The sequence below is a fragment of the Punica granatum genome, chromosome 6 (genome assembly GCF_007655135.1).
Source record: "Punica granatum isolate Tunisia-2019 chromosome 6, ASM765513v2, whole genome shotgun sequence".
In the NCBI taxonomy this organism is placed as follows: Eukaryota; Viridiplantae; Streptophyta; class Magnoliopsida; order Myrtales; family Lythraceae; genus Punica; species Punica granatum.
Window position 1 is genome coordinate 14820845 of NC_045132.1, and position 131800 is coordinate 14952644.

The following is a 131800-nucleotide window of genomic DNA, read 5'->3' on the forward strand; positions in this document are numbered from 1 at the left end:
AGCTCAATATGTCCGAGTGCAGCCAAGAGTGCGCCTCGTGTTAGTGTCCCCCCTCGCCCGAGCGAAAGATGAGCCCGGCTCGAGGTCAATGTTGAGGGCGGGTATTTAAGGGCACGTGACAACGTATAGGCAGAAATAGACCACACATTGCACGTGAGGGCGGGTGTTGAGGAGTAAAATGGGATAAATCCCACATCGCAAAAGAAAAGGAAAATCCATGGGTTAATATATGGCTTGGGTACCACCACTTATCAGCTTGAGCTTTTAAGTGGATATGGGTCCGAGCCCGTATAAGCTCAATGGAAATTTAATAGGTACTATGGAGTTAAATGATCCAATGACTAATCGGCCCAAAACAATTCACAGCAGATCCAATGCCAGTTAAACCTTAAGTCTCACTTGTTTTTGTAAGGTTAGATCGAAGAATTTCATAAGGATTGAGCTTTCGACAAATCCTCAAATTGTACTTAATTTGACAGTCTATTTTTTATAAAGTAATTCGATATAGTTTTACTAAAATAAAAAGTGGTTTATTAATATATATATATATATATATATATATATATATTTTTATAGTTTATGCAATTTAGTTATTTTTGAGATAGTCACTTATTAATAAGTTCTGATCCATTTCTAGAGAATTTAATTTTCTAGCAAATATTTTACAGTTAAAAGTAAAAGCTAAACTGAGATCCTAATTCTCTTAGGTAGGTTTATTGAATTTTCTCATATTTCAATCATTTTAATTTGTATTCAGCAAAACAAAATTTTAATTTGTGGCAAAAATGATTTAATACATTTCAAATGTATATTATATGCTCCTATAATAAACTAATTGTTGCTATCATTTCTTACTTGAGTTTTTACATGTATTACGCAATTTAATTTTCTTTAAAGAAAATACTTTTTACTGAACTTTATATCATTTTCGGGAGTTTATCGCCACCATTGCTAATCTAAACTAAAAAGCTAAAAGTAAACAACCCAACATTGACTTATTCAATCTCATTACGAATGACTTTTATAAATGTGCCAAGCCCGATATAAGTGTTTATCTCAATAAGTTCGTGAGAAATCACCAAGTAAATTACAATGAACAAATGAACGAGTATTAAATAGCTCAAGTAATTTTCATAATTTTTTCTAATCGAAACATCATTATTGATCCTTTCTCACAATGCCATTGTGAGGTATAATCATTTAAGATCTTCTTAATCCGAAGAAAATCAAGCTAGACTATTGTCACTCAAGCGTGATTTTTAAGCCTCCGCCCCGACTTGAATTTTTGTTAGTCCATGTCACCTGGAACCCAATTGAATTTTAGTAGCCACTACATCGTTTATTTGGCCGGTGACCACCTAGATCACCTAAGGGGTCAAGATACTAACTGCCTAACGATTTAAGTTTAACTCAGTCTTCAAACCAAAGAAATGAGTTCGAAGGCTTTGTTACGAGAATAGAGGCCCATATGCCAATGACTCGCCCTTTCGATACCCTCCTAAACTCCTATTGATTCTGACACTTTCTATTTTGGAAGACTGATTATTTATACTAAGGTCTAGGCATCACTCGAGAATGTATAAATAAATAAATTATAAATTACAGATTCTGCATGTAACCACGTGTTTATATGCAAATTGTACATGCCGACTCGGAAACATGGCCACACATTTGAGTCGAGAGATAAGAATAGGCTATACCTTCAAACCAAGAAGTAAATGGACCATACATTCAGGCCGAGACATTCATGGGCCATACATTCAGGTCGACACTCACACAATGGGCCGAGCGGACCTAAATGAGCTTAGGACTCAAAAAGAGGAAAATGAGCCTAAGGCTCATAACCTAGAAAGATCTAAGTTAATTTTCCTATGTCTAAACCTTTTATTCACAGATTATGTAGTTTTATTTTAATTTTATTATCAAGGTCATATTTACATGACTTAGCCATCTAATCCCCAAAAATCAATGAAAATGATCCTAATTCCCTCATGGTTAATTTGACATTCAATTTGGATCCTATGATTCAATTAGTGGGTTTATTACCCTTAATCCCCATGATTCATGTAAATATATATGATTAATTAAATTTAGGCAATTTACACTAATTTGAATTTTTATTCAATTAATCCTAGGCTAAGTCGAATGATTTACTTTAACCAGTTTAAGGGATCTCGGGTCCTAATTACCCACCCTCAAGGTCATTAAGACCTTCCTAAAGGCCTAAGACACTATAAGTAGTATCTACTTACCCTTAGTCCGATGGGATTAAGCAAAGTGTGCATGATTATTACCAATTATTACATCAATTTCATGGTTTGACCGATTTTGACTTGATTATTCACACACAAATATACACATATACACACGAGAGTGGTTATTCACACTAATCAAGCCTAAAGACATTCAATTAGACTCAATTAGACTCTAATTCCTAAGGTCGAAAGACTAATTAGGTCAATTTCACCTAAATTGATCTAATTAATCATAATTAGACTCTAATGAGCAGAATCGAGCCTAATTGGACACTATACCCACTCGGCCACATTGTCTTCAACACAATCAAAGCTCCATTCATCAATTGAAGCAAAAAATAGGAATTGGCCGCGATTAGGCCCTATTACACAAAGATACTGACTAACCAGCACAATATAATTAAGCCTAATTTACCCCTAAATCACCCAACTGACTATCGGATCAATTCAACAAAATTTTTCCAGCATGCTTAACGGATTAATTTTGAGCTAATTAAGGCCATTTGAACCTAATTAAGCCTAATCTCAAGCAATAGGAAGCTAATTAAGCCTAATCGAGCCACAAATCATCAAATTGACTCATCTACTAGGCCTAATTTACTGAGAATTACAGAATGCTAATCTACCAATTTCACCCTCAATTAGCCATGATTAAGCCATTTCGTGAACTTATTTACACATGTACAAGTCAATTAGGGCTAATTACATCTAATTATACACAAATTAACTCAATTAACACCAAATCAAGTCCAATTGACATGCAATTAGTCTTTTCACGTTGGCAATCAAGTTTAGCTTAGCCGAGTAATATCCTAATTAAACATTATACTACTTGATTAATCATATTAGGTTCTAATACACTTAAATTACTCACCTATTCATCTAGTCTACACATAAATACATTAAATGAGCACATAACAACCAAGATGGGTGCTAAAGAGCTCTATCTCGGTTCTGGACAGCGGTGAGAAGTCGCCCATACTATATCTTTGCTTGCTTGCTTGGGAAAAGCAACCTTCAATTCATACCCCAAGCTCGAAAATGGATGCTTCCTTACTAGATTAAGTAGGTATTAGTGTAATTATGAGATTTTTGGGTTATTTTGGCAGAACTTCAGCACATGAAGTTGGCCAAAAGTTTTTTCTTCAGCAAATGACCCTCTATTTATAGGTAAAGGAGAGTCGATGACCGTTTTACAAATAACGAAAGCTCATGAATGAAAATAAAAGTTATTTCAAATTTTGAGAGTTCCGAATGGGTTCAATTGTCCAAACCTACAAATTTGGATAGCTAGTAGCAACCGCACCTAAGGGGCTGGGCGCGATTACTAACCGTGCCTTCATACAAAAACCGCGGTCCCATTTTAAATTTCTTCCTCGAAAGGAACTGGTTCCAACCAGTTTTAACTGAATTGGTTTGGTAATAGCTCATTTACCCTCAAACTTGTTAGAAAATTTCATTTTACCTTTTTCAGGATTTTAAAGCGCATTTGAGTGAAGAAAAATTATCGAAAAATATCTTCGATTCTAAAAAATAGTTTTTGCCTAGAAAACACCCCAACATGAGCATTTCTCGCTACGTGAGAGCATCGATTTTTCCATCTCGAACCCTTTTTTACTGAATAAATTATATGAATCAAATAGTTTATTAATCATAGAATATTAATGTGCCATTTTTCGATAAAAATACAAGCAATTGGGTTTTAAAAAAAAGTCTCCAATAAGTGGGCGTCATGTTTCAAAACTCGTTTTACACGCAGTTCCCCGAAAAAGGAAATCTTGCCAATTATCCCATATTGTTTTTGAAAATAGGCACTTAAAATATAAGTTAAGTATTTAGCGATCGATGACTTATCTGTTTAATCTTGAAAGTCCATCTTCTGATGTGTGATGTGTATTTTCATCTGCCCTCTGATTCGATGTGCTCCCTAAATGATTGACCTAACTCAGGTCGGAACGAGATGCTTACAAGTTTGAGCTCATAAAGCCTACCTAGAGAACCCTTCCTCAACTTAACCTGCGGTCATTTCTCACTTTTTGCAACTTGTCCTAAACTTTGACGGGTTAATTGATTATATATAACTTTAAGGGGGCCATTGCACCCAAACCCAAAAAGTCTATTTAATTTGCACTTATAGCCCAGCAAAAATATCAACAACCAACACTGAGATTTTTTTTTTTGGTAAAAAGACTCAAAAAAGCTTTAAGAAAAGAAAAAGGGAATTTTCTTTTTGTATTTATTTATCTACTAATTTGTTTTATGCATTTATTTATTTATTTTTATTTAATTTTACTTATCGATATCAATCCGAAAAACCCAAAGCCAAGCAAAGCCAGAGGGAGTCGTCCTCTTCCTCTCTCCCTCTTATCCTTTTTACCCATCAGCGGCTTCGAACGGAAGAGAAGCCGTCAGTCTCACCTCAGAGGGCTCTGAGGAAAAGCAAGCAAGCAGCCCTTTCACCTTATCTTCTTCTTCATCCCCACCGCAATCCCCCCCAACATTATCCCTTCTCCTTCCCCTTCCCTTAAACCCTAATCCCACCCACCCCCTCTCTCCCTCTTACCCCCGACCTTCAATGGAGTTCAAACCAATTATGCCTGAGGAGTCGAACGCGGCGCAGGCCAAGGCGATGGAGAACTACTCCTCAGGTTCTTCCCCCTCTCCTTCTTCTTCCTCCTCCTCTGCCTCCTCTGACGATTCCGATGACGAGGCCGTCGCCGCCAATTCCGTTACCATCGGGGACGTGAAATTGGGCGGCGACAGCGAGGGCGAGTCCGATAACGGGGGTTTCGCGAGCGGCCAGGAGGAGTTCGAGACTGCCCCCGACGCTCCAATTTCGGCCGAAATGGGCCGCGAGATGGAGGCTCGTGGGGTATTTAGGCCCGTGGCGAAGGTGTCGAATGATGATGATGATGACGATGAGGAGGATGTGGAAGGATATGGCGGCGGTGGTGCGGGTGATTCGAAAGCTAAGGTTTTTGTGGAGGATTTAGATGGGGCGAAGGGGGTGTTTGTGGATAAGAAGCTGAGGGAGTTGAGTGACTTGTTGGAAGCTGGTGGCAGTGTTGATAAGAACTTGGTGAGTGGAAAGGGACCTGTGACTGGAACTGTGGAGGCTCCTGATATGAGTTTGAGCTCCGAAGTTGGGGCGATGTCTGTGGCCAAGACTGGAGTGGATAAGCTGAAGGATGAGGAGAGACGGGTCGGCCCTGAGGTTGCTGAACGTGTAGATGAGAAGCTTAATGAGCTAGAAGGGGTGAATTTTACTGCTGGAGGAGACGCTGTTGTGGAAACCATACAAGTCGATGTTTTGAACTCCGGGGCTGCTGTTGTTGGGGATGTAGCTGGAGGGAAGGATTCCGGAATTGTGGAGAGGGATATCCCGGTTGAGGGAAAAGTAAGTTTGGACAATGAGTTTGAGCCAATTAGCAGCAAAGCTGTCGAACCCATTGCTTTGAACACTGCTGTAAGTACGAATGGGGAGAGTGTTGATGAATCGGTGGAAGTGACTAGTATTTTGCAGAAAGATGATGGTGATGTGGTGGGAAAAGGAGCGGAAGAAAGCTCCAAAAATGGAACAAATGTTGATTTAACTGATGGTGCAAGTGGAGCTGCTATGCCCGTGATTGCTGAGGGGAAACAAGGAACTGAAGGGGAGCTTGAAGCAGATTCTAGGGCTGCACCGGAGAGTAATGGCACAATTGTAGAAGCTCAAGAGCATGCTGCGGAAGATGGCATCCCAAGTGGAATAGAGTCACACCAGCGAGAACTGTGTGTTGACTCCGAGGACAATCAAAAGCTTAAGCCAGATGAAGACGCTGGGGCTGAAGAAGGCTCGGAAACAGATGGAGAAAAGGAGGATGTGCTCTTTGAAGACTCTGAAGCTGCCAAACAGTTCTTGGATGAGCTGGAGAGAGGGTTGGGTGCTGGTTCTCAGTCTGGTGCTGAGAGTTCGCAGGGCAACTCGCAACGCATTGATGGTCAGGTTGTCACCGAATCCGACGAGGAAGCTGACACCGATGAAGAAGGGGAGGGGAAGGAGTTATTCGACTCAGCAGCTCTTGCAGCTCTCTTGAAAGCTGCAACCGGTGCTGATGATGGTGGAGGAGGCATTACCATCACTTCTCAAGATGGGTCAAGGCTATTCTCTGTTGAGCGTCCTGCTGGGTTGGGATCTTCTCTCAGGTCCGTCAGACCTGGCCCAAGATCAAATCGCCCAAGTCTCTTCTCTTCGAATGTCACTCCTTCAGGAGAGTCTGAGAACAATCTGACTGAAGAAGAAAAGAAGAAACTAGAGAAGATTCAGGAGTTAAGGGTAAAATTCTTGAGGCTTGTTCAAAGATTGGGCTATTCCCCAGAAGATTCATTGGCAGCACAAGTGCTGTACCGTTTGGCGCTTGTTGCAGGTAGGCAAACTAGTCAAATATTCAGCCTTGAGTCTGCAAAGCGAAGTGCTACTGAGCTCGAGTCAGAGGGAAAAGATGACCTTGGCTTCTGCCTGAACGTATTGGTCCTCGGGAAAGCCGGGGTTGGTAAAAGTGCCACGATCAATTCTATCCTTGGTGAGAATAAGGCCCAGATACATGCATTTGAAACTGCCACGACTGAGGTGAAAGAGATAGTTGGAACTGTTCATGGGGTTAAAATCAGGTTTTTCGATACTCCAGCTCTAAGGCCTTCTATTATGGAGCAAAACACAAATCGCAAGATCTTATCTAATATAAAGAAGTTCACAAAGAAATGTCCCCCAGATATTGTCCTGTATGTGGATCGACTGGATACACAAACCCGGGATCTCAATGATCTCCCATTGCTGAAGACAATCTCGGGCTCTCTTGGCTCATCGATCTGGAGAAGTGCTGTGGTCACTCTCACTCATGCTGCTTCAGCCCCACCTGATGGCCCATCAGGCTCTCCGCTGAACTATGACGCTTTTGTTACTCAGCGGTCCCATGTTGTTCAGCAGTCAATTGGGCAAGCTGTTGGTGATTTGAGGCTCATGAATCCGAGCCTGATGAATCCTGTTTCCCTTGTGGAGAATCACCCATCCTGTCGTAAGAACAGAGAGGGCGAGAAGATTCTACCAAACGGTCAAGCTTGGAGACCACAGCTATTGCTGTTGTCCTTCTCAATGAAGATCTTATCAGAAGCAAGCTCTCTCTCAAAGCCTCAGGACCCATTTGATCACAAGAAGCTTTTCGGGTTTCGCATGCGCTCACCACCTCTTCCGTACCTGCTATCATGGCTGTTGCAGTCTCGTACTCATCCAAAACTCCCCTCCGATCAGGGCATTGAGAATGGTGACTCTGATGTAGATCTTGCTGATTTGTCTGAGTCTGATGAAGAAGACGAAGAGGACGAGTATGACCAGCTCCCACCCTTCAAGCCTCTCAGGAAAGCCCAACTAGCTAAGCTCAGCAAAGATCAGAGGCGTGCATATTTGGAGGAGTATGACTACCGGGTGAAACTGCTGCAGAGGAAGCAGTGGAGGGAGGAATTGAAGAGAATGAGAGAGATGAAGAAGAAAGGAAAGGTGACAACTGATGAGTATGCATATGTGGGAGAAGATGCTGATGCTGATAATGGAAGCCCTGCTGCTGTTCCAGTACCTTTGCATGATATGGTTCTCCCTCCCTCCTTCGATAGCGACAATCCGGCATACAGGTAGGGAAAACTATACTGGGAGAAATATTCCTCCTAAATTTTTGCTAAGACATGTCGTGTATTAATACATAATTTTTTAGTGAAAAGCAAAGTTTTGACTGTTGGAGAACATCTTGTAAAATACAATCCAACTCCTATTATGTTGTCACCTCTTACGTTTTTTTGATGAAATCACAATGTAAAATAGATCCAGTCCTATTATGTATTCACCTTTAGTCTTGCATGTTCCTAATGAAGAGATGTAACTGTTTGCCCTAATTACAGGTACCGTTTCCTGGAGCCGACATCGCAGTTCATAGCAAGGCCTGTTCTGGACACTCATGGGTGGGACCATGACTGCGGTTATGATGGAGTAAACCTCGAGCACAGCCTTGCGATTGCCAGTAAATTCCCAACTGCTGTCGCGGTTCAGATCACAAAGGACAAGAAGGAGTTCAACATCCACTTGGACTCGTCAGTCGCAGCTAAGTATGGCGAGAGTGGGTCTACCATGGCAGGCTTTGACATTCAGAACATTGGGAAGCAGCTTGCATACATCCTGAGGGGAGAGACCAAGTTCAAGAGCTTTAGGAAGAACAGGACAGCCGCAGGGTTCTCTGTCACTTTCTTGGGAGAGAACGTGGCCACAGGACTCAAGGTCGAGGATCAAATTGCCCTCGGGAAGCGACTAGTGTTCGTGGGGAGCGCTGGGACGGTGAGATCTCAGGGAGACTCAGTGTACGGGGCGAATTTGGAAATGAGGCTTAGGGAAGCGGATTTCCCAATTGGACAGGACCAGTCTTCTCTGGGGTTGTCCCTCGTGCGGTGGAGAGGGGACCTGGCCCTTGGCGCCAACTTCCAGTCCCAGTTCTCCATTGGTCGTAGTTCAAAGATTGGAATCCGTGCAGGGTTGAACAACAAGATGAGCGGGCAGATCTCGGTTCGGACCAGCAGCTCAGAGCAGCTTCAGCTCGCACTCGCGGGGATCATACCCATTGCAACCGCCATTTACAGGAACCTGTGGCCCGGGGTTAGTGACAACTACCCGATCTACTAGTTCCATGGAACTGGTGAAAGATTATAATTTTGAAAGCTCAGATGATCTCTCTCAGGCATGATTTTTGCTGCTCATCATTTTGAATTGTTGTTACATCACATGTCCTTTCTGAATTTTTGAACTCCATGTTGCTGTTATATTCCCTCCTGTTATTAGTATTGTCATCTACTACTTGAGGAACTCCGTCGATGATGAGATGGATTATTCATAAGGGAATTAGAATAATAATGTCATTGTCTATGTAACTCGGGAATTTAACTCGGTGCTAGTCCACTTTTTCGCCGCGTTAAATTCATTGGAAGAATTGAGGTTTCTGCTTCATTTTGTGACACATTCATAGCGATGAATTTGAACTGAGGATATGTGGTGGAGGACCTCAAGGATTGGAAAATTTGATACGAATCTATTGTTCCGGTGATATCGCGTTGATCATGCTATGAATGGATTCAGCAGTTTACCAGTTAGCTATATATATAATTATAACTATAAAATTTCACATATTCTAGCTATGTCATTTAACTTTGTTGAATAAATTACAAATCACTAAAAATTTCTTTACATACCTGTGCAACTGAGATCATACATATTTTCCTAAAATATGACAAATCACTCTTAAAATTACAGTCAAGATCGTTCTTGAAATAGCTTACCCAGTATATCGTTTTTATGTTTTCCAATTCTTTGAGTTATCTATTGAATATGGTCACTTATTTTGATGTGTTATACAAATTTGATCTCTTGTGTTTGTGATTAATATTATAATAATTTCCTTTATTTCGTATATTGTTCACATTTCAAACGATATCCCCATAATATATATCTCAACATATGGGGGTATACATTGCAGTAATTATGTGGTCTTCAAAAACATTATCAAAGCTTGTCGTTCTTTGATTTTGAGTCATTTGAGAGTCAATGCTCATTCAACATTCCTGTGGTTTATTTTAGAGGGAAAGGAAATATATTTAAGAGAGGTATTCATATTGAATTACTTGTGAATTTTGTGGATTGATTTCGTGATTTTACGGAACAACTTCAAGTGCTATTGAGATGAAAACCATCGAAACAAAAGTTGAGTTCTTTTTTTTTATTTTCTTTTTTTTCTGAACAAGCATATAGGTATATTTGGTGTTATGAGAGGTGAGTGATATAAAATGGATCAATTATATATTGAAGGTGTACAAAAGTATTGTCCCGTCGAACTTTGGTAAACTTAAGAGTAATTTCAGTTTATGAAGTTATGATGTCCAATTGCATGATATGATCGTGTTCTCTTTTCCTTCAATTATGAATGAATAGCGGGTTGATTGTTTGTTATTTTTGATAGCAAGTAGCACCGTAAAATATATAAATATTTCAAAACAAAAATTATAACATACTAGGTTTCTAGCACCGTGCGCTGCACGGATTTTACAAATAAAAATTCATAATTTGTAAAACTTTAAATATGCTTTTATAAAATTAGAAATTAAATTCAATAATAATGTTGTACATTTCAAACTATTGACAACAGATCATTTATACGAAAGACAGGAAAAGTAAATATAATATATACGGAAGAAAATTATTCGTTAATCTTGTATCGTAAATAAATCTATATTATTTAGATGCTTTCAGTAAGAAACTCTGAAAAAAAAGAAAAATTCTAGTACAGTTCAAAAAATGATAAGAGTATGCATAATCAGACTTCACCGTGGGAGAAATTATACGTTTTAAAGAGTTGTTACTAAATAGCCTCCCAACCTGCCCATGATCAATGAGCACATGAGCTCCAAATTCAACTTATGCATAGATTTTCCTGTAATTAAAATAATTTAAAATTTAATGATCATAATGATACCATTCATTTTGCTTGTTTCAACATTAATTATTCTATTTGTTAACTGCATTGACAGTAAAATTTATGTTGGACTAATATCAATTGGTAGATTATATTTATGTATAATTTATTGCTAGAAGTTTTAAAATTTTTAAGTCATAACGATAATTAATTTGAAATTGGTCCGAATCTATATGTAATACGCAATCACCAAACGTCACCACCTATGCCCATTTTGCAAAATAGAGCCTTCCCATGCATTTGTAACTGTCCACGTTAATTGGAGATATGCATTTAGTACATACTGGGAAATAATATAATTTTAACTAGGTTTTTGGAATCGTGTGATGCACAAACTTTTAGTTAGTGTATTTAATTTTTGCGATATTTTCATTAATTTAATATCATAATTGAATTGACAATCCGGTAGAAAAATATCATAATTGACACTTTCACTAAATAATTGTTCTTTAATCAAAATGCTTCGTGCATTAATGAATTCTAACAAAGGAAAACATATTACTAAAAAAAATTTACTTCCTGAATATTTATTGTGCCGCTAGAATTATAATAGTTACTGCGTTTGATAAAAGAACATATTAATATTCATTTGATTATATCAATTGGAGGTCTAATAAGAGAAACATCATAAGTTCCTATTCTATGATATTAATAAAGATTAAAACTTTTGAAAATCTTTAAATAGATTTATCTTTTCCGTCTCAAATATCAACTACTTTAACTCATTGCATTTCTGGAAATTCTTTTAATTATTAATTTATACAGAAATAATTTTTCTTTAAATATATATGTAGATTTAAAAAGATAGTGTAATAACTTTTTCAATTACACTACAAATCTATAATTAACTTACAATATTTTTCATATTTTAAGTTTTCTGATATAAATATAAAGTTTTATTAGAATTTTTTGGATGAATATTAAAAGATGTGTCAACATATTTTCCAAAATTTCTTCTCCGTTGCATATATTGTTCTCTCTTCAATCGAATTCTTCTATTTACAAAGAAGAATTTCTAATTAGTTATCCTTTCGAAGCTTTAACCTTAGAAAAGGAGGGGAAAAATTAGGATTATTACAATTGAAACATTAATAATGTACAACAATAAGTTTTAATTTTTCAAAAGAATAATAGAAAAAGAAAAGTACGAGACCTAATAACTTCTCATGTTCTTATTGTTAAACCTACAAAAAGGAATATGAAATTACGATATTTTCGTATCAATTTTACAAAAACAGAATAGCATTAAAATGACAGTGGAAACTCCATGTTAACCCTACAACAAGGACACTCCCCCACCAGCCTCAACCCCTCTTTTCTTGTCACCGTAGATTTCGACTTCATAACTAACCCTCCCTCTTTTGCTACTAAAGGTGTCAAGGCCGACACTGTCTTCATGAACAACCACCATACCTCGGCCATCCTCCCCTTCGGTACTATCATCGTCTGTCTACTCTTCCAATGAGGTCCGTAAGGCAGAGAAAGCATCATCTCGTATTTCTGGAAAGCTTGAGGAAAAAAGAGCCGGACGACCTCCCTTCGTCTTCGTACGCACGCATGTAGGCTCCCCCTTCTCGAACCAGAACTCTCCCACAGCCTTGAAAGCCATTCCTATGCTTCAAGTCCAAAATACATGGAGAAGCTGCTCTCTCCCTTCGATTGAGTGACTCTGAGAAGTGGGGAGATCCCGTGTTTCCTTTGCCATGGTGAAAGTCTTGCTCTCAATGCGAAAAGATGAGGAGGCATGGTGAAAAACAAAGACGGAGAAAGAAACCAACTAATACCAATAGACTAAATTGACAAATTCTTTATTTAATTTTTCTGTCATGTTCTTTAAAAGGTATATATTTATACTGAGATTGATACGTACGTGATATTACATTATTAATATCATAAAAGAACAACTTTTATGCTACAAACATTACATGTGCGATATTATATTAGTAATAGTGAATATATTTTATGCTAATTCATCATTTGAGAGAAGTGACATTTTTCATCAGAGTTCTTTTATCGAGTTCTTTGTCTAAGATATATATTTATCGATTATGACCAATATAAAATATGTAAAATTTATGCCGTATTATATCTATATAAATTATAAAAGCCAAAACAACTTACCAGATGATGTCATGTTGGACATAAATATCTCGTACTCGAAGAAATTTCGACCATCAATAGCACAAAAAATGGCATCTTATAATCTCGCCTACTTTAGTCATAAAACTAAAAAATCTCTCTAGTTAGAGAAGTTAAAGAGTATTTTGTATATATATTTATATATTTATATAAAAGATAAATTCGTAGCTTGTGAGCATACGCTTTCATTATCTTTACTATAACAATATAAAACATATTCTATCCTATGGACAAGGGATCTCTCATTATTGAGAGGCGCAAAAATGTATATCAAATACTCTATTCTGTAAATACCCTCGACCTCACAAGATAAATAAAAAAACTTAACCGAAATCGCAAATCAAAAAAATAAAAGTAAAATTAACTTCCTCATGCATAAGAAGTCACAAATCAAATTTTGATAATAAAAATAAAAATAATATTCATTCCCCGCTTATTCCGGTCACCTATTCCACATTAGGGGTGTAAATGATTGAGCTGGGCTCATTTATTAGTTCGGGCTCAAGCTCAAGCTCGCGCGAGCCTAACTCTTCCAGCTTGGGCTCACGGCTCATTGTATTTAGCGAAGGCTCAGCCTGGTTCTAAAGCTCGCCACGCCATGCTTTAGCTTAGCTTATTAAGCTCGCACGACAAGCTGACTAGCTTGCTTAAGCGAGCTCAAGCCTAGCCGGCTCAAGCTTATAAGAGTGAACCGAATTCAAGCTTTCATCGAGTCAAGTCCGAACCATTCGCGAATGTCTCGGGTCGTTTACACCCCTATTCATATACACTACAAACTATAATTTTTTTATATAAGTAAAATTGCTTCAGCCTTCATTCTATCGCTTATCATTCATTCTCATTTATTTCAATTATATCAACTTCTCTAACTTCTATCCAAACGTGTCGGTATTTCTAATTTCATTAGGTACCTTCACCAGGGCCACCCTCTCGGCATAATTTTTGGATAATAGTTCATACCATGTAGCATCCTGCCCTTCCAGTTTTATGATCAAGTTTGCACCATGAAGTTTACATGCCACCAAATTTCTCACTTCCAACAACAAATGTTTGATATTAAGCATCATTCTCTCTTGAGAGTCAAAGTGACGTCGGAACGAAAATTACTCTTAATCGATAAATTGCGGACACCTTGTGGTGTCATCCAAAAAAATAAAACATCACCCAAAAATCTAACATAATAAATTTAGTTTATCATCAACGATACAAATCTTATGAAAACTAAACCTCCCTATGAATGGATGGAGACCGAAGGGAAAGGAAAGGGAGGGGACGATTTTTGTATGGGAGTTTTTACAAATTCCATACAACTTTTCTTCCTATCCCCTCTCTTTTCCTCCATTTTTCTTCTATCCAAACACACTGTAAGTTAAAATTGGTCATGGATGTTCACTTAAAAGCATTCATCTCAATTTTATTTGTTCTCATATGCCTCGTGCTACTACTCTCAATTGCGGCAAAATAATACGTAGATGTTCATTTAAAAGCACTCATTTGATTCATTACTAGACAAATCATGAATTTCAATAAAAGACATAACCAATACATCTATATGTATTACTAATCCATTCGCACCCGTGGGTTCTACGCGTCTAGGGGTGACAATAATGGGTTTGTGAAAACGGGTATTTCACCCATCTACATAGAGAGATTCATTAAACGAGATTAATTAACTGGTCACGCCAGAGGCATTTACAAACAAATCTAGGATACGAAGGACCCCGAAAGCGGGCGCAATCCTGCTTGCCATATCCACAGCTAATGACAACGGATGGAGCCGGGCGTGGATTGAGTCCGACTCTCTTTTGGTTGTTGATGCTATCCACCGTCATGCTAGTTGCCTTTGGGAAATTAGGACATTATTTTGGATATTAGTAAGCTTATTTCCTCTTTTATGGATTGGAAATGTACGTGGATTCCCTGTGAGGGTAACTGCCATGCCCATGATCTAGGGTAACTCAGTTTTAGATCGGATTTTGATTCATATTTTATGATCGATGGTTATCCTCCTCCGGATATGTTCGCCATAATTTATGAATGAAATTCGTATTATCCATTAAAAAAAAAAAAGAGGGACCCCTGAAACATCATAAGCGAGGAGCTGCCTCATAGAAGGGGAAGAAGAAGTAGAGATGACTATCGTGAAGTCCCTAAACCAGGGAAGTGATCATCGCATTTGTTTGCATCTCTATAAATATGCTTCGTCCCTCCTCAAGAATGAGTAGGAAATTATCTTATGCAAATATGATTACGTGTACGGACAAGATTTCTCAATCGAAATCTAACAATAGAGAATTGTCTACTATTCTCATTTAAGTACTTAAATTTAAAATATTAAATTTCAACACTTATTTTTAAATTCAAACAAACAAAAATCAATAAATTACTTTGTGTATAAAATTATATATACAAATGTATCGTATGTCATATATGTACCTGACTAAATTTTTGGATGTTGTCGTGAGAGTAGAAATATCGATGCGTACTTCATATTTAAACGGATGGTAAGAATGTTCATTTTTTGCATTTCATCGCAGTGTTTCTTTTTTCAATGGGTTCTTTATTTTTCAAGATAAGTTTAGTTTTAATTTTACTATATTGTACCGATCATTGAAGCTAAAATTTTTCTGTAGTTTACGATTTTATATGTATTCGTCATGTATGTAGTACGAAATTTTTTAAAAAAAGGATAAACGTATAGCAAGAAATGGGGTAAGGTGAAAAGTTTAGGGGGTAACCTGAAATTAACACATTTTCTGATCACTGAAATCAAATATGCTGCTGCAAGCATACATATCTCTCCCCGCCGGTCAGACCAAACCTGCGCGGAGAAGATGGAGGATGAAGCCGCCCCCTTCTCCGGCAGGTCTTTGGAGACTCATCGGACGACGAAGACTACAATTACGGAGAGGGCAACCGATCAGAAGCCGAAACCTACCTCGTCACCGACCATCGCACTGATTTAGCGGCGAGCGGTAACCCGAGGTGGGAGAGAGTGAAGGAAATCAGCGGGCTGTGGATTTGCAGGGACTTCCTCTCTCCCGAGCAGCAGCTCTCCCTTCTCTCCTCGATTCGGAGCGGTGCGTTGCTTGCTTTCCTGTTCCTCCCTTTTCGGCACTACTTGCATTGGATATGGAGTTAGGAGGAATCGATATGAATGGATAGATAGCCAGTAGACCTGTTCATTGTGATGATTGATGATTGTGCTGTTTGCTTGGGGATGTGTTTTGCAGAGGGATGGTTCGCTGAAAGCTCGCTTAATCAGGTACTTGAGAGCTTCGATTGCGCCACCTTCGGTTAAGTCGGCGGCGAGCTTGGGTTGATTGGATTGATTGATTACTTACTGTCGGCTTTTCTTTGTCGAACAAGCTTTTCGATTTTTTGTTCTTGACTTTTGTGTTAATTATTGGATTGATTCTCTGTGCAAGGTCTGGACTATTTTAAAGAGAGTTGTTTACTCTTTGTTCTCGATCGGTAATCGAAATCGGCATGTTTTCCGGTAGAAAGCTCAAAATTTTAGATTGGGAAATTGCCAAGAATCGATCATGAGGGGATTGGGAAGACAAGAAGAGTTTGCGGCTTAGAGATACGATAGATGACGTAATTTTCAGCTAACTCAAAAGAACTGCAGCACAAAGTGGAAAATGGCTAGTAGAAGAACTAACAAGTTTCAATTTGAATGATGTAGTTGAGCTCATTAGGAAATGGATTAGTGATTCAATTTGGGGTTCTTCGTGTTCAAGTTCGGAGTTCAGAGTTGGGACTTAAATATTTAGGATGTCAAACAGGAGCGGGCGAGGGGAGCTCCGTCGAATCAAAGATTACGTCTAGTGCTGCCATCTGATGCTCATGTTCATCTTCTGTGCGTGCAGGCAATGAGGTTCGGGGATTTTCCGCCGTGGCTAAATGAGCTTTGTTATTCAATCCGAGAGGCAGTGCTTATAGGTGATAATCTTTCGGAACATGATATTGTCGCGGCTGATGAACATGGGGCTGGATGTCTGTTCCCAATATTGCCCCCGGAGCTGCTGGGACGGGAGCCACTCTTTGATCAGCTGATTGTGAACCTATACCACAAAGGTCAGGTGCGGGTTGCTCTGCGGTCGATCTTAGTTAACGCCACAATTAATGAAATGCTGTCTGATTAACCTTGGTTTTTACCACAATCAGTGAAATGCTATCAGAATGAATGGAAATCTGTTCTCGACACTTGCAGGGCATTTGTGCGCATGTTGACTTGATGCGATTTGATGATGGGATTGCTATAATCTCCCTTGAGTCCCCGTGCGTGATGCACTTCAGTCTAGCTACCTCTGACATTCAAGAAGCAGAAGAAGAATACCATGTTCATCCCGTGCCATCAAAGGTGCCCGTATATTTAAGTCCGGGTTCATTAGTCATAATGTCAGGAGAAGCTCGGTACGGTTGGAAGCACGAAATAAACCGCAAACCCGGTTTTCAGGTTTGGGATGGGCAGGAACTTGAGCAGAAGAGAAGAATCTCCCTAACCTTAAGGAAGTTGGCTCGAGTCGAGTAGACATTAATCCTTAGTCAATCGAAGAAAGATGCACGACCCAATATCCTGATAAAATCATGTGTTGAGGCGATATTTGGTTCATATGTTATAGAGTAATATCGAAATCCAGTGGATCAATGTCTTGTTTGGGAAAAGAGAAACGTTAGAATGACTTGTGGCCTTGCTTCACTTTTTCTTTTTATCAAACAACTGCATTCTTTGTGGATCAATCACCAATTCCTTTTTTCCAAGAATCTTTGAGTTCAAGGCAAGTCAGAGAAGAACTGCTGTATAAATGCTGAATCCTAAAACTTTGTCCGTCGAGCTTTGATCACATAATTCTCGAACATCCATTGATTCGAAATATATTCGAACATGAAAGCGTTCACATATTTCTCAAAGATCTGACTATCTAGCTCAACTGCCAGAGGAAACACGAAACCTTATATAAACAAAACAAGCAACTAACATATTCTAAATTTATGTATGTACGTGTATGAAGTGATACACCCTAAATACATCGCGTCCGCGTCTCGCTTTATATACTTACAAGACCTTTTCCTAAGGTAGCAACATGCGCAAAGACGTACCCATCCGCTCTTTACTCATATATGTGTCATCACATAGCAACAAGCTTGAGATTCACAATACACACGAAGCCGGCCCACGCGAAGCACAGCTTCACCAGGTCCCCGGCTATCGTGCTCACCTCCTTGAACTTCTTGTAGCACCCGAACAAGCTCCCGAACAAAGCCAGTGCCACCACAAGTCCGAGCTTGCTGGCGCCCGCCCCAAACACTATCGGGTCCCAACCCAGACCGAGGCCGAGGACGGCTGCATAGAGGGCTAAGGCCTCGGGCTTCCTATGGAAGCCACCCTCGGCCCAGACAAGCCACGCAGAGAGTCCCAGGAGCATGCTCGAGACGAGGCACGTGGCGTGCAGCGCCCACAGGGGAGGGAACCGGAGGTGCTTCCGGGAGGCAGGGTCGGAGCCGAAGAAGGAGATGTCGAGGGCGGTGAGCGCCAGTGGGAGGGCGACGGCTACGGCGAGAGACCGGAGGCCGCGTTTGGCCATGGCCTTCTTCCTGCCCGGCCTGTGGGAGGCCTTGTCATTAATATCGGCGGCGGCGGCGGCTGTGGCGGTGGCATCGGGTTCGTCTCTGATGCGCTGTTTGAGGTCTTGAGAGGCCATTGCTATCAATCAAAGAAGGGAATGAAGCTGAAAGAAGGAGCTATGGGAAACGAGGTTGAAAATGGAAAGCTACTCTCTCTCTATTTTACTGAACGAAATGGCCAAACGGGGTTTGATAAAAGTGGAAAGAGAGGGAGGCAGAGATAAATAGAGAGTGGCGGAGATGTCGGCTCAATCCGGTGGAGGAGGAAGGACGCGTGGGCGGCGGGGACGGCGGGGAGTGGACAGGAGGCCGTACACGTGGGAGGCGGCCATTGCCACCACCACTCGGAGGTGGAGAAAATGAAAGCTTGAAGCCTTCAAAAAGAAAAAGAAAAAGAAAATAAAGTTGATTCGCTATTATCCTTAAATAAGGTCTGATATTCGATTTTTATAATTATGAATGAAGAAAAATTTTAATTGGAAAAGTTTTCTTTTATAGTCAACTAACTTAGCTTGAATTGAATTGATCAGAGCTCATTAGATTGCCGAGTACCAATTCACACAGTTGAAAAAGCAAAAGAAAAAAGGATAGAGATTTGTTTGGATCAGTTTGTAATTATTAGATGATGTTTCATTGTCAATTTGTCTCGGCCGACGTATTGTGTGCTTGTCGAGATAGGGTTGGGCCAGAGAAAGATGCCTTAAACAATTTATGAGAAAATAAGTACAACTATGACGTTGCGCGGCTAATTAGAAAAATTAATAAAATATAATTATTTAATATATAAAGAGAAATTATTTAAAGATTGAGTTACAGTAAAAATTTTAATATTTAGGAAAATAAAAAAAGTTTTGTAAAAGACTTGTAATATTTATTTATGATTTTAATATAAAATTATTATTATGATTGCATTAAAATTGAAAATTTGAAATATGTGAATAGTTTTTTCGAAAAAATTAATTTAAATCACGACTCGAACTACACTCAATCACAAGCTGGAGGTTAGTAAATGGAGGTTTATATATTGCTAGGTTTAGATTTGCCCGTGCTCGGGTGTGTAAAAATTTAATAAATTGGAAAGTTGAGGGGAAGAAAAGAAAGGGGAAATTAAGTGACGGAATACAATATACTTGAAAGGGAAATTAATTGGTGAAGATGGATCGATACAAAGTTTCGAACTTGCGTAGAGGCAAATAACCATGAGTTGAGACTTTGGAAACATCGGCCCAAAATACAATGTACTTGAAAGGGAAAATTAGAGGAGATGGATTGATATAATGTTCTGAACATGTGAAGAGATAAATAACCACAGGTCTCGTGAACGAAGTGTCTTGGAAGCAATTTTTCGCTTTTATATATATATAGATAAGTGTAAATTGCACCAGTGGTCCAAAAGGTTTCATAAATGTTTCAAGTTAGTCCAAAATATTTTTTTGGTAACTTGTTGGTACAAAAGTTTTAAAACTGTTTCAATATAGTACATTCCGTCAATTTCCCCTGACGCGGTTAACATTTTGCTGACGTGGCGCGTCCTATGTGTCACTTTTGACACGTGAAACATAATCACAATGCGCTACGTCATTTAAGAGAAAATAAAATTTCAAAAAATCCAATAAAATAATACAAAAAATAGTAAAAAATAAAAAAATAAAAATTATTTAAAATTTTTTTAAAATAAAAAACATTTAAATTTTTTAAAAAAAATTTAAATTATTTTAAAAAATATTTAATTATTTCAAAATTATTTTTAAAAATTTTAAATTATTTTTTTATTTTTAAATGTTTTTAAAAATAATTTTAAATTTAAAATAATAAAAATTATTTTAAATTTTAATTTAAATTAAAAGTTTAAAATTATTTTTAAAGTTTTTAAAATTTAAATTATTTTTTAAATTTTAAATAATTTTTTTTTTTTTTCTAAATTTTCTATTTTAAATTATTTTTTGTATTTTTATTAGACTTTTTCAAATTTTATTTTCTCTTAAATGACGTGGCGCACTGTGATTGGTTCCACGTGTCAAAAGTGACACATATGACTCGCCACGTCAACAAAATGTTAAAGGCGTCAAGGGAATTTGACGGAATGTACTATATTAAACAGTTTTGAAACTTTTTGTACCAACAAGTTACCAAAAAATATTTTGGACCAATTTGAAACATTCATGCAACATTTTGGACCACCGGTGCAATTTACCCATATAGATAAATAGATTCTTGAGATCGAGATATATTAAAAAAAATTAATATTTATTGGGAAATAAAAAGTAGTCTTATAGAAGACTTTTAATACTTTTTTGTGATTTGTAATATAAAATTAATTGTTATGATTGTATTAAAAATTGAAATATTGAAATACTTGGATTGTTTTTCAAAGAAATATGACTTGTTTGGTTTTAAAATAAAAATTTTCCTCTATCCAACTCAACTATATTCTTCCACAAATTCAACATTACAGCTATTACTATTTTGTCTTTTTCTTTCTTTTAATTGTAATATCTTAATCATATTTTTTTAAACCATTTTTATAATCAATTTTTTAATAATGAATTTTGTATCTACTTTATATTTATATAAACATACATACATATATATATTCTTACACATCCACATATTTTTCAACATTTATAATAATTATTTTTTATATTTTCTTATTCCCAAAATTGAGTTAAGTTGAGTTAAAATCTCAACTCAAAAAGGCCAAACACACCAATTATCTGAATAATCGAGAAAACACTTAACAACGATCCAAGGATTAACAATTGGAGCTCCCACGATGGACAACGCATTCGGGTGCTTCCAAGACAAAAAATTGAGAAATATAGTAATGTGCCTTCCATAAATGGTGCCACATCAGGTTTTTTGTAAATTTTGGACAAAAAATTGATGGTAAGATAGATTTGGAATAAAAGTAAAACGTTAAGATGCCTCTGAAGGTTTTTAAATAATGAGATAAAATTGAGAAAATAACCGAATTTTGGGATGTACAATGTTATTCTTTCTTAAGGCAGTTACTTCATCTGGTTTAATCGCATGGTCATAGTTCAATTACGTACTGAATTATTGATTCATGTATAATAGCTAATTTTTAATTTCGGTTATACTTTACTAGGAAAATCTAATAAAAAAATTGAAGGATTAAAAAATATAAATTAAAACTCTAAAATTAATGGCGAATAGGATTTAACTGTCGACATCTACGTGTTACCATAGATAATCTCGCAAAAGTACTGTTCTTGAATCAAATAAACAAATATAGATAAAATAAGATGTAACAGAGAGCTATCATTTTACTGAGGCTAGAGCATAAAGTCCTAACTCAATACACGAGGTAAATTTTCTTTCTTAGTGCTTCAAAAATATAAAGAATTATGAATATTGAAATTATGTGTGTTCATTTATTAAGGCTAGAGATAAAATCCTAACTCGATGCACGAGTGAAAATTCTATTTCTTAATACCGGCTCAAAAACATAAAAAGATTCACGTGTGTTCATTTATTGAGTGATATAATTTAATTTGTACAAGGTGAGTTTCAATCTGGTAATGCGATCTTATAAATAACAACGAAATGAAAAAGTCATGCGGACTAATGAATGCAAGACATATAAGGCTGGTGAACTTCCTTTCACTTACTACAGATATATCATCCAACTCCTTCCTATCACTATAAAAGCCCCCCCCCCACCCACTAAATTTCTTCATTCAAACCATCAACCAATCTTCATCCTCTCTTTCCCTCTCACGAAGCTCTCCTATAATCTTTACATACACTAGCATTTTTCCCTTAGGGTCCTAGTGAAATGGATGGTTGAAACACCTACCACTATATCCAAGACTCTGGCTTCCTTTTGTAGCCATGAGGTTATTATGGGACTCAGGTTCTTCCCATCTGAGATGTAACTTCGCAATAAGTATCTTGCTAGGGGGAGTTGATCTTGATAATCCTATAGACTCGTGAGATGTTAATGAATCTTGACAAAGCTCGCCCTTGGGGATCACTGTTCTCTCAATATGCTCGAGGAGCATGTTTCGATCATGCTAGGGGAAAAAAAAATAGCCACTTTTACTTCTCTTTGCATGCTGATCGGGCACCAATTAAAGTAGGCCAAATTATGAGGGGACAGTGAGGAAGGCCAAATTTGAATTTTGAATAAGCAAGCCTCCGGTGACAATAACCATTTTAAGAGGATGAGACACCCTTAAAACGAGATAGGTTTTTGTCTATTTTGTGGTAAAAAGTATACTCTTCTAGGACGTAGGCAAAGTAGGTCCCCATTCTGAGAGCTTCCCTTCCTCTTCTAATTGTTATTGTCACTGACTTATATCCAAAATTCAAGTTCGGCCCTTCTCACTGTCAGCTACTTCATTTGCTCTGCATTTATATGTGCTTGGTTCAACATGCACAATGAAGTAATAGTTGTCATTGATGTCTTACGAGTTTATAGGGTACTCAAGATCGCCTCTTGAGTTCTTTTTCTTCTTCTCAAGATACTTCCTAAGGAGTCGCTTCTCTGACGAGAAGGACCTTTTGTCCTTGAACGATCTCATGGCTCTTCGAAGGAAGCCTAAAGTCTTGGATAATTAATGAGGTCTAAGTACATGATATTTTGGTCAGTACAACAGTTTTGCTTTAAAAAATTTTAATTATCACTACTAAAATATATATTTTTTTCTCATCGATGAGTACGTGGCAAGGTACGTAGGCTGAAATCGTGCTATGCAGGATATTTAGTGGTTCAAATTGCAATGTCCAAATTGCTCTAACATGACAGGGTGTAAATTGACAGTTGAAGAAGTTTAGGGAGCAAAGTTGTCATAAAAAGAACTTGTGGGGTGCGAAATAGAATTTCCCCAAGAAGACGCTTCTTTTTCGACGATCGGTCGGAGGGGCTTTCTTCCCATCCGGCGACCTCCGTCGCAACAGAGCCAAGAGGAAGATGAAGAATTCAGCAATGGCGTCCCCATCTCCGCCTGAGCTCCGTCCTCCGCGCAGATCGAAACACCCTTCAAGAACTGACCCTCTTGGAGCTTTCGGGTTCAACAACCCCAAAGCGGCATTCGCTCTTGCTCTGCTGGCAGCGGACGCCGTCCTCGTCTCCCTCATCATTGCCTACGTCCCCTGTAATCTATCTCTCACTCTCTCTCTTTCCCCTCTCTGTTCTTGACTATTACATGTGGATGTTTAAATGGTTCTCTTATGTGATTTTGGTTTCAGATACAAAAATCGACTGGGACGCCTACATGTCGCAGGTAAGAGAATTTGAGCTTGACTAGAAGCAGAAAGTTTCAATTTTCATCTTCATTTACTCGTTGCTGCCAGCAGACAGTGCTCTGCATTTTCATGTGTTGTTTTCTTCAGATAGTTCATGTGCTGCTTCTGATATTTTGCTCTGTGAATTGCGCTATGTGGAGGTAGTTATCATCCGGATTTGATTGAATGGCAGATTACTGGATTTCTTGGAGGGGAAAGGGACTACGGGAACTTGAAAGGCGACACGGGTCCTCTAGTCTATCCGGCCGGTTTTCTGTATGTTTATTCCTTCCTTCAATATGTTACCGGAGGGGATGTCTATCCAGCTCAGGTTTGTTTGCCTTTATCATTAATCACTAAGAATGAATGCTTTTAATCTAGCTAATAAACATTTAAAATTGCTTGGCCTTTTGATGGATATAGAGGTGGATCAGAAGTGTACGTTTTTGGGTGTACACATGATGCTGGACTTGATTTTATTTTGACTGGTGAATTTTCGCTCTAAAACTGCCTTCCTAAATGGCACGTATTGTCTTGCCTATGGGATTAACTGACTTTTTTCTTGATGTGCTGTAACAGTCTAACATGCCATTCTCTGCTGTATTCTCTCATTCATGCCCTTGTGGATGGTATATTTTACTCTCTCCTTATTCTTTGTCCTGCAGATTTTGTTTGGCATTTTGTACATCATAAATCTGGGGATCATACTATTCATCTATGTCAAGACTGACGCGGTGAGAGAAAATTCTCTGTTCCATTGTGATTAAGTCACTGCTTTATTTCATTCTTAATTCACCATCATTCTATGTAATGTATTGGTTTCTTCTTATTGTTGTTTTCTTTTCTTTTCTTTTCTTTTTTTTTTAATCTCTCGCTCATTTCACGTTCATAAAATTCTGCCAGCTTCCTTGGTGGGCACTTAGTCTGCTCTGTCTGTCAAAGAGAGTGCACTCAATATTTGTGCTCCGCCTTTTTAATGACTGTTTTGCTATGACACTTCTTCATGCTGCAATAGCTGCATTGCTTTGCCAAAAGTGGCATCTTGGGTTGGTTATCTTCAGGTAGTAATAAATTCAATTATGATTCTGTGCTACTTCCTTTTAGCTGCCCATATACTTGGTTTCATTATTCGTTTTCTTTCTGCAGCGGCGCTGTTTCTATAAAGATGAATGTTCTACTCTTTGCTCCGCCTTTGTTACTTCTTATGTTAAAGGTACAATTTTCTATTTGCCACTGCCCTGCATTGCTTCACGTGCTGAACTATGATAATCAAGTAAACATTCATTGTCTCCGATATGTATCTTATACAGGCTATGGATATATTTGGGGTAGTATCGGCTTTAGCTTGTGCAGCACTAGTACAGGTGATTGACAAGTCTTTTATTCCAGAATTTATTTAGTGTGTTTGGTTTTAGAGTTGAGTTTTGATTTTAATTGGGTTGTAATGATTATGTTATTCAATTATGAGAAAAAGTGTGAAAAAGTAATGAATAGTTGAGAGAATTTAGTATTAAAAATTGAATTGAGCATAATGGAGTTATATGTTGATTTATTTATGGGGCCCACCTTTTTTACTTTGAAGAGTTAATTTTTGTTGTGTAATGAGTAGAGTTAAAGTTAGAGTTAAAATCTTAAAATCCGATTGCGAAACCAAACGGAGTAAGTCTTTTGATGCAGTTAGATATCAGTATTCAGCTTGAATCTTTATTAAATTGATAAGTTCCATGTAGAGAGTGAGCTTCTTTATCTTGAGAGTTGGCCATGTCAATAATATGTGATTCCTTCAAATGTCCCTAGGTCAGTTGAAAGCCAGCTTTGAATGTTCCCACACAGAGCCTTTCTGATCGATATGCTTATTGGTTCTACATTCTGGTAAATGATTTTACAGATTTTGCTGGGACTTCCTTTCCTATTATCCTATCCCATAGCATATATATCAAGGGCCTTCAATCTTGGGCGAATCTTCATCCACTTTTGGTATTTATCTCTTGAATTTCACTGTTTGATGGTTCTCTGTTATAAAAATCCATCTTTTTGGTTCAGATCTGCATCCATGGAAACTATATCTTTCGTGAGAGTAAAAGTGGGGGAAATTATGGCATATTGACTAGTGCTTGCAATATTTCATGGCCTTGTCTATAACTCTGCAGCTTTTTGAGCGCTCGAGACTCTTTAGTTCCTTCTTTAAAGAGCACAATTAATCATATAAGCCCCTTAACGAAAGGGCTGGACTGACATTCAGGCCTCTTTTGTATACCTTCCAATGAAATGTTTGGATCTGAATGTAATGAGAAAAATGGGTTACTGTCTAGGGTTAGTGTCTATGATTTCTTAGCTGTCTCGTATTAGAATGTTCTTTATTCGTTTATTTAATCTGGAAAGAGATTCTTTTTCTTTTTTCTTTTTTTTTTCATAATTTTGACGATGTTTCTAGAATATAATTTAGATCAAAATAATCTCTTTGGGAAGATTTGGCCAAAAAAAATAAAATCTCTCTGGCAAGTATCTTAAACTATGAGCACGGGACCTCCTGTAATATGATGTTTGGCCAAAGGATGATTCCAAAGAAAAACAAAAGGAGAAATAGAAAAATCAAAGAATTATGAGTTTATGCTATGCACAATTGTTGCATGAAATTTCAGTGACTTTTCCTGTTTAGTTTGTTGCGTTGACTGGATGCTTTTGCAGCGGGTTCTTATATAGGAAAAGATATTTTATGAAATTCATTTGTTTGGTATTCTCCATTTTTTTGGATCTCTTCAAAGATTAATTTCTGCTTTTATCTTCTAGGTCTGTTAACTTCAAATTTGTTCCTGAGCCAGTTTTTGTGTCAAAAGGATTTGCACTTTCTTTGCTGCTCGCTCATCTGGTGTTACTTACTGCCTTTGCTCATTATCGATGGTGCAAGTAAGTTATGGAAGCATGTGTTCTCTTCTTTTTGCTCATTCATGAACATTTTTTTATCAAGATGAGAGATAGTCCCATTTCGCTGCTGAAAAGGTAATTAGACCTCAACACAGTCATATGATAATTACCTACCCTGCACAGAGGCGGTCACATGGAATAAGTGTTAGCAAGATGGAGTCATGCGTTTCTAAGTGGAAGGTGTACAATGGAGGAAAGCATACAGCACGAAAAAAACGATTTGGCTTCTTGTACTTGGATTTATGAAGGCCGTTCTTGTTGCTTGCAGGCATGAAGGAGGACTTCTGAATTTCGTGCTCTCGATATTTGAATCTCTAAAACTCAGATTTGCACTTACAAGCTCACACTCTTTTCCCAAATCTCATGGTGGCAGCTCCAAGATACTCAAGAAAGAATGTAATGCCTGAAACTGATCATAAAATCTCTCATTTATATATCCTCTCTCCAACTGCTCTCTTTCGTCTTTTGCTCTATATTCTCTTTTGACTAGATACTGATCCTCACATATGATACATGTCAGATATCGTGTCAACTATGTTTGCTGGAAACTTTATTGGTATTCTATGTGCTCGGTCACTGCATTACCAGTTTTACTCATGGTAATTAAGCTCTCTTTGTGGTATACCTTTACCAGTTGAAGTACATCTGCAGAAGATTTCTTATGGTGTATATCTTGACTCAGTCGCATGATAAACATTTGATCTGGCACAGGTACTTTTATAGTCTTCCTTATTTGCTATGGAGAGCACCTTTTCCGACATTATTACGGTATGCATCAGTAATTATGCTTCTCTCGGGATCACTAGTTTGTGCTGCATTCGTGTAAAACCAAGTCAGGAGATAAGCCCTTGCCTTTCTTGCGTATTGCAGTATAATATTGTTCTTCGGGGTGGAGCTGTGCTGGAACATCTACCCATCAAACTTCTACTCGTCCCTCGTGCTTCTTGGTCTCCACTTGCTTTTGTTGTGGGGCATTTGGCATGCCCCACCAGAATATCCTTATGCGGACGACAAATCATCAATGCAAGACAAAGATGAATGAACTGGTTTGATTTTGCTACTCTTTGATCTTCATCATGTGTCGTAGTTTTCCTTTATTCCATGTAGTCCATAACATATGTATGGCAGATCAGGACCAGAGAAAAGAATGCGGAATCTGAGTTCGCTGCTTGTTTTTTAGGTCCTCTTTCTTTCTTTTAATAGAATTAACAAATCAGACTTGATTTCCTATTCAATCTGAGCGGTTCCTCTTATGTTGTGTTCTAGGCTTTAGTTCAGGGGAATACCTTTTGTGCTTGGTGTTTCAGTTGTAGGTTTTCTCATCGAGTTAGGAGAAACCAGAAAAAGATTATGTAAAAAATGTAGGTACTGAGTGAGGTGTATTATCCGCTAGTTCTGCGTATTTTCGGTTTGATTAGAGGCAATCTCTAGGAATTTTTGTTTTCACAGAATTAAGATTCGAACTTGAGATCTCTCTCCTGTTTGAGATATTATGCTTTCCTCTGATTATTTCGACAAGATGACACGGGAATGGAATGGAATAGATACAAATTATAGTCTATTCCCTTCCAGAGGCATTTCAATCCGAATCACTCTCTCCCTGGATCCCTCCATTTAGAAGAAGTGCCAAAATAGTATTTCAAGTTGAAGAAAATGAGACTCCACGTAATGTCTGAGCATTTTGTTACGGCTGGTTCACACTCACATTGGATCGATACAATATATACGCCCGTGCAAATAGTTTACCCAAATACAAGCAGAATACGTACAACCTTTGCTTATCATCTTAGCTTCGACATTGGGACAGGGTTGTGCATGCGTGTATGTAGGGATTGGCTTCGGCCCCAGGCCGGCAGTTGTAGTATGAGGCTCCCCTCCGGGAGCATGGGACCGAGTTGCTTCTCAGGGCTTGGTAGCTGATGAACTGGGAAGTTGCGAGGATCCGTCGGCTAATCTTAGAGTCCATGATTCCAAACTCATTCTCTGCCAGGCACTCCTCGACCGAGCTTGCATTCTGGCCCTTCGTGGTTGGGACCCACCTGCCTGCAAACGGGGCGTTGCCTGCATCCGATATTGAGATGGTTAGGGCTGTGAGGAGGAGAAGGACAAGGGATACGAGGAAAGATGAAAATGTTGCCATGTTTCTTGTTGAAGCAATGTTTTTGGAGGTGGAAGCGAGAGTGGTCTCTTTGGTTTATTTCTGGTTGACAGTTGGGGTATTTATATATTGATGAGGCACTTCTTATAATTCAGTTTAAGCATTTTAGTTCATATGATATGACATTGAATTTCCCCTAATTAACTAAAATGCCACTTGACATCATACCATCGTGAGCATGCAGGTCTCAGGTTATATTCACCGAGAAAGGTTATGACATAGTAAGGTGTTTTAATTACCTCATTTGTTCACTCGATAATAGTAGGCTATATCAAAGTCCGTGTATAGGGGAGCAAGGTATCACCCCCACCGGAAAAAAATTGTGACTTTGATAACATTTTGACAAATAGGGCATGCATAGACTATACAGATTGTCACGGTTTTTTGAAGGCTCAATAATTTGATCATTACAAGATTCAATCTAAAAGCTCAATTTTATCGCAATAAAGTTAAGTGAGAATTGATCAGTCGATCTTAAACATGATGAGTGCAATTCTCTGCGTCCAAATTAGGGATCATGGGTGGTTGTAGTTTGCATGTATCTAAGAAGTCCGTCTGCTCGGCTTGACTCGATTAATGCAAGAGAAGTTTTCCAAGTTTAGTTTAATGTCTTGGAGGAATGTGGATACGATAAACCAAAGCCACTCGGTAGTTATGTAATTATGCTGGAAGTGGAGGGTTTTAAGAAAGAGAATTTACTGCTCCAGGATAGGCCCGTGAGCATAATATAATTAAATAAAATTTTAATATTTAAATAAATAAATAAAGATAGTCTCATAGAGAATCGAGTTTAGAACCTCTTGATTACTAGAAGAGGACGTGTACTACTGTGTCACAAATTTTTTTCTTTTAAGGAGAATTTCACTAGACTAATTTACGACATATTCTCTCTCGTCTCTTGCCGGCAATTCCCTTCTAAGGAAACACAATCCATGGAACGGTGCGAATTGTCAAATCCATAAGATCAAGGAGATGAAAGGAAATTTAGAAAAAGAAAAAAAAATTATCTCCTCGTAATGGCATGGATCTAATGGAGAGAAAGCGGTGTAGCGCAGTAATATTAACACTCTTTTAATATTTAGAGATTTTATATTAAATTTTCAACAGTAAAATTCTCGTACAATTTTATTTTTATTTTTTTACATCTTTTTACTAGATTTGTAACGAAAAAAAGAAAAAGAAAAAGAGAGAGAGAGGCTCGGGCTTCAATTTCTTCGTAATGGCATGGCTCTAATGGAGAGAATAGCGCAGTAATATTAATACTCTTAGAGATTTTATATTAAATTATCAACAGTAAAATTTCTCGTACAATTTTATTTTTATTTTTTTACATCTTTTTACTAGCTTTGTAATGGACAAGAGAGAGAGAGAGAGACTCGGGGCTTCAATTTCTTCCAGTGAACCTCCCCCTGTCACCAGTTCAATGACCGCTTTGGAAATTCAAAGGAAGTTGGATTGCCGTGGGGAAAGTTAAAAGAAAAAAAGAGGGAGACTGTAAATGTGACTTACTTTCTTCATTACCTAACCAAAGTTACATTTATTCATCACAAAAGGACAAGAGATCACGAGGATTGACATTTCTACTCATTCGTAATTTGACTAGCCACAAGCAATTTCAATCTCCAAACCCTCTTACCTATTTAGGCAATTATATTATGTGTATATAAAGAGAGATATTAGCTAAGGTTGAAGCTACCCTTAAGTTACAATATATTACAGGCTTTGTCCTTGTTCGATTTTGCGCTCAATTCATCATTTTTGCATCGTTACGAGATTTTCCTACTCAGACATTCACGATTGTATATGAATGAATTTCATCATCGTATGAAATACTTCTTTTGCTTAGTATTATGAAAAACTTGCATGCACAAAGCATTTGCTTGTTACGGTTTCACCCACCCATGTCATTTAAGCACATATATGTTTTGGATTAATAAAAATGGGTTTGAGAAGGTATTACCTTCTGTTTTCCATACGCAAAAATAATAAAAACACGATATAATATTATTTATATATGCACAAAAGAGAGAAAAGTGCTACTTATATGAAAGTCCCACGAAAATAAAAGAGTTATTTGATAAAAGAGGCGTAGAACAGTGACACACGTTTTCACTTAATAATAAAAGATTTTCAGTTCGATACTTGTGGGCGAGACTTCTCGTATCTCTTTGTCAATTTTTGTTTTTTGTGTTAGAACTTGTAAAAAAAAAATATTTACCTTATATTGTTTAATTACTATAACATGATTCATGCCTCTCAGTCTTGTGTGCCTATCTCCATGATGAATGCTTTGCCCGTGACACACCACCAACCATCCCATTTTCTTTAATTTTAAGGGGTAGTTGAGGTCTATAATATGTATATCCGGCCCAGGAGCCGTATTGAGAAATGTTTCCAGCCAGTCCTTACTTGCTTAATGTTTTCCATACACATTCGATAATACGGCACCAATCTTTAACATCTGCCTCCACACATAGCGCCAACATCGTAATTCATCAGTACAAGCACAAAATGTGAAATTGAGGATTCACAAGAATATTAATAGGCCGAACATACACCGGATATTTTGTATGTTTGCTTTATAATATGTACTAGATTTGACCTAAGAAAAAGAACATACACTAGATGATAAGATTAGACAAAATTTGACAGATAGGATTATTGACAAAATATACTTGCTTTGTTATTGGAAATAAAATTATACAAGATCATTCAATCGATGTTTTTGGTCAAGACCAACCGGGGAGTTTTAAAGGTCAAGATTTATAGTAAGTTGATCCTCCACCTTATTCCCAAGATCACCGTCAAACCATATTTGGAGGACTTGCCAATATCTTGCTTAAGAGGAGAAAGAACAAAGATTAACATATTAATCGATAGATATACGAATGATGATTATGATTAGAGTTTATTGAGGTTGATTGACTGCTTAGTTCTGATCGATTTCCTAATGAATTTCGATAACTTTGCTGATGGTTGACAGAGGCTCATATGATTATTTACACATTTGTTTTTATCTTGGGTAGGTAAAAGAAAGATTATATATTATTCAAATCTTATTCTTGTGAATTCGAGCATGGAACTATCAGTCGCTCCTCATAAATATTGTTCGGCGATATTTGTTCGACCAGCTAGGGTTATTGGCCAATTAGTCAAAAAGCTTGCCCTCCTAAATATCCTACACAACACGAATTCAGCTTACACACATTATCACACGCACTCATTAATGAGCCAAATAAAAAAAAAATCTTAGTAGTAAGGATTAAGTTTTTCTTTATAGCAGAACTTACGAATTAATATGTGCATGTAGTACTGCCCTAAGTATCATGTACCTACACTTGATCAATTAATCCAACGCTTTTGGCTTCCGTTTGCAAGCCATGAGGTCGTTCGAGAACTCAAATTCTTCCTACCTGAGAAGCAGCTTCTCAGGAAGAATCTTGAGAAGAGCAAGAACTGAAGAGGTGATCTTGAGAACCCTATAGACCCGCAAGACATCAATGGCATCTTGATGGAGTTGACCGTTGGGGATCACTATCCTCTAAACATGCTCGAGGGAACATGTTTCCTTAATAGCCAAAGGGGAAGTAGCAACAACTAGTACTTCTATATGCATGTTGAGCCAGATGCACACTAATGCGGAGAAGCTGAAGTAGTGCACAGTTAGGAGGGCCAAATTTGGGTTTTGGATACAAGTCAAGGTTCCAATGGCAATAACCACTAGAAGAGGAAGAATGGCACTTGGCAGGAGGACCTACTTTATCTATGTCCTAAAAGAGTATGATTTCTTTACCACAAAATAAATAAATAAACCGGTCATCGTTCCAATGGACTATCTTCCTCTTTTAGTGGTTATTATCATCGAAGGCTTGCTTATCCGAAATCCGAATTTGTCCTTCCTCATCGTTCAACACGTAATCCAGTCCGCGTTCATGTGCGCTCGGGTTTGGCATGCAAAGAGAAGTAGAAGTGGTTACTGCTTTCCCTTGGCATAAATGGAAACATGCTCCATTGAGCAATTCAAGAGGACAGTTTGCCCCGACGGCCTATGTTAAGATGTCGTCGACATCTTGCAAAGATATATATATATATATATATATATATAGGATTCTCAATATCAACTCTCTAGTTCTTGTTTTTCTTAGCAAGATACTTCTTAAGAAGCTGCATCTAGGATGGGAAGAGCATGACTCCTACAATGACCTCTCGGCTCCAAAAGGGAGCCGAAGGTCTTGGACAATGGATATAGTTTTGGGTGCTTCAAGCATCCATTAAAATAGGACTATAAGGGGAAATGCTAATGTAGTAAAAGATAGTAAGAGAGCTTTGTGAGAGGGTGAAGAGAGGACGAAGTTTGCTTGATAGATTGAGTAAATAAATTTAGTGTGATGGTGGGGGCCTTTTATAGTGCTAGGAAGTTGGATGATCTCTACTAAGGTAAGGAAATTCACCTGCCTTATATGTTTGTATTAGTTATTCGGCATGACTTTTGCATTCCTTTATTACTTAATATCGCATTAATGTATCAAAATTTGCATCAGAACTTAATTCGCACAAATCAAACTATGTAATTCGTGTAATTTCAATATTATTTTTGAAGCACCTCTAAAAAAGAAAATTTTAATTCGTGTGTTGTGTTTGGACTTTATAGAGCAATAGATCTTGTTTACATTTTATTTTATTTATACTTATTTGATATTATTTGTTTTATATTATAAAACATGAACATGTTATGTACTCCTAGACTTTGTGTAATATGATCTTGCTCCGTACATGGAAACATCGACCCCCATCTGAATACTTTCATGTGACTCGTATCTTATTTCAAATGTATTACAACATTTGTTAGATTAGGAAAGTCGAAAATATTAGATTAATTTACATTCGGTATTTGACCACAAATATGTTAAGGTGGGGCTATTTCCACAGCCTTAATGGCTAATGCACCCAATTTACTAAGGATTACACAAGAACACCCTCGAATTAAAAAAGCATTAATTTTCTCTCCCCTCTTTCTAATGTTTTTTCCTTTCCCTACTCTCTTCCCACAATTGGTATTCAGGCCTTGTCCTCTTGCATAGCGATTGACATATTCCTTCTTGCATAGCAATTGACATATTCCTTCTTACTTAGCTTTTTATTGAAGAGTCAAATGAGTTTGAAATTATATTTCTTGCCACATATAGTACATATACGATGCCATATTTGATATTCCATGGAGTTTGTTTCTGTCATTTTTTTTGGCATTAAAAAGATTGTTCATCAAATTTTTTTAACACTAGAAAAGATGGATGAAAATAAATGTAATAATATGATGGAGATGATTAATACCTTATTTTGTTCAATATCAATCTTTCTCGATACATCACTTTCCTTATGCACACATGACACATAAGTAGGATGAACAATCAATAAAAGATTACTTGTCCTTAAATTTTCAAAAAATTTATTCGCTGGTGATCGTGAATAATAGATGTAACTTTTTCAAATTTTTTCTATCATGTTTCCGTAAAAGCAAGTCCTGTCCCGTGTGAAAAATTATTTTAAAATGAGTTGCATATATAATGTGCATTTTCTTTTTCTTTTTCTTTCTCAAGAGTATGGCAATCACCAAGAGGGAGAGTGCTCATTTTGGGGAGAAATTAGAGAGAGAATAAAGAGAATTAATATCTCATGAGTCGGGGGTATTCTTGTCCGAACACTCATAAATGGAGTGTATTAATCATTAAGGGCGTGGAAATAGCCCCACCCATTATCTAAATGTTCTTTGATTAACTTCAAGATTACTAAAAATTAAATTCTATTTTTGTAAACTAATTAGTATTTTTAAGTTAAATTTCCATTCTGCATACACTCCTTACAGTTTAATAAAAAATCATATACGCCCCACTCATTCAAAATGGGACACTCAGAGCATTCTTACTTTTGGAGAATTTTTCAAATCTTCCAGAAAATTTTTTAAAGGGTAAAAACTACAAAAAATATACATATGTTTACTTATATAAAATTGAAATGAATTTTTTTAAAATAATTTCTTTTCCACCTTTCAAAATTATATAGAGATTAGAAAAGCTCTTCTTTTAGTTCTCTAATTTTCATTGGCCAATTCTTTCCTTTCCAAAATTTTGATTTATGACTTTCCTTTTATATTAATTAAACATCATTTATTTCCACAAGGTTTGACCCACATACCAAATTTAGTGATTGATACACTATGAACAATACGATTTTATAACTGTAACGTTAGTAAGTGTACTTTTATGTTTTCAATGGACAAATACATTTAGAAAAGGAGAAAAATAAAGAAGAAAAGTGAGAAATAGTTCTGAAAAAGTAAACAAGACCTTGAATTTTTTTTTCCCCCGCTGAAATAGATGCCTAACATCACTTCTATGCCACACACACTCACAAATATAGTGAGAGACAAACACAGAAAGACACACACTCGACCATATAGGAATTCGGCAAATCCCCACTCTCTCACCACCCGGAAGCCTCGGACCCCTCGGAACCGCCCGCACCACTTTCTCCTATCCCAGCCTGATTTTACCTTTTTCTTTTTTAAAATTTTATGATACTTTTTATTTAATTTGTTTTATCTCCCAAAGTTGTCATTTGTGCAAAATAACCCCAAGAAAAGCCGCCACGACGGCATTTTTTCATTTTTTGATGGAATACGATGGCATGCTATGTCGGTAGGAAAACAATTCGTGTTGTATGATGAAATTATTTCAACCTGTGCTGCAGAGTGAAAAATGTCAAAAAACCGTATTATACGGTAATATTTTCCCCTTGTCTTTTGATTCATTGATCCAACGAACTTTAGTGACACATTTGTTCACTAAATTATACTTTTGACCTTTATTTGTACCGGGCTGATGGAAGACTAATTTTCATTCTTTACTCATTGTAAGTCATTTATATTAGGCACGCTTCTTCACTGCAATTATTTTGGAGTATTATTTGGGTTTACTGGCATTGATCTTTTGCTGTAAAAATCTAATTTTTCATGGCTAGCTATTCTACCAGCAAAATTACTTCTTGTACTCGAAATATCTTGTAGCTAGATCAAACCTACATCGATACAAAGATTAGTCTTCACAATAATAGATGCTAATCTTACCTATAGAAAAGGAGATTATGGAGGTGACTTGTCTTTAACCACGACATGTAGAATCAACAGATAATATTTAGAGGATGGTTCTAACTCGAATCACTGGCAAACTAAAGACATCGGTGCCAGGTTCTCCCTTTTAAGAAAGATGAAATAGAGTTTACTAACCGGCATTTATCGTCTGATGATATGACAAAGGGAAGGATTCCAAAACAAGTAAAACCCCGATAACCGTCTAACAAGCTAAGTGAAAAGCAGGATGTGTTCCAATTGTTTGCAAATTGAAGAGAAGGATTGTAAAACAATGCCCAGTCATTAGCAATTCTACAGGTCATGCAGCTTCTTCTGGTGGTTAAACATTAGTACAGAAGGTCCAACCTATGTATGAATTTAGTGAATGAAAACACTGACAGACTTAAAAAGACATGAATTGCTTTATATATTCGTCAAAAATTTCTAAGGTATAATAATCAGTTACATTAAACAGCAGCAACAATGGCCGCAGAAATATACCTGTCTACCTTTCGAGCTTGCTTAGTAATGCTTCCATCAGCGGCAGCTCCTTCACGATTTGTTGCCAATCAGGCATGCCCTATAAGCGTAGAGGAGAAGAAGTTATCATGAAATATATTCAGCAGATCAGCTCCTTCACAATTTGTTGCCAAATGATATGAAATTTCACATATATCAATCTTCCCTTTCACTTGGACAGAGAAAAAATTCTTTGAATAGACAAGGGAGACTGGAAGAAAGGCCTACTAGCAGAAGCAGCTATGTTTTCCGCACAGTTCTACTAAGGTTTTTTTGACCTCTGCTGTCTTAACTGCAGACGAGTTTGAAATCTTAGAAGAGAAAAACGAGCTCGTCTACTTGAGAGTTTGCCCATTGTGAGAAAACTCAGGGAAGCAAAAAAATGAAATTGATACCTCAAATAATTCAGACTGAAAACAGTAATTCACAAACAAATGACTGGCAATGGCATCACTCTCAACTATTCTCAAAGTCTCCTCTCTTAGCAACAAGAAGTCTCCACGGTTAAAGTTTTACATAACATATTGAAGTTGAAAGTACCAAAAAAGGATGCCGATGTTGAACATGAATTGACCATCAGAGCATAGGAGCAGGTAACAAGGGTTATGCATTTTACTCACTTTGCCTGATCTCCGTACACGGCCATCAAGTCGCAGTATAATGTAAACATCCTCCCCAGGAGTCACTCCTTCGGATTTTTGCTGATCTCTTATCCACCTTATTAAATACATTCAGGGAAAAAATTACATATATTTAGAGTCAGAGTGAAACAGATCACTAAGATTAAATAAAGAATGAGATTAAATAAAAAAGCATTGTATGGCAATGTTTAAGATGAATCTAAACCTGAAAAAAGGAAAACTGCCGGGGACTATAGAATAAGAAAAAAAGAAAAATTGCAGAAGTCAAGCTCATGCATACTTAGAGAGAGAGAGAGAGAGAGAGAGAGAGAGAGAGAGAACACAACAAAGAAAAGATGTTCAGCAGTACCTTTCCCATTCGGCCGGTGACACAACCTCCGCCTTAAGTCTTACTTCGGCTTTCAATCTTGATTTTGCAGTTATGGATTGAGCCCGTTTTTCGAAATCTTCCTGCCAAGGTGTCAAATTTGAGTAGAAGAGAAGAGAAACACTAAGAGCAGCATTAAGCACAAGAGAATTTGCTGTAAGAATGAATTTCTTGACACTTGACAGCTTTTAAAGAAATTCAAATTGCATTGCTAATTATTACCCCAATAGAAGGCAGAGCAGTAGCTGCCTTGGGAGAGGCACCAAAGCCCTTTTTCTCGACTTGTGGTTCTCTTCCTTCGCCCCATATAACTGGAATTAGAAGAACACCTCGTCTAACGAGCTCAGTTCGAAATTTTTCAGCTTTCTGAATTGCCAAGGCAATCGTTTCTTTCTTTCCTGCCAAAATAACCTTAAACAGACTAACCCTGAGCAAAAATTGACCAGACTAGACAAACATAGAAAATAAAGCAATTAACCAGGAAAAGAATATTAAGTGAGTAACTGCATTTCCCACAGGTTTAGGTTTGATTTATGACATTCAAATGATGAGGAAAATAAACAATGAAGATATACCAGTTAAAGTTAATTTTCTTGGTCAAATCAGGAAGAAATTGTATCCGAGAAAATTCTTGAATTGGGGATATAAAAGGCATATTAATTTACAGCATTAGGGAAACAAGCTTTGAAATCAAAGAGAAAAGGAGAATATACCAAAATGGAGAAATTCAAATAAGAAGATGAGAAGTGTTCTATTGCTTACTGGTCTAACTGTATCTCTGAGCTGCACGAGTTCAACCACTCGATTAGTTGAGAGGCGCAGAGGCAACCTCGACAAAGTCTCATCTCGGGATATTTGTGCGAGCTGCTCTTCCTCCTTTTTGTTGTCCCAGAGAAATATCGCAACAAGAACAATTATACCTGTTTGGTCACTGATTCAAAAAATTTAGTCATTTCTAAGAGGCAACTTCTTCATCCTGAACCGACTAATCATATTATAAAATGAAATTTCGAAAAAGGTTGATCCAACAACAATTTTTTGGAATCAAACAACAGTTATCTCAAAGGTTTAAGCTATCTCTTAGCAAAACACTAACAACCACTTTTTCCAAAAAGTTTTAAGCTATCTCAAAGGTGGTTTAAAACTGCCCCTTATGCCCAAGCAGAGCCTCGGCTACATTTGGAAAGAATTGGAATAACACTTCAGGAATGATAGTGTAAGGTAAACAGGAATGAGGGCTTGCAAAGAACTCTGAACCAGATATCATGCTTCGATAGACTCTTACCAAATTGAATGATGATTTTTAGATGACATTAAATTCTCTATAGTGACTTTCACCCCTAAAAAGGACCTATACTCTCATTTGCCAAGGCAATCCATGTAATATTAAATGGAAAGTCCACTTTAGATCAGATTCAAGCTGAATGAATGGCATAGTTATTACCTCCGATGTTTATGGCAACATTTTGAGCAGTTTCTATGAGGTCGGGAGCACCTTCTCCACCTTGAATTGCGCGAATTAGCCTTGGTACAGTGAAAAACAATGAAATCCCAGCAGCTGCAGAGAGTGCAACAGAAAAGAATCTTCGAACCCCACGGAATGGTGCTTGGACTTCACTGATGAGCTTCAGATCTCTTCGGAAACTGTAGCCTATATCTTCTCCACCTAATCTAGCCTGTAGATTTTAAGATAAAGTAATAAGATGCATGCATCGACCAGTCTTCATACAACAAGTGATATTAGTTCACCCCTTTTCCTTCTCAACTTACAGCTACTAACTTTTGGGCACCTAATATATGGTAAGTTTGATCAAATGGGGCGGAATGGAGTTAGCTAACAACCTCTTCCTGAAGTTCCTTGAATTCAGGCAGTGCTCTGAAGGATGCCAAGTCTGGGTCATTGAGAATAGTGCCAAACTTAAGGTTGTACTCCCTTAGAGCTAAACGTAAGCAATCCGCTGCTTTCTTTCCTTCCCCTCTATCTCAAGTGAAAAAGTTTCAACATGTCAGAAGCAATCATCAATGAGCTGGAACAAAATGTCTACGTACCGTCCAAATTGACATAAAACACATGCATAAATTTATTTACTTATTTATATCATCCAAAATCCCAAAGTAAATTTTGCAGCCATGTTCTTTCAGACTTGCAGGTAAGACATGTGAAGTAAATAATTCGACAGGATTGGTATGATAACATCTCCACAGAAAACTCTGCTCTGCTGCAAATATTACCTTGGCACTAGATAGTATTCATATCTACCTTCACAAAACTCTCAAAAATATCAATAACCAATAAATTTCTGTTGAAGGCTCTAATTTCCTGTATCAACTGGACAGACGCATTGGTGAAAGCTCAAAGAAAATCACTTGTATTAAAACTGATGGATATTGGGAGAATCTACACATTTGTGTTTGATAAGGAAAGGCATAATTCCCCAAAAGTTCAATTCAAATCATACTGTTTAATTTTAACTACAGGATGGAGCTGGAGGCCGCGCGATGGAAGGATAACACAAGAAAAACTATCAACAGCATTCTGCTTATGTTACGATGGACTCTATTCATGAATGAATGAAGACACTTCAACTGTTTCATTTCAAATCATCTCACTAGATGAAGTAGTCTAGAATCAGAACATAGATTTGAGTTTGCCGGTCACAACGAAGTATTACCTGTAGGCATGGCAGCAAGCTTTGTTATATAGTGCCGCCTGTGCCTCCACGGAATTAGGATTCAATGTGAGAGCCGTTTCAAACTGGTTCAGAGCTTCTTTAACCTGGAAATTGAAAAACTTGATATTAGATAAAACTTATTTTGGGTAATGAAAGGATATAACTCTATAGCATGATATCCTTATAAAGTGCAAAGTGTAAAACCACTCTGGAACACGTCTTTTGAAAGGGACCATATGGTAAAACCTTATTGATTTGAACTTTTGGCTTTGAAGATAACAATTATCATTTATTTTTTTGGTGAAAAACGACCATCATTTATAAAATTGCCATTTTTCATGTTGTGATATTACATCCAATGAAGGGCCGTATAAGAAAGAACATCTTACAGAATTCTGAGGATGGATAAATTGATATCTATGACGAGCGTGTAAAAGACAAATTCACATCCAAGCAAATTTGAAGTTGTATCACATCATAGTTTCAGTGATAGGGCACAATGCAACTTTCACAATGCTATTTCGTGCAATGAAATTACAGACTCTCTCTTCTGATCAGTATGAAGGTACCGACTAAGACATACAAGTTGCACAATCCCGGTCACATTCTTTTTCCTTTTTTGTTGTTTAGCTACCAGATTGGAGTCTTATTCAGCAAGAGAATGATAACTTAAAAAATGCCCTGGCTAGACAGTCATACGGTCGGTTCAATGGCTACTTGAAAAAATCCCGGTCAATTTCTTAAAATGCTAGTGGGTGCAATGATATTACTGACCCTCTCTTATGACCAGTGTGAAAGTACTGACTAAGATAAACAAGTTGCACAATCCAGGTCGGGTTCCTTTTCCTTTTTTGTTGTTTGGCCAACCCGATGGGACTGTTATCCAGTACGAAAAATGAAATCGAATAAAATGTCCCGGCTACACAATCATATGGGCACTTCAGCGGCTACACGAATTAATCATTCCCTTACAGGGCCACAACACGGATAAATCGAAGTGATCCTGGCCATAGAATTCTCACATTATAGCATTTAGTTCAAATTTAGAACGGCGGTGGCTGCAAAGGCAGCGATCACACCACCATGTCCGAGGGACTTTTCTGCCGACAATTTTGATATCTAATACACCCAATGATTTGATAATGTGCCGGGCAGAGACAAGTAGCAGCATCACACCAACTCATGTAATCCAACAGCAGGCAAACTTCTACTACAGCTACGCTTGCAAATGCAGAATTCCAGATGCTGGCACCCACTAGAGAGGAAATTACAACGAGTCATTGAATTCAGAGAATTGGCACAAGACATCGATGAGCTCACCCGGCCTTTCGAGAAGAGTTGGAGGCCCGTGTTGACGCAAGACTCCGCGGTCTGGGTGTTGGCTTCTTGGGGCTGGGAAGTGGAAGAAGAGCAAGTGACTGCGGAGGAGAAGCGGGCATTCTTCGGGAGCTTGAAGAGGGTTGCTCCCGCGCTGGAAAGCCATGGCTCTGTTCTTGAATATGAGGCTCTGAAGCAGAGGACTTGGTGGTTCAGTGAAAGGTTAGCGACAGCCATACGAGAGAACTGAGCAGAGCAGAGCACGGAACTGATAAAATGGCAATTGGCAATGCCCAATTTCCAATATTTTACTTGAAAAATTCTGATTTTGTGGGTTTTTATTTTTTATTCTTTTATTTTTTCCTTTTAAATTTGTGGGGAGCAGACCCCGTCGTTTTTTTCCTGAGTGTCTCTCTTTTGGCTTTTTCTGTGTCAGTTTTGACTGAAATTTGGGAAATTCTTCGTTTTTCCGAGCCGGGCAGCTGTGTTGTTCGTGAAATGGGGATTGTCTCATCAGAATAGAATGCATAAGATTGGATTGCGATTGGTAATGAATTGGAGTCCATCTCATCTCCATTCCAAATATAAATATATATAAATATTATATATATATATACATATTTAAATGGAGTTATAATGATGATTATAAAAAATTATGTATAAAAATTATGTATAAAAATTTATTATTAAATTAAAAAAAGGAAAAGTAATGGTTATATTGTTAAATTGATAGAGACATTTAATGAAAAAAGATAATACATTATTAAAAAATTAATTATATAATAATAATGAAAAAATATGTGTGAAAATTTATTATTAAATAATGGAAAATGAAAAAATAAGTAATAATTATGTTCTTATTTGAAAAAAAAAAAGGAGTGGAATGAATTGAAATGAAACTTAACTCCATTCCCAAATTATTGGCTAACACTGACGTGGCGTTTGATTCACAAGAATGGAATCGAGAAGGGTTAAAATTGTAAGAGAATGAAATCTTAGGGGAATATAATTGAGATTCTAATGATAGGATTCTGATAGAATTGGGCCAGAATAAAATCCCGAATCAGCCCAACCAAACGGGCCCTGAATGATATTAACCATAAAAAGGAAAAAAAAGAAGACATTTTTTTTTAATTGGAATGTTTGGCCGGTCGAGGAGATTAAGGAAAATAGGGAAACTTTTACTAAAGGAGGTACAACTTAACCTCATCCGTGGGTTCACAGAGATATTAGAAACTTGTGGTATAATTCATGATCTGTATACGGTTCGCACCATGAACACCCTAATCGACAGGGATCTGGGTTTCTTCCCAAATCGAGAGTTCTTGGCTTTTCCCTAGAACTCTCGAGTTTTGGGTTTCTCCTCAAAACTCTCGATCTTGAGTTCTGGGAAAAATCCCATAACTCTCGGTCTGGGTGGGAGCGTATCGCCGGCGACCCTACCCCGACGGAGCTAGAGTCCGCGGGCGGTACCCTCACCTTGATACAACAAGTAAAGTAAAAGGAAAAACAAAAACATAAAAGGGAGAAGGAGAGAGAGGGGAGAGATAGAGATGAAGAGAGAGAAGAGATGAAGAGAGAGAACAGAGAGAGACTGTGAACGGAGGGGAAGGCTCCCTCGATAGCAGCTCCTACGAGGGCTCCGATGAGAGTGGGCATTAAAAGTCTGGATAGAGATGAGGAGAGAGAGGGGGGAAGGAGAGAGTGTGTGTGAGAGATTTTTTCTTTTTAATTTCATTTTATTTTTTATAATAATAATAATTATTATTATTAAATTATTAAAATAATTTTTTTATATTATTTTTTCACGTTAAACGCGCTCATAATATTTCATCTGCCACTTCAGAAATTGCAAACGGTGTCGGTGGATAACTGATGAAATGTAGTTATTTACAATAATTTAGGAAGTTTTGTACTCAATTGTTATAAAAAAAAATTTGTATTGAACTGTAACATCCCAAAAAAATTTAGCACCACACAAGCATTTTTACCTGGGACCACACCCATTGGGAAGGTCGTTGCTGACGTTAGAGGGCTGCGGCAAACACGATGGAGCCGGTAGTCGCCAGGGGAGAGGCCCACTGGCATGAAAGTGCAATCCATATCGAAAAGCACTTGTCGCAATGTCAACTCAATTATTAGAATTGGATGGTTGAGGTTAATTTGCGTCTCTCTCTTAATGGTGCCCTAATTTAGCTTGGAGCACCATCTGAAAATCCTTGAGGAGAAAAAAAAAAAAAAAAGAGAGAGAGAGAGAGAGAAATAATCCCCTATATTATTATTAGCATGTCAAATAATAGAAATTTAAATGAATTGTGTATACAGTTTGCTTGAATGGCTGTAAATGGTCGCGAATCTAGTGGGAAGGGATTCTTCCGTTGCCTTCTTGCCGACTGACTCTCTGCTTTGACCATTAAAACCCCCACCATTATTATTGGGAATTTTATTCAGTTCCCGAACATAACCGATCTAATTAAACACTATCGATTAAAAATGTAACATAATTAATTATACTTTATTACACTCAATAATATTTATTTTACAGTAGACTATATTCAACTGACATGTACCGATTGGTCACAGTAAAAACTTAAAAGAGCCTCGCTGGGAAGTTAAATCCTATTATTATTGATTTTGTCTTTGTCCGTTTCTTTCCCTCCCCTTCTCTTACTTAACTAACCACTGAAGATCTCCACTCTCTCTCTCTCTCTCTCTCATTCCCGACGGGCGAGGCGACTAAATCATGGAAGTCGTCCACCACTCCTCCGCCTTCCTCCTCCCCTCGGTCGCCCCCGACCACCGCCCGTCCCTCAACTACGCCCTCATCGTCCTCAACCAGCGCCTCCCCCGCTTCACTCCCCTCCTCTGGCAGCACGGTAACGCTTTTTGCTTCCCTTCTTCCTCCTGCCTCCACCCTTCTTCTCGTCCTCCGTCTGATCGCTAGATTCGGGCGGGGTTATGTGCTGGCCGGTGTGTGACTGTCGTGTGTTGCCTTTGTTGTTGTTTAGAGCAGCACAGCTGCGGCTCTGCGCTGATGGAGGCGCCAACCGGGTGTTTGACGAAATGCCCGGCTTGTTCCCTCACGAAGACGCTGTTGCCGTCAGAAACCGGTGAGTTGCTTTTTGCCTGTGTTCCCTGGACGTTTACTTTGTGAATACGGGCAAGCTCATGCTCACTTTCAGCTCCCGTAAGAGTGCTCTGTGAATCGTTTGTGGGTTCGTTCCGTGTTAATGGACGAATTTGGGATTGAATCCTTCTAATTTTAGCTCTAGGTCAAAATTTGGGAAGATTGCATGGTGCTTTCTGGTATGATCTTCCAAGAACAAATCGGCGATGAAGCTGTGAAGGAGCTCGAGATAATATGAATACGAATGTGAAGATACTTTTTTTCTTCTGTTACTTAGGAGTAATCCACTTAAAAAACATAACATACCGGAATCTTCAGATCAAATTGACTCCTTTTTTTAATTTTTCTCGAGAGTGGGAATTGATTCGCTCTGTTCCCGCCTGTGTTTTGTTTTTAGTAGAGTTATCTTTGTTCGTTGCCCTAATTGATCTGGATTATACGTTCCTTTCACAGGGATGGTGAGTTGTTAACTAATATTATTACATCATCAGCGACACTGAAGATCACATTAGGTAGCCTCGCACCATGCTCGCGGCTCCTGGGCTTTATGGACATGAACAGTCGATGTTATCATTTTTCTGGCTTGAAGCCTAGTAAATCATATTTGACTGGTTGCGGTTATATATTATACATAATATGCAATTTGACTGTTAGAAGTTTCTGAAAATAGTCTAAGAACACCTTTTTCAATGGGGCTTTGTATCTAAAGAAAGTGGGAGTAAAGTTTGTTGAATTGACTTTCAGATTTCTTTCAGGTACAAACCGGATGTTATCAAAGGTGACATGGATTCTGTTAGAACAGATGTGGTGGATTTTTACATCAAACTGGTATTTTTCCTTCCTGTTGACGATCTTGAGTAATGGGATGACGTTCATTTATAACCTATTTGAAACTCGGTGCTGATCTTTCCCCCTGCATCTTGCTCCTTCTATGTGTTTTCTGAGATAGCTTGAAAATTTTCAAGCTAATATATCTGTCTTAACAAGAATATTGCCTCAAAATTTATTTTGGTGCTATCACTCTTTCTTCTATATCAATATTAATGCAATTCCAACTTCTGGCTGAGCACTTTTATTCTTGCTAATTGGTGCAGGGAACTAAAGTTGTAGATGCATCTCATGATCAGGACACCACTGATTTGCACAAATGTGTGTCCTTCATCTGTGATTTCACTCCCGACCTAGAAAAATCTAAGGTGAGTTTCATTATTGGAACTCCTTACCTTCCTGATGCTTGAACCTCTTATCTTTATTTTTAAACTTAATTCGTTGTGAACTATTGGCAGTTATGTATCTTAGTTGCGGGAGCACTAGGTGGACGATTTGACCATGAGGTTGGAAATATCAATGTTCTATGCCGCTTCAAGGATACAAGAATAATCCTTATATCTGATGATTGCCTGATACATCTGCTTCCAAAAGCCCAGAATCATGAGATCCATGTTTTGTCATCTGTTGTGGGTCCACACTGCGGACTTATTCCAATTGGGATGCCATCTAGAAGTACTACAACAACCGGTCTCCAGTGGGATCTCAGTGAGTTCCTTTTCTTTCTGACTATGCATATCGAAATTTAATTACACACCCAGGGGATGCCAACCCTCAAGTTCATAAACAAATTGCAGATATAATGAGTCAAGACCATGAAGGAGATGGATGTTAATAAGTATCATTGCAATATTACGGCTTTTCTTGTAGTCTATAACTATTTTCTACTGCTTTTCTCCAATTGGGTATCCTTGGAGCAGCTGCATTCGATGCTTAAATGCATGGCATTCCCACAAGAAATTTTTTTGTGTAAATATCGAATTCAAGTAGCTTGTAGACTAATGAGTATTATTCGTGTAATTGTATGGACACAGGGTGAGCTCCGATTTGGTGTGTACCTGACCTATGTCCATTTGCTGATTATCACAGGCGATACAGAGATGAAGTTTGGAGGGTTAGTTAGTACATCAAACATTGCAAAGGGGGAGACTGTCACTGTGCATTCTGATTCTGATCTGCTTTGGACCATATCGATCAAAAAGTCCCAAGACAGTTCGCCGTAAACATGTCTTGCAGAAGCTACCAATTCTGTCGATTTTATGATTGATTCTTTATAATTGCTGAGGGTGGAATCTTCCTCTGTCCATATTGGATCCGTGTATTTGTTCTCTACTATTCAACCGTGTTTCTCGTATTCGATTCAAATAATTGTAATGCATTTTCTTGTGCAACAATTTGTCGTGTCATCAAATATTGTAATCTGAGTTCCTCTTGTGCAGACGTCAGTAGCCCATTTAGTTTTATTGGTTCAAAAACTTATGTCGCACGTAAAAAATCTTTGGGTTTGTTTGGATTCTCACCTTTCAATTATATGGGATTTCCTAGGGTACCTTAGATCAAAATGAGAGGTGCACCTCAACTAGATAGATTTACTTAATATTCCCTCTCTCTCTCTCTATTTTTTAGCTAGCTCACAACCTGTTGTGTGTAAGATGAGATGAGAAATATTTTGTAAAAATTTAAGAAATGTAATTTTAATTTTTTTTTCAGTTACTAAAGTTCTAAAATTTCTTGAAGTGGTATCCAAACGGACGGAAGAATGTGCAACTTGTCCAATTTGGAACCCAAATATTTTCTATTTCCGAAAAAAATCTAATTCATGAAATCTAATTTTTAATGTTTTTTTCAGTTGCCAATGTTTTAAAATTTCTTGAAGTGGTTTGCAAACGGACGGAAGACTGTGCAACTTGTCCAATTTGGAACTCACAATATTTTCTATTTTCAAAAAAGTCTAATTCATCTAAGTTTTAATATTTTTTCTAGTTACCAAAGTTTTAAAATTTCTTGAAGTGGTATGCAAACGGACGGAAGAATGTGCAACTTGTCCAATTTGGAACCCAAAATATTTTCTATTTCCAAAAAAGTTTAATTCATGAAATCTAATTTTTAATTTTTTCCAGTTACCAAAATTTTAAACTTTCTTGAAGTGGTATGCAAACGGACGGAAGAATGTGCAACTTGGTCAATTTGGAACCCAAAATATTTTCTATTTCCGAAAAAGTCTAATTCATGTAATCTAATTTTTAATTTTTTTTTCCAGTTACCAATGTTTTAAAATATCTTGAAGTGGCATGCAAACAAACGGAAGAATGTGCAACTTGTCCAATTTGGAACCCATAATATTTTCTATTTTGAAAAAGTCTAATTCATGAAATCTTTTTTTTTCCAGCTACCAAAGTTTAAACTTTCTTGAAGTGGTATGCAAACGGGCGGACGAATGTGCAACTTGTCCAATTTGAAACCCAAAATATTTTCTATTTTCGAAAAAGTCTAATCCGGAGATCTCATTTTTTAAATTTCCGAAATTTCCATATTTTGACTCAATTCTTTTTTTTTTTCTTAATTTCTGAAAAGCCAATATTCATTCGTTGCTTCTCCAAATTGGATCGAATCAGAGTGTCATTTAAAATAGAGCGCTTAAATTGATGATCTACTCAAATAAATCCTTAAAACTTAAAATGTTTTTAAGGGATCTTTTGATTTGAATGAAAAAGCTTCCTCTCTTGTGTTATTTCATCTATTATGATCTAACATTTCATCCGCAAATGAGAAAGTGCACGTACTAGTTGATCATAATAATGCTTAAGAAGAACGTAGGTATCACTTGGAAAGTATGTTTCAAGTATTTCATTCATTGATTTGTTGAAATAAATATGTCTTACTTGATGATAATATTCAAATGCTTGGAGATTATATTTGTTTCAACTTTCCAGAATTCTTTCAGTGATCAAACAACAGCCAAAAGTGCTCTTTAAAGTTTATCAATTAGCTCCAACTTTCCCACTATATATCGTATGTTATAGTATATTTCAAATAGTGTATAATTGCTCCAATATGATTTTTTTAAATACAATTTTCAGTGAGTTAATGATTAACAGAGAGAGAGGGAAAAGAAGAAGAAGAAAAAGAAGAAGTTCCAAGCATTGAGGTCATTAACAATTCAAAATGAGTTTTCTTTCATACTCCTCACTTTAAAAAAATGATATTTGTTCTAAAGATGGCTAATAATATTGCGATTTGACTAATCGCTGAGTCTTTTCATAGAATTAATATTAGGAAAAAAAATACCGCACTTCGCCTCCGGTCCAAAAACTATCTCATATAATTATTACACACATGTACTATGAAGAAATTATTATTTCTTAAACTCACTTATTAATAATGATAATATTTTAAAATAATGTGATCAGAGTACTCATAAATCCATAAATTATATTTATAAAAAAGTCCATGAATTATAAACTCATTATAAAATAACTATCATTATTATCTATAATTGATTTTATTATAGAAATTCAAATATTTGAAACAATCACATATAGAAAACAACCGACAAAATATGATCTAGTGATATTATTTTGAATATGATAACCCGCACTTCGTTGCAGGTATATTTTTTACGAAATCTAATCATCATATCGAGACAATCTATGTTTTACTTTTTGTATATTCCAATGCAAAGACGCATAATTATTAGGGGTGTGCACGGTTCCGGGTATACCCGGGTAACTCGTATTGAAAATAGGATAGGTTCCGGGTATTAAAATCAGGAACCAGTGAAAATCGATTCCAATTCTGGTTCCTGCCTATAGGGTACTCGGAACCGGTTGTTTATTTAAAAAAAAGGAGGAAAGAGTAAAGTTATTGCCTCTTCTAATGAATCATAGCAAAAACACTTTGTTGTGTGAAATCGTATTATGAATATTTAATTTTGTAGATGGATTGATGAGATATATTATTTTTTGTTGTTGTGGATTAATCTAAATTTTATTGATATTCTATTTGACGTGATTACTGATTATGTATGTGACATTTTCGGTTTTATTTAGTGAGAGAAAAAAATTTACAGGTTTCAACAGGATACCCGTAACCTGTGGTATGATATAGGTTCCGGGTAGGTTTCGATTTCAGAATTCAACAAAGTAGGGTTAGGTTCCAAAATCTTGGGTATCGTGAAAAATATATGGTATCCAAAACCGATCACCCCTAATAATTATATCTATATAAAATATTTAAATGTATTCTTTTTACATGACTCGTTCAAATATATATAGCTTCTAGATATATCTTTCTAGATATATTAATAATGTCATGATCATCATTTAATCATTATCTTTGTAAATTTTTTCATTGATACTAAACTTGAATTTATGATTATCCTATCTATTAAAATTTGAGTAGACGATCAATTTCATCTCTAACTTATGCAAGTTGCATCAATTGGATCTCCAAGAAAAATGTCACATCAATTTAGTTTCAAGTCACATCAATTTCGTCCCTAGTCATATTAATTTCGTCTATGACCACATTAATTTAGTCCTTGAGCATTTCAATTTCGTCATTGATCACATTAATTTGGTCATTGGTCATGTCAATTTGGTCATTGATCACATCAATTTAGTTTCTCCGCTTGATCACATCAATTCAGTCATTGTTTGGTCACATCATTTTAGTCCTTGTCAACATCAATTCTTGACATAAAAAAAGTCCATTTGGTATCTCCCTTTGTTTTACTACTCTCGTCTTCTAGGCAAATTTGCCGCATTCGTTCACATTACTCGGACCTTCGATTCCCGTGTTTATGGTGGCTATAAAAAAATTTATACATAGAACTACTGCTTATGATCAAGATTCGAGACAAAAAATGAAGAAAAAAGCTAAAAAAATGTCGTTGAAATTCGGTTTTCACTCATAATGCATAAAACTTGGGAGAGTGATATCTCTCAAACCGTGCAACGAAATTATAAGCCGTAAAGTAATGTAACTTTCTACAATATGAGGAATCTGTCTATATAATTTTTTGGACCAATATTGACTTTATAAGAATTTATTTTCATGTTTTAGAGAGAGAAAAATATAGTTCATTGCTATGTTTTTGGCAAGTTTATGCTGAATTTGTTCATGGTCTGGTTGACAAAGTTTTCCTTCCTGTCTTGTGTTTGTGGGGTCAGTAGATATCATATGGTAAGACCAGCAAAATTTAGCTATTCAAATAAAATTTTGGTAAAAACTGGAAAAAAGGAAAAGAAAATTTTAGTAGCTATTCGAATATATTATTTTTTTCCTTTTCCAAAAAACGAGGGAAGCATCTCTCTAAAATTTTCTTACGTCCCTGCACTTCTTGAGCATATCCGTCCAGTACGTATGCTGTCGGGGATTCATGGACCCCAGGGATTATTGGAGCTAAGCACTAACACCCCAGCTCAAAAAAGTTTTTTTTTTAAAAAGTACTAAGCTTACTAAATATTTGGTGTTTTAGGCGATTTTTTTAGTATTTTTTGTTAAAAAGTTTCATGCACAATGTGGTAAGTAATTTAATGAGTTGTAATAAAATTTTAATTGGGTATTTCTCAAATTTCTTATTTTATTTGTTTACTCGGTACATACGGTGCTGGGGATTCACGGAACCTTGGAGATTAGTCAAGCTAAGGACGGACATCCTCGGATGAGAAAAAGTTTAAAAAAAAAAAACGAAAGTACTAAACTTACCGAATGTATTTAAGTTAGCTCTTTTAGTACTTTATGTAAAAAAGTTTCCTTCCCAATGTGGTCAGTATTTAATGAGTTGCAATGAATTTTAATCAAGTATTTCTTGAATTTCATATTTTATTTGTTTGCCCGATACATACGCTGCAAGGGATTTAAGGAGCGCTATGAATTAGTCGAGCTAAACACGGACACCCCAAGTCAGAAAATGTTTTTTTTTTTAAAAGTAAGTACTAAACTTACCAAATTTTTGGTACTTTAGGTGTTTCTTTTAGTACTTTCTTATTTTATTTGTTTGGTCAAATCTCCATATTTTCATGTAATAGTCATTATCTTACAATTTTGTTTGTTAACATTTTGGGAAAATTACAAACAAAATCCTAAATTTTGTAAAAAGTATTAGTTTTGTCATAAGTTCTACTTCGTAACAAAAAAATCACACATTATGATAATCGTCTCAGATTCGGCCTCCGTTACTATCCTATTAAAATTTTCGTCTATTTTCATACACGAACTTTATGGGACTCACCAAATTTGCATATTATTTGATCATCTTCTTTCTTCTTTACAAAAATAACCTAAGTTTTCATAAAAGTTTCAGTTTTGTTTTAGATTTTGATTTGTAATTTTTTAAAAAATTCATGTCAACATCCTATTTTGGTCCACCGACTCCAGGAGAGAACATCAATAGCATTCCTGACTACAATCCAAAAATCATTATAGAAGAAGACCAAGTAAATCCAGAGTTACTATTCACAGCCGAGTCAATCGGATTACTTCCCATTGATGGAAGACAAAAATGATGATTTTACCCCTCCTTGTGATCATGCTAGGTTGTCGATTTCGAATTTTTCTCATGCTGCGATCCTCCATGTATCATTTCTGGGACCGTTCGGTTGACATGGTTGACCCGGCTATGTATAGTAACCCAGAATTTGCTAGGTCTTCTTTTGTAATAGTTTTCGGGTTGTAGTCAGGAATGTCATTGATGTTCTCTCCTAGAGCTAGTGGACCAAAACGAAATGCTGACATGTATTTTTTTTAAAATTACAAATCAAAATATAGAACAAAATTGAGACTTTTATTAAAATTTAGGTTATTTTTGTAAAGAAAAGAGAAGATTAAATGATGTGCAAATTTGGTGGATTCCATAAAATCCACGTAGGCAAATAGACGAAAATCTTAACTGAATAGTAATGGAAGTCAAATCTGAAATAATTTTCAAAACATATGATTTTTTTGTTACAAAGTAAAATTTAGGATAAAATTGAGTTTTTTTACAAAATTTAGGCTTTTTTTTATTTTATAATTTGCCCTAAAATTTTTTTTATTACCGTATCAAAAATTCTAATTATTCCGCACATGGAGAATTCTGACGATGTGCTGGACTATTGCCGAGGTCCACCTGTCGGATGCTGTGGATTATTATTATTATTATTATTATTTGTCAACTTTCTTTGACTGCTTTCTTGTCGTTCAATGCCAGTCAAAGGTGTCAATTCCACGAAACTGTCTTTTCATTTTTTTTTTGGCAGGCCATGTGATACCTTGCAGCTGAAGGAGGCGAGCATACTCCCCTTTAATAAATTAATAATGACTAATTACATCAAATATTTCATATTATCACCCATCTTTTAAATTTATTTTATGATTTAAAAATTACTTAGCAAGTCCCATGATTTATATATGATTCTAAATTTATCATTACGTTAATTTCTCTATTAACATTTATCAGTGATGCTGACGCGGAACGTAAGTAGACCCAGTCTTGCTACTTACGTTTCATTGACAGACAAATCGACGACGTGATAGATTTGGAACATAAAATAAATCATAAGTTTTTTTGAGTAATTTTTAAAACATGAGATAAATTTGATAAAATGATAAAATTAGGAGATATATAAAATAAAAACTCCATTAATAATCCCAATTCTAAAATTTTTCCTTGTTTCTTATTATTATAGTTTTATCAGAACTGCGACATTAATAGTCACACTGCACATAGCCCATAAATGCAAATATTTACTTAAAAATAAGAAGTACAATTTATAATTACTGATCGAAAATCGCAAAAAAAAAAATTTCTTTAAACATATAACTTTTTGTGGAATATTCTACAAAGTGTTCTCGAAGAATGTTGAATTACACACTCATATAAATGTCGAGTTATACTTCCCCGCAATGTACTGGTTTATACCAATCTATATATAATAGTGCATTGCTTAAATATAAGGTAAAAAATAGCTATATTTTATGTAGATTGAGAATTAGAGGAGTGAAACAAAAATTTGCGCGTACTAAAATATTCCAAGGACATAATATTTTCTTTATGAGATTTTTAGGTTGAACTCTTTTTTCTAAAAAAAAAAATTAATCCACAATATATGCATGTTTAATATTTTAGCTTGCTTTTCTTTTCGGTAAAGAAAATTTAGTATTTCTTGGTGGAGGTTCTGCATTACTAGTAAGCATTTAATTAAATGCAAATTTATTATTACATAATCTTAAAAAATTATATATATATATTGATGTCGGAGACTCCAAAACTCGATCGACACGCGATGCGTGGAACGAGAGGTTTTATTAGAGTTCTATTATATACTTTCACATATAATCGTGGCCTTAGATGTCCCTTGCCATGGTCTTCATCATATTCCAAACATCCTTATAGTGCGTTTGGTTTCAGAGTTAAAGTAACTTTGATTTTGATTTTGATTTTGATTTTGATTGTGGAAAATGACAAATGAGATGGTATTATAAATTTGACTTGGGAAACGTGTGTTTTTGTTGTGTAGTGGGTAGAGTTAAAATAAAAATCATGATTCTAAAATCAAATTCTGAAACCAAATATGCCTTAAGCTTCTTAACCATGGGCAAAACCTCAACCCAACCACTGCTAGCTTTGGCCTCGCCAAAGTGGAAGTACGATGTGTTCGTGAGCTTCAGGGGTGAAGACGCAAGGAAGGGCTTCATATCCCACCTCTTCTGTGCCTTTGAGCTAGTCGATATCAGTTGCTACCGCGACATCGATTGGGACTAACGTGGACTCATTGTGAGGCCGATGCTCTTGGAAGCAATTCGCTACTCAAGGATCACACTTGTTCTCTTGACCAACCACTACTCCAACTCTAGTTGTTGCCTCAACGAGCTTGTCGAGATAATGAAGTGTGACATGCCAGTTTAAAGAGACCACGATCACATGGTAATTCCGATCTTCTATGATGTGGAGCCATCAGAAGTCCGAAAGCAGGAAGGAGAGTTCGGGAGAGAGATGGAGAGCTACGCAACCATGCATGGGGAGGCCAACATGGCCGCCTGGCAGGCTACGATCGGTGAGGCAGTGAACCGGTAAGGATGGCATTTAAACAAGAGTAAATTAACAAACTGCCCTTCCAAAGATTGATATTATATTAATTCTTATCTCAACTAATTCTTTACGTCCACCCAATCCTCGACAGCTTAAAAACCCTTCTTTTAGCCTCCCTTTAAAAAATTGGCAGAATCATGTGAATTTTTAATTACTTTCTGCCTTTTTAATTTACTCTTTACATAATTTCTTTCTTTTTTCTTGATTCTCTCTCTCTCTCTCTTCTTTTGTCTGCCTCCGATGAAAAATTATAGTCAATTTGCAAAAGAAAGCTCTCAGATTTTTCCAGATTCCGACCATGGAAATCTCGGGAGAACAACAAGTGGATTTTTATCTCTATTTGCAATGAACTGTTCCATTCTCACTTCGAGAAGTAGATCTAACAGTTTTGACCAATGAAAATTCCAAGAACTAGCCTTTGGTTTTTAGTTCCACTCACGAGAATGGTGGTCGGCTGAAAATTCTTCGGTGACATTTTTGACTAACTGAGGTGATGACATAAATTCGACTGTGCAAAACTACTAAAATCGGTATAAATCCGTATAAGTCGAATTAGACTTTAAATGATATCACAGAAATTCTTAAATAAATCACTTGAGCGAATTCATTAAATTTTTTTTGTTAATATCACAGATAATCTCAACCGATTAGTTGAGATAATCCTATCCGATTATTGGCTTTAACTCTATTCACGAGGTCTATTATGTGAACTTTGAACCATTTAATTATAGATTAAATCTATTAGTTGTCAATTTGTAATTGAATTACATTTTCGTAATTACTTTTGGACTTGACATAAGTACCCTTATGGCCCAACCTACTTATGAGGGGGGACACCCAAACGATGTCCCCGTATAAAGTAATGCATTAAAAGTCCTTGCGACAGCTTTCCCCCATTTTCAAAGGACTCAAAACCCCCTGTACAATTTCATCACATTCCCAAAATTCACTTCATACACACATCCTTAAGCCTTAGCCATGGCCGGGGAAACCTCGACCCAACCTCCGCCGGCTTCAGCCCTGCCCGAATGGAAGTATGATGTGTTCGTGAGCTTCAGGGGTGAAGATGCGAGGAAGAGCTTCATGTCCCACCTCTTCCGTGCCTTTGAGCGTGCCGAGATCAGCTGCTACCACGACGTCGACTGGGACCAACGCGGCCGCATCGTGGGACCGATGCTCTTGGAAGCGATCCGCGGCTCGAGGATTGCCTTTGTTCTCTTCACCACCCACTACTCCAACTCTAGGTGGTGCCTTGACGAGCTTGTCGAGATAATGAACTGTGACGGGCAGGTGTATAGAGACCACGGCCACATGGTGGTCCCAATCTTCTTTGACGTGGAGCCAACGGACGTCCGGAGGCAGAAAGGGGAGTTCGGGAGAGGGTTAGAGAGCAGTGCGGCCGAGCAAGGGGAGGCCAAGGCGGCTGCCTGGCGGGCTGCCCTCGATGAGGCAGGGAACCGATCGGGATGGCATTTACAGAATGACACCAACGGGTACAAATCCACCTTTAACCTCCTCCAACGTGTATATATTCATATGTTGGTAAATTGCAATATGCAAACATTCCCACTCTGTCAAATTTCTTGGCTTTTTTTTGGCCAAACAAACTCCTTTACTTCTGAAATGCCCCCTGAAATTCTTCCTCTCTTGAGCCCGATGAGCTACTGGGTCACTTAATAATTTACGGAAGAAAACAAATCACTTCATATTCCTCAACCTTGGGGGGGGGGGGGGGGGGAGAGAGGGATTGTGGGGGGAGCCAGTGACCTCCGATAGGGATCGGGCTGCGCTCTATTAGGCAAGGAACTGATTAAGATGGCATTTACAGGATGAGCCCAATGGGTACAACACCACCCTTTTCTTTTTCATATATACTGGAGGAAACTCACCCGCTCTAGAGTGGTAACATAAAAAATAAAAAAGGTAGAATATAGGAAGTAATAGTAATTTAACTTAAAAATAACAATTATTTAAACAATAAAATTATTATTAAATTGAATTTTTTTTAAATAAACAATGGTGTCAATTAGAATTTTTGGAAAGAAGCATACAGACATAAGGAGAGAGGAGAGAGGAGAGACTAGAGAGGGAGAGGAGAGAAAAAATAGGGAATGAGACTGAGTAATGGGTGATTGTTTGGATAATTTTATCATTTTAACCTAAAATTGATGGCTCTTGTTAATTAAAGCGCATCTATCTTGGCCGAATATGAAAAGTGAAAGTGAGATGAAGTGCGGAAGTACTCCCTTTATAATAGTATAGCTATATATTTATTTATTTTATTCTAATAAGGCAATCGAAACTGGTCCATCTCCTCTACATGGCGAGTCGAGGCGTATTTTTCATGATCATTTTTTTTAAAAAAAATTCTCTATTAAAATATTATTTTTATTACATTTTTTCTCGGGTTTGTATCATAATATCCAAAAGTTCAATGTGTTCCGATAAATCCAAATCAAGTCAGATTGGCCCTCTAAGGGTTAAAATTCTTTTTATCGTGATTTTTTTTCCATATACAATACTCGAATTTGCCTCAATTGTCTTTGGAAAAAGTAAAAAAAATCCTTTTGTGGTTTGAGTTTGGGATAAATTGGACTATGTGGCTTTTTAAGGAACAAATAACACATTATAGTTTACTTAGTAAGACATAATGAATCTCACTGTTAGTTTTTTCATCACTTAGGGTCCTCAAACTTTTTCTTTTACCATTATTACCCTCAAACTTTCAACTTTATTTTTTCAATTTGGTTCTAAAATTCGAAAAACAAAAAGGAAAAGGGGCTGGGGCCGCCGGTTGACAACACCGACCCCATGTCATCGAGGTCACTTACACCCATAAAGGTTTCTATAGACCATGTAGGTAGGGTCAAGGCCGCAGAATGGCGGCCTCCGCTCCCAAATAAACCAAGATCTTGAGTTTGAGATCCCGGTCGGTTCAGGGACTACGGCCATCAATCGGCAACCCTGATCCTATCTTGTGGCCCTGCCCCCAAATGGATTAGGATATCAAGTTTGACATCTCGATCAGTTCGGGGGTTGGGGCCACCAATCGACGACCTCGACTCCATCCTTAAGATTCTCGATGTCCTTTGCAGGTGTCGACAACCTCGGTAGTGGGGTTGGGATCACCAATTGGCGGCCCAAACCATTTTTTTTTACTAATTTTAGGATCAAATTGCAAAAAAAATTAAAAGTTTGAGGGTAATAATGACGAAAAGAAAATTTTGAGGACCAAAAGCGATGAAAAATTAACAGTGAGGACCATTATGTCTCGCGAATTGAATCACAAGATGTTATTTGTTCATAAAAAAATTACATTGTTCAATTTGTATCAAGTTCATACCACATTGGAGGTTTTGTACTTTCCCCTTTTTTTTGTCGTTACTCTATTGAAATGATATTATTTGCTTATTTGATTTTATATTTTTTTCTTGTATATATCATGATATCTACCACCTCTTTCTAAGCTCTCTCTATAATCACAAAATTCTATGGCGTAATTATTAAAACTAGATGTAGGGCCCGAGTACTAGTATTGAAAAGATGACTGATCACTTATAGTATAAACTTATAGATTATATAAAATGTTCACGAATAACAAAGATTCGTCCATGATTTACATTAACAGAGTTGGTTATAAGAGATTTGATATTTAGCTATGGTTTATCTTTTGTTAATCCTATTTCAATTAAAGTTCTTAATTTTGGTTCTCAAATAGGTTGATGATGTGCTACAAAATAATTAATTGAATATTTTTATGCTTAAAAAAAAAAGATCTCTGTAGTTCGTATAGATTTTGAGGGAAGTTTAGTTAAATTTATGGTAAAATACTTCAATGTAACATACATCGATATGTAATTATAAAAGCCGGAATCATATGTTTATTTTGGAGTGAATCTTGGTGTTCGGAAGCCCAATGGACCCCGACTAATCCAATCAAGCCGAGTTGGTCCACTAAGTGATAAAGTTCTCCCAGCGTGAGTTTCATCTATTTGAACCGGAGACCTTATTTAAGGGGAATAAGCGTCAAATCACTTGAACCATACCACCTTAGTAAAAACTTGAAGTTTAAGTAATTTAAACTAATTAAAGTTTTAAAATACGTAAAACTTACTCAATATACTTATAATTTACTTAATAAAGATTACCTTACTATAACAATCATAAGTAATTTTGCCTATATGGTGCAATCACTTAGACCTTCCCACCTGCAACCTCCTCCGACTTGTATCCGTATTTTAAGAAATTTGTAAAGATATCCACTGTCAAATTTCTTTGCTTTTATGGGCAAAAAACCCTCCATTATCAATTTTGTCAATGGACTTGTATTGTCTCTTCAACTTCATCTTGGAATGTTGTAGTTCCAATTTTCTGTGCACATAAAAATATGATACAGCCATGCATGTAATAATATGAATATTTTGTATTGTGAATTTATCAGCTAATCTTTTTTATCACATCAACATCATTAGGGATGAATCAATGCTCATTGATAAAATTGTGGGGCAAATCTCTAGCCTGACTGCCTTCGCGAATTCACACTACTTCATAAAAGATGCAGTCGGAATAGATGAAAGTGCACGCGCTGTGATTTCCTTGTTAGATGCCGGGCCATCTGATGATGTGCGTGTCATTGGTTTATATGGGATGAAAGGGATAGGAAAGACAACCTTGGCAAGACTTGTATGCAGCCGCATTTACAACAAATTTGAAGGCGTGAGTTTCTTGGAAAACATAGGAGATACAAAACATCAAGAAATTATTAAGTTCCAGAAGACGCTCCTCAACGATGTCTTGAAAATAAATCACTTGGCATTGGACGAGCATCATTGGTCCCCCAACGCTAGTCTGATGAGGGATAAGTTGCGCAATAAGAAGGTACTTCTCGTACTGGATGACGTGAAACAAAAGAATCAGGTTACATTACTTGCGGGTGGACGAGGAGGACTGCTTGGTCGCGGTAGTCGAATCTTAATAACCACGAAAGATGAGTCGCTGCTGGATGGTCTTAAAGTACACCACAAGTTCATAGTCTCAGGACTTGGTCCAACAGAATCATTGCAGCTCTTTGGTCGTTACGCGGTCCACGATGGAGGAGATGACCTGGAAGAAGGTTGTGATTGTGAAGAATTGTTCAAGAATCTCGTTCACTATGCAGGAGGGCTTCCATCAGCCATTAAAACTCTCGGCACTTGCCTTTTCGGGAGAAAGAAAGATCAATGGGGCAAGTTGTTGGAGCAGTTAGAACGAAATCCTATTCTAGATTGGATTGAGGCATATTCAGAAAATACGGACTCATTTCTCCAACCTCATGAATCCGTGGTTGAGCCATGCGGAGAAAGTGGCGGGACTCCTTATGACGATAAAGCCTATAAGGGTATAAGGCAGATGGAAATTGTTGTGTTCGGGCCAGTCATTGGTTCTATCCGCAGTGACTACGATCATGGTGGGTCTCTTGTACGTTCAGCTAGGCATGGTGGATCCCACGAAGGCAAAACTATTACGGTTAGTTCATTAGATTCTCTGACGTTGTTATTTCATCCTTTTTCTCAAGCAATGGGTGTTGATCCAAACATACTATTGAACATTGGATTCCTAATCATAATTGGTTCATCAGCATGACTCCGTAGACATGTCTCTTAGTCATCTTGATATGTCGTCTAAATCTGAACCTATATTCTCGTGATTCACAATTTTGTTTTTCTTACTTGTCAATTTTTCTAATGCACGAGACTCTGTTATCTATCATTGCCCTCTTGAGCTAGCCAAGACCTAATGATGAACCAACACTTCGAGAGCTTCTTGCAGGTTACACTAGATTACCCGGATGAATTTTTGACTTCAATCTCAGGTTGTACAAATACAGATCTCAGCATTATCCAGTCCCTCTCGATCCACAGTAATCGGAGGACGTATGGACCATTTGGCGATGAAAATGGGAAACGTTTCTCTTTTCCTGATAAACAAATTAAGGGTAAAAAGATACTCGGATTCTTCGGGAAGTGTGACCCCTATGTAAATTCTATTGGAGCATATATCGGGCCAATTTCACATCCTTATCCATTCAGAACCATAGGCCCGTTTGGTAACCAGGATGGAAATTCTTGGAACGATGGAAAGCATGCAGACATATGGCAGATCGATGTGGTCTTTGATTCAGAAGTTGAGTCTATCAGCATCATTTACGACAATGACGGTCACGGCACAATTCCCATCACCCACGGTGAAAAAGGAGGCGGCAAATTCTACTCGGTATTTTCTCTTAATGCACATAATAGATGAGCTTCTCGCTTTTCCATATATATACTGATTTGCGCTGATAAACTACTAATAATAAAGAATACTGTGATGTTATGACCGAAAAAAATAAAGAATAATGTGACTTAAATGACTTAGATGTATGTTTCATGCTTTTCCTAGGTTAGGCTGGCCTATCCGTACGAGTACTTAAGATCGATCTCGGGCTACCTGAGAGAACATCTCGGCAGACTCATTCTACAGTCAATCTCATTCAACAGTAACAGGAGAAAGTATGGACCATTTGGTCGAGAGGTTGGGATACCATTCAGTGGTCCTTCAACTGGTGGCAAGATCGTGGGATTCTATGGAAGCTGCAATCGCCATCTCGAATCAATTGGAGCATATCTTGAACCAGTTTCTCACAGACATCATGTGAGAATTGTTGGACCTTTCGGAGGTAATGGTGGAGGCCCTTGGGATGAAGGAAGACATACCGGTTTAAGGCAAATCATTATCAGGTGTGGAACCGTGATGGATTCCATTAAATGCGTATACGATGACAATGGAACCTCTTCGGATGGATCGAAACATGGTGCAGGTCGCGGCCCGTATTCGCATACGGTTAGTACCATAAAAATTTTCGCACTTGTATCGGTTGGTTTATATTAAACTGTGGACATGATATTTAATTCATTGTGTCTACAATTCTACATATATATAGGTCTGATGTTGTATATCATCGTGTTATCTTGTTTGACAGATTGAATTGGATGGTGCAAATGAGTATATAACTTCCATTTCCGGCTATCTTGGTCAATTGCGTGAAATGTATCTTGTTCACTCATTGACATTCCGAAGCAACAAAAGAGTGTATGGTCCATATGGTCAAGAGAAAGGCTCATACTTTTCATCCCCGCCAAATATCGGAAAGATAGTTGGATTGTATGGAAGATCTGACACACATCTCGATTGCATTGGGGCATATTTTGCACCAGTTTTTGATCATCTGAACCCAGCCAACACTGTTGGACCATTTGGAGGTGGAAGTGGAGATCCCTGGGACGATGGAAAACATACAGATGTGCAACAAATCTTTCTTTCTTACGGAGTAATCATTGATGGCATATGTTGTGTTTACGACAAAGGCAAGAAATCAGCACACCATGGCGATAGAGGTGGATGTTCATATACGGTATGTATGACATTTCTAGGTCTTCATCGAATTGGTTGACAAATAATTATGAAGAATATTGGTCGAAAAAAATGATGGTATATATGGAAAGTGTTAAGCAACTTCATTCTTCATTCAAAACATTCTAATTTTCCAGTGTTGCATGATGAAACAAGCAAAGTACAAATTGATCTTGTTGCATAGCTTTTACGTTTACACGCATATATAAGCACAAATTTTGCAGTACAATATTGACACATATTCTTTATTGATCTTCGGTTTATTGTCCAACACAGTACTAACACGGTTATTTGGTATCATGACGTTGTAGATTGAGCTGGACTGCCCAAATGAATACTTGACATCAATCTCAGGATATACTGGAAACTTCCGAGGTAATACAGTCGTCAGATCGCTCACATTTCAGAGCAATAAAAAGACGCATGGGCCATTCGGCCACGGTGGAGGAACACCTTTTTCGTTCACAACTAGTACCGGGAAACTAGTTGGATTTTATGGACTAAGTGGCAGATACATTAATTCAATTGGAGCATATGTTGATCACTTCTAAGACCAGTAACCTTCCAAAAAAATTGGCTTTCAGAAGGCTGCTCTTGTTCAGTTATTTTCTTCCCAACATTTTTATTAGTTCAACAAACGTTATCATTTTTATTAGTTGAGCATCATACGCTTTCTATCTTTTCAAAATGCCAAGGAGAGTTGTAGTGTTCTTGTTTTATATATCAGTCAATTGGAAGAAACGCTCGCGCAGTGCGGGACAAAGAATATATGAGTCTTTTTTTTTTTTTGGTGATGGATGATAATTTATGAGTGAAGAACAAAGTACACGGGAGATATACAAAGCATCTCATCATAAATGAACTGAAAGAAAAACAGAACAAAGAAGAAAAGGGAAGAAAAGGGACCTAATTAACTACACAAATCAAATAAAGATGGGGTAACTCTGTGAATAGAAAAAGCCTACTGAGACCAAGCTGAAATAAAGGCATGAAGGGTAGAAAATATAGGATACAACAACCGGAGAATCTCCATCAATGAAAATCACTAACTTTATTCATCTTATATAATCTTATATTATTATTTAAGAAAGAGACCTCATAACCATTTTTATTTTTCTATAATATGATCTTATTATAAAACTCCGCTCCTACTTATTCTCCTATTTTTGTGAAAAAGATAACAACTTTACTTAATTAATTACAGTTACCAAATATCCACAAATTAAATCATAATGTTCATAAAATCAAAAATCGAGATTGTATAAAAACAGAGTTAAATATTATAGGAAACAATCCTTAGAAAACTGTTGAAATTTTGAACTTAAAATAGCGAATTAAGGACCAAGAGATCACGCAAAGCAAAAGGATATAAATATAAATATCTTCCTTGAATGACTCATTATTATTCAAATTTCAAAGAGATATAGTTGTTTAGGTCTTAGATACATAAGAATATATATTGGATTTTTTCACCCAAAAGAGGAAAATATATTGGATTTTATTATTTTTCTATATTGGTTCCCACCGCCACGGGCTACCTATATAATAGCTAATTATCATCCTCTGCCACCGACCTGATGGGTTCATCGATGAAGGCACACAGTTTCGAAATATCGAAACGACGCTCTGCAATATGGTGTCAAATTTCCGGTGAGAAGAAGATACATGTATGCATCCATTGTCTACTCTCTGTGAAGTATGCTCTCTTGGCTCTTTTCTATTATCTTTCTATTTGCCTAATGTCATGCTGCATTCCCCCCTTGCAGATATGGACCGATTATCATGTGAAACTTTCTCGAACTTTCGGCGGATACAATAAAACAAACTCATTCTTCTTCAAGTGTATGAAGGGAAGAATTGACTGGGTATAATTAATAATAATAAAAAAAAAAGAAAGCAATAGATGACTACTATACTTTGAATTTGCAACATCTGTTGCGTAATTCCACCAACTCGAGTGATGAAAATCGCCTAATTTTTCTCACAATCTCTTCAGAATTTAGAAGAGAATATTTTATATGAAATAATTCTCTTCTAAATTACCAGGAAAATTTTATTAGGTAAAATATGTGGTATTCTTCATTCATGGCTGGAAGGTATTGTGCAAAAACAATTGCAATTTCGAAATTCTAGATAAAGTTACCGTATATTTCTGGGCCTTGATCATTTGTGATTCTGTGGAACAATTTTTGTTTTGAATTGCATTATCAATCCTCAGTGAGTTAAATATTTATGCATGCCAATGTTTGATGATGTCTTGACGGAATCTTTTGAAGAATGCTCCTATGCGTGTATGGTTCAGTCACGTTCATTCATGTGATTGAATTCTACAGGGGAAATTGCAATATTGTTCTCTCTTTTTGTCATCTTGAGTTTCCATAAGAGTGGGATTGCAAGTCAAGTTTAGGACCATGACAAGGACGATTCTTTGGACAAGATGTACCCCAATGCTATGAAAGCATCGAGGCTTTCCTGGAAGATAGGGCCACTCACTGCATATATATCACACATAGTGGTTCTGTTTCTTTGTTCTTCGAAATCTTGGCAGACTGTTTTTCATTCGAAAAGGAAGTCATGTAATCGCGTTGCTGCAGATGAGCAACCTGATTAACGCCAAAAGTGTTGATGGCTGAAGACAAGATCGATTGTTGTCAGACTTCTCGAATGGTGAGCATGTTAAAGATTTTAAGAGGCAAAAGATGATTCTCCTGCTTTGCTTAATGACCCGAAGATAGAAACAGAAAATGGTGGCATTTGTGTCTGTCAAGAAGCCTCGACCATCAAAACCAACTAATGCGGATCGTCATCTCAAGGATGCTAGAATGAAAGATGAGGGAGAAGATCTAATCCCCAGTATCCCATTAAATATCTTTTTTACTTCTCTTGATTGAATCGACCACCTTTTATTTTTGAATTTGCGGAAGTGATCCTATATTTATGTATTCAGTGATTCACATTTCTTTTCGAATTCACATATCTTACTTGATTATTACGTTTGATAATGAGCTCAAACTTAGATCTTTGAAAAATGCTAAGAACCCGGGTAACTCACATCAAAATACAGGGTTGAGTGGGCTTGTTTCTTCAGCAAGACTCGGTTGATCCGAATGGCCCCAACTTTCAATATGAATTGGCTAACCAACAATTCTCTAAATGTTGCAATAACATCAGCGGACTCACATATCCTATTTCACAGCCTGTTGAGTAAGGTCAGAGGAGTCGAACCATGTATATTGTGCCTCTATTTTTCTGGTGATGGATCAGGTTCTTTGTTGTTTCATGTTTGCATTTCAACTGGTGCTTAGAAAATGCTATGGATTGTAAACGGACATTGGACCAAATTCCTCATTAAAGCAAATTGGTGAAAGAGAGGACTTGACCATACACGACATCCTTGGCATTTACGCCCATGATGAAGTCGGCATGGAAATAGCTCTTGATGCACTGCACAGAGTGCCTGCCCACATCATTAAAGCTTGAGGCTATCGAGATATGTCTGCACATCATGCGTGTTGAAGAGCGCATCCCTTTCGCCATATACCTGATGAAAATCGGCAGGTCCTGAGGTATTGTTGGACAAGTTGTAGGCCAAGGGCGCTGCCACCCTCTAATGCATCACTGTGAAGCCCAAGCTCCCATAATTGTACTTGGCCATTCTCCGGACCCTCCCAATCAAAACAAAGATTCATCACCGAGACAAGAAATTACATAGATTCAATTATTTGAAAATAAAAGACAGAGTATTCAACTAGTGCCAAAGCCGTAAGCCACATACTCTGAGCCAAGTGGATCATGTTCCTGGTTGAGGTGGAGTGGATTGAGGCTCATACTTCAAAAATTAATCTATTGTGGAAGCCCTGAGGAAGCAATTCTTGCCTATAATCGATCAACAAGACTAGCCCCGCATAGTTAGCCACAACCATTTCACTAATGTATTGTACAATTAAGAACAATATTCGTTACACGAATTACTGAGTCATAAGAGAGAAGCTGCTACTGAGGTTGTACAACTCAATGCGGTGAGTAGGTCATTGCAATCAACTCCATATTTATTCAAGGACTGCTTTAACCGCTTGAGCATAATATATCTCATTCAGAACGGGTCGTCAGAGCTCTATCCCTCATCCCAAATGCAATGTGTGGAATAATTTACAATTCAATCCACTGCAATGGGTCCTCTCCAACTTCTAATATAAATTACTATTGACTTGAATTCTTGGAAATATCCAACTGCAGGCAGGGAGGTGGGGCGAGGGGGCTGAGTGAGGCGTGAGGTGTCTATTGAGTAGGCTCACCTCAAGCTTCGGACACCCACACGATGTCGAAGACCCGAGGTCGTCAATGAGGGGAAAGGGAGGTGGGGAGAAGGGGCTAAGAAACCCGTGAACATAGTAGATTGTAAGAAACATGGGGGGGAGAGAGAGAGAGGAGAAGGTCGATCTCAAGATTCGATTAAAACTAGATGTTGCCTCACACTTTGCTCAAAAGTGTAGGATAATAAGTTAACTAAAATTCTTAAACAAAGTTTATTGACATGGGCGAATTGAAGTGAAATTGCATGAGACAGTTCCAGAATTCTGGTCTGCGTATACAAAAAAGAGGTGCTAAGCTGTGAGAAGGCTGCGTAAGAAACAACAAATCCAGTAAAAGGTCAGCTGAGGCCTTTCTTCAATCCTCTACAGCATCCATGAATGATTGTTTATCTAAAAAATAAAAGAATGTTTTCCTAATAATGGTTATGATAAGTAAGTCATAAAATTCTTAGAGAGGAGTATTTATTTTGAAATGGAAATGATGTGCAGTATAGAAGGTTGGGTCTTTTGTGGTCTATCTTTTTGTCTTGATGAAAGATTTTGGTGCTCTCTATTTTGAAAACTCTGAAATGAAAAAAAAACCATTAAATCAAAGACACTAGGGGAATAATCGAATAGGGTGCAAGAAAACAGACCAACACGAGCATAGATGCATAGATTTCAAAGATACAACGGAGAGATGGAGAGGGGCAGGGGTTGTGGCAGATAATATAAGAGAAGAAATTACAATATTAGCACACACAAATTTCATCATCCAACTTGAGCTTCCTTCCTCTACTAATTCAGCAGTAGGTTAAACGATCATGTCTATCTGGTTAAGCGTTAACCATAAACACATACATGGGTAACAACAAAACTTTACTTGCAAAAATAACTGAAGAACCATGCAAAGCTGATGATTTTGAGCTTTGGAAATGGATTAAACGGCTGAATTCGTGAAGGACAGAGGAGGACAAAGCGAGCTTACGAAAGCTTGTCCTGCTAATAAGAGAAGAAGACAACAAATTTGATTATAATGAACTAAAGAAACCGAATTGAACGGCCAAGTTTGTGGGAGAGGGAGCAATGAAAGCTTTACCTAGCAATAGGTGAAGAAGACAACAATTTTGTTGATTATGAACTTTGGAAATGGATTGAATGGCGGAACTGGTGAAGGGACGAAGCAGGCCGAAGTTTTGATGTTGTGGTACTGAACACACTAAACGTTGGGTGTTTTCGGGATAAGAGGAGCTGCGGAGAGAAGGAAAAGGTGGACGCAGAGCAAAGATTGGATGTTGTATAGCTGTGCAGTGCATGAATGCTTGGGTGTCTATGCAAAGAAGCCAGCGTCTTGTACGGGAAGAACATGAAAGGCGGGAAACTTGAAAATAAAGACATGCAATCTACTTAGAAAGGGAAAATATCTGGCCACTCGATGGATACACAAATCGTTTTGATTGTTCGAAGAGGCGAAGAGACAATCAATGATGAGCTAAGAGTTTCCAAATGGCGCCGTGTTTGAAGTATCAATACAAGATTAAGGGGGCAAAAAAGGGGAGAGAGAGAACTTAAGAAGGGGGATAATTATATGAACAAGCATAGAAAACTCTATTCGCATAATTGAATTCAATATTTTCTATTTTTAACTAAGAATATGGGCCACCACAATCACCCATTTTTATATAGACAAATATTCAAAAATCCTTTGTTATTCTTTTGTTAACTCACCAGAATAGTCGTTAATTGGCTGAAATTAGTGACATTTTTGAGATAAGGATGTCTCCCGTGTTTGTTTTTGAGAGCCACAGAGGTCCCATCCAGTGATAGACGCATCTGGGGTGGACATGAAATGTGACGAAACAATTTTGAGCTTGAACCTAATCGTTCTTAATTTTCTAGATTAAAATTTTGCAAAACCATTATCATAATAAAGACCCAATCGAAATAGTAAAATCATCCCGGAAAAATATTAATTTTTTTGATTCGGTCTTATCAATTCAGTATGGAATGGTTTTTTCATGAAGGTACAATTTCCATTTCTTTGCGCACCTTTGGACGCATCCGTTAGTAATCATAGTGAACAATCAAATGAGGAAACCTAATTTTTTTTCAATGAAACCATGAGTAATTTTCGCCTATCAGTTGAGATTAATTCCATTCAGGGATCGACTTAATCTTGACAACGAGATACTTTCAGTGGGTTTTCAATTACGTGAAACCTAATTTTGATTAATAAGTCTTATATATATGTTCCCATGATACATTTTATGACTACATTGTACGTTGTATATGAAAAATCTCACCTAATCAACTTAATCTGAACTTCCCTTTGAGTCCAATGTACCCATTTTATTTTTATGACGAGAACCTTAGACTCAATCCGAATTTGACATGAACAATATATATAAATACTCAGATGCCATCCAACACGCAACAATCCTTACTGAATTATGTAAAACTTCTGCTCAACATGGAAATAAGTTTGTTACGTGCAATCCAAAAGATTAATACATTATAACATGAGAGCCGGATTATTTTATTTATCCAAATTTTGCTTATCAACGTTCTGATACAAAAACTGACTAACTCGATATACTTGTGATCACATAAAATATATACGTGCTCTTAGAAATTCACACGGTTGACAACGGACAACAATGTGAACGGACTCTTCCATTTTCCAGACAAAGTAGACTAAGAAGAGGCGCATTCTGCAATTTTCAATGATAAGCTGGTGCAGTTTCCTGCTAGATTTGTAGGAAAATGACTCAATAAACAAGAAAAAGAGAGAAAAGAGAAGATCGAGACTCAAATTTACATGGTAAATCCACTTAATCGATACACTACAATAGAAGGAATCTGAGGCAACCTAAAAAACAACATGGGGCGACCCTTTTTCGTGGTCGCCGCCCCAGGTCAGGTCAGGATAGACCTGGTGACTCTTTTCGAAAAGGGTCGCCTTAAGCTCGACCTAAGGCTACCTATAATGAAGGGTCGAGAAAAAATAGGTTGGCCAAGGCGTACTTGGGCCAACCTACATTTGGGTTGGCAAAGCCATGGTTTGGCCAACCCAAACTTTGAGTCGACAAAGCCTTGTCTTTGCCTCCCTTTTCAAGGGCCGTCCCAGGCTTGGCATACATACGTATATTTTGGCCGCCGATAACAGGTTATTAACAAGTTGTCAGTTCATGAGAACAAATAATTTGTGTTGCTGACAACCGATTATTAACTTATTATCAGTTTATGAGGAAATTACCCAATCACTTTATGGCTGCAAGTTAATAGGTTGTTATTAGTATATGAGAAGGCAAATTAACATTTAGATTTTGTTAACAAGCTGACACAAAACTGCGATATGGACAAAGATAACTACACATGAATTAAATCGACAACCGTAGTCTCTTCTTCGATAGATGGCATAGGAGTCATATCCCCGCACCGTACCCTCAACAAATGGCTTTGGAAAGCCATGCTTGCAATGACCATCTTTCATTCATGGAGTTGCGTGATTGTAGCCATCACATGGTCCATGAATCATATGCTTAAGAACATCACAATGAAGCTGAGTATTCGTTGCATGCGGAGGGATTTCAGCCTGAACTACTCGGTCATAATCTTCTGGAGTTGAAAGTTTATCATCTGAAAATGTAATAAAAGATTTTTGGATCAAAACAGAAAAGCAATTAAAGTTGTAGGACTAAATGTTTGTTTTTCCATGTTTATATTCTTCCAAATTGTTCTTTGTCTTTTTTTTTTTGGCTTAATATAGTCAATGTTATACGTTTTGTCCTCTCTATTCCTAGCTACTATCACATTTTCTGTGAAAAGCATATTTTTAGTTTGGAAACAATAATAAAATTACCAACTGCCCCATCCTACCTTTTGTACAGTCTTGATAGCCCCTCGTCTTTGCTTTGTCTAAGTTAAAAACTAAGAAAGGAAAAAAAAGAAAAAAAAAAGGGATAACTGGAGCTGAGAGTATAAGTAGAGCAGAAGGAAGCAGCGGGGCTTGATAACAGCCATTAGGCCCCACTACCATCGTAGCAAAGGCATCGCATGGGGTCGGGGTGGCCATTGGCGTGCCCCTTCCCTCTCTTCCCTCTTCCATTTTCGATTTTTCATTTATAAATTATTAAATTTTCACCTTCTATATAAATAAAATGTCATATCAATTTCGTGAATGGGGAAGTTAACAGACGGATAAATCGAGTAATATTAAAAGAAAAAAATTTAGAACAAAAGTGAAAAATAAAAGTGACTTTTTTAGTAAATGAAATAAATCATTACAGTTCTAATTAGAGGAATATAGTTCTATTAAGTATTAACCACAAAGTTTCAGCATCAACATGACTCCCTTTTACCGAGCTAAAAGGGAAAAAATAAAACTTCTGCTTTCCTTTTTGGTGATTCAGAGAATGAAAGGAAGTTGGAAATGTCCCCATTTACTTTAAATCATGTGCAACGGCTCCCCAGACTTTCAAATTGGCTATATGAAGGCTATATGAACACGGAAGTCCTAAAATTATACGAAAAGTTAAAGTTAAGTCCTAAATCTATTAATTTGGCTCCAGAAGTCCTAAAACTATGCGAAAAGTTAAACTTAAGTCTTAAATGTATCAATTTGACTCAAGAAGTCTTAAACCTTTAGTTTATTGGATACTTTCAGTCCTAAATCGTAATCGAAAATTTAAAGGTTTAAGACTGAAAGTATCGATTTAGGACTGAAAGTATCCAACGGACTAAAGGTTTAGGACTTCTTGAGCCAAATCGATATATTTATGACTTAAGTTTAACTTTTCGCATAGTTTTAGGACTTTCGTGTTTATTTTCCCCTTTAAAATTTAGCAACGTATCCCTAGTTGCAATTTATCCTTAATTATTAGGCAACTTATCTCTTCGAGAGCGTGCGCCACCGAATTACTCATTTTCTTCTAAAATTTACAATTAGCCTCCTTTAGCAAGTTATTGTTCTAGACTAACTCCGTTTAGTTTTAAAGAGACTATACATGTTTTTAATCAATATATATATGTATATCATATTTCCTGCTACTAATTCCTTTTTCATGTTTTTCTATTAAATTCTGTCACAATTTCTTTTGTATATGCTTCCATTTGATATTTTAGCTATAAGACCATAAAGCTAGCTGGTGATCTTTTTTCCGACTCCAATTTTGCGTCACCATAGAGCTAATATCCTACATGAGGATAAAAAAAAAAAACAAGTGCAAATGCAAAACATCCTGAAATAAATCTTGTATTAATAGGTAAGGATATAATAAAATAAAAGTATATTTCAATTAAGTTCACTGGAGAGAAAAAGCATGCTTTCAATTAAAAGATATCAGTCTTGTAAATTGTGCTTTTATTGAGTCTTACAGCAAAGGGGGGCCCGATGGCTTAAAAGTATACAATCATAAGCAATAATAAAGATACAGATATAGATGGTAATTTGCCAAAATCACTTGGAGCAAGAAGAAGGCCGATTGCAAATATCAACATTTGGGGTGCAAATTGCACCAAAAAATCAAAAGTTGAAATGGATCTCAATTATAATTATGATTTGTATTGAAGTCACGTCCCATCATTAATTGTTGGATGAACCTGTCGTTTTTGTTAGCTGAAATATGTATTCAAGGAAAAAGGGGTTAAGATGCAGTGCAAGGATGCTCCCCTGTAATCAAGGGTTTTTTTTTTTTTTACCGTGGTATTCGAAAGTATAACGAATCCCAACTAATCCAAACTCGTATCTATTCATTGAGGGGTCAAGTTCTTCCAGCATGAATTTTCTTCTTTCACAAGATTCGAACCCGAGACCTTACTTAAAGGGTTTTGATTTTAATTCTCATTAGTAGGACTTTTTGTAGCCTTATAAAAATATAAAAAGAATTAATCCCTTAACCCTCCGGAGATTTTAAAGTTGATTTTGTACTATGATTTCTTGTACCTCTCTATTTTCTATTTTCCATTCCTTTTCCCCTACCAAATTCAGAAGTCTCCCCGATATAGCCACATATCGATGCATATCTATATCTATATCTATATCTATATCAATATCTGTAATATAGCACAAAACGGAGTTGTGGTGGACCCAGCTAGATGGCCTTAGAACACCCAGCTTGCTTAATGGAATTTTATCATATTTTTTAATTTTTAATTTTAAAAGCAAAGTTTTAATTTTTAAAATATATGTAGATATAGATTTATGGGACTAGTCATTATTTTCTTAATTTTTTAAGCTTTCCTTGAAAAGGATTTTTTTAATTTTCAAAATTTTGAAATATACAAATATGGATATGTGGAGTCAGTCATTATTCTTCGTATTTAGCTTTTTCTATAAAAATGACTTTTCAGTTTTTATTTTTTAAAGATTTTAAAATATGTAAATATATGTATATGTGGGATTGTCGTTATTTTCTTGATATTCTGAACTTATTTCAGAAGACGAATTTTTTAAAATATAGATATAAATATAGAAACATAGATATAAGTATAGATTTGTCAGAACACCCATTTTTTCTCAATTTTTTATTAGTTGTTTTTCAAAAAGAAAATTAGATCGTATAGTCTTTTATAAATATAGATATGATGTATGATTTATATATAAATTGCACCAATTTGGCTCTGAAAAAATATTGCCATCACTAGAAGTGAGTTCTTTAATTTTTCGTATGCATGGAGCCTTATTTTGGTATGCTTACCTTATATATGAAGGTGAGTTCTTCAACTTTTTACTTTTCTAACATGTAAAGTTTATAAAATTTTTGAATTCTCCAATTTCTATATTTATGGTTAACATAAAATACGATGTATTACCACAATATAACGTGGTTAGAATTTTCTTTTTGATGAATAATCTCTTTTCAAATTAACAGAACTAGTTTTTCAATTTTTTTCTTTTTTTTATTTGTACTAATGCATTAATTTTTTGGTTATCATATTAGTAAAATAATATTATTATGTCTTATATATAATAGTAATATAGTATATTGTTATTGATTTTAAATTTTTATTTTTAACAACTTATAATAATATTTTATATATTAAAAATATAAAAAAATCACGTTCTATATCGTATTATTTACGGATTCTATGACTAGTATATATATATATATATATATATATATAGATATATTCCAGTCACGTCTCCATCCGTACGTGCTCTAATTCCTCATCCGCACGTGCTCCATTCTTACGTCGAGAAGTAGCTGTAACAGTTTGACTAATGAAGATTCCAATCGGCAGCCTTTATTTTTTAGTTCCACTCACGAGAGTAGTCGTTGGCTGAAAATTCTTCGCTGATATTTTTGACGTGTTGGATTGTCTAACGTAATGTTTGCCTTTTCTTTCTCTGTCTCCGTTTTCCAGTCTTAGATCTTCTGGAAATAGATAATTAAGTACGGGCTCGCGTATTACGCGAATGCATAAGACGATATACTAATGGGTCACATGACGATGGTCATCGAGGGCAGTAGTCCCATATCGTGATATATTAAAAGAAAAACCCTTGATATAGAATGATAAGAATGCATGGTAAATTTTTGTGCTATTTTGAGTTAGATATGTTGAGGATGTTAATTCCACTCGAAAAAAATGAATGAATATTCATAAGTTTATATGAAATTTGGATACCACCACTTATCAACCTGAGCTTTTAAATAAAAATGAACCCAAATCCGTATAAGCCGAATGAAAATTTAATAATATAGAGATTTTAAATGATATCATAGGAATTCCTAAGTAAACCACTTGAGCGAATCGATTGAAATCTTTTCGCTATACCACAGATAACCTCAGCCTGTTAGCTAAGACAATCCTATCTGATCATTGGCTTTACTCTATTCTTGAGTCACATTTTCGTAAGTACCAACTTAAATTTTTGGACTTGACATAAGTACACTATGGCGCCAACCACTATACCACTAACACGGTAGTCCGGTGATTAAGCTCCAAACGTTCTTATTGAACATCACGAGTTCGAATCTCACTGAGGACGTAAAGCTGCCACTATGTGGGTGTATTATGGGATGATAGTGGGCGGCCCATAATACTTGATCTAGTGAGCCATGGACTTAAAAAGAACATTTCATGACGGTTAAATTTACTTAGTTGAGGCAGTTACAAAAGGCTAATAATTCAATCTTAATCTTTTTATTGAGGAAAAAAAAAAAGGCGCCAACCACGGCCAGAGACCAACCTACTTATGAGACGGGAGACTCAAACGATGTCCACTAAGAAATTCATGCCTTAAAAGTCCTTGGGACAGTATTCATCTCCCAATTGAATAGCCTTCCCCCATTATCAAAGGACTCAAAGCCCCTTTTGCAATTTCATCACATTCCCAAAATTCACTTCAAACACACATCCTTATGCCTTAGCCATGGCCGGGGAAATCTCGACCCAACCTCCACCGGCTTCAGCCCTGCCCGAATGGAAGTATGATGTGTTTGTGAGCTTCAGGGGTGACGACAAGAGGAAGAGCTTCATGTCCCACCTCTTCCGTGCCTTTGAGCATGCCGAGATCAGCTGCTACCACGACGTCGACTCGGACCAACGAGGCTGCATCTTGGGGCCGATGCTCTTGGAAGCGATCCGCGGCTCGAGGATTGCCGTTGTTGTCTTCACCACCCACTACTCCAACTCTAGGTGGTGCCTCGACGAGCTCGTCGAGATAATGAACTGTGATGGGCGGGTGTATAGAGACCACGGCCACATGGTGGTCCCAATCTTTTTTGACGTGGAGCCAACGGACGTCCGGAGGCAGCAAGGGGAGTTCGGGAGAGGGTTAGAGAGCAGTGCGGCCGAGCAAGGGAAGGCCAAGGCGGCCGCCTGGCGGGCTGCCCTCGATGAGGCAGGGAACCGATCGGGATGGCATTTACAGAATGACACCAACGGGTACAACTCCACCTTTAACCTCCTCCAACTTGTATATATTCATATTTTGGGTAAATTGCAATATGCAAATGCCCCCTGAAGTTCTTCCTCTCTTGAGCCCAATGGGTCACGTAATAATTTACGGGGAAGAAGACAAATCACTTCATATTCCTCAACCTTTGGCTGTTTTTTCACTTTAATCCTAGATTATGTTTTCGATTAACCTTGTCCTCAATGTTACAATGTTTGTTTACTTTAGTCTTGTACTTTTCTATTCGGTAAAAAAAGAAAAAAGCCAGTGACCTCGGATAGGGGTCTTGCTGGCCATTTCAATTGCCCAACCCCCCTCTCTATCTCCGATCTAGACCTATGCTTTAATCTTTTTTATTTCGACAAATTAATTCTTATGTGAAGAAAATGTGAGATTAATTTTTTTTTTTATGGAAAAGTTGATGTACGGCGAAAGTGAAAAAATCGTAAGGTTGAAAATCAAAAGTAGTTTCCCTAATATACCCTGCACGGACACGCTAAAGTCACACTAAAATATCTCTACCAGAATAAAGTTAGTGGAGTTTGTTCATTGTTGATACCCTTGCACTACCAAAAAAAAAAAAAAGGCATTTATAAAAAAAACGGGGGGCTTTGTATTAATATATAAGATCTGGATTGGGTTATTGAACTTTTATTGTCTTTTCAATTTCATCCTTGAATGCACATGATACACATGTATTTAGTGCACATGATATATACTATGATACGGCCATGCATTTAGTAGTATGAATATTTCATACTGTGAAACTATCAGCTAATCCTTTTATCGCATCAACATCATCAGGGATGAATCATTGCTCATTGAGAAAATTGTGGGGCAAATCTTTAGCAAGACTGCCTTCAGGAATTCACCTTACTTCATAAAAGACGCAGTCGGAATAGATGACAGTGCGAGTGCTGTGATTTCCTTGTTAGACATCAGCTCGTCTTATGATGTGCGCGTCATCGGTTTACATGGGACCAAAGGGATAGGCAAGACAACCTTGGCAAGACTTGTATGCAGCCGTGTTTACAGCAAATTTGAAGGTGTGAGTTTCCTGGAAAACATCGGAGATGCAAAAAAAGGAGATATTGTTAAGTTCCAGAAGAGGCTCCTCAATGATGTCTTGAAGGAAAAACACTTGGCATTGAACGAGCAATATTCGAATCGCAACCTTGGTCTGATGAGGGATAAGTTGCGCAACAGGAAGGTACTTCTTGTACTGGATGACGTGAACGAGAAGAATATAGTGACATTACTTGCGGGTGGACGAGGAGGATTGCTTGCTCATGGAAGTCGAATCTTAATAACCACAAAAGATGAGTCGTTGCTGGATGATCTTAAAGTGGACTGCAAGTGCATGGTCTCAGGACTTGGCGAAACAGAATCACTCCACCTCTTCGGCCGTTATGCGTTCGACGACGGAGATGGTGACCAAGAAGGTTGTGAAGAATTGTCCAGGAATCTTGTTCACTATGCAGGAGGGCTCCCATCAGCCATTATAACTCTCGGCACTTGGCTTTTCGAGAGAAAGAAAGATCAATGGAACAAGTTGTTGCAGTGGTTAGAACGAAATCCTATTTTAGACTATACCGGAGAATGTTTAGAAAATGCGGACTCATTTCTCCATCCTTCTGAATCCGTGGTTGGGCCATGTGGAGAGCACGGTGGGTCTTCTTTTGACGATAAAGCTTATAGTGGCATAAGGCAAATGGAGATTGTCGTGTTCGGGCCGGTTGTTGGGTCTATACGCATCGACTATGATCATAACGGATCTCTCGTACGTTCATGCAGGCATGGTGAATCCCATGAGGGCCAAACTTCTACGGTTAGTTCATTAGATACTCTCCCATTGTTAATTCCTTTACTCAGGCAGCGGGAGTTGATAGAAACATATCTATCTATCTATCTATCTATCTATCTATCTATCTATCTATCTATATATATATATTCGTTAGATTATATAATTCATTCCGGATTTTTATATCATACACCTCGTGTGGACTATATAATTGGTTTAGGAAATTAATGTTAAATTTAAACGGAACTTCTACAATTTTAACCACGTGGCTAAAGTTTGAAATTGGATCTACCATAGATAGCATTGAGGGTTAACGGAGACATTTGTCCTGATTAGAGATCATCCCGCCTGTGGAAAGTCAATTTTTGCAGGCAATGTAGGGTATACAAGTCCAAATATAATATGTCCGAACTTTAAAAATCCGTCTAGAAACAAATGAGAAATATCGTTTGAAAAAAGTGATGTTTGAAAAAAGTGATATTGCTAGCTTGAAATTAAGAGGTTTCATATTCAATTCTCGCCAATAGAATCGTTTATACTCTTTTACGTAGATTTTCCTCTTCTACCTTCTAAATCTCCCTCATAATTTGAAAAAAAGAAAAAAGAATATCTTTCAAAGTATTTTATCTTTTATTTTTTTAAGGATTCCTGGAATTTCAAAATTTTCTTATATAAAACACTGGAATTTCAATCATAGTTTAGACTCTACTTTTCCATTGGGTAAAAATAGTCCCCATAGCAGCTTTTGACATCGGCCTTGCCATCGCTTTACTTACTAAAAGAAAAAACTTCGTCTTTGAATCTTTTATTTTCGATCTTCTCAAATCCATTTTATTCCTCTCATCTTCTTTTCTTTGATAAGGGGCGGGCCAAGGGGTATTCGTGCACATGGGATTTGAGCCCATGGCCTCATGGACTATCCATACACACATCCCATGGACTTGCACTGACCAGTAGGGCTTTATCTTAGTCCATTTCAGTAGATACCAATAATGACATTGCACTTACTATCCAATTCAACCTAAGATTAACTAAATGATCGAGATATGGAAATCCTGAGGAAATATGTCAAAATCTAATTTTTAAATAGATCAAGCCGAGATCAACAATATCTTATGAGAAGATTGAACTGGAAGTTTCAGGTAAACCATTATTCCTTTTTCTTTTTTTTGGGGTAAGGGTAAGCCATTATTTCTTTATTATTATTATTTCTTTTCTCTTTAATATTTGGATTGATTGTGTTATTATCTTTATCCAGTTATTTAGAATCGGTTTCGTCTTCGTGACTTCATGCGATCTAAATCTGAATCAATAGATTCACGCGAATTTTTTTACTTTGTCACTTGTCAATTTTTCTAATACACGAGATCAGACTCTGTTATCTATCATGCTGCGCTCTTGAGCTAGCGAGTAGCTGATGATATTGATGAACGTCCGGGAACTTCTTGCAGGTTACACTAGATTACCCAGACGAATATTTGACTTCAATCTCCGGCTGTACAAACACTAATCTCTGCATTATCCAGTCACTCTCGATCCACAGTAACCGAAGGAAATATGGACCATTTGGCGATGAAAATGGGAATCCTTTCTCTTTTCATGATAAACAAATTAAGGACGGAAAGATACTCGGATTCTTTGGGAAGTGTGGCTCCTATGTCAATTCTATCGGAGCACATATTGGGCCAATTTCACATCCATATCCATTCAAAACCATAGGTCCATTTGGTAACCAGGATGGAAATTCTTGGGACGACGGAAAGCATCCAGACATAAGGCAGATCGATGTGGTCTTTGATACAGAAGTTGAGTCTATCAGCATCATTTACGAAAATCACGGTCACCGCACAATTCCCTTCACACACGGTGAAAAAGGTGGAGGTGAATTCTACTCGGTATGTTGTCTTAGTGCATATTATATGAACTGCTCACTTTTCCGTATGTATACTGATGGAGATTTGCGCTTATAAACTACTAATAATACGGAACAATGTGACATAAATGACTTAGATGTATGTTTCATGCTCTTCCTAGGTTAGGTTGGCCTATCCGTATGAGTACTTAAGATCGATCTCGGGCTACCTGAGAGAACATCTTGGCAGACTCATTCTACAGTCAATCTCATTCAACAGTAATACGAGAAAGTATGGACCATTTGGTCGAGAGGTTGGGATACCATTCAGTGGTCCTTCAACCGGTGGCAAGATTGTGGGATTCTACGGAAGCTGCAATGGCCATCTTGATTCCATTGGAGCGTATCTTGAACCAGTTTCTCACAAACATCCTATGAGAACTGTCGGACCTTTCGGAGGTGATGGTGGAAGCCCTTGGGATGACGGAAGACGTACCGGTTTAAGGCAAATCATTATCAGGTGTGGAAGCGTGATTGATTCCATTAAATGCGTATACGATGACAATGGAACCTCTTCAGATGGATTGAAACATGGTGCAGATGGTGGCTCGCATTCGCATACGGTTAGTACCTTAAAAAATTTCACACTTGTATCGGTTGGTTTATATTAAATTGTGGACATAATATTTAATTCATTGTGTCTACAATTCTACATATATATATATATAGCTCTTATGTTGTATATCATCGTGTTATCTTGTTTGACAGATCGAATTGGATTGTGCAAATGAGTATATAACTTCTATTTCTGGCTATTTTGGTGAATGGGGTCCAATGGATCTTCTTTACTCGTTGACATTCCGAAGCAACAAAAGAGTGTACGGTCCATATGGTCCAGAGCAAGGCACATACTTTTCATCCCCACCAAATACTGGAAAGATAGTTGGATTATATGGAAGATCTGGCCAATATCTCGATTGCATTGGGGCATATTTTGCACCAGCTTTTGATCATCTGAACCCAGCCAACACTGTTGGACCATTTGGAGGTGGAAGTGGAGACCCCTGGGACGATGAAAAACATAGAGATGTGCAACAAATCTTTCTTTCTTATGGAACAGTCATTGATGGCATGTGTTGTATTTACGACAAAGGCAAGAAATCAGCACACCGTGGCGGTAGTGGCGGATGTTCATATACGGTATGTTTGACATTTCTAGGTCTTCATCGAATTGGTTGACAAATAATTATGAAGAATGTTGGTTGAAAAATTTGATGGTATATATGCTTCGTTCTTCATTCAAAACATTCTAATTTTTTTCCAATGTTGCATGAGAAAACATGCAAAGTACAAATTGATCTTGTCGTATAGCTTTTACGTTTACATGCATATATAAGCACAAATTCTGAAGTACAATTGACACATATTCTTTATTGATCTTCGGTTTATTGTGCAACACAGTAATAACGCGGTTACTTGGTATCGTGACATTGTAGATTGAGCTGGACTGCCCAAATGAATACTTGACATCAATCTCAGGATATACTGGAGACTTCCTAGGTACTACAGTCGTCAGATCACTCACATTTCAGAGCAATAAGAAGACGCATGGGCCATTCGGCTACAGTGGAGGAACACCTTTTTCGTTCACAACTAGTACCGGGAAACTAGTTGGATTTTATGGACTAAGTGGCAGATACATTAATTCAATTGGAGCATATGTTGATCACTTCTAAGACCAGTAACCTTCCAAAAAAATTGGCTTTCAGAAGGCTGCTCTCTTGTTCAGTTATTTTCTTCCCAACATTTCTCTTCAATTTCTTTTGAATTTGTTTTCCTTTTTGGTGAATAGCCAGGAAACTGAATTCAAGGCGGCAAAAGTTTGTATGACTATTGACAAAATAATTTTGTATGTCTATTTGTTTGTGATCTTTCCGCGTCTTGCTCCCTCACTTTCCACTTCAACCATCCTCTAGCTTATTTGGATTGCGGATCATGGACGATTATTGTTCAACAAACGTTATCCTTTCTATTAGTTGAGCATCATACGCTTTCTATCTTTTCAGAATTCCAAGGAGAGTTGTAATGTTCTTGTTTTATATATCAGTGAATTGGAAGAAAGGCTCGCGCAGTGCGGGACAAAGAATATATGTGTCTTTCTTTCTTTTTTTTTGTGTGATGGATGATAAGAATTCATTTATGAGTGAAGAACAAAGCATCTCATCATAAATGAACTGAAAGAAAAACAGAACAAAGAAGAAAAGGGACCTAATTAAGTACACAAATCAAATAAAGATGGAGTAACTCTGTGAATAGCAAAAGCCTACTGAGACCAAGCTGAAATAAAGGCATGAAGGGTAGAAGATATAGGATTCAACAACCGTAGAATCTCCATCAATGAAAATCACTAACTTTATTCATCTCATCTTATCTGATCTTATATTATTATTTAAGAAAGAGACCTCATAACCATTTTTATTTTTCTATAATATGATCTTATTATAAAACTCCGCTCCTACTTATTCTCCTATTTTTGTGTAAAAGAGAACAACTTTACTTAATTAATTACAGTTACCAAATATCCACAAATTAATTCATAATTTTCATAAAATCAAAAATCGAGATTGTATAAAAGCAGAGTTAAATATTAAAGGAAACAATCCTTAGAAAACTGTTGAAATTTTGAACTTAAAATGGCGAATTAAGGACCAACAGATCACGCAAAGCAAAAGGATATAAATATAAATATCTTCCATGAATGACTCATTATTATTCAAATTTCAAAGAGATATGGTTGTTCAGGAAGACTTCTCGAATGGTGAGCATGTTAAAGATTTCAAGAGGCAAAAGATGATTCTCCTGCTTTGCTTAATGACCCGAAGATAGAAACAGAAAATGGTGGCTTTTGTGTCTGTCAAGAAGCCTCGACCATCAAAACCAACAAATGCGGATCGTCATCTCAAGGATGCTTGAATGGAAGATGAGGGAGAAGATCCAATCCCCAGTATCCCATTAAATATCTTTTTTACTTCTCTTGATCGAATCGACCACCTCTTATTTTTGAATTTGCCGAAGTGATCCTATATTTGTGTATTCAGTGATTCACATATCTTTTCGAATTTACATATCTTACTTGATTATTACGTTTGATAACGAGCTCAAACTTAGATCTTTGAAAAATGCTAATAACCCGGGTAACTCACATCAAAATACAGGGTTGAGTGGGCTTGTTTCTTCAGCAAGACTCGGTAGATCCGAATGGCCCCAACTTTCAATATGAATTGGCTGATCAACAATTCTCTAAATGTTGCAATAACATCAGCGAACTCACATAAAATCATGTATATTGTTGAGTAAGGCCAGAGGGGTCGAACCATGTATATTGTGCCTCTATTTTTCTGGTTATCGGTCACGTTCTTTGTTGTTTGCATTTCAACTGGTACTTAGAAAATGCTATGGATTGTAAACTGACATCGGACCAAATTCCTCACTAAAGCAAATTAGGTGAAAGAGAGGACTTGACCGTACACGACGTCCTCGGCATTTAGGCCCATGATGAAGTTGGCATGGAAATAGCTCTTGATGCATTGCATGGAGTGCCTGCCCACACCATTAAAGCTTGAGGTGTCGAGATATGTCTGCACATCACGTGTGTTAAAGAGCACATCCCTTTCACCATATACCTGATGAAAATCGACAGGTCCTGGGAGATTGTTGGACAAGTTGTAGGCCAAGGGCGCTACCTCCCTATAATGCATCAGGGTGAAGGCCAAGCTCCCATAATTGTACTTGGCCATTCTCCGGACCCTCCCAATCAAAACAAAGATTCATCACCTAGACAAGAATTTACAAAGATTCAATTATTTGAAAATAAAAGACAGAGTACTCGACTAATGCAAGAGCCGTAAGCCACATACTTTGAGTCTGAGCCAAGTGGATCATGTTCCTGGTTGAGGTGGAGTGGATTGAGGCTCATTCCTAAAAAATTGGTCTATCGTGGAAGCCCTGGGGCAACAATTCTTGCCTATAATCGATCAACTGGGCTAGTCCCGCATAGTTAGCCATAACCATTTCACCAATGTATTGTACGATTAAGAACAATATTCGTTACACGAATTACTGAGTCATAATAGAGGAGCTACTGAGGTTGTACAAGCCAATGCTTTGAGTAGGTCATTGCAATAAACTCCATATTTATTCGAGGACTACTCTAACCGCTTGAGCATAATATATCTCATTCCAAAAGGGTCGTCAGAGCTCTATCCCTCATGCCAAATGCAATGTGTGGAATAATTTACAATTCAATTCACTGCAATGGGTCCTCTCCAACTTCTAATACAAATTACTATTGAATTGAATGCGTGGAAATATCCAATTGCAGGCTGGGGAGGTGGGGCGAGGAGGCTGAGTGAGGTCTGAGGTGTGTATTGAGTAGGCTCACCTCAGGCTTCGGACACCCACACGATGTCGAAGACCCGAGGTCGCCAGTGAGGGGAAAGGGAGGTGGTGGGAACGGGCTAAGAAACCCGTGAGCACAGTAGATTGAAAGAAACATGCGAGAGAGAGAGAGAGAGAGAGAGAGAGAGAGAGAGAGGAGAGGGGGTCAATCTAAAGATTTGATTAAAACTAGATGTTGTCTCAAGTTATCTTAAATTCTTAAAACAAAGTTTATTGACATTGACGAATTGAAGTGAAATTGCATGACACGGTTCTAGAATTCTAGTCTGCGTATATAGAAAAGAGGTGTTAAGCTATGTGGAGGCAGCGTAAGAAACAACAAATCCAGTAAAAGGTAGGCTGAGGCCTTTCTTCAATCCTCTACAGCATCCATAAATGATTGTTTACTTAAAAAATAAAAGAAGGTTTTCCGAAGAGTGGTTATGATAAGTAAGTCATAAAATTCTTAAAAAAGGAGTATTTATTTTGAAATGGAAATGATGTGCAATATAGAAGGTTGGGTCTTTTGTGGTCTATCTTTTTGTCTTGATGAAAGATTTCGGTGCTCTTTGTTTTGAAAACTCTTAAATGAAAAAAAAACCATTAAATCAAAGACAATAGGGGAATAATCGAATAGGGTGCAAGAAAACAGACCAACACGAGCATAGATTTCAAAGATACAGCGGAGAGATGGAAAGGGGCAGGGGTTGTGGCAAATAATATAAGAGGAGAAATTACAATATTTACACACACAAATTTCATCATCCAACTTGAACTTCCTTCCTCTACAAAAATATTCCGTTTTTTGATTTGGTCTTATCAACTTAGTATGGGATGGTTTTCCATGATGGTACAGTTTCCATTTTTTTGCACACCTTTGGACGCATCAGTTAGTAATCATAGTGAACAATCAAATGGGGAAACCTAATTTTTTTTCAATGAAACCATTAGTAATTTTCGCCTATCAGGTGAGATTAATTCCATTCGGGGATCGACTTAGTCTTGACGACGAGATACTTTCAGTGGATTTTCAATTACGTGAAACCTAATTTTGATTTATAAGTCTTATATATATGTTCTCATGACAGATACATTTTACGACTATATTGTACGTTGTATATAAAAAATCTCACCTAATCAACCTAATCTAAACTTCCCTTCGAGTCTAATGTACCCATTTTATTTTTATAACGAGAACTTTAGACTCAATCCGAATTTGACATGAACAATATATATAAATACTCGGATGCATCCAACACGCAACAATCCTTACTGAATTATGTAAAACTTATGGTCAGCGTGGAAATAAGTTTGTTACGTACAATCCAAAAGATTAATACATTATAACATGAGAGCTGGATTATTTTATTTATCAAAATTTTGCTTATTAACGTTCTGATACAAGAACTGACTGACTCGATATACTCGTGATTACATAAAATATATACATGCTCTTAGAAATTCATGCGGTTGACAAAAGACAACGAGGTGAATGGAATCTTCCATTTCCCGGACAAAGTAGACTAAGAAGAGGCGCAATCTGCACTTTTCAATGATATGCTGGTACAGTTTCCTATTAGATTTGTAGGAAAATGACTAAATAGACAACGAAAAAGAGAGAAAAAAGAAGATCGAAACTCAAATTTACATGGTAAATCCACTGAATCGATACACTACAATAGAAGGGATTTGAGGCGACCTAAAAAAACACCTGGGGCGATCCTTTTTTGAGGTCACCCTAGATCTCTCGACCCTTTGGAAAGGGTCGCCCTAGGTTAGGTCGGGATAGACCCGGTGACCCTTTCCGGAAAGGGTCCCCATAAGCTCGACCTAAGGCTACCCACAATGAAGGGTCGGGAAAAAATAGGTAGGCCAAGGTATACCTGGGCCGACCTACATTTGGGTTGGCAAAGCCATGGTTGGCCAAATCAAATTTCGGGTTGGCGAAGCCTTGTCTTTGCCAACCTTTTCAAGAGTCGTCCCAGGCTGGGCATACATACGTATATTTTGGCCACTAATAGCAGGCTATTAACAAGCTGTCAGCTCATGGGAACAAATAATATGTGCTACTGAAGACCGATTATTACCACAACTGTGCTAGCGATTTTCAAGGAAATCAGATTGCACTATCCCTAAATCCACCTCACCCAACCACATGTCCTAGAACTGGAACCTACCTGGAACCCGGTAGGATGATACCAGTTCTATGACTCAACATGGTAGGATTCGATTCTAAAATCTTGAAACCTGTCCCTTACATGATAGGGTCCGGGTATCGTCAAAAAATAGGGTACCCGAATCCGGATACCCCTAGTTGGAAATGTCCCCATTTACTTCAAATCCAGTGGAACGGTTCCCCAGACTTTAAAATTTGGCAACTTAACCTTAGTTGCAACTTTTTTTTTTGTTGAATAATCCAAAATATATTAATCAAAATGAAGTGGCAACTACATAGTTATTAAGGTTCGGGTATCCCTAGAAAATACATAAAGAGTTAAAATTTGACTCTGAGCTGAATTGGCCCAGGTCATGAGCCAGGGTGTTATCCGACCTCGGGATCCATTAACATTTCCAGTCGATAAGGCTGTTTAGAATAGAAATAATATCCGATACTAAGCTCATAATCTCCCATGGTGAGGCATGTAGGTGTAAAATAGCATCAACTAGCACCAGGGCATCACAATGTAGCCAGATCTTGGTGAATCCTCTTTCTGCGGCTATTGAAAGTGCAAGGAGTGCAGGTTGGGCCTCTGCTTGAAGTGGCGTGTCCTTGTGTGTAATCTTGAACCATGACAGTGTTGGAGGATTGCACAGATGTTGTAGGACTCCTGATAGGCATGAGTTGCTATTTCGCCAGGATGCGTCCGTGCTGATGATGCTCTAGTCAGGGTCTGTGGGTTCCTGTGAAGGATCGAGCTGCAGTGTCGGTGTGGATGAATTTTCTTCTTGGTTTCTTGCATTCTGACCTCTTCTAGTGTGTTCCATGTAGCAACTTTTGATTTTTTTTGATGGTTTGGTGGAGATCTCCTGGTTTCCCTGCATGTAAAACATCATTACATGATATCCATAGCTGATAAAGAATGATTGCTGTATATAAAGAGAAATTAGCCGTATAATGTTTCCCGTCAGTGTAAGAGGTGGGCAAGCAATGAAATTGATTAGGTCTTTGGCATGGGTGTTCGGTATGACACTTGAGTGAATATCCCATGGTGATTCCCTCCAAGTAACACGATAAAACATACATTCTCCGTAGAGATTATCAAAATTATCGAAACCGATTTCGCAAAGAGGACACAGGGTGTTTTTTTCGCTAAACCAGAGGAGGCATTCACTAGCTATTCTTCACAGATGAAGTTTGAAACATTCATGGATTTTCAAATTCCAAATGGCTCTCCATTTAAATTCATTGTTATTTTGAAACTGTGCTTTTGATCAGATAAGCCCATGATCATGCGTACTTGGGATCCAAAGGTCGAGCCATGATGAAATAGATGAGTCGTTGGATACAGAGAAGCATGTATTTACCTGGATGGTGTCCTTACAACATTGGAGGCCTTTCCATATTAGCGAGAGGGAGTTGCGATTGCTAGAGTTTAGGAAGTTTCCGTACTTTGCTTTTACACCTCTACTTGCAAGGTTGTTGTTTGCTTTTGTTAGTGCCCCAGCTGTTTTTGAAAGCATTGCCTTATTAGTGTCTTCTGCTCTTCTGAAGCCTAGTCCTCCCTCTGCTCTTGGTTTGCAAATGGACTCCCAATTCTTTGGTGCATAGTAGCTTCCACTATCCTTTGTTGTGCCCCGCTAGAATCTTTTAGTTACTTTGTCAATGGCGCTTAATGTAGATTTCGGTAACTGGAAGAGAGACATGGTGTAGATTGGGATATTGTTGATGACTGAGTGGATTAAAGTAGCTCTACCCGCCCAAGAGAGTGTTTTTGCTTTCTAGGATGCCAACTTGCCTTTAATTTTGTCGATGATAAATTGGAATGATTCCTTTCTTTTCCTTTTGATGAATAAAGAATTACCTAGGTATTTGGCATCTTCCTTTAATTTCCTTATACCCATAATGGCTTTTGCATTTCTTTTGGTGTCCGCCGACGTGTTCTTGTAGAAGAAGAGGCTTGGTTTGGAGCAATTTACTTCCTGACCTGACCAAGAGCAGAATTTATCAATTATGCTCTTCACATTTATGATATTTGCTTATGTCGCTTTGGAGAGCATAAGGAGATCATCTGCAAACATTAGACGTGAAATTTGGAGTCCGCCTCGGCTTATCTAGATGCCCCTTATGTCTCCATTGACTTCTGCCCTATAAAGGAGTTGAGACAATATTTCCATTGATATAACAAATAAATATGGTGAAATAGGGTCTCCTTGCCTTATTCCTCTGGTTGGTGAGAAATATCCGTGGGGCGAGCCATTGAGTAAGATTGAGAAGGTAGATGTGGAGATGCATTGATAGATCCAGGAGATGAAAGTTGAATGGAAGCCTAGCTTTTCCATGATCTTGATAATGAAGTTCCATTCTAGCATATCGAAGGCCTTCATGAAGTCGATTTTCATCTTGATCCATCCTCTCCGCGCTTTTGTTTTCCTCATCGTGTGGAGTATTTTCATCCCTAGTTGCAACTTATCCTTAGTTATTAGGCAACTTATCTCTTAGTTATTAAGTGAAAGCGTGCGCCACTCACTTACTCATTTTCTCCTAAAATCTACAATTAGCCTCCTTTGGCAAGTTATTGTTCTAGACTAACTCCGTTTAGTTTTAAAGAGAATATAAATATTTTTAATCCATATATTATATATATATATATATATATCATATTTCCTACTACTAATTCCTTTATGATGTTCTTTTATTAAATTCTGTCACAATTTCTTTTGTATCTGCTTCCATTTGATATTTTAGCTATAGGACCATAAAGCTAGCCGGTGATCTTTTTTCCGACTCAAATTTTGCGTCATCATAAAGCTAATATACTACATGAGGATAAAAAAAAAATGCAAATCCAATGTTGGATGACATTTGGGATGTAAATTGCACCAAAAAATCAAAATTTAAGTGGATCTCAATGATAATTATGATTTTTATTGAAGTCACGTCCCATCATCAATTGTTGGATGAACCAGTCGTTTTTTTTAGGTGAAATATGCATTCAAGGAAAAAGGGGTTAAGATGCAGTGCAAGGTTGCTCCCCAGCAATCAAGGTTTTTTTTTTTTTTCCTCAATATACCCTGGTATATCCTGGTATTTGGAAGTATAACGGATCTCAACTAATCCAATTTGAGTCGGATTGGCCCACTAAGGGATAAAGTTTTTCCAACATGAATTTTTTTCCTTCACAAGATTCGAACTCATGATCTTGCTTAAAGGGTTTTGATTTTGATTCTTGGTCGTAGGACTTTTTGCACCCTTTTAAAAATATAAAAAATTAATCCCTTAAGCCCCTGGAGATTTTAAAGTTGACTTCGTAATATGATTTTTTGTACCTCTGTATTTTCTATTTTCCATTCCTTTTCCCCTATCAAATTCAGAAGTCTCCCGGTTACAGCAAAATATCTATATCTATATCTATATCTATATCTATATCTATATCTATATCTATAATATAATATAAAGTGGAGTTGTTGTGGACCCGGTCATATGGTCTCTGAACATCCAGATTGTTAAATCAAATTTTTTCGAATTTTTTAGTTTTTCTTTAAAAATCAAAGTTTTTAATTTTTAAAATATATAGATGTAGATTTGTTGGACCAATCATTATTTTCGAGCTAGATGGACTAACATGAGGTGATAATACCGACCACATTGATGCTCAGACTAAATTCGTTGGTGCAAAATTACGCCTCATTCGAGTGCCCCTGTTTGCTTAATTACCTTGTGGGCTAATCCGAAGAGGAAGAGTGTAATTAGTTTTCCCACGTCGTAGCTAGTCAGTAAGAGCAGGTATATATACGGGCACATGTTATCCGAGACCCAGTTTGACGATCCATGCTGACACATGACGATGGGCATTTAGAGCAGTGGTCCCATATCGTGATATATTAAAAGAAAAACCCTTGATCTAGAATAATAAGAATGCGTAGTAAATTTTTGTGTTATTTTGAGTGAGATATGTTGAGGCTGTTAATCCTAAGTGAAAAAAAAATAATGAATATCAATGGGTTTATATGAAACTTTGGGTGCCACCAATTATCATATTGATCTTTTAAGTGAAAATGTACTAAAGCCGTGTAAGTCGAATGAAAATTTAATAAGATAGAGGTTTTAAATGATATTATAGGAAATCCTAAGTAAACCACTTGATCGATTCAATTGAAATTTTTTCGCAGATAGCATAGATAATCTCAGCCTGTTAGTTGAGACAATCGTATCCGATCACTGGCTTTACACTTGAGGCGCCAACCTCTGCCAGAGACCAACCTACTTATGAGATGGGACACTCAAACGATGTCCACATATAATGTCATGCCTTAAAAGTCCTTGCCACAGTCTTTTCATCTCCCAATTGAACAGTCCTCCCCCATTATCAAAGGACTCAAAGCCCCCCGTACAATTTCATCACAATCCCAAAATTCACTTCACGCACACATCCTTAAGCCTTAGCCATGGCCGGGGAAACCTCGACTCAACCTCCGCCGGCTTCAGCCCTGCCCGAATGGAAGTATGATGTGTTCGTGAGCTTCAGGGGTGAGGACAAGAGGAAGAGCTTCATGTCCCACCTCTTCCGTGCCTTTGAGCATGCCGAGATCAGTTGCTACCATGACGTCGACTGGGACCAACGCGGCCGCATCGTGGGACCGATGCTCTTGGAAGCGATCCGCGGCTCAAGGATTGCCCTCGTTCTCTTCACCACCCACTACTCCAATTCTAGGTGGTGCCTCGACGAGCTCGTCGAGATAATGAACTGTGATGGGCAGCTGTATAGAGACCACGGCCACATGGTGGTCCCGATCTTCTTTGATGTGGAGCCAACGGACGTCCGGATGCGGCAAGGGGAGTTTGGGAGAGGGTTAGAGAGCAGTGCGGCCGAGCAAGGCAGCCGCGCTCTATGAGGCAGGGAACCGATCGGGATGGCATTTACAGAATGACGCCAATGGGTACAACTCCCCCTTTAACCTCCTCCAACTCGTATATATTCATATTTTGGGTAAATTGCAATATGCAAATATTCCCACTCTGTCAAATTTCTTGGCCTTTTTTTGGCCTAATAAATTTCATTACTTCTGAAATGCCCCCCGAAGTTCTTCCTCTCTTGAGCCAATGAGCTGCTGGGTCACGTAATAATTTACGGGGAAGAAAACAAATCACTTCATATCCCTCAACCTTTGGCTTTTTTTTCACTTTAATCCAAGATTATATTTTCAATTAACCTTGTCCTCAATGTTACAATGTTTGTTTACTTTAGTCTTATACTATTCTATTAGGGGGAAAAAAAAAGCCAGTGAATTCGGATAGGGGTCGTGCTGGCCATTCCAATTGTCCAACCCCTCTCTCCAAAAATTAAATCTTATATGAAGAAAATGTGAAATTAATTTTCTTTTTTTTTTAATGGAAGAGTTGATGTACGGCGAAAGTGAAAAAAATCGAAGGTTGAAAATCAAAGTAGTTTTCCTAATCTGCCCTTAAAGTGGCTTAGGGTCACACTAAAATATCCCCACCCGAATAAAGTTAGTGTAGTTTGTTGATACCCCCGCACTAAAAAAAACAAAACAGGCATTTGTAAAAAAAAAAAAGGGGGCTTATTATTAATTTATAAGATCTGGATTTGGTCATTGAGCTTTTATTGTCTTTCCAATTTCATCCTTGAGTGCACTAATTCCTATTTCTTGTGCACATGATATTTACTATGATACGGCCATGCATTTAGTAGTATGAATATTTCATACTGTGAAACTATCAGCTAATCCTTTTATCGCATCAACATCATCAGGGATGAATCATTGCTCATTGAGAAAATTGTGGGGCACATCTTTAGCAAGACTGCCTTCAGAAATTCACCTTACTTCATAAAAGACGCAGTCGGAATAGATGACAGTGCGAGCGCTGTGATTTCCTTGTTAGACATCAGCTCGTCTCATGATGTGCGCGTCATCGGTTTACATGGGACCAAAGGGATAGGCAAGACAACCTTGGCAAGACTTGTATGCAGCCGTGTTTACAGCAAATTTGAAGGTGTGAGTTTCCTGGAAAACATCGGAGATGCAAAAAAAGGAGATATTATTAAGTTCCAGAAAAGGCTCCTCAATGATGTCTTGAAGGTAAAACACTTGGCATTGGACGAGCAATATTCGAATCGCAACCTTGGTCTGATGAGGGATAAGTTGCGCAACAGGAAGGTACTTCTTGTACTGGATGACGTGAACGAGAAGAATATAGTGACATTACTTGCGGGTGGACGAGGAGGATTGCTTGCTCATGGAAGTCGAATCTTAATAACCACAAAAGATGAGTCGTTGCTGGATGATCTTAAAGTGGACTGCAAGTGCATGGTCTCAGGACTCGGCGAAACAGAATCACTCCAGCTCTTCGGTCGTTATGCGTTCGACGACGGAGATGGTGACCAAGAAGGTTGTGAAGAATTGTCTAGGAATCTTGTTCACTATGCAGGAGGGCTCCCATCAGCCATTATAACTCTCGGCACTTGGCTTTTCGAGAGAAAGAAAGATCAATGGAACAAGTTGTTGCAGTGGTTAGAACGAAATCCTATTTTAGACTATACCGGAGAATGTTTAGAAAATGCGGACTCATTTCTCCATCCTTCTGAATCCGTGGTTGGGCCATGTGGAGAGCACGGTGGGTCTTCTTTTGACACGATAAAGCTTATAGTGGCATAAGGCAAATGGAGATTGTCGTGTTCGGGCCGGTTGTTGGGTCTATCCACATCGACTATGATCATAACGGATCTCTCGTACGTTCATGCAGGCATGGTGAATCCCATGAGGGCCAAACTTCTACGGTTAGTTCATTAGATACTCTGGCATTGTTAATTCCTTTACTCAAGGCAGCGGGAGTTGATAGAAACATGTGTCTATCTATCTATAGATTCGGTAGGTCATATAATTCATTCCGGATTTTTATATCATATACGTCCTGTGGACTATATAATTGGTTTAGGAAACTAATGTTATTTTTAACGCAACTTCTACAATTTTGACTACGTGGCTAAAGTTTGAAATTGGAAATACCCAAGATAGCATTGAGGTTTAACCGAGATACTTGTCCTGATTAGAGATCATCCCGCCAGTGGAAAGTCGATATTTGCAGGCAATGTAGGGTATAAAAGTCCCAATATAATATGTCCGAACATTGAAAACACGTCTATAAAGACCATGACAAATGAGAAATATCGTTTGAGAAGAGTGGTATTGCTTGCTTAAAATCAAGAGGTTTCATGTTAAATTCTTGCCAGTAGAACTGTTTATGCTCTTTTACGTACATTTTCCTCTCCTAACTTCTAAATCTCCCTTATAATTTGGAAAAAAGAATATCTTTCAAAGTATTTTATCTTTTTTATTATTTATTATTTATTTATTTTTGAAGGATTCCTGAAATTTCAGAATTTCTAATATAGAACACTGGAATTTTAATCATAGTTTAGACTCCACTTTTCCATTTGGTAAAATTGGTCCCAATAACAACTTTTGACATTGGCCTTGGCATCGCTTTACTTAAAGAAAAAAATTTTGACATCTTTGAATCCTTTTATTTTCGATTGTCTCAAAGCTATTTTATTCCCCTCATCTTTTTTTCTTTGATAAGTGGTGGACCAAGGGCTATGCGTGCAAATGGGATTGGAGCCTATGGCCTCATGGACTATCCATACACACATCCCATTTACTTGCACTGACCATTAGGGCTTTATCTTAGTCGATTTCAGTAGATACCAATAATACATTGCACTTACTATCCGATTCAACCTAGGATTAACTAAATGATTGAGATATGGAAATCCTAAGGAAATATGTCAAAATCAAAATTTTGAAATAGATCAATCCGAGATCAACAATATCTTATGAGAAGATTGAATTGGAAGTTTAAGGTAAACCATTATTTCTATTTTTTTTTTTTGGGGTAAGAGTAAACCATTATTTCTTTATTATTATTCATTCTTTTCTCTTTAATATTTGGATTGATTGTGTTGTTATCTTTATCCAGCATTTTAGAATCGGTTCATCTTCGCGACTTCTTGCGATCTAAATCTGAATCAATAGATTCAGGCGAATTTTTTTACTTTGTTACTTGTCAATTTTTCTAATACACGAGATGAGACTCTGTTATCATGCTGCGCTCTCGAGCGAGCCAGGAGCTGATGATATTGATGAACGTATGGGAACTTCTTGCAGGTTACACTAGATTACCCAGACGAATATTTGACTTCAATCTCCGGCTGTACAAACACTGATATCAGCATTATCCAGTCACTCTCGATCCACAGTAACCGGAGGAAATATGGACCAATTGGCGATGAAAATGGGAATCCTTTCTCTTTTCGTGATAAACAAATTAAGGACGGAAAGATACTCGGATTCTTCAGGAAGTGTAGCTCCTATGTCAATTCTATCGGAGCATATATTGGGCCAATTTCACATCCACACCCATTCAAAACCATAGGTCCATTTGGTAACCGGGATCGAAATTCTTGGGACGACGGAAAGCATCCAGACATAAGGCAGATCGATGTGGTCTTTGATACAGAAGTTGAGTCTATCAGCATCATTTACGACAATCATGGTCACCACACAATTCCCTTCGCACACGGTGAAAAAGGTGGAGGCAAATTCTACTCGGTATGTTGTCTTAGTGCATATTAGATGAGCTACTCACTTTTCCATCTGTATACTGATGTTGATTTGCGCTTATAAACTACTAATAATAAGGAATAATGTGACGTAAATGACTTAGATGTATGTTTCATGCTTTTCCTAGGTTAGGTTGGTCTATCCGTATGAGTACTTAAGATTGATCTCGGGCTACCTGAGAGAACATCTTGGCAGACACATTCTACAATCAATCTCATTCAGCAGTAACACGAGAAAGTATGGACCATTTGGTCGAGAGGTTGGGATACCATTCAGTGGTCCTTCAACCGGTGGCAAGATTGTGGGATTCTACGGAAGCTGCAATGGCCATCTTGATTCCATTGGAGCGTATCTTGAACCAGTTTCTCACAAACATCCTATGAGAACTGTCGGACCTTTCAGAGGTAACGGTGGAAGCCCTTGGGATGATGGGTAGCATATCGGTTTAAGGCAAATCATTATCAGGTACGGAGATGTGGTTGATTCCATTAAATGCGTATACGATGACAATGGAACCTCTTTGGAAGGATTGAAGCATGGTGCAGATGGTGGCCCCCTGTCAGTACCCCATTTTAGCTCACCAATTCAAGCAATGCATATTAGCAATGATTCAGGCCCTGACTTGAGCATCGATGTAGAAAAGCGTTCGATAGAGCAGCAAATTGCTCTTCATCCTCAAGTCAACAGAAATAGGCAGATGATTCAAGTATACGACAGAAGAGCATACAGAATCATCCAACAACATACAGAGCAAACAGGGAGCCTAAACGGTATCCAAACCGGTGTTTTCAAAATACATTGCCGACAGTATTATTTTCTGCTGGTTCGTTCGATCATCAGAAAATATCCAATATTGGACTCCAAAAATCCCTCACGGCGCCAAACAGATGAAAAGTGTCTCTGAACACAGTTCGCAGATCATCTGCTCTATACAGAGCAACTTTCTGCATACAGACAACTTTTCAGTGGGAGTCCAAAAACGTCGGTTCACCAAAGAAAAGTTAATGCTCGCTGTCAGATACTGTCACATCCAACAATTACACAGAGCATGAGCATTGCTTCAGATCGTCTCTCGGAAGTCACATAGACTCCTCGAATATCTCCCGAGCGGCAGAACAAGTATACCTTTCAACGAAAAATCATATTTGGAGACTGGTCTGACAGAGCATCGGCAAGTCAAGTTAGTCATGCATTTCCCCAAAAACTACAGCGGACATACGCAATTGGGCAAATCAGACTGCAATATCTCTTTTAGTTTCCCGAATGACCTCCGAATGGCAGAAAAGACCGTTTCAACGGAAATTCATAACCGAAGGTCCTTTTGGCAGAAACTTGACGTCAGATAGTTGGCCAATACAGTGCTACACATTCTAAGGCTTAGTGTGAAATCCTCAGATGGAATTGCACAATTCATCTAGGCCCTCAGAACAATACTTTTAAGGTCTCAGATGCAATTTTTCAATCCTTAAGGGTTTGTGCTCAACGAACAGAGATCATAGCGATCTTCAAATCATCCAAACAACTCAGAAAGCATTCTGAGAAATTCGGTTTCGGACCTCTAGGACGTTTCCGACCTCACATTGGCAATACCGGCTTATTATTCAATTATTCGGTCTGATTGACAATGCACGTCAAAATGACCAACGCGGAATGCAGACACGGGATACGCATTCAAAAACGGCTAACTTTTCTCTAATCGACCAAAACGAGCAAAGCCGGCTTCCGAGCCCAAAAACCACACAAACATTCTTTTAGGCAAAATGGGCAATTTTGGACTCGTTTGAACCGTTTTCGCGCGCACAATGACAATTTGACATTTGTTTGAGCCACGAATCTCGAACACGCGACCAATTGAGACCCGAACTTTGTCCCGAACTTCCCTCATGACCCATGGGGCCCACAGTTTGCCCTAGGGCAGCCACAAATTGACATAGCCGCCCCTCCCTTGTCATCTTCCTCATTAAACCAAGAAGCCAACTTGTCTTTGCCTTATCTTCTTCAAAAATATCTAAGTCTTCTACTTCAACACTCTACCATCACCATCCATCCATTAATGCTTCATTCAATCAAAATCCCATCCTAATTCTCTTAAAAATTCGGATCCCTTAAGCATCCCCCTTAATCACACTTTGCTTGCACTAATTTAGTCATTAAGCATGCATATATATAGCCTAAGTCATCTTCAAGCACACACGCACATTTTGCATTTTCTTCAAGCTCAAACACTCAAGCAAACACTCCCAAAACTCCAGCAAAAACCGCAACACTTTCAGCAAGCTTCAGCTCAAGCAAACACCAAGCTAGAACACCAAAGACTTAAGTCGAAATCATGGTATTTACCATTCCGGCTTAAATCCAAACTTCACCAAACTTCATATCCCACATTTTTTTGACCCCCTCTATCCATTTACGAGCTTAGATTTTAAGTTTGAAGTCTCCAATCCATTGGAACAGGCTACCACAGAACCAAACAGATTTTTTGCTCTTCTCGAGTCAAAAATGGCAATCTGGATTTCAAGCATTTTCGGACGGGTTTGAGTTGCCAAAACCCATCAAATACCTCCCCACACAACCCTAGGATATCAAGGAGTCGAGAAATGCAGAAGAAACTCGCTGGTTTTAGCCCAACAACGAGAAACAACTCGACTGCTCAGTCGGGTCAGTTTTTCTGACTGTCATTGCGATTTTCTTGCAGATCGGATCGATCCGAGACTCTTTTCGCAAAACGACCACCACAGTCACCTCCGGAGATCAGTTAGGAATTGGGAGCCGTTGACCTTGCATCAAATTTCCATCGGGAGCCACCGTGGTGACGTTCGACCTGAAAACTGCCCAGTCGGGTCTGTTTCCTAGACGTGCTCTGTTTTTGGTGATCTTTGCAGAGCTGTACGGGTCAACCCGACAATTCTGGAACCAAACGACCACCACAGCCACCTCTGGGGGTCTCTTAGGAGTCGGGAACGATGGACCTTGCATCAAAATTCCATCGGGAGCCACCGTGGTGACCTCCGACCCGAAAACTGTCTAGTCGAGTCAAGACAGCTTCCAGCCGGGTCTGTCTGTGCTATTTGGGTCTATTCAACGAAAAATAACCCAAACCCGACCCACCAACGGTCCAACCTGAATTTTTACAATCTCATCCCGCATCCTAGGACTAGGTATAACCATTCCCGACTTAGAGGAGCTAGGACTTTTACATTTTTATTGTGTTTATGGAGTTATAAGGCATATTCAAGCATGTTTTAATTCCAAGACTTAATTTTTATGCAATTTCAATGTTATATCATGCATGTTTATTATCGTTTAACGTGCGAGCATGTCAGGAAATGTTTAAATCGGAGTCGAGGAAACCATATTGACCCGGAAAAGCCGAGATACCTCTCGGATTAACCTCTTGGAGAGGTAACCGAGGTGTATTCTTGACCTTTTCGGGTCAAGACTGGTTTCCCTGCCCCGATTTAAATTGTTTCCCGAACCCTTATGTTTTCCCGCATGCATGGAGTTGGTTTTGTTTTATCGATTTCATAAATAACGTGTTTGTACATGTTTTGTATGTTTAAATGCACTTTTCAAACTCATGGCGATACTGGCTTTTGTTAAATACATGTTATTTACAGTGTTTAACGTTTGAGCATGTGAGAAATAGTCGAAATCGGGTTAAAGAGACTGCTTCAAACCCGAAACGGGTCAAGGAAACCCACGGTTATTCTAAAGAGGAAAGAGCCGACGGTTCCTCGACCTTATTCGAGTCAAGAACGGTCTCTTTACCTCGATGAAATCCATTTATCGGATTTTGTGTAAATTGCAATTTCAATATCGTCGCAAATCCCGCATGCTAATAACTTTAAAACATTGTTTTTACAGCAAAATGCATGAGTTCATGTATCGGTGACTCTTTCAAGGCCATTTGGGTTCCGAGGGTATTTTGGTCATTTTGACCAAATTATCCTCGACCTTCCTGGACTCGTCTTAGTCGCCATGTCATGAATTGTTTTCATTAAATTAAGCTTTTCGGGTACTCGGACTTCATTTAGTGGATCAATCCATGATCTGTCTGATTGTCTATAACCCGCACGTTTACCGCATTTGGCATTTAATTTTAAGCTATAAATCCACCAACGGGTTAATCGGGACGTTCACACGATTAAATCCACTTGGCACTGATAAGTTTGCATGAATTGGTAATTAACTGATAACTCGCGTCGATGAGTTACCCTTTTCAAAACTTGTCTACTTCAAAACCCGAAACGCATAGTCCGATGTAGCACAGACGTCTAGAAAGGACTTGTGTGTCTCAACTAGAGCTTTTACCTGATTTTAGGTAACTCAGGTCAGAATGCAGAAGATCTTTTTAGATCACTTCCGGTTAGATCGACCAGTTCTTTGGCTTTTTCGGGGTTCTTGCACAACCCTGGAAGATCCAGGGAATTGGTCGACACCGGCTACAGGCCGAGGTGGCCTGCACTGCGATGTTTTTCCTTTTCTGAAACAATTTTCAAATAAAGGGCAGAATCGTCTTTTCACAATTCAGCGACACCCCTAGGGTTAGCTTGATAGAAACACGACGGTATCAAGATAAGAATAAGCTACCTGTTCAGGTGCAGATTCATCTGCAAAGCCTTTTTCTTATCCACTGATGAGTTTCTGTCATCCTATCGTAGACTCGGGTAACTAGAACGGTTAGTTCTGTCACAAAACATGCAAAATGCTGACTACCCTTTCACCCGACCTAACTAAACACTAGATAATGGTTAGGGGAACTCTAAGTTCCAAATCTAGAGTCAAAACACGAGTTTGGCTAATTCAGTGAAATTTCAGTGTCACAATACAAAACAATTTTAAAAGCAATCCACACACAAACGACTTGACTACAGAAATCATGTTTGTTAGGTCCTTGAAACAAAGCCGAATGCAAAATGATTTGCAAACATTTGCTTGTTTAGCATATGGCATTTGCTTGCAAAAATACCCCTGGGTTAATAATCTGTTAAACCACGTACATTTGACAATAACAAACATATTTGTGCAATCTACATGTTATTTGTTACTTTTCTGTTATTGTTTGTCCATGCGAGTCGAGCCCGACCAATAGGACGCATTGCACTTAGGGTTCAACGCCCTAACCATCAGTTGCGGGGTCTAACGCCCCATTCACTGAAAGCGCATTTGAATTTTAGTTTTCGGTTTTTCCCTGAACTCACGACAAGTCGGAGCGGAATAATAACCGAATGCGAATCAACTAAGATTCAATCATTTGTATTTTGTATTTTATTGTTTTTCTAATAGCATTGTAAGGATTTTACATTATACATTCATTCTGTAAGAATCCCAGTTGGTGAGCGAACAGTCCGAGAGTCGAATTAATCAAATCAGTCCAATGTTTGCCCAGACATGAGTAATCCCACGATTTCGTGGTTTCGGTTCACACAAGAATTCAAACATCATAGTTTGATGAACTGTAACGCAAGATTGTGAACCGATTCTCCGATATATGGGCCTACTTCTCTCTCGGCTTCCCAATCGACATCGTTTAGTTCACCGAATTTTCGGTGTCAAAACGTGTAAGCCGAGTGCAGCTTAATTCACGCGATAAATGAAATAAAATTGCAAGCCTAGCAAACCAGAGTACTGAAAGGGCGTGCGGGATATAGGCCCGCACGTAACATGAACCCTCGAACTCGGTCTTTTCGGTTCTGCACAGACCAATGCCTTAGCAAAACTAGGTGTTTCATACCCCTAGACCCGGGTAACTTATCGGCCCTCGACCTTCGAGTCGTAAAATGATAAGCGGCGACTCCTTCTCACTCGTGTCCGTCACGCATCCCCAGGAAGGTGGACACTCCCAAGCCGCGCAATCCAAAAGCACGCATGCGGGCCCTGCCAAGAGTCCACATTCGGATCCGTACACCCCCATTTGCATACAGTTAGTACCCCAAAAATTTTTGCTCTTGCGTCGGTTGGTTCATATTAAACTGTGGGCATAAGGATTATATCTTATAATGCTTGATTCGAGTTCTCTACAATTCTACATATATGTGGGTCTTATGTTGTATATCGTCGGGCATCTTGTTTGACAGATCGAATTTGATTGTGCAAATGAGTATATAACCTCTATTTCCGGCTATTATGGTGAATATGCTCAAATGTACCTTCTTTTCTCGTTGAAGTTCCGAAGCAACAAAAGTGTGTACGGTCCATTTGGTCTAGAGCAAGGCACGTACTTTTCATCCCCGCCAAATACTGGAAAAATAGTTGGATTCTATGGAAGATCTAGCCTATATGTCGATTGCAATGGAGCATATTTTGCACCAGCTTTTGATCATATGAACTCACCCAAGACTACTGGACCATATGGAGGTGAAGCTGGAAGCCCCTGGGACGACGGAAAACATTCAAATGTGCGACAAATCTTTCTTTCTTGTGGAAGAATCATTGATAGCATATGCTTTGTTTACGACGAAGGCGAAAAATCTGCACACCATGGCGGTCATGGTGGATGTAAACATACGGTAAGCTTGAATTTTCTAGTTCATCATCATATCGGTTGAAAAGTTAATTAATATCGTGCAGGATATTGGCCAAAAACTGATCATGTATGCACAATATTAAATTTGAAACATTCATTCATCACTTAAATCAATGCAGCATGATAGCATCTTGCGCTACGCGCGAATTTTATGGAGTGCTCTGATAAATAGTAAATTAAGTACGTAATATATATATATATATATATAAAACTAGATTTTCTTACCCGTGCTTTACACGGGTTACCCTAATATACTTTCAAGAAAAACTTATCTATTATCTTACATGTTCAAATTGAACATTAAAAATTGTATTTGAATTATAAGATACGTGATAAGATGTAACATTAATTTAAAACTTACATATATGCAAGAAACTTTCATGAAGAATATGAAATATTTGATTGCTTTCTTAATTTTCTTTAAAAATCATTAATACACATTAAGGAGTTTTCACAGTATCTTATATTGCATTGGTTGATCATACAAAAATTTTTGTTAATCACCTTGCGGAATTACTCTTTGGCAATAACTAATATGATAATAACTTTTGCTAAATTTCCTCCCAAAAAAAAAACTGTCTTCGTTGTCAATTTAGAATGTTAATAACTTTTGCTAATACCAACGTGGGTTGGTTCAAGCGGTTCGGTATTTGTTCCGCTTAAGTAAGGTCTCAGTTTCAAGTCCTTGTGAATGCAGAAAATCCATGCTGGGAGAGCTTCACCTTTTAGTGGGCTGACTCGGCTCAACTGAATTAGTCGGGGTCCAATTGAACTTCCGAATACCAGGGTTCACAAAAAAAAAAAAAATTTGCTAAATATAGTAATTTATATATGTGAATGAACCCTACTAACTGACCAAATAAAAGAATAAAATGTTAATGTAGTTTATATATGTGTTTTGGATTATACGCACTTCAATTATAAATGGTCTTATCATAAAGAAAACGCATTCATAATTTTAAAAAAGGAAAAGCATTTGGTCTTATTATAAAGAGAAATAATATTAACTTTTTAATCAAAAGTAAGTAATAATTAATAAGTAACAGTGAACTATCATAATTATGAAACTTTTTAAAATTTTATCAAGGTAACATAATATAAAAATTATAATATATGAACAAAACTGTGTTAAACACTTTCAATTTTATTAGATTCATATTCGTATTTTATGCATGATGTTGGTGATCATGTTAAAATATTAATTACATTAATAACATTAAAAAACTGACATTGATTGTATTAGGTAAATACAATACGAAATTAAAAAAAATGAAAAAACTCGTGCAACACACATGTAATAAATTAAAGGGTAAATTATAAAAAAAAAACTTAAATTTTGTAAAAGTTCTCAGTTTTATCTTAAATTTTATCATGTAACAAAAAAACCCATATGTTTTAATAATCGTCTCAGATTTGACATCCGTTACTATTCTGTTCAGATTTCCGTCTATTTGACTACATGGACTTTATGGGACCCACTAAATTTGCACATCATTTGATCATCTTCTCTTTTCTTTACAAAAATAACTTAAATTTTCATAAAAGTCTCGGTTTTGTTCTAGATTTTGATTTGTAATTTAAAAAAAATATATATGTTAGCACCCCATTTTGGTCCATCGGTTCTAGGAGAGAACATCAACAGCATCTCTGACTACAACCTAGAAACTATTACAGAAGAAAACCCAGCAAATTTCGGGTTACTATTCATAGCCGGGCCAGCCATGTTAATCGAATATCCCCGACGAGACAAAATTTGGGTCCGCACAAATCGAATATCAAAAAAATGGTATAGAGTCACTACTGCACTTAGAAAAATCCAAGAATCAATATTACGCAGAAAGATATATTTCGATCCTGAGTTTTATTCCGGATTTTGAAAATCAAACTTGATGCGCATAAAGCCCGCAAACGTCTCGTAAAGTATTTTTTCTAACACGTGAAATAAAATAAAATAAAATAAAATAAAAATTACGGTTAAATTAGAGAAGTGCCTTGATTTTAAAAAAAAATTAATGTTCGAGTAATCAGTCAAAAATACTTTCCACCGATGGATGATAAAAATGACGATTTTGTCCCTCATCCTTGTGATTATGCTAGATTATCGATTTCAAATTTTCCTCATGCTGCGATCCTCCGTGCATCGCTCCCAGGGCCGTCTGGTTGACATAGCTGACCCGGCTGTGAACATTAACTCGAGCTTTACTGTGTCTTCTTCTGTAATAGTTTTCAGGTTGTAGTCGGGAATGCTGTTGATGTTTTCTCCTGGAGCCGGTGGACCAAACTGAGTGCTGACATATATTTTTTTTAATTACAAATCAAAATCTAGAACAAAACTGAGACTTTTATAAAAACTTAGATTATTTTTGTAAAGAAAAGAAAAGATGATCAAATGATGTGTAAATTTGATGGGTCTCATAAAGTCCATGTAAGCAAATAGACAGAAATCTTAACAGAATAGTAACGGAGACCAAATCTGAGAAGATTATGAAAACATGTGGTTTTTTGTTACAAACTAAAATTTAAGACAAAACTAGAAACTCTTATAAAATTTCGGTTTTTTTTTTGTAATTTACCCTAAATTAAATAGAATAACTATCTTCCCACTAACTCTGCTTCTCTCTCTCTCTCTCTCTCTCTCTCTCTCATTCTCTCTTCCTCTACTCAATCTGCTTTCTTTTCCCCTCTCTCTTTTTTCCCCTCTCAAATTACATACAAGCCAAAATTTTCTTTATTAATTTCATTAATTGAATTTTTAATTAATGATTTTGTATCAGTTCCTTATTAATAAAAAAGACTGTTACATCTAAAAAATGCATTATACTTTAATAGATATCTTAAGAAAAAACTTTTACGTAACACAGTGTGGATTGCATGTCTGACTCTAGTTTAAATAAAACTGAAGCGTAATAAGGAAGTATCATATTTTTTCCTTATATATTTAGCTCATAGTTGTGTGACCTTTTGAGTGATGCAACCTCCACATCCCTTAGACAAAAGATAAAGAAAGACGACTAGTTTATCGTGATTTTTCCAAATTTAACGTGATTTTTCCAAATTTCCCAAGGAAACTAGGATATAGGGCTTGTTGCATTGTCTTTCGAACTATTTTCCTCGCTGGATTTATTTTATGAAATGTTAGAAAACAGAAGGGAAAATTGCTATGCTCACTAATGTGAAAAGACATGCCAAGTAATAAAGAGCATAAATACACTTAATTAACAATCAATCTTGATAGATCTTCTGTTGTTGATTTTAGTTTATTGTCCAATCCAGCAATGAAGATATGGCCAAAATTCAATTGTAATTATTGTCTACTACACTATAAATAATTACATCCAAATAAAAGACTACACTCAATAAGCTTGAATTGGTCCATAAAGTTAATAATTCTTTTCACCGAGAAGCCAAAAATAAATGATTTCGAAAATTAATATGTTTGATTTTCCAATAAATTAATTTTAAACATAAGATATGAGTACAAATAATTAGCCGATGGAAAAATAGTTCTTGTAAAATATTGACCTCCATAAGTCTTATAATTTTTAAGGTTAAATTTTTCTACAGGTCGAATTGGATTATCCAGATGAATATTTAACTTCGATATCTGGCTATACGGGTCAATGGGATTTAATGCTTCTCGTCAACGATCGCTATATGGATAAATTTAGTTCAACGCATCTCGTCAACTCGTTGACGTTTCACAGCAGCCGAAGAGTGTATGGTCCATATGGGAAGCAGCAAGGTACGTACTTCTCGTCCCCGCAAAATATAGGAAAAATAGTTGGGTTCTTCGGAAGATCCGGCATATATCTTGATTGTATTGGAGCATATTTTGCACCGGTCTAATGACTGTAGGACCAAATGGAGGTGAAGGTGTGGAATGCTGTGGGATGATCGAGTGCGTATGGCAAGTCATTCTTGTTACCGAACAGTCAGTGATGCATGGCATATGTTGTGTTTACAATGGGTGTGAGGAATATATCTACCGCACATGCTGGTCATGGTGGATGTTCGTATATATGACATGCATGAAATTTCTAGGCCATCATGACATTGGCCGAGATATAATTATGCAGAAATTTGGTCGAAAATTTTGATCGTCAAGCAACTTCTTCATTCTTCATTCGGAAGGAGAAATAATTATGACAGTTCTCCTTTTCCTTTTCGCTGGATACCGGGTTTCATACCAAAAGAAAAAAAGAACAAGAGAGAGAGATGTTCCTACCCAAAAAGAGGAGAAATATGGTCCTGAGATGTTTCTCTTATTTAATTTATTTTACAAATTGGAGAAGGAAGTGGTTAAAATAACATTCCTATTTCTGAAAATACCCATGGAGAAAGTAACTTTTTTAATCTCTTTATCTGCAAAGAATTCTTGATGTGAAAATCCAAAGACAATGGACTAATCTTTGAATAGGAAAAAGCAAAAGAAACATCTTGTTCTTTCCCCTCTCAAACTTGTTTTTTCCCCTCACCGTTCCCTCCCTTTTGAACTCTCCCTCATCAACAATTTATTTTATATTTTAGTTTGTACTATTATTTAATTTTAAATTAGCAAAAATCTTCTTTAAGCCTCTATAAGATAATGTATATACATGAAAAATTATAAAAATAATTATATCTTAAACAAACGATAATAAAAGGTGCTAAGCACGGGCAAGGGTCTCTTCTATATCTCTATATATCAATCCATATATTCTCGTATTTGAACACATGAATCGTGGCTTTAATATTGATTTGAAAACCCCAAATGGTGGCCCGCGTGGGATTTATTCAATCTCAATATCCATGATACCAATGTTGAATTTTCAACGAATTTACAAGGATTTGGACTCATTTCTAATAAAAAATTTATTTAGTAGGTGATTGTACCTAATTTTTATATTGAAATGACTTTCTTTATGTAACCAATCCTTAATTAATAGTTGCTAACACCCTGCTTTATATTCGAAGAAAATTGCACCACTCTTAATATTAGTTAATTAGACAAAAACCATGCACGATGCACCATATGAAGTAATTTAAATAAAATTTGACAAATTAATCATTTAACTAAATGCAATATATTATATGAGGTTTATACATATGAAAGATCAGAATTAAAAGTCAAATGAACTTACAGATTAAGTGATTCTTCTTGTTCTAGAAATCCATAAATAATAGGAATTATGAAGTATCAATACAAGATTAAGGGGGCAAAAAAAAGGGAGAGAGAGAACTTAAGAAGGGGAATAATAATATGAACAAGCACAGAAAACTCTATTCGCATAATTGAATTCAATATTTTTCTATTTTTAACTAAGAATACGGGCCACTACAACCGCCCATTTTTATATAGACAAATATTCTGAAATCCTTTGTTATTCTTTTGTCAACTCGCTAGAATAGTCGTTAATTGGCTGAAATTAGTGACATTTTTGAGATAAGGATGTCTCACGTATTTGTTTTTGAGAGCCACAGAGGTCCCATCCAGTGATAGACGCATCTAGGGTGGGCATGAAATGGGACGAAAAAATTTGAGCTTGAGCGTAACCGTTCTTAATTTTCTAGATTAAAATTTCGCAAAACCGTTATCATAATAAAAACCTAATCGAAAGAGTAAAATCATCCCGGACAAATATTCATTTTTTTTATTTGGTCTTATCAATTCAGCATGGGATGGTTTTTAATGATGGTGTACAATTTCCATTTTTTTTGCACACCTTTGGACGCATCTGTTAGTAATCATAGTGAACAATCAAATGAGGAAACCTAATATTTTAAACCATGAATAATTTTTGCCTATCAGTTGAGATTAATTCCATTCGGGGATTAACTTAATCTTGGCAACGAGATACTTTCAGTGGGTTTTCAATTACGTGAAATCTAATATTGATTAATAAGTCTTACATATATGTTCTCATGATAGATACATTTTATGACTATATTGTCCATTGAATATGAAAAATTTCACCTAATCAACCTAATCCGAACTTCCCTTTGAGTCTAATGCACCCATTTTATATTTATGACGAGAACTTTAGACTCAATCCGAATTTGACATGAACAATATATATAAATTCTCTGATGCCATCCAACATGCAACAATCCTTACTGAATTACGCAAAACTTTTGTTCGGCATGGAAATAAGTTTGTTACGTGCAATCCAAAAGATTAATACATTATAACATGAGAGCCGGATTATTTTATTTAGAAAATTTTACCCAAAATTACTCATGATTTATCCGTTTTATCAAATCTATGGTATGTTTTTTTTTTTGTCAACTTTCTTGTCGTGCAGTCCCAGTCAAAGGTGTCAATTCCAAATTCCGCATCAACCTAACCTAACCTTTTGTCTTGGAACATTCATTAACTTCTCTTACGAAAACTGTCTTTTCACTTGTTTTTTTGGCAGGCCATGAGACATCTTCTAGCTGAAGGAGACGTACATACTCCCTTCTAATAAATTAATAGCTATTACGTCAAATATCTTATAATATCACTTATTTTAAAATTTATTTTATAATTTAAAAATTACATAATAAGATTTATGGTTTATATTTGGTTCAAAATTTATCATGACGCTAATTTCTCTGTCAACATTTAACGGTGATGCTGACGTGAAACGTAAGTAGACCCATTCTTACCACTTATATTTCATTGACGGACAAATCGACGGCGTGATCGATTTGAAACATTAAATAAACCATAAGTTTTTTTGAATAATTTTTAAAATATGAGATAAATTTGATAAAATGATAAAATTATGAGATATATAAAGTAAAAACTCTGTTAATAATCCCAGTTCCTAAAATTTTCCTTATTTCTTATTATTCTAGTTTTATCAAAACTGGGACATTAACAGTCACACTGCACATAGCCCCTAAATACAAATATTTAGGTAAAAATAAGAAGTACAATTTATAATTTTTGACCGAAAATTGCAAATAAATAAAAAACTTTCTTTAAACAGATAACTTTTTGTGGAATATTCTACAAAGTGCTCTCGAAGAATGTTGAATTACACACTCATATAAATGTCGAGTTATACTTCCGCGCAATGTATTTGTTTATACCCACTCTGTATGTACATTGCTTAAATATAAAGGTAAAATAATAGTTATATTGTATGTACATCGAAAAGTAGAGGAGTGAAACCAAAATTTGCGCGTACTAAAATATTCCAAGGACATAATATTTTCTTTTTAAGATTTTTAGGTTGAACTCTTTTTTCTAAAAAAAAATTAATAATCCACAATATACGCATGTTTAATATTTTAGCTTGCTTTTCTTTTCGGTAAAGAAAGTTTAGAATGTGTTTGGTTTTTGAGTTAAGTTGAGTTGAGTTTTGGTTTTAATTGGTTTGTAATGATTGTATTGTTGAATTATGAGAAAAAGTGCAAAAAAGTAATAAATAGTTGAGAGAAAGTATTCATTAATTAATGATTGTGTTGTTGAATTGTGAAAAAAGTAACGAATAATTGAGATAATTTAATATTAAAAATTGAATTGAATGGTTTAAAAAATTTTTAAAAATAGAAAAGTAATGATTGTGTTGTTGAATTGAAGATAAATGGAATTGAGTTGAGTAGAGTTAAAAAAATTTTAAAAACCAAACACACCTTAGTATTTGTTGGTAGAGGTTCTGCATTACCAGTAAACATTTAATTAAATGCGAATTTATTATTGCATAATCTTAAAAAATTATGTATATATTGACGTCGAAGACTCCAAAACTCGGTTGACACGCGATATGTGGAACGAGAGGTTTTATTAGAGTTCTATTATTTACTTCCACATATAATTGTGGCCTTAGATTTCCCTTGCCACGGTCTTCATCATATTCCAAACATCCTTAAGCGCCTTAACTATGGGCGAAACCTCAACCCAACCACTGCTAGCTTTGGCCCTGCCAAAGTGGAAGTACGATGTATTCGTGAGCTTCAGGGATGAAGACGCAAGGAAGGGCTTCATGTCCCACCTCTTCCGTGCCTTTGAGCTAGCCGATATCAGTTGCTACAGCGACATTGATTGGGACTAACGTGGACGCATTGTGAGGTCGACGCTCTTGAAAGCGATTAGCTACTCAAGGATCACACTTTCTCTTCACCACCTGTCAGCATCCCATTTTGGCCCACCGGCTCCCGACACAAGAACTCCTGATCGAAGCTCAAGTTACTATTCGTGACTCGGCAATCGGAGGCGAACGAACGGACATGGGGGCACAGACTATGGAAGAGAAGCAGGAATCGCTAGAGAAGCAAAGAAGGCCAATCAGGAGAACGAACGAACAGCGAACCCCGAAAACAACAGAGGCCGGCACTGTGGCACTATTCATCACCGGATTACCGGAGCGTCAGAAGGTATCCAATATGGGACTCTAAAAATCCCTCTTGGTGCCAAAATGACTAATGGCACATCCGTCACACTTCAGAAGCACCTTGCTTAAGCCGGGGCACTCCTAAACATTCACAAACGCCTTCTTGACGGGGCCCCCGAAAGGCCCGATTCACGAACAGATAAACGACACCTTAAAACAGGCCTACACACACCCAAGGACCACCAGGACCATAGAACAGGATTCAGACTGCGTTTCGGGATTCATTTTGGTCTCCCGAGTGGATACCGACCTGGGAAAAAGGGGTCATTTTCTACAGAAAGACATAGTCGGAGACCCTTTTAACAAATCGTCAGTGCACGAAATTTGCGCCAATCAATCCCAAGGACCTCAAGGGCTTGGGAGATAAACCCCGATCGCATTGCATGATCCATTTAGGTTTCCCGAGTACCATTCCAGTAATGAAAGGGCCCTTTTCACAGGGAATCTTGTGCTCGGAGCTCATTCGGGAAAATGTTGACGTCCGAGCTTTGCACCACCCACTCCCAATAACCCCCAAGGGCTAGGAAATCATTTCGGTTCGGACCAAGCAAGTCATACCGATCTCCCGAGTGATGTTTCAATGGTCACGAACGCCTCCCGACAAGCCTTTGGGACTCATTTTTGACAAATGGAGATCACAGTGGTCTCCGAACACATCAGAACACTCGGGAAACACTGAGAAAGCCCCGTTCGCGGATTCCTGGGTCATCTCCGGTTATCGATCTCCAACCAGGGTCGGCAAGTAAACAGTTTCGCTCAATGCAAAAAATACACCGGTGCAAGCCTTACAACATGCATAAGTGCAAATAGGTGTCAGAAGCGGACAACTTCACTCCGATCATCCAAACGGAGCAAAACCGGCTTTCGATTCCTCGAGTCATCCGAGCATTCGCTTTCAAGAAGCATGTCAATATTAGGCTCATTAAAATCGTATTCGCGCGCACATTGATAATTCGTCGTTCAAGTGAAACCACGGAAATCGAACGCACGATCAATTGAGCCCCGAGCTTCCTCCGGCTTTCTTCCTAGTCAAGTGGGACCCTTGAGCTAGCCAAGCCGAGCCGAGCCGAGCCAAGCCAAGCCGCAAGCCATGGCTCTACTCTAGAGTTGAGCCAAATGAGCCTCCACCATACATTTCAAAATATCTCTTACACCCCATCACTTCCTTCTTCCATCCATCATCTCCCATCAACTTTTCAAGACAACTTCCCCTCCCTAATCCCTTCTAAGAAATTCGGATGCCCTAGGCACCATTTAATTACACTTAACTTCACTCAATCTTGTCATTAAGCTCGCATTTATAAGTCCATTGGGTCATTAACTTAATCACAACTCAACTTCCATCATCTCTCTAGCTTTCTCACTCTAGGAAACCCTCTCCAAGCCCTCTCAAACTTCAGCATTTTCCAGAAATCGCACAGCCAAAGCACAGCCCGGTTCCAAGGCCGTTTTGCCCGAAAACTCAACCGTTTTCCGGCGATCGCCACCCAACCTTAGCCAACTTCAACCAAACTTCATACCCTACATGTTTTCGACCTCCTAAGTCCATTTCCAACCTTAAATTTTTCATTTGAAGCTCCCAGTACCTCGTTCCAGCTCTGTTCAGAAACAGTCCCTTAAGCGTTTTCCCGGTTTCTAGGCGAGTTCTTCCCTTTCGACTTAAGCAAACTCAACCAAACTTCATATCCCACATTTTTTCAACCTCCTAAGTCCATTTCTGAGCTTAGTTTTTGCATTTGAACCCTTCAGCCCCGCGTTCCAGAGTTGAGCAGAATCGGGTTTCACGGGCGCATCCCGGGCTTCCTCGATGTCTTCTCCATCTCACGACTAAGGCGAGTCATGCCATCACTTTCTAAGGGTTCCTCACGATCCTCACTCTCCCCCGTGACAAGGAGGTTGCGTGCCGAGAGCCGTTCAACCATGCACCTCCGCCATTTCTCTACTTCTCCCTTCTCGGATCTTTCCAGTATTTACCGGTTTTCTTTACATCTTCCAGGAAAATATAGGCATGCAATCCTCAAGAAACCTCCACAGTCGTGATCCTCATTCAGTTAGTAGTCCAATTCCACCGATCGTGCACCAAAATACCACCGGGAGCCTCCTGTGGAACCGTTTCTTCATCGGGTGCCAGTCGGGTCTGTTTTGCCCCGACTGAGTCTGTCATTTTTTACTGATCCGATTTTGCTTTTGATTTCCAGAAAATATAGTCGTGCAATCCTCACGAAACCACCGCAAGCGTGATCCTCAGTCAGTTAGGAGTCTAATGCCACCGATCTTGCATCAAAAGACCACCGGGAGCCTCCTGTGGAGCCGTTTCTTCATCGGGTGCCAGTCGGGTCTATTTTGTCCCGACTGAGTCTGTCATTTTTTACTGATCCCACTTTGCTTTTGATTTCTAGAAAATCTAGGCTTGCAATGCTCACGAAACCACCGCAGAGTAATCCTCAGTCAGTTAGGAGTCCAATACCACCAACCTTCCATCAAAAGACCACCGAGAGCCTCCTATAGAGCCTTTTCTTCATCGGGTGCCAGTCGGATCTATTTTGACCCGACTGGGTTTGTCATTTTTTACTGACCCAACTTTGCTCGTATTCTCAGGAAAATATAGACGTGCAATCCACATGAAACTATGGCAGCCGCGATCCTTGGTCAGTTAGCAGTCCAAGGCAACTGGCCTTGCGCGAAATGGCCGCCCCGATCAACAGGTACAGCCCCGACAAGCCTAACTACCAGTCGGGTCTGCTAGTCGACCCGACTTCACCGATTCGGGTCTGTTCCTTCCAGCCGAGTCTCCCGACTCCCTTTGCCACTTCTCCGACTCTTTCCTCGTGTTCCGAGGCTAGGTATAACCTCTCTACGACTTAGAGGAGTTAGGTCCTCAATATTTGCTTGTTGAGGGATGACAAGGTGGATGATAACTATATTACATGCAAGTTTCGTTTTTTTTATTCATTTCCGTGCATATTTACGTCATTCATCATGCACATGCATCGTTATATTACATGCATCATGGTTGGAAATGATTAAAGTCGGGGTAGAAGAGACCACACGGTCCGGCAGAGCCATGGGGACTCACGGCTAGATCCCACGGAAGGGATCCGTGGGGTTCCTTTGGTTCACCGAGACTAAAATGATCTCTCCTTCCTCGAAATTGATTGCTTTCCCACGTCTTACGTTTCAAGCATTATATGTCACGATTACGCGACGAGAATAATTTGGTTTCGTTGTCAAGGAAACCATCAAAGCTCGGGAAAACCAAGGGGGGCTTTCGGTAGACTCCTCTAGGGAGTTGGCCGAGACTCCCATGTGGCTTGCCCTAGCCTAGAATGGTTTCCTTAACCCCAAATAGACCGGTTCTTGTGGTTTTATTTTCATATGTTGTCGATTGTATGAGCCGACGTTGTTTTATCGATTCCCGTTAAATATCATGTTTGCGTTTGTTTGAGTATTTGTTTGCGTTTCCAAGATCATCGCGGCATCGGCTTTGTAAAAAGTATGTCATTGACGTGCTTGATGTTTCATGCATGCGAGAAATGTTTAGAACCGGTGTAGGAGACCATTCGAGACCCGAGCCGGGTCAATAAGGTTCTCGGCTTTCCTCCTTGGAGAGTGGCCGAGAGTTTCATGACCTCCCTCGAGTCAAGGGCGGTCTCCTCTTCCGCTTTCAAATTGATTCTTGGAATTGTTTGCAATCGAATCTTTCTTTTAAATCGTTAATTGAGAATTAGTTGCATGTTAGACGTGCTAATTTCAAACAATTACCCATCAAATCCATAACAATCGTGACTCAGAATCACAAACATGGAACAATTCCACAAATGGGAGAAATGGGACGTGTCATTCGATTAATTAAATCACTTGGACTAAATAATTGGATAAATTGATTGTCAATTCGTAAGCGCATTGATGGTTCACGGAACTGCGGAAATGCCCTTTCCTTTAAAGGCCCACAATTTCAAAGCACCGAGACGTGTAACGCGAATAGAATCGGTGTCTAGCGAGTACTCGCGTACTATGACCCGAGTCCGGGCCCAATTTGAGGCGACTCAAGTCGAAGTGCGCGAGTCCTTTTTAGACCTCTTCGTGTCACGCGATCTTTAATTTATATGTGAACTGTACACGTTTCACTGCTCAAGGGCATAATCGTCATTCTCTGATTCACCGATACCCTAGGCATTAGGGAGTCGGAAACACCTCGATCTACAGACGAAAAAGGGGCGGCTCGTTCGGGCGCGAGTTTCATTCATACGGCCCATTCCGTCCACTTTCGGTGTTTCTATCTCCCTATTGTAGATTCGGTGGAGGGCATCTTCATTTCTGTTGCAAACACACGAAAAACTGGATTAATCATGCATCTGACTTAATCAAACATTAGATAACGGATAGGCAGAATGCTAGATTTCAATCTAGAGTCAAAATACGAGTTTGGCAAATTCGGTGAAACCGCAGTGACACTTCACTGAATAGAGTTCTAAAACAAATTCACACATGTAATTGGCATAGAACCATATTCCAGCCCACCTCTTTGTTTGCCTAGGTTAGATGCATTGTTTGCTAATCAACCTTGGTTAATAACTAATTAAATCACGTACATTCGACTTAATATACAACTTGTCTGTATTTATCTATATTTGTCAGTTATTGTCTGTTTTTTATCAGTTTTATCAGTTTTCTTCTGTTTTCCATTTGCTTTTGCTGATTTGTTGCGGTTCGGGTCCGAGCCCATAGGTTACGTGTTGCACGGGGTCCAACGCCCTAAATCACCGAACACGAGGTCCAACACCTCCCAACTCACTGAGCGCGTGCAACCCGAGTGCGGAATGGGATATAGCCTCGAGTCACCATCACACTCCAAGTATGGCCTATGTGGAAGGCAATTTGGATTGGATGTGTGAAACGTGTTTAGATATCACCCGGGAGCTCGATTGGTCCAACGGTTACAGTTGGAACTAATCGGTTCTCCTGCAAACCGTCGGTTCGATCGGACCCGACCCCCAGCTCCTTGAGCCCGCGTTGCCTTAATTTATTTATCAATCATTCAAAACACACGGTAAGCCGGAGCGGAATATTGATCCAATGCAAACCGATCGGGATCCATTCACTTATTCAGTTGTATTTTGTAACTACTCGAGAGAACATTGCGGGGATTTGTTTGTACATTCATTCATTCATTTGTAAGGATCCCCGATCGGCGAGCGAGAGATCCGAGTGTCGAACCGGTCAAGTTAGTCTATTGTTACCAAGAGAGGAGTAGGCACGAATACTCGTCGTCTCGGTTCACGCAAGAAATCGACCATCACGGTCTGATGAACTGTAATGCGAAGATAGTGAACCGATTACTCGACGCACTAGTTTACTCATCTTTCGGATTCTTGGTCCAATTTGATCAATTCATCGACTTTACGGTGTCAAAACGGACGAGTCAAGTACAACCTAAATCACGCGGTAAATAAACAAAACGGCAAGCCTAGCAAGCTAGAGTACCGAAAGGGCGTGCGGGATATAGGCCCGCACGTAACAGAACCCCCGAATTCGGAATTTTCGGTTCCGCACGACCATTGCCTTAGCATTTAGGTGTACCTCGTACCCCTAGACCTGGGCGACTCAACGGCCCTCGACCTACGGGTCGTAAACAGTAAGTGGCGACTCCTTCTCATGCGCGTCCGTCGCGCGTCCCCGGGAAGGTGGACACTCTCAGGCCGCATTAAATAGGCTTCGCGCATGTGTGCCCCGACGAGATGAAATTCGAGTGCGCACAGTTTGGCGATTCCACAGGGGACGGCTAGAGGGTTTGGGCTCGATTCCGTTTGCTTGCTTGCATGTTTATTTATCGCTTTCTGTACATTTACTTTAAGCACATTTATTTCACGCACATTTATTTTACGCACTTTCATCGCATCATTCTAGCGGGTTTCTAGGTACCTCGTCCGAAATTCCACGGGAGCCAAAATAGGAAGCTAGGTTAGTCAGAGGTTCCGAGTAAGGGAACGGATCGAGTCGGCTATGCCACCGAACCAGCCCCCAAAGATCCTTGCTTGATTTCAAGGAATTCACACCCTTGAGTCGGGAGCCCCCATCCATAGATAGCACGGTCCCTGTAGCACCGAACCATGCATCGTGTTATGCCTCCATGCAAGCCTTCAACCCGACGCTGACAACAGTCCATCGTGTCAGCCTGCGTGCCACTTGAGTCTTTTCTATTTCAAGAGCGATGTATCTTGTAATTTGTACTAAGCCGTGGGCATTTACTTTTCTCTGCACATATGCATCATGCAGTTTTCAAAACACACTAGGATGTTGTTCGCGTTGACAAGTCATAAGCAGATTTTCTTATCGTCTTAGTAAGGGACGCCTCGCTCGGCCTCCTGCCCGCGCCTCGACAGAGTCCACTAGCACACAAGGACCTCACCAACCCGCCACGAAATGCGGATGGCATATACTCTGGGATAGCATGATCAACCTCACCAACACTAGGTTCGATTACCGAGAGGTTGCTGAGAGATGAGGAACTCGCCGGCCAACCACAACTTGGAGGGAACTCTCCCAAACCCGCGACAAGCTACAGAGATACGATCAGGAGTTCGTTTGAGCGAACACCGCCCTGGAGAGGTCTAGGAAAGGGCCTCATGAAGGCCCACACATGCACTCTAGGATAGATGTCTCTGCAAGGCCCTCACCTAGACCCAGTGTTTTCCGAGGCCGCACTCGCTTAAACCTCGAGTGTGATGGCAAATCAGCTTAAGGCTCTATTTTACAAAATTTGCATTGAACTTTGAACCTTTCGAGTCAACGTGAACGACAACATTAGCTTTTGAAAACTCACGCATTGCATGCATTCTATCCATTTACTGTTTTACATGACAATTAACACTACCACACGGTAGACAAAGTTGTGACCGCCTTTGCAGGTAGACCTCTCGTGGTCCTCACCCTTCCTCCACAGCGAGACGATCAGTAGCTCAAAAGGCCAACCATCCAAGCAACACTAACTCCCCATTAATCCCACACAATCGATTACGTCATTGCATGTTTGAGCACACGTCCCTCCATGCTACAAGTGCTTCCATCAGCACAACTGAGCGTGCCATTTCCGCGTCGTGCGAGCACACCCCTACCTTGCCCATGCACGCATCCTCGACACACCTTGTGCATGTCTCTCAATGTGCATGCATGACGCCTACCAGGCCAGTTCGCTCCCCTACGTAGTTGTATTCAAATTACGAATAGTTCTTGTTCCTTCATTACTTTTCCTATTCCCATTGCATGAAATAACTGACAAGAAGGCAACTTGAACCTTAAACGACCACAATCAGGACAATGAACACTTCCCGTCCAGCACTTTGGAACTTTGACACCGAATCCCAACCCTCCCTCCGCAAAAGATCACAGGCAACAGCTCCGACGAACAGAGCATGGCCCTGCCCACCCGCCGCGAAAGTCACTAGCACAGTCACATCTCCGACCGGAGAATGATCCCTGCCCACCCTCCACTGTGGACATCAACCAGCCACTGGGGTAACATGCACTCTTCCCTAAACTCTCTTTTACATTTATTTATATGCATTCCCAAACAAGCTCCCGGCATGAACGAACCCTTCACGGGGGCACTAGAACAGCCCCAAAGACGCCCTGTTGGTTCTGTCGGAATTGTTCGATTCGTCTGTACTCATGGGATTCGGCTCCTCAAGCCTTCCCTAGGATGGCTACGCATGCCAACCCACAATCGGGGAAAGTACACCTATGTGGCCCCTAGCCACGGTCTGCCCACTCCACTCCACATTTCTTACCGCATATTACACCGATCAATCACCTAATGCATCATCTTCTTTGTCATCTCTCACAGAGACATGTCGGTCACAGGCGAAGAACAATACACAGGTTCACATCTCCCTAAGAATTCCTCTCGGACCATTTCCTCATACTTCAATCGAACAAACCATTCAACCTCAACGCATGCGTCGCCATCGAGATAGAGCGACACCTCGGCGCAAATCGGGCCTTCCCCACGACAAAGACCCATCACCGACAACATGCAACGATAAGCCCCGAGGCAGGACACATTCGGCTTCAAGAGCGCCTATCCTCCAAAGGGCACCCTCCACGGGAGCGACAACGCACGATCGAGAGCGGCGATCGTACAAAACACCCGACACAGACCGCAAAGATCAGGGCATCCTCGCCCAACATTCACGCGGAGGCAACCTTGGTCACCCACACTCCTGGGGCAATTTTGTTTTCTTTTTAGACAATAGGGGAAATGACTTGTAAAGTTTGTAAGGACAAAAGACGCGAAGTTCGACTTTCGAGTGCACAAGAATCAGACTTCTGAGAAAACCAGCCATCACAAAATTGGGATAGGACAACGAAGTACATCAAGTCTCCACGGGGCGAAGCAAACAAAAGCAGCCTTGGTGATGCAAAGTCGAGAAGTTTCAAACAAATACAAGGGGCACAATACAGACCCCAGCTGCGAAAAAAGAGAGCGAAAAGACGCGGGAAAAACCCGCCAACAAAGAAGAGAAGAGAAGAGAGAGAGAAAAGAAGCGGGAAAAACCCGCCAACAAAAAATGGGGCAACGCCGAGGTTCACCAAAAGCACCGGTGCCCCTAATCCAAAAGAAATGAACAAATCTCAACAAAAAGGGAAGCAGCAGTCGCAACTCTTCGACGGAAATAGAACACCACGTACTCGAAGGTCGAATCCTTCGGACCCTTCGCCCTTGCAAACTCGAGAGACAAAAAAAAAATCAAGCCCGCTAGGTCGAAAACTCCTTTTCGGGGCGGCCTAGGCAAAAGTTAAGGCAAAAAAGAGGCACGACCGAAAACCCCTTGGGGCGGCCATGGTAAAAGGAGAGCTCATCCCTTTTAGGTTGAGAGGTACGACCCTAAGGCGGGTAACCGTGGCAAAAGGAGAGTAAAACGAGAGATAAACAAAACAGTCATCCTGGGCCTTCGCACACTGTGCGGACCAGGGTTCCCCAAGAGAAATGGCCAGATTGTCTACTCCGACACGATCCCCGATCGGCTCTCCTATCGAACTCAACCATCCAAGGTGGATTTTTCTTCAAGCACAGCGGGCGACCAAGCACGCAATCCAAACAGCTCAAGACAGCCAACACCAACCGAAGGACGGAAGAGAATGGGGGTACATCTCACGACAAGCGTGAACCCGTGTATCCTTTCAGTCTTGGGCAACGTGCTCCCCAAGCTTTCTTTTTTCTCTGTCATTGCACAACTCCAAAATGGGTCACAGCCACCCTTCAATCGGCTACCACAAAGCCAAAATCCTAGACATTTCTTTCCGGGAGTCTAGTCATAACACTCTGAAAATGACTAGACCGAGGTCTGACCAAATTTGAACAAAATTCCCCATGCAGGTTACAAATGCAGCCGCCCTACGGCACCCTGATGAGAAGGGTCCTAAGTTCACGGGCGCATCGAACAACCGATAGAGCCGTTTGGGCACCTTTGAGAACGTCTCGATATGCCCATGTAAGGCCAACAGGAGCCCCAGAGGCCTCGCATTGGGGCCTCTGAAAGCGGGACCCCCATTCGCATCACCAAAGCAAAAACTCTCCACGGGTCGCCCAAGCAATCCGAAACTGAAGAGCATGCGTCGCAAACACTTTCTTTTACTTGTGCTTACAAATCGCTAGTAATCCCATGACTTACTAATGATGTCAGGATCACAGGTACAACAAACATAAGAACTATGGCGGACTCTAATTTCCGACCCCTTGGGATACGTAGGCGCTCCACCTCAGAGCTCGAGTTCCACATCACAAGACTGGGGCATCCCTAACAAACAGGCAACAGCCCTAACAGCGGGACCAGTCTCCGGCAAATCAATGCCTTCATGGTCGCATACCTGATGCTATTGTCCAAAAAATTCTTAATCGTGCGACAAATGGCGATCGACGCCAACCACCGCGTCCCCACGGCATAACACCCGCGATATTTACTGCTTTCCGGACTTCGTGTCCAGTACTTCGAGTCCATCTTTACAGCTTTCCGGATTTCGCGTCCACATTTACTGTTTTTCGGACTCCGCGTCCACATTTACTGCTTTTCACGGGTTTCGACCTGGCAATTTACCGCTTTCCACTGGCTTTGGCTTGACAATTTACCACTTTCCATGGGTTTCGGCCTGGCATTTTACCGCTTTCCACGGGCTTCGGCCTGGCAATTTACCTCTTTCCACGGGCTTCGGCCTGGCAATTTACCGCTTTCCACGGGCTTCGGCCTGGCAATTTACAGCATTCCACGGGCTTCGGCCTAGCAATTTACCGCTTTCCACGGGTTTCGTGTCCAGTACTTCGAGTCCATCTTTACAGCTTTCCGAACTTCACGTCCACATTTACTGCTTTTCGGACTTCGCGTCCACATTTACTATTTTTCGGACTTCGCGTCCACATTTACTGCTTTCCGGACTCCGCGTCCACATTTACTGCTTTCTGGACTCCGCGTCCACATTTACTGCTTTCTGGACTCCACGTCCACGGACTTCGCGTCCACATTTACTGCTTTTCACGGGTTTCGGCCTGACAATTTACCGCTTTCCACGGGCTTCGGCCTGGCAATTTATCGCTTTCCACAGGTTTCGGCCTGGCATTTTACCGCTTTCCACGGGCTTCGGCCTGGCAATTTACAGCATTCCACGGGCCTCGGCCTGGCATTTTACCGCTTTCCGCGGGCTTCGGCTTGGGAATTTATAGCATTCCACGAGCTTCGGCCTGGCAATTTACCGCATTCCACGGGTTTCGGCCTGACATTTTACCACTTTCCACGGGCTTCGCCCTGGCAATTTACCGCATTCCACGGGCTTCGGTCTGGCATTTTACCGCTTTCCACGGGATTCGGCCTGGCAATTTACCGCTTTCCACGAGCTTCGGCCTGGCAATTTACCGCTTTCCACGGGTTTCGGCCTGGCATTTTACCGCTTTCCACGGGCTTCGGCCTGGCAATTTACAGCATTCCACGGGCTTCGGCCTGGCAATTTACCGCTTTCCACGAGCTTCGGCCTGGGAATTTATAGCATTCCACGAGCTTCGGCCAGGCAATTTACCGCATTCCACGGGTTTCGGCCTGGCAATTTACCGCTTTCCACGGGCTTCGGCCTGGCAATTTACAGCATTCCACGGGCTTCGGCCTGGCAATTTACCGCTTTCCACGGGATTCGGCCTGGCAATTTACCGCTTTCTACGGGCTTCGGCCTAATAGTTTATTGCTTTCCGCAGGCTCCAACCCTTCATGCATAGCTTTGCGGGCTCAGGCCCCTCATCCACCACTTCATAATCTCCACCTCTCAACCATGCCACCATGTCGTGACAGGTCCGTGTACTTGCACAGTTTCTCCCACACACCCAAGACGGAGGAACAAACGACTACAAAGAGCGGCATTAGGAAGGTAGCCGGGGCCCAAATGGGTGTTTCTCATGATCTTTGGTTACATCCTTTAATCGAGCACGCAACCAAAGAGAGGCAAGCTGTTAGCACCCCATTTTGGCCCAGCGGCTCCCAACACAAGGACTCCCGACCGAAGCTCAGGTAACTATTCGTGACCCGGCAATCGGAGGCGAACGAACGGACATGGGGGCACAGACTATGGAAGAGAAGCAGGAATCACTAGAGAAGCACAGAAGGCCAATCAGGAGAACGAACGAACAGCGAACCCCGAAAACAGCAGATGCGGGCACTGTGGCACTATTCATCACCGGATTATCGGAGCGTCAGAAGGTATCCAATATGGGACTCTAAAAATCCCTCTTGGTGCCAAAATGACCAATGGCACATCCAGGCACACTTCAGAAGCACCCGGCTTAAGCCGGGGCACTCCCGAACATTCACAATGCCTTCCTAACGGGGCCCCCAAGAGGCCCGATTCACGAACAGATAAACGGCACCCGAAAACAGGCCTGCACACACCCAAGGACCACCAGGACCATGGAACAGGATTCAGACTGCGTTTCGGGGTTCATCTTGGTCTCCCGAGTGGATCTCGACCCTGAAAAAATGGGCCCTTTTCTACAGAAAGACATAGCCGGAGACCCTTTTAACAAATCGTCAGTGCACGAAATTTGCGCCAATCAATCCTAGGGATCTCAAGGGCTTGGGAGATAAACCCCGATCGCATTGCATGATCCATTTAGGTTTCCCGAGTACCATTCTAGTAATGAAAGGGCCCCTTTCAAGGGGAATCTTGTGCTCAAAGCTCATTCGGGAAAATGTTGACGTCCGAGCTTTGCACTATCCACTCCCAATAACCCCCAGGGGCTAGGAAATCATTTCGGTTCTGACCAAGCAAGTCATGTCGATCTCCCGAGTGACGTTTCAATGGTCACGAATGCCTCCCGACAAGCCTTCGGGACTCATCTTTGACAAACGGAGATCACAGTGGTCTTCGAACACATCAGAACACTCAGGAAACACTGAGAAAGCCCCGTTCGCGGATTCCTAGGTCATCTCCGGTTATCGATCTCCAACCGGGGTCGGCGAGGAAACCGTTTCGCTCAATGCGAAAAATACACTGGTGCGAGCCTTACACCATGCAGAAGTGCAAATAGGCGTCAGAAGTGGACAACTTTACTCCGATCATCCAAACGGAGTAAAACTGACTTTCGATTCCCCGAGTCATCCGAGCATTCGCTTTCAAGAAGCATGTCAATATTAGGCTCATTAAAATCGTATTCACACGCACATTGATAATTCGTCGTTCAAGAGAAACCACGGAAATCGAACGCACGATCAATCGAGCCCCGAGCTTCTTCCGGCTTTCTTCCTAGTCAAGTGGGATCCTTAAGCTAGCCAAGCCAAGCCGAGCCAAGCCAAGCCAAGCCGCAAGCCATGGCTCTACTCTAGAGTTGAGCCAAATGAGCCTCCACCATACATTTCAAAATATCTCTTACACCCCATCACTTCCTTCTTCCATCCATCATCTCCCATCAACTTTTCAAGACAACTTACCCACTCTAATCCCTCCTGAGAAATTCGGATGCCCTAGGCACCATTTAATTACACTTAACTTCACTCAATCTTGTCATTAAGCATGCACCTCCGCCATTTCTCTCCTTTATCCCTTCTCGGATCTTTCCAGTATTTACCGGTTTTCTTTGCATCTTCCAGGATAATATAGGCATGCAATCCTCATGAAACATCCACAGGCGTGATCCTCATTCAGTTAGGAGTCCAATGCCACCAATCTTGCACCAAAAGACCACCGGGAGCCTCCTGTGGAACCGTTTTTTCATTGGGTGCCAGTCGGGTCTGTTTTGCCCCGACTGATTCTGTCATTTTTTACTGATCCGACTTTGCTTTTGATTTCCAGAAAATCTAGTCATGCAATCCTCACGAAACCACCGCAGGTATGATCCTCAGTCAGTTAGGAGTCCAATGCCACTGATCTTGCATCAGAAGACCACCGGGAGCCTCCTGTGGAGCCGTTTCTTCATCGGGTGACAGTCGGGTCTGTTTTGCCCCGACTGAGTCTGTCATTTTTTACTGATCCCATTTTGCTTTTTATTTCTAGAAAATCTAGGTGTGCAATGCTCACGAACCACCGCATGAGTGATCCTCAGTCAGTTAGGAGTCCAATGCCACTGACCTTACCTCAAAAGACCACCGAGAGCCACCTATAGAGCCTTTTCTTCATCGGGTGCCAGTCGGGGTCTGTTTTGACCCGACTAGGTCTGTCATTTTTTACTGACTCGACTTTGCTCGTATTTTTAGGAAAATATAGACGTGCAATCCACATGAAACTATGGCAGGCGTGATCCTTGGTCAGTTAACGCAACCGGCCTTGCGTGAAATGGCCACCCCGATCAACAGGTATAGCCCTGCAAGCCAGACTGCTAGTCGGGTCTGCCAGTCGACCCGACTGCACCGATTCGGGTCTGTTCCTTCCAGCCGAGTCTCCCGACTCCCTTTGCCACTTCTCCGACTCTTTCCTCATGTTCCGAGGCTAGGTATAACCTCTCTACGACTTAGAGGAGTTAGGCCTTCAATATTTGCTTGTTGAGGGATGACAAGGAGGTAGATAACTATATTACATGCAAGTTTCGTTTTTTTATTCATTTCCGTACATATTTACGTCATTCATCATGCACATGCATCGTTATATTACATGCATCATGGTTGGAAATGATTAAATTCGGGGTAGAAGAGACCACACGGTCCGGCAGAGCCATGGGGACTCACGGCTAGATCCCACGGGAGGGAGCCGTGGGGTTCCTTTGGTTCACCGAGACTAAAATGGTCTCTCCTTCCTCGAAATTGATTGCTTCCCCGCGTCTTACGTTTCTAGCATTATATGTCACGATTACGCGACGAGAATAAGTTGGTTTCGTTGTCAAGGAAACCATCAAAGCTCAGGAAAACCAAGGGGGGCTTTTGGTAGACTCCTCTAGGGAGTTGGCCGAGACTCCCATGTGGCTTGCCCTAGCTTAGAACGGTTTCCTTAACCCCGAATAGACCGGTTCTCGTGGTTTTATTTTTATGTGTTGTCGATTGTTGAGCCAACGCCGTTTTATCGATTCCCTTTAAATATCGTGTTTGCGTTTGTTTGAGTGTTTGTTTGCGTTTCCAAGATCATCGCGGCATCGGCTTTGTAAAAAGTATGTCATTGACGTGCTTGATGTTTCATGCATGCGATTAATGTTTAGAACCGGTGTAGGAGACCATTCGAGACCCGAGCCGGGTCAATAAGGTTCTCGGCTTTCCTCCTTGGAGAGTGGCCGAGAGTTTCATGACCTCCCTCGGGTCAAGGGCGGTCTCCTCTTCCGCTTTCTAATTGATTCTCGGAATTGTTTGCAATCAAATCTTTCTTTTAAATCGTTAATTGAGAATTAGTTGCATGCTAGACATGCTAGTTTCAAACAATTACCCATAAAATCCATAACAATCGTGACTCAGAATCACAAACATGGAACAATTCCACAAATGGGTGAAATGGGACGTGTCATTCGATTAATTAAATCACTTGGACTAAATAATTGGATAAATTGATTGTCAATTCGTAAGCGCATCGATGGTTCACGGAACGGCGGAAATGTCCTTTCCTTTAAAAGCCCACAATTTCAAAACACCGAGACGTGTAGCGCAAATCGAATCGATGTCTAGCGAGTACTCGCGTACTATGACCCGAGTCCGGGCCCAATTTGAGGCGACTCAAGTCGAAGTGCGCGAGTCCTTTTTAAACCTCTTCGTGTCACGCGATCTTTAATTTATATGTGAACTGTACACGTTTCACCGCTCAAGGGCATAATCGTCATTCTCTGATTCACCGATACCCTAAGCATTAGGGAGTCGGAAACACCTCGATCTACAGACGAAAAAGGGGTGGCCCGTTCGGGCGCGACTTTCATTCGTACGGCCCATTCCGTCCACTTTCGGTGTTTCTATCTCCCTATTGTAGATTCGGTGGAGGGCATCTTCATTTCTGTTGCAAAACACGAAAAATCGGATTAATCATGCATCTGACTTAATCAGACATTAGATAACGGATAGACAGAATGCTAGATTTCAATCTAGAGTCAAAATACAAGTTTGGCAAATTCGGTGAAACCGCAGTGACACCTCACTAAATAAAGTTCTAAAACAAATTCACACATGTAATTGGCATAGAACCATATTCTAGCCCACCTCTTTGTTTGCCTAGGTTAGATGCATTGTTTGCTAATCAACCTCGGTTAATAACTGATTAAATCACGTACATTCGACTTAATATACAACTTGTCTGTATTTATCTATATTTGTCAGTTATTATCTGTTTTTTATTAGTTTTATCAGTTTTCTTCTGTTTTCCATTTGCTTTTGCTGATTTGTTGTGGTTCGAGTCCGAGCCCATAGGTTACGTGTTGCACGGGGTCTAACGCCCCAAATCACCGAACACGAGGTCCAACGCCTCCTAACTCACTGAGCACGTGCAACCCGAGTGCAGAATGGGATCTAGCCTCAAGTCACCATCACACTCCAAGTATGGCTTATGTGGAAGGCAATTTGGATTGGATGTGTGAAACGTGTTTAAATATCACCCGGGAGCTCGATTGGTCCAACGGTTACAGTGGGAACTAATCGGTTCTCCTGCAAACCGTCGGTTCGATCGGACCCGACCCCCGGCTCCTTGAGCCCGCGTTGCCTTAATTTATTTATCGGTCATTCAAAACACACGGTAAGCCGGAACGGAATATTGATCCAATGCAAACCGATCGGGATCCATTCACTTTTTCAGTTATATTTTGTTACTACTCGAGAGAACATTGCGAGGATTTGTTTGTACATTCATTCATTCATTTGTAAGGATCCCCGATCGGCGAGCGAGAGATTCGAGTGTCGAACCGGTCAAGTTAGTCTATTGTTATCAAGAGAGGAGTAAGCTCGAATACTCGTGGTCTCGGTTTGCGCAGGAAATCGACCATCGCGGTCTGACGAATTGTAACGCGAAGATAGTGAACCGATTTTTCGACGCACAAGTTTACTCATCTTTCGGATTCTTTGTCTAATTTGATCAATTCATCGACTTTACGGTGTCAAAACGGGTGAGTCAAGTGCAACCTAAATCACGCGGTAAATAAACAAAACGGCAAGCCTAGCAAGCTAGAGTACCGAAAGGGCGTGCGGGATATAGGCCCGCACGTAACAGAACCCCCGAATTCGAAATTTTCGATTCCGCATGACCATTGCCTTAGCATTTAGGTATACCTCGTACCCCTAGACCTGGGCGACTCAATGGCCCTCGACCTACGGGTCGTAAACGGTAAGTGGCGACTCCTTCTCATGCGCGTCCGTCGCGCGTCCCCGGGAAGGTGGACACTCTCAAGCCGCGTTGCATAGGCTTCGCGCATGCGTGCCCGACGAGATGAAATTCGGGTACGCACACCACCCACTACTCCAACTCTAGGTGGTGCCTCGACGAGCTTGTCGAGATAATGAAGTGTGACACGCCAGTTTACCTAGACTACGATCACATGGTAATTCCGATCTTCTACGATGTGGAGTCGTCAGAAGTCCGAAGGCAGGAAGGAGTGTTCGGGAGAGAGATGGAGAGCTACGCAGACATGCATAGGGAGGCCAACATGGCCGCCTGGCAGGCTGCACTCGGTGAGGCTGTGAACCGATCAGGATGGCATTTAAATAAGAGTAAATTAACAAACTGCCCTTCAAAAGATTGATATTACATTAATTCTTATCTCAAGTAATTCTTTACATCGACCCAACCCTCGACCACTTAAAAATACATATTAGGAACCCTTTTATTAGCCTCTTGTTAAAAAATTGACGGAATCATGCGATGTGAATTTTTAATTATTTTCTGCCTTTTTTATTTGCTCTTTACGTAATTTCTTTCTTTTTTCTTGATTCTTTCTCTCTCTCTCTCTCTTATTTTTTCTGACTCCGATAAAAAATATAGTCAATTAGCGAGGAAAACTCAAAGATTTTTCCAGATTCCGACAAAGGAAATCTCGGGAGGACAACAAGTGGATTTTTATCTTTATTGCTATGAACTGTTAAATATTCAATATTAGCAAAAGAAAATTAATGATAAATGGAAAATATGAGAACATAGGATGTATTAGAATCGGAGCTCCCAATCGGCCCCTAGCCCTTCCCCCAGCCTACCCATGGAAGGTCATCGATGGATTATGAGAGCTTTGGTTACCTCGCCTGGGCTGGAAACGTGTATGAAGCCACAAACTTCCATCATTTCCATCTTCGGAGCTTTTCATCAACTTGTCGTTGAGCTTCTCATCTTCCTCAAGCTCATAAAGCCAACCCCCCAGTCCCTCTTTGTGGCTTCAGACACAGGTGATTACCTCACCCTTCCTCTAGCCCACTAATGGAAGCAAAATTTGGTCAGGAAACGAGAAGAGCAAGAATACCGAGCAAGAGAGAACAAGCAAAAGAGAACAACAAATTCAAATTCCATTTAGTGACAATTTGATCATCTCTCCATGTGAAATAGAGAGACGAACTATTAGAGCATCTGATGAGCTCCATTGCCATCCTCCTCTGCTCCAACTGTCAGCACCCCATTTTGGCCCACCGGCTTCCCACATGAGAACCTCGATCAAAGCCCGGGTTACTATTCATGACCCGGCAATCAGAGGCAAATAGGCGGGCACAGAGTCATGAACAATGAGAAAAGAGCTGGGTCACTAAGAAAAAGGAGAGCAGTCAGGAGAACGAACGAGCAAGGAACCCCGGAAACAGCGGAGCTGCCACTATGGCACTATTCACCGCCGAGTCACCGAAGCACCGAGAGGTGCCCAATATGGGGCTCCAAAAATCCCTCTTAGTGCCAAAGTGACCAACGACACGTCCGGGCGCATTTCCGGGGCATCCTGCTCAAGCCGGGACACCCCGATCCCCCACGGACGTCTTTTCTGACAGAGTTCCCGGGGCTCGCTCCGCCAACAAGCAAACGGCCCCTCAAAATGGGCCTACAGGCATCCAGGAACCACCAGGGTCGGGGAACAAGCTTCCGACAACCTTTCGAAACTCGACTCGGTTTCCCGAAGTGCATTTCAGTGGTCACGAACGTCTCCCGGCGAACCTTCGGGTATTTCCACGGAAAGCAGGGACCACAATGATCTCTGAGCACCTCACAATAATCCCCAAGCACCTCAAGGCATTCAGGGCACACTGAGAAAATCTCGGTCAAAGTCCCTAGGTCTTCCCGGGCCAACGGTCCCCGACCGAGGACGACGGGCCAACGATCCCCCACGGGGCAAAAGGATCGCCAAAACGAATGCAGGGATGCACAAAGAACAGTCGGGGATCGAGGGACGCTAAACTCCACTCCGAACGTCCGAACAGGGCAAAACCAACTCCCGAGGCGCCGAGTCGCCCGAACGTTCGTCCACACGACGCGTGGCGATATTAGGCTCATTCAAATCCTCGTCATTCAAGCATTCCAAATCCATAAATTAATTGGACATCGGAGATCGGACGCGCGCTTAATCAAGTCTCAAGTATTTTCCGGCTTTTCTCTCAACCGAATGGGACCCACAGCTCAGCCAAGCCAAGCCAACAAGCCACGGCTCAACCCCAAGCCACGGCTCGCCCACAATCAGCCACTGCTCCGATTGGACAGCCCCAAGCCGCGGCTTCTCCCTCCATGGCCGGCGGCTCCAAGCATCCCCCACCACACAATTCAAATTTCCCTCACATCCATCACCTCCCTCCATCCATCCATCACACCCATCACCCCTCTTGCTTCCCCTACACTCTACAAGACACAAACCCCTCCCTAATCTTCCCCCCAATTTTCGGCAGCCCTAGCTTAGGCCACAAAATCGCAATCAACTCCCCTTAATCGAGCCATTAGCACATCCTATAAGTTCCCATTGATCATTAGACTTAATCACTTCTCCATTCTCACTCTCTCTCAAGCCAACTTCTCTCTAAAATCCTCTCAACCTCCAGCCCTCATCCAAGTTCCGCCCAGCCCCTTAGCAAGGCTGAAACCGGCCAAAACCACCGGAAAACCGCCCGGTATTCCGGTAACCACCCGACCCGACTTAAACCAAAAATCATCAAACTTCCTAGCCTACATATTTTCCACCCTCTAAGTCCATTTCCGGGCTTAGATTTCTAATTTGAAGCCTCCAATACCGAGTTCTAGCCGCATGAAGAATCGGGTCTCCTAGGCGTTACCCGCGTGCCCCGGACACCCCCCACGCGTGCCATTTCCTCCCACGACTTCGGAGAGTCGTGCCATCACGTTCAAAGGGTTCCTCACAACCCTCACCCTCTCTTGTGAAGAGGTGGTCACGATCCGAGAGCCGATCAACCGTGCACAACCACCGTTTCACCATTATTCTCTTACCGGTCTCTTTGTGTCCATTCCGAACTTCTTCTCACTGTTTCGGGTTTGTCTAGGCCTTGGCACGTTCGGGTCTGCCCACGATCACCTAGATCTGCCTCTTAGAAGTCCAACGAACCCGGTCTCACACCGTGCCGTGGCCGGAGCGAGCGTGCCGACCCGTTTTCCCGAGACTGCCGTGACTGCACCTCTTTCGGGTCGCTCCACCCGTAGCTCCAAGCCGAGTCTTGCGACTCGCAAGGCCGCTTCCCCGACTCTTTTCCTCTTGCAACGAGGCTAGGTAACACCTCTTCATAACCTAGAGAAGCTAAGACCCTCTATATGTGTTGTATGGAATGATAACGTGATTTAAGGGACTAAGAAGCATGAAAGACGTCGTTTTTTTCTTCCGGATCTAAACTTCCATGCAACTCCATGCAACGTTATAATGTTTATTTCTTTTGGCCACGTCCGAACGTTGTATGAATGTGCATATCATAGTGGGAACGATCCGTTTCGAGGTTGGAGAGCCCCTTTTGTGGTCCATAAGGGCCATGGAACTCACGGCCATGCCTCCCAAAGGGATGGCCGAGAGTCCCTTTGCCCCTCACGGACGCGCGGGGAGCTCTTTCGCCCCGATACTCGTTGCTCCCTACACCCTCTTGTCTCTTGTCGTGGCTATGATGTGTGCACGTGATGGAAGTGCTCGGGATCTCGGCGTGAGAGACCCAAGGGGGTCGGATGTGTCAAGGGAGACCCACGGCCGTCCTCCTTGCAAGGGGGCCGAGAGGTCCCTTGATCCATCCGAAGCTTTGGAGCTCTTTGCTTCGTGACGCCGTGCATTTCCCGTAGTTTATTTCCGAGTTTATCGTTAAATGATTCAATGCCGTTCTCGTTAGTCCCTTGAATGTGCTATTTTGAACGTCTCACATGCTTATTTGTGTAGATTGGAGCCGTATTGGTGTTGATTTAATAAAACGTATGCAATTTTTACGTGTATGTTATATGTTGCATGCAAGAGCCGGTTAAAATTGACACGGAAGCTCATCGACACTCGTAGTGAGTCATAGAGCATTCGGCCGATTACTCTTAGGGGATGGCCGAAAGCTTTGAGACCCCCTTGGAGTGAGGATGGGTTTCTATTGCCACTTTAAAACCGGCCTTTGGAATTGCTCGTGGTTATATTGTTTTTTTTTGTTGACGAACGAACCTAAATCATGTATTAGACATGCTAGATCCGTATGTTAAAACCGTGGTCGCAATGAGGAACAACAATCACCGAAGAATCCCACAAACGGACAAAAGGGGACGTACCACTTGGCTAATTAAACTACTTTGACTAAATGATTGGATAAATCGGTTATTAATTCGTAAACGCATCGATGGTTCATGGAACGACGGAAATGCCCTTTTCCTTTAAAACCCCACAATTTTAAAACACCGAAACGTGCAACACGAATAGAACCGACGTCTAGCGAACACTCGCGTGCTACGACTCGAGTCCGGGCCCGATTTGAGGCGGCTCGAGTCGAGACACGCGAGTCTTCCTTAGACTCCTTCGTGTCACACGATCTTCAATTTGCATACGAACATCACAATTTTATCGTCCAAGGGCATAACCGTCATTTCGTGATTCACCGATACCCTAGGCGCTAGAGAGTCGGAAACACCTCGATCTATGGACGAAAAAGGGCTACCCGTTCGGGTGCGAGTCTCATTCGCACGGCCCATTCCGTCCACTTTCGGTGTTTCTATCTCCCTATCGTAGATTCGTTGGGGAGTATTTTATTTCAGTTACAAAACACAAAGAACCGGACTAATCATACATCCGGCCTAATCAAACACTAGGTAATGGATAGGCGGAATGATAGATTCTAATCTAGAGTCAAAACACGAGTTTGGCTAATTCGGTGAAACCGCAGTGACACTTAACTGAATAAGAGTCATAAAACAAACACACACATGTAATTGGCTTAGAACCTTATCCTAGCCCGCCCTCTAGGTTTGCCCAGGTTAGACGCATTGTTTGCCAATCAACCACGGGTAATAACTGATTAAATCACGTACATTCGACTTAATACATCACTTGTCTGTATTCACCGACAATTGTCAGTTGTTGTCTGTATTGTGTCAGTTTTATCAGTTTTCTTCTGTTTTGTCTTTGCATATGATGATTTATTGCGGTTCGGGCCCGAGCCCATAGGCCACATATTGCACGGGGTCCAACGCCCCAAATCACCGAACACGAGGTCCAACGCCTCTTAACTCACCAAGCGCGTGCAACTCGAGTACGGAATGGGATATAGCCTCAATTCACCGTTACACTCCGAATGCGGCCTATGTGGAAGGCGGATTTGGATTAAGCGCGTGAAACGGGTTTAGATATCACCCGGGAGCTCGATCGGTCCATCGGATACAGTGAGAACCGACCGGTTCTCCCGAAATCCGTTGGATCGATCGGACCCGACCCCCGGCTCCTCGAGCCCGCGTTGCCTTAATTTGTTTATCGGTTATTTAAAATACTCGGTGAGCTGGAGCGGAATATTGACCCAATGCAAACCGATCGGGATCCATTTATTTATTCAGTCATACTTTGTAATCGTTCGAGAGAACATTGTGAGAATTCTATTTGTATGTTCATTCATCTACTTGTAAGGATCCCCGATCGGTGAGCGAGAGGTCCGAGTGCCGGATCGGTTAAATTGGTCTATCACCACCAAAGGGTGAGTAAGCTCGGATACTCGTGGTTTCGGTTCACGCAGGGAATCGACCATCACGGTTCGATGAACTGTAACGCTAAGATAGTGAACCGACTCCTCGATGCACAAGCCTACTCATCTTTCGGACTCTTGGCCCAACTTGAACAATTCATCGAATTTACGGTGTCAAAACGGGCGAGTCGAGTGCAACTCTAAATCACGCGGTAAATAAACAAAATGGCAAGCCTAGCAAGCTAGAGTATCAAAAGGGCGTGCGGGATATAGGCCCGCACGTAATAGAACCCCCGAATTCGGAATTTCCGGTTCCGTACGAC

At 39.2% G+C, this 131800-nt stretch overlaps 11 protein-coding genes and 1 long non-coding RNA gene across 19 annotated transcripts; 8 read left to right on the forward strand and 4 right to left on the reverse strand.

Moving 5' to 3' along the window:
• Positions 1-4578: 4578 nt before the first annotated feature.
• LOC116210073 (translocase of chloroplast 159, chloroplastic-like) lies at positions 4579-9346 on the forward strand. Its single transcript, XM_031543881.1, has 2 exons — positions 4579-7919; positions 8184-9346. The coding sequence occupies exons 1-2, from the start codon at positions 4831-4833 to the stop codon at positions 8953-8955; spliced, it is 3861 nt and encodes a 1286-aa protein (XP_031399741.1). The 5' UTR covers positions 4579-4830; the 3' UTR covers positions 8956-9346.
• A 6295-nt stretch (positions 9347-15641) lies between these two features.
• Positions 15642-17680, forward strand: LOC116212182 (alkylated DNA repair protein ALKBH8 homolog). Its single transcript, XM_031546752.1, has 5 exons — positions 15642-15646; positions 15782-16014; positions 16168-16199; positions 16807-17019; positions 17151-17680. The coding sequence occupies exons 1-5, from the start codon at positions 15642-15644 to the stop codon at positions 17469-17471; spliced, it is 804 nt and encodes a 267-aa protein (XP_031402612.1). The 3' UTR covers positions 17472-17680.
• Positions 17681-18025: 345 nt separating this feature from the next.
• On the reverse strand, positions 18026-18942 carry LOC116211701 (translocator protein homolog). The gene has a single exon (XM_031546181.1). It carries the CDS (start codon positions 18640-18642, stop codon positions 18070-18072), a length of 573 nt encoding a protein of 190 aa, XP_031402041.1. The 5' UTR covers positions 18643-18942; the 3' UTR covers positions 18026-18069.
• A 4482-nt stretch (positions 18943-23424) lies between these two features.
• LOC116212016 (dol-P-Man:Man(5)GlcNAc(2)-PP-Dol alpha-1,3-mannosyltransferase-like) lies at positions 23425-28228 on the forward strand. Of its 2 annotated transcripts, XM_031546590.1 has the most exons (13): positions 23429-23685; positions 23780-23814; positions 24009-24146; positions 24481-24549; positions 24719-24876; positions 24962-25028; positions 25126-25179; positions 25704-25792; positions 26606-26722; positions 27009-27136; positions 27261-27339; positions 27452-27508; positions 27611-28228. In XM_031546590.1, the coding sequence occupies exons 1-13, from the start codon at positions 23502-23504 to the stop codon at positions 27780-27782; spliced, it is 1347 nt and encodes a 448-aa protein (XP_031402450.1). In that variant the 5' UTR covers positions 23429-23501; the 3' UTR covers positions 27783-28228. The 2 variants fall into 2 exon arrangements, with proteins under 2 accessions (XP_031402451.1, XP_031402450.1); XM_031546591.1 differs by lacking the exon at positions 26606-26722 and having other exon boundaries at positions 23425-23685.
• A 298-nt stretch (positions 28229-28526) lies between these two features.
• Positions 28527-28880, reverse strand: LOC116212183 (rapid alkalinization factor-like). Its single transcript, XM_031546753.1, has one exon. The coding sequence runs from the start codon at positions 28878-28880 to the stop codon at positions 28527-28529; it is 354 nt and encodes a 117-aa protein (XP_031402613.1).
• Positions 28881-36217: 7337 nt separating this feature from the next.
• On the reverse strand, positions 36218-42090 carry LOC116210002 (protein LOW PSII ACCUMULATION 1, chloroplastic-like). The gene is made up of 9 exons (XM_031543780.1): positions 41544-42090; positions 40224-40327; positions 39394-39529; positions 38996-39227; positions 38314-38471; positions 37774-37962; positions 37534-37634; positions 37164-37260; positions 36218-36604 (listed from the first exon to the last, which is right to left on the reverse strand). Exons 1-9 carry the CDS (start codon positions 41775-41777, stop codon positions 36530-36532), a joined length of 1326 nt encoding a protein of 441 aa, XP_031399640.1. The 5' UTR covers positions 41778-42090; the 3' UTR covers positions 36218-36529.
• Positions 42091-44182: 2092 nt separating this feature from the next.
• LOC116209805 (thiamine pyrophosphokinase 1-like) lies at positions 44183-46990 on the forward strand. Of its 6 annotated transcripts, none has more exons than XM_031543509.1 (7): positions 44183-44416; positions 44549-44650; positions 45121-45125; positions 45412-45495; positions 45762-45863; positions 45954-46203; positions 46530-46990. In XM_031543509.1, exons 1-7 carry the CDS (start codon positions 44284-44286, stop codon positions 46532-46534), a joined length of 681 nt encoding a protein of 226 aa, XP_031399369.1. In that variant the 5' UTR covers positions 44183-44283; the 3' UTR covers positions 46535-46990. The 6 variants fall into 6 exon arrangements, with proteins under 6 accessions (XP_031399369.1, XP_031399365.1, XP_031399368.1 ...); XM_031543505.1 differs by having other exon boundaries at positions 44190-44416; positions 46585-46990; XM_031543508.1 differs by lacking the exon at positions 45121-45125 and having other exon boundaries at positions 44193-44416; positions 44554-44650; positions 45423-45495; positions 46585-46990.
• Positions 46991-55413: 8423 nt separating this feature from the next.
• Positions 55414-80777, forward strand: LOC116211608 (jacalin-related lectin 4-like). 2 transcript variants are annotated; one of them, XM_031546063.1, is made up of 7 exons: positions 55414-56061; positions 59041-60073; positions 60377-60820; positions 60989-61429; positions 61569-62000; positions 62311-62586; positions 80619-80777. In XM_031546063.1, exons 1-6 carry the CDS (start codon positions 55547-55549, stop codon positions 62548-62550), a joined length of 3105 nt encoding a protein of 1034 aa, XP_031401923.1. In that variant the 5' UTR covers positions 55414-55546; the 3' UTR covers positions 62551-62586; positions 80619-80777. The 2 variants fall into 2 exon arrangements, with proteins under 2 accessions (XP_031401923.1, XP_031401922.1); XM_031546062.1 differs by lacking the exon at positions 80619-80777 and having other exon boundaries at positions 62311-62718.
• Positions 65316-67828, reverse strand: LOC116211612. The gene is made up of 2 exons (XR_004157707.1): positions 65775-67828; positions 65316-65664 (listed from the first exon to the last, which is right to left on the reverse strand). It is a non-coding gene; the product is annotated as an uncharacterized LOC116211612 (long non-coding RNA).
• On the forward strand, positions 74477-80777 carry LOC116211609 (jacalin-related lectin 4-like). The gene is made up of 6 exons (XM_031546064.1): positions 74477-75183; positions 75998-77021; positions 78446-78889; positions 79029-79469; positions 79615-80046; positions 80343-80777. The coding sequence occupies exons 1-6, from the start codon at positions 74669-74671 to the stop codon at positions 80580-80582; spliced, it is 3096 nt and encodes a 1031-aa protein (XP_031401924.1). The 5' UTR covers positions 74477-74668; the 3' UTR covers positions 80583-80777.
• Positions 80778-89889: 9112 nt separating this feature from the next.
• On the forward strand, positions 89890-92017 carry LOC116212184 (disease resistance-like protein DSC2). Its single transcript, XM_031546754.1, has 3 exons — positions 89890-90293; positions 91215-91878; positions 91997-92017. The coding sequence occupies exons 1-3, from the start codon at positions 89890-89892 to the stop codon at positions 92015-92017; spliced, it is 1089 nt and encodes a 362-aa protein (XP_031402614.1).
• Positions 92018-92096: 79 nt separating this feature from the next.
• Positions 92097-95585, forward strand: LOC116211611 (jacalin-related lectin 3-like). The gene is made up of 3 exons (XM_031546067.1): positions 92097-92240; positions 93628-94071; positions 94211-95585. Exons 1-3 carry the CDS (start codon positions 92124-92126, stop codon positions 94517-94519), a joined length of 870 nt encoding a protein of 289 aa, XP_031401927.1. The 5' UTR covers positions 92097-92123; the 3' UTR covers positions 94520-95585.
• Positions 95586-131800: the final 36215 nt, after the last annotated feature.

What these genes read in the sequence shown, in the direction of transcription:
- LOC116210073 (XM_031543881.1), top strand. Translation starts at nt 4,831, where the DNA reads ATGGAGTTCAAACCAATTATGCCTGAGGAGTCGAACGCGGCGCAGGCC. An exon ending in AGCGACAATCCGGCATACAG is followed by an intron (nt 7,920 to 8,183) that starts GTAGGGAAAACT and finishes CCCTAATTACAG; the next exon opens with GTACCGTTTCCTGGAGCCGA.
- LOC116212182 (XM_031546752.1), top strand. An exon ending in TCTCTCCTCGATTCGGAGCG is followed by an intron (nt 16,015 to 16,167) that starts GTGCGTTGCTTG and finishes TGTGTTTTGCAG; the next exon opens with AGGGATGGTTCGCTGAAAGC. An exon ending in CTGAAAGCTCGCTTAATCAG is followed by an intron (nt 16,200 to 16,806) that starts GTACTTGAGAGC and finishes CTGTGCGTGCAG; the next exon opens with GCAATGAGGTTCGGGGATTT.
- LOC116211701 (XM_031546181.1), bottom strand. Translation starts at nt 18,642, where the DNA reads ATGGCCTCTCAAGACCTCAAACAGCGCATCAGAGACGAACCCGATGCC.
- LOC116212016 (XM_031546590.1), top strand. Translation starts at nt 23,502, where the DNA reads ATGAAGAATTCAGCAATGGCGTCCCCATCTCCGCCTGAGCTCCGTCCT. An exon ending in CATCATTGCCTACGTCCCCT is followed by an intron (nt 23,686 to 23,779) that starts GTAATCTATCTC and finishes TTTTGGTTTCAG; the next exon opens with ATACAAAAATCGACTGGGAC. An exon ending in CGAATCTTCATCCACTTTTG is followed by an intron (nt 25,793 to 26,605) that starts GTATTTATCTCT and finishes TTTATCTTCTAG; the next exon opens with GTCTGTTAACTTCAAATTTG.
- LOC116212183 (XM_031546753.1), bottom strand. Translation starts at nt 28,880, where the DNA reads ATGGCAACATTTTCATCTTTCCTCGTATCCCTTGTCCTTCTCCTCCTC.
- LOC116210002 (XM_031543780.1), bottom strand. Translation starts at nt 41,777, where the DNA reads ATGGCTGTCGCTAACCTTTCACTGAACCACCAAGTCCTCTGCTTCAGA. An exon ending in TCAAGGAACTTCAGGAAGAG is followed by an intron (nt 39,228 to 39,393) that starts GTTGTTAGCTAA and finishes TAAAATCTACAG; the next exon opens with GCTAGATTAGGTGGAGAAGA. An exon ending in TCACCGGCCGAATGGGAAAG is followed by an intron (nt 37,261 to 37,533) that starts GTACTGCTGAAC and finishes GTATTTAATAAG; the next exon opens with GTGGATAAGAGATCAGCAAA.
- LOC116209805 (XM_031543505.1), top strand. Translation starts at nt 44,284, where the DNA reads ATGGAAGTCGTCCACCACTCCTCCGCCTTCCTCCTCCCCTCGGTCGCC. An exon ending in TGGATTTTTACATCAAACTG is followed by an intron (nt 45,496 to 45,761) that starts GTATTTTTCCTT and finishes TAATTGGTGCAG; the next exon opens with GGAACTAAAGTTGTAGATGC. An exon ending in CGGTCTCCAGTGGGATCTCA is followed by an intron (nt 46,204 to 46,584) that starts GTGAGTTCCTTT and finishes TGATTATCACAG; the next exon opens with GCGATACAGAGATGAAGTTT.
- LOC116211608 (XM_031546063.1), top strand. Translation starts at nt 55,547, where the DNA reads ATGGCCGGGGAAACCTCGACCCAACCTCCGCCGGCTTCAGCCCTGCCC. An exon ending in GAGGCGGCAAATTCTACTCG is followed by an intron (nt 60,821 to 60,988) that starts GTATTTTCTCTT and finishes TGCTTTTCCTAG; the next exon opens with GTTAGGCTGGCCTATCCGTA. An exon ending in GCGGCCCGTATTCGCATACG is followed by an intron (nt 61,430 to 61,568) that starts GTTAGTACCATA and finishes CTTGTTTGACAG; the next exon opens with ATTGAATTGGATGGTGCAAA.
- LOC116211609 (XM_031546064.1), top strand. Translation starts at nt 74,669, where the DNA reads ATGGCCGGGGAAATCTCGACCCAACCTCCACCGGCTTCAGCCCTGCCC. An exon ending in ATGAGGGCCAAACTTCTACG is followed by an intron (nt 77,022 to 78,445) that starts GTTAGTTCATTA and finishes AACTTCTTGCAG; the next exon opens with GTTACACTAGATTACCCAGA. An exon ending in GTGGCGGATGTTCATATACG is followed by an intron (nt 80,047 to 80,342) that starts GTATGTTTGACA and finishes GTGACATTGTAG; the next exon opens with ATTGAGCTGGACTGCCCAAA.
- LOC116212184 (XM_031546754.1), top strand. Translation starts at nt 89,890, where the DNA reads ATGGCCGGGGAAACCTCGACTCAACCTCCGCCGGCTTCAGCCCTGCCC. An exon ending in CAAGGGGAGTTTGGGAGAGG is followed by an intron (nt 90,294 to 91,214) that starts GTTAGAGAGCAG and finishes CAACATCATCAG; the next exon opens with GGATGAATCATTGCTCATTG. An exon ending in AAGAATTGTCTAGGAATCTT is followed by an intron (nt 91,879 to 91,996) that starts GTTCACTATGCA and finishes ATCCTATTTTAG; the next exon opens with ACTATACCGGAGAATGTTTA.
- LOC116211611 (XM_031546067.1), top strand. Translation starts at nt 92,124, where the DNA reads ATGGAGATTGTCGTGTTCGGGCCGGTTGTTGGGTCTATCCACATCGAC. An exon ending in ATGAGGGCCAAACTTCTACG is followed by an intron (nt 92,241 to 93,627) that starts GTTAGTTCATTA and finishes AACTTCTTGCAG; the next exon opens with GTTACACTAGATTACCCAGA. An exon ending in GTGGAGGCAAATTCTACTCG is followed by an intron (nt 94,072 to 94,210) that starts GTATGTTGTCTT and finishes TGCTTTTCCTAG; the next exon opens with GTTAGGTTGGTCTATCCGTA.